Below are 135,624 nucleotides of genomic sequence, written 5' to 3' on the forward strand. Positions count from 1 at the left end.
CAAAGAAACCACCATGTAGAGAGTTCAGCTGCAAAGAAATCACCCTGTAGAAAATTCTGCCAAAAACAAATTGCCCTGTAGAAAGATCAGTTAGAAGAAGTTACCTTTTAGAGAGTTCAGCTACAAAGAAACCATTCTGTAAAGAGCTCAGCTGCAAACAAATCACCTGTACAGAATTCAGCTACAAACAAATCACCCTGTAGAGAGATCAGCTAGAAGAAATTACCTTGCAGATAGTTCAGCTACAAACAAATCTCCCTGTAGAGAGATCAGCTAGAAGAAATTACCTTGTAGAGAGTTCAGCTACAAAGAAACCATTCTGTAAAGAGCTCAGCTGCAAACAAATCACCTGTACAGAATTCAGCTACAAACAAATCACCCTGTAGAGAGATCAGCTAGAAGAAATTACCTTGCAGATAGTTCAGCTACAAACAAATCTCCCTGTAGAGAGATCAGCTAGAAGAAATTACCTTGTAGAGAGTTCAGCTACAAAGAAACCATTCTGTAAAGAGCTCAGCTGCAAACAAATCACCTGTACAGAATTCAGCTACAAACAAATCACACTGTAGAGAGATCAGCTAGAAGAAATTACCTTGCAGATAGTTCAGCTACAAACAAATCTCCCTGTAGAGAGATCAGCTAGAAGAAATTACCTTGTAGAGAGTTCAGCTACAAAGAAACCATTCTGTAAAGAGCTCAGCTGCAAACAAATCACCTGTACAGAATTCAGCTACAAACAAATCACCCTGTAGAGAGATCAGCTAGAAGATATTACCTTGTAGATAGTTCAGCTACAAACAAATCACCCTGTAGAAAGATCAGTTAGAAGAAGTTACCTTTTAGAGAGTTCAGCTACAAAGAAACCATTTTGTAAAGAGCTCAGTTGCAAACAAATCACCTGTACAGAATTCAGCTACAAATAAATCACCCTGTAGAGAGATCAGCTAGAAGAAATTACCTTGTAGATAGTTCAGCTACAAACAAATCACGCTGTAGAAAGATCAGTTAGAAGAAGTTACTTTGTAGAGAGTTCAGCTACAAAGAAACCATTTTGTAAAGAGCTCAGCTGCAAACACATCGCCTGTACAGAATTCGGCTACCAACAAATCACCCTGTAGAGAGATCAGCTAGAAGAAGTTACCTTGTAGATAGTTCAGCTACAAACAAATCTCCCTGTAGAGAGATCAGCTAGAAGAAATTGCCTTTATAGAGAGTTCAGCTACAAAGAAACCATCATGTGGAGAGTTCAGCTGCAAAGAAATCACCACTGCCCAAATTTCAAGGCAATAGCTCTTTCCAATCTGAAGTTATCAATTGTCAAAGTTGGCAAATTGGATGTGTGTGGAAGGCCCCTTTTTGCAAATCCGGTCACATATGTATTATATATATAATTTGTACATTTACTGATAAAATATTTAAAGTATATCTACTTCATCTTTACTTTTTCCTGTAGTAAAGAAAAAAAACATAGGTTAAAAAAGTCCCAAAGCTGGCCATAGGCCGGCTTTGGGGTATACAAATACAAAAAGAAATGAAATCTAATCCAAAACAGCCAAGCTGTAAAAAAAGTGTGCGGCCCTCAGAAAGGCTATGGTGAAAAAAGATGTGAAATCCAAGGTGGCGGCCAAGAAATGGCTGTGATGGTAGGTTAATGGTAAAAATTTTAATAACGACAATTCAGGTGAATTTTTGTGCCGCTTCACAAAATTTACCTGAATTGTCATTATTAAAATTTTTACCATTAACCTACCATCACAGCCATTTCTTGGCCGCCACCTTGGATTTCACATCTTTTTTCACCATAGCCTTTCTGAGGGCCGCACACTTTTTTTACAGCTTGGCTGTTTTGGATTAGATAGTACTTTTACTAGTAACTCTACTCAAGTGAAGTATTTGTCAGATCTGTACTATAGACTTGCAATTGACCGATACCGATACTCGTAATATCGGTACCGATATCGGTATCAGTACAGCCCTATTCAATAGCCATCTGTGCATGATTGTAGTCTGTTGTATTAAAACATTCTGTATAATTACGAGTGATTTTTCATTAGAGATGCAATATATACTAAGAAAGGTAGTTTGTTTAACAAGTACGCATGTGCATGTGTACTTACAATAAAAGGTATAATTGTGTAAAGAAGTGCTTTAGAATTAGAAGCGTACCTTATATGGTAATTTTACTGGAATTAGCAAAACATGTACAACTATATATTACAAATGTATGTACATTCTTTGCATAAATATATACACCTACTTAGCTATATGACCATGCTTCCTTGACTTCCAGTGGTGCTACACTATTATAAGGATATCTGATAAGATCCAAGTATACACAGTGCATGTGCATGGTCTTGTTTTTTGTCGTGTAATTCTTGCACACACTAATTGTTTTTCAAGCTACGTAATACAAAAAAAATAATGATTTTTTTCAGAGCATGATTGAGTATAGAATCTCGAGAAGCAGCAGACCTGGAATATAGCTACGTGTCCATACACTGTATATGTATCCACACACTGTAGCCTTGTTACTTTTGAATGATACCTGTAATATATAGCTATATTTCAGTTTTACTCAAACTGTGTAGCTAAATCCACAGGTTTTGGAATGGCTTTTAAAACGCATCAATGACAAAATGAAAATCATCATCACATAATGAAAATTAGGATATATAGTCAGAATTTCAACTTTGGAATACCAGAATGTTTGACACAACATCTTACGTACAAATTACCACACATCACACCACCAAAACATTCACATATCAAATGAATGGAGAACCCTTGAAATCAGTAGAAAAGATTAAATATTTTGGAGTTTACTTGAATGATAAACTATCACGGCATGATCACATGACTACATATGCAACAAAGCAAATCGATTACTTGGTTTCCTAAGATGAAATTTACATTCCTGTCATAAACACTTCAAAGAATATGCCTACAAACAATTTCTGCTACCATCTATTGAATAATGTTGTGGTATCTGGGACCCACACAGCCAAAATGACATCTCTAAACTCGAAGTGATTCAACATCGAGCTGCTCGTTTTATCTTAAATAAGCCTTGGAACAGACACCGCCGTGACAGTATCACAGAAATGCTAAATGAACTAAACTGGCCATCTCTTCAAGAACGTAGAAAGCAAGCACGCCTCATCCTATTGTACAAGATAGTAAATCACTTATTACTCATTATCTGCCATCATTAAATCAAACTGCTACCTGAGCTAATCATGATCAGAAATTTAATCATATATACATGCAACCTTCAGTAAATACTTATCTCTATTCATTCCTACCCAGAACTATTCCCCAATGGAATGGTCTATGTATCCCTAATCTATCTAACAAACATTTAAACAATTAACAATTGCAACTTAGCACCTATTGTAACTTAGCACTTATTGTAACTTGGCACTCATCACTTAAACTTAATTGTGTACCTGTACATTACCCTCTCGGGTGATTGCTAATAAATAAATAATAAATAAATAAGTGACCAAGAGTTGTACAGTCTTAAGTAATTCAGCAAGAATGACATACAAAGGACCATGTAATTTCATTTGCAAAATATTTCTAGCAGGCTAAATATATACCCATGCATGGAATGGGTGCAGATGTAAGCTTTCATGCTCAGTAACTGTAATAGTAGTACATGTGGTGACTGTCACTGTTCTATTAGAGTATTTGACTGATTAATCCATTAGAGTGTCTCGCTCTTGTATAAACTTTTGGGGAGAGGGGCATGCCACCGGATCCCATTAAAGTAATGATTAAAGTCTTGTATCTTGGATACCACAATCAATGTAGTATCAGGTTCCCATGCAACCACTGATCCTGGCGGGCTAGCAGCTAGACACCTATACATGGCGGAGCAGGCCAAAGAGTGAGGAGGCAGAAGAGGAGGCCAGGCCAGCTCAATTCAGAGGCGGTGGAGCAGGCCAAAGAGTGAGGGGGCCAGGCCAGCTGTAAAGACCAAAATAAATAAATAAATAATTACCTGCTGACAGTATGGCTGCCCTCCACCAACTATAGACTATCTCCTTATTTATAACTACACATAGTCTCGCGTGGCCAGACTGCTTAGTTTCTTCTCTTTTTTTTCATTTGGTCGGGAAAAAATTTTCCCGACCAACTGAAAAGATTTTCTTCGACCGGCCAAATGAAAAAATTTTCCCGACCAAAATGAGAAAGAAAAAAAAAACGATCTGGCCACGCGACACTAAACTACACATACGTAGCTAAGTAGCTTGCTACACTGCTTCTCTGAATACTGTGGCTACTCTATTAGAGTATCTAGATCGGTAGATCCTGACTGTTCTGTATTAGAGTACCTCGATCTTTACTTGCAAATATTGTCCCATAAAAGTGGCGGGGGGGCGTCTCCACCGCCTATTTGATTTTTTAACGAGACGATACAAATTTCAATATACTGACGTCAATTTTTCACGTGATATGTGGGTTGGCAAAGGGGAATTGCCCTCGAGAACAGCTCTCTACTATTAAAAGGATCGCGAATGAAAACGATAATCCCACAGGTTCAACAGAAAGGTACAAATATCATATATGATCAATGAAAATGATGTGTCTAACTTTTCTACTGGCACTCACAAACTTTTTTTTCTGTTTGCACAGCGTCGATGCAAATGCACTTTCGGCGAACCGCCACAAAGGAAATCTCGTTTCTTTCTCAGTTACTGAACAAGATGAATTCTTTGGAATGACGATTTCTGAAAATGGTGAGGTGTTTGTTGCAGGACACCACGGCATACACAAATTGTCAGCCAACTTGTCTCACCTGATAAACGTGAAAATCACTAGTGTAATCATTAATGGATACACCGTGACGTATCACAACGATACTAGAGCCACTGGATTGTCTCTGACCAATGGAGGACGATACATTGTAGTTTTTGTTAATGCAGGAGTGTGTAATGCTTACGATGTAGATCACTTGAACTATGTAGTGGCCAGCATGGGCCGTGTCACAGGTGGTACCAATGCTGTGGTAGCCATGTTCCCAGGGGAAACAGAGGACAGTGTTTATGTTGGAACAACCAGCATTAGGAAAATGGTGCAACACAACCAAATGACACTCGCCCAATGTACTGTTACTGATGCACATTTAGTAGCTGACAGAATCAGGTCATACAGTATTGTACCATCACTTCTTAAGAGTCGTGTTTTCCAAACTGGTTTCATCGTTAATGATTTTGTTTACTATGTAGTTGAAGATGGCACAAAGATAAGAATAATGCGAGTGTGCAATGAGACAGCAGGGGCAGAAGATTTGAGTTCAATAAAAACTAAATTATTTAGAGCATTATATGAAGTAGAGTTAGTTTGTGGTGGGCCTGCTTTGTACGCAGCTGCATCAGTTACTAAACTAGTGAATTCATCTAGCAGTATTCTTGTTTTAGCAGTACGATCACCGTTGTCAAGTAGTACCAGTAGAGTGTGTACATACAGTATCAGTGATATTAACACTGCCATGGATAATAGTCTAACTGCTTGTGCTGCTGGAGAAGATAGAAGAGCAGTATGGAATAGTAAACCATTACCACAAAATTTTACAAGATTGTGCTCTGAAAGTTTTAGTGTAAGTAACCTACCGTAAATTATTGGTAACATACACCCTGTGTGTGCCCTACAATGATTTGTGGTTTGATATAGATATGCAGCCTGTATCTTCCATTGGAAATTGAGGCACTTAGTGGAGGTAGCTTGACATCCACACCAGTTGTTAGTGAGCCACTCACACAGTTCACATCATCAGTGATAGTACAAGTGGAGGGAGAACTACTAATGTTTATTGGAACTAGTGATGGAAGATTGTTAAAGGTAAAATGTGCATACCTACTGTGGTTATATGTAAATGTGGTCATCATTACGACTTCTTTTGTAGTATTTCTTTAAGCATATCAACTTCAACAATTCATTATTGTATGATGCAACTAATATCACCACTAGTAGCATCGTATCACTACAATGGTCATTAGGTAGTGACTATGTGTATGGACTGACCAGTGAACAGGTACACAACACATAATCACAATATGGACAATTTCGTACATTATTACACTATACAGGTGATTGCCATTCTGATAGAAGACTGCCAGTCATTGAGAGACTGTACTAGTTGTGCTGCTAGTATGGACCTATTGTGTGGATGGTGTAGTATAGAGAAGAAGTGTTCTCGTAGGAGTGAGTGTAGTAACAACACTGAGACTAGAAGGTGGATACAGGAGGAAGAAATGTGTATGGGAAACTTTGCCATCTCACCAAATGCTTTATCAGCTGAGAATATAAACCAAAAGGTATGCTTCATTCACCTGTATCAGCATTATGTGTGTGTTCTGTAGTTCAACATAACAGCAGACCTGATACCTCCTCCATTGGTTGATGAGAGTTATTATTGTGTGTTTGGAGACCTTGGATCCAGCATAGTGGAAGGGAATTTAATCCCTGAAATGGACTTTACTAATTTGACTTGTGATTTTTCAATGGTACTTATCAGATCACACAGCAGTAGTAAACAAACTGCTTCTTCAACGTTAGATTTTAGTCTAAAGTCAAACCTTACTGATATTAATTTTGTATCACTACCTGATGGATTGCCATATTATAACTGCAGCTCATATGTTAGGTACATAACTGTATGTAGTAGGAATGTACTGACTGCTATATATATACAAGACGAACTTGCAAGATAATAATGAAATGGACTTTTGGTCAATATGTAGCTGCAGCTCCTGTTTATCATCTACTAACTTGTGTGGATGGTGTTTATATGATAAGAAGTGTACCTCAACCAATGACCAGTGTAGAGTAGTAACTGATTGGATCAATGTTAGTAGTACTAGACTAGTATTGTATCAGTGATGTACTAATAGTCATCTCATTTAGACTAGAGACAACACTAATACATCATGTCCACTAATCCTTGATACCACTAATGGATATCAACAACCAGTTGGAGTATCACGTAACTTATCAATAGAAGCTAAGAACTTACCACCTCCTGTAAGAAATAGGTGTAAAGGTGTTGTATTACGTTTTCTTCCAAATAGAATTCAAACTACATATACCAGTGTGTAATACAATATAATGGATCACAATCTATTTTACAAGCTGAATATACAGCACCTGTTGGTTTAGTGTGTATTGTGAGAGACAATGATATAGTATTACCACCTAAAGTCAACCAAACAACTGGCACCATTACTGTAACATGGACTGGACCTGGTGTGGAATATATCATAGAAGAGGACGTGTCACTAAGAGGTGATGGGATGTAACTAATCACTGGACTGGACTACTGGACTGACATATTTTCGGTTTTTACACATTCTGAGGTTGGTTTTATTGAGTCTTGCTAGACAAGGGCCTTCAGATAACTTGCAGTCTGCTACTAAAATGATGAGTGTGAGGAGTGGAGTAAACAAAAACTGACTTCTAGTGATTTCTCCTCTATTTATTATGTTCTTCTACAGTACATATACCTATACTCCTTATCAGTATGCTGCAGGGAATGTGCTAGTTATGGTTAACCAATAATAACGTCTTGGAGATAGTAGCAAGCTTGTAAATTTTGTCACATATTGTACCAACCAGCACATGTAAGAACTAATCATGATAGCAGAAAATACCTACAGTTGTACAATGAGTTTGTACATTGCATGTAAAAAAGAACTTAGCTACAGTAGTCTTAGGAAGGATAGGTTGTGTCCCAGGGGCCTGAGCTATTTAATTCAAGGATACAGTGTATCATGGGTAGTACAAATATAGTAAAATGATTTTTGGTTAGATATTACAATCTCCAAAACACAATACTAAGAAGTGTATAAATGCTGTAGAGCATAACAAGTAGTGAGAAGTCAGTTTTTGCTTACTCCACTCCTCACACTCATCATTTTAGTAGCAGACTGCAAGTTTTTTCTGAAGGCCCTTAGCTAGCAAGACTCAATAAAACCAACCTCAGAATGTGTAAAAACCAAAAATATGTCAGTCCAGTGTTCCAGTCCAATAGTCCAGTCCAGTGATTAGTTACACCTGAGGTGATGTCATCATATCCTGTTATTGTCTGGTTAATTACGTTTGATCCTTGTTTGTTGATAAACAATGTGCTAATAAAATAAATTACATAATATAATTTTTCAACAGTGTTGTTGTATGACTGTCCAAGTTTGGCTGGAGGGTGTTCATCATGTTTGTCAGTATCAAACACATTAATGCTTGACTGTGGATGGTGTAACAGTTTAACAAGTTGTGTAATAATGGAGTCTTGTTCTGATGGTAGTACATTTACTACTACCAGTAGTACTTGTCCTTTACCACAGATCACTATGGTATGCACTCAAGGCTTATATAAAATATAATGGTGTATTGTACTCACAGGTTTGGCCTGCTTCATGTCCATATCAAGGAGGAACTGATGTAACAATCAGTGGAACAGATTTGGGAGTTGTAGTTGATGACATCATTAATATTACTATTGGAGGAGCACCATGTATGATACACAGGGATAGTTATCAACCTGGAGTAGGGTGAGAGGAATATTTTGTGGACATCCATGTAGCTAAGTTATATAATGTATGCAGAGTGAAATGTCAGACTACACAGAGCAAACCTGGTGGTACCAGCACAGATTTAGTGATACCAATATACCGTGATGGATCAGTTGAAGTTGCTATACTTCCTGGTGTATTTAGATATGCTGTAAGTGGGTGTTATACCTTTCACTGACTATGCAGCTGAGCTTCCACCATGCATATTAGTGTAAATCTACATATTTACTTGACCTTTTCACAGTGCATAAGGGTAAAGAAAATGTTTAATTTTTTTTTACTTTAACAAAATACTTTTTGTGCATTTTCATAATATACATGTGCATGTATTTTTAGCTGATTTTAAGGTATGTTGTATACATTCAGGAAGTGCAGGTGTTGGATTTCTATCCCAAAAGAGCACCAATGTCAGGGAATGTTCTGGTGACCATCACTGGAATGAATTTTGATGTCAGCAATCCAGCCCTCATTGATATATTACTCACTAGCACCCATTGTGACCTCATCAGTAACCAGTGAGTGTACATTAGTGTATGTCTGTAGGCCTATGTACTGTACAGTGTAGCCTGCTACTACTTTCTGATCACAATGTAGCCTGCAGCTATTTTCTGATCGTATTAATGAGTACTATTACTGGACTGACACATTGCACATGTTATGGTTGGATCTATTAAGTTTTGCTAGCTAAAGGTTTTCAGAGAATCTTTAGCCTATTACTAAATTCTGAATACAAGCAGTGGAATTAACAAAATTGTCTACTAAGGATTTCACTGTACTGCTCTACGTCACTTATACACTCCTTACCAAGGCCACAGTTAACTTGACTAGAGATGGAGAGTGCAAGTCCACAGTGCAATCCTAATAAACTTGGTCTCAAATATAGCAAGCCAGCTGGCACATGCAAGTAGCTAAAGAACTCTTTAGTCACGTGACAATTTTGATGGATGGACTGTATAGCTCAAATTGTATGGCATCCCTATACAAATTGATTATCACGGTCCTGGCATTCTACTATACTCTTGTAGCTGATTGCCTGGAGGTTAAACATATGAATCGAATCAATAAATCAAGTATTACTAGTAATGTAACCCTTAAAAGACAGTTTTCACTGTTCATCTTAAGCATTTAGAAATGAGGTAAGACTCCCTGAAGCCCTTTAGCTAGCAGAACCTTTAGTTAGCAGTACTTATTAATCAAGCTATAGCATGTGAAAATAGATCAGTCCAATAGTCCAGTCTAGTGAATGGTAATACCCCTCATGGATCTATTAGCTCACTGCATGTGAACAAAATGCAATTTGGCCAGTTTAGACTGTTAACTAACACTTCATTTTCAGACATTGTGCAGGCTTCAATGTAAGTGTAATTCATTTGCTGTCAAACAAAGTGATTGTGTTGTTGTCAAACAAAGTGATTGTGTAAATAGGTATTGTTTACATAGAAAGTATAAAGTCTGAGACACACCTTGCCCTTATATAACTTGTTCATAGGTCTATAACTTGATATCACCTATGTTACAATATATACATGTGACCTGATTTTAGTAAACCTACATTTGGGCACATAAAAATGTTTAAAAGTAACACCAGCACAAAATGGCTAACAATTTTCACAATAACCAATCTTAAACATACCATGCAGGTCTGCTTTCTAGAGACAGACTTTTGTAGACATGCATGTCAAAGCCCAGACAGTGCTCTAGAGGCCTTGAGAAGACACTGGAGTGACTTGAGACCACATCATTGACTTGGGACCACATCATTGACTAGGAGTGGCTGGCCAAGTTATGCAAATGTGAAATGTGTTTGTTTTGCACCATTGTGAGCCAGCTAGAGCTCCCGGAGGCATGCAATTTGGCCTGGAGCTCACCATTGCAACACTCATCCATTTTTAACCCCAAGTGTTCACCACCACCGCCCTCCACCCCTTTGTGAGTACTCAGGATCAAGCAGCACATGTGAAAGAGTTGATCTAAATGGCAGGAAATTGTACAGGCTGCTTCGTGCGCTCTAGATTCTCTGAAAGGCCACTTAACATCTTCACATTCATGAAAAATTTCACCCTTGTAGTTGGCGAGTTATTACCATTTAAAATATGAAATGCCGTTTTCTACAGTTGTACATTGTGTTCTAAAAGTATAAGTTTTCCAAAATCAGGTCACATATACATCACTACAGGTCAGCTAGAAGCACATCTGTGCAGTGTATTGCTGGTAGCAGAAGGACCACTTGTGCTGGTCCTGTAGTGTTCACCATTGACAATGCAGTGGTCAGATCTCATAGCAACTTCACATACACTGATGATCCTCAGGTGTATGCTCTGGTTAGCCATAACATCATCAGGAGGTATGTAAGTGATGTTGTGTTACACTGTAAGGAAATGTTCATTAAAACATGTGATAATAGCGAAACATACACTTATCTCAATAATATTATTTCAACAAGATGTAATGTCATAAGGCACTGTTTTGTAACTACAGTTGTACATGACTTAAAGTAATGTGCTAGTCCTTCCCCAACAAGTTTAACATCTTTGCACAAGCCTACTGATAAACTGACTGTTGTTGATACACTGTAGATTATTTTCATAGCAAAGTTGTTATATAGGTTTTATCTAAGCTATTTCCAACAAGTGGTATGACTCCTGCAGCACTGTAGTATGAAGTTCAGCCTAACTGTAGGCCCCTAATAGGATAGTAATCAATATACTTACATCAAGCTGCCACAGGAATCACTTTTGTTTACATTGCTCATCGGCCAGGTTCTAAAGTTTTAACATGCTAAGGCCACTTTCTTTGTACAATGCTTGAAGAAAAGATCAAAATATTCTAACGAACTAGTCAACCAATAGCCACTTTTCAGTCACTTTTATATTTGTTTAAGTAACTACTATTTGCATAGTGAAATCTATAATGCTCTCTCAGAGATGAATTTTTTCTGCAGCAATCTAGCCCTCAGATCCCCATGAATAACACTGGTACCTAAATCTGATTACGCTTACATTTTGTAAATGTCATTGTCAATGTTGCCCCCCTTACTTTTGACTTACTACACCACCCCTAGTATGTATACTGTATATGTGACTGGACCTGCAAAAACAGGGTGTGTGGGCACATAACATTTGCCTACTTTTTCAAACTTTAATGATTCATAATGTATGTTGTCACGTTATAGCCACACAATTCTTAACATTTATTAGACATTTAGTTGACTCTATAATACAGGTTACAGAAGCCAGATATTTATCCTAACATCAAGGTATGATCTGTTATGTGATGGAGTGTAGTTTGCGCCCACATGCCCTAATTTCACAGGCTCAGTCACATATAGATAAAAAGCAGTTTGGAAAAGCAAGTGTAACATAATCTATACGGGGTATTGCTCAGTACAAGCCATGAATGAAGTCTACCATACCAATAAGCAAGTTCTATTGTGTGCACAACCTCACTATGTCTTACCCCTAAAATTATCATACATATACACACGTACTGTTGCGAGTTAATGTATTTTATTATTTTTACTACATTCATATACATATCCATCACATTATATAACCTATGTGTGTACAATTTAATGGTATACTCTGTACTTATAGTGGAGGAATCAACATAACATTTATTGGCACACTACTGGATGTAGTTGAAGACCCAACAATGAAAGTGAATATCATTAATGACACATCTGGAACAATCATCAGTAATCACACTACTGTAAGTGTATGTTACAATTATTCACATGTAGTGGAACGTTTATTATTTGAATGCCAAATATGACTGTTCAATTAGAGTATTTTGTCAACTGGCGTATGCTCTATTAGAATGATTAATCTACAAAGAACAATGTTGCAGTGAGCTGCTAATATTCTAGCAGCTGGATGCAGACACACTAACTGTATCAAGGGAAGCTTTTGGTGAGGTTGAGGAGAGCTAGGGTTAAAGGATGGCCAACTCTAGCTTCCTTCGAACTCCCAAAAACTTCCCTTCAAACAGATAGTGAAATGCGTCATTACGTTCAACAGGCAAACCTCAGCTAGTGTTAGGGTCAGAATCAGGTTCAGTTTCTTCTTCACCCCGTAATATAGCTTTATTATAACTTACGTCTTGGTTTGCATTTACAAAGTAAAAATTAAAGGAATTGAGTATAGCTGTGAGTGGCATAGCATAGTGTTATAACCATTCTGGATTAATTAATTAACACTTGGGGTCCTGGGTTAAAGTTTGAAGACTTTTGGATTTACTTTTTTGCTCAACGTCTTTTTTGTTCAAGTTGTATTGTTGTTCATGTAACTGCTGGGACAATAGGAACAAACTGCTATTTGATTTTACATACTTTCCATGTTTGATTTTCAGTTACTGTATACGAATACTTTTCCCGCAAATAATTGACTCTCCATTGCTCATTGTGTATGTTTTGTTAGAGTGAATATGGTTACATGTAGGTACATGTTATATACACAACTGATGTAAAGAGGTACTGCATAAAATAATCCTTTTTTTTCACAGAAATGTTACATTGTCAGTAGTGATCGACTGAAGTGTTTATTTCCAAGTGTTCAGTCCATTACTCTAAACTCATCCTACAGTGTATCATATAGTTTAGTGTTGGCTCATGTTCCAGGACTCAGTCAACTAGAGCAGAGAAGTGGCCTGGCAGTTACTATAGTTGATGATCCAGTATTTGATCTGATTGGGACTGTGCCATTTAGTCCTGATGAAGATCTTGTTGTAACTGTGAGTGTTGTGTTTTGTGATGGGTTGTGATAATTTTAAAGGTCCACTGAAATGATCAATCTTTGCTACCAGTTGGATAGGTTGGTTCAGTTGGTTGGTTGGGTTAGGTTGGTGTAGTTTAAGTCAGATTTTGCTGTATAACACAATTTAGTATATTTTATAAGTTTGTGTAGCAGTACTTCCGGTTCTGTGTCTGGTGTCACAATATCTCAGTAGAACAACATAATTGATGTTTTTGTGTATTATACAAACTACTTATTTATTTAATAAAATGGCAAGTGAATTTTCCATTTCAGTGGACCTTTAATATTCATCAGGAACCATGTAAGTGCTGCTAGGCACATGTATCATCAGTGTTAGGAGTAACGCGTTATGTAATATTATTACTTTTGTGGTAACAAAGTAATATAACGAAATACGTTATAAAAACAGGTAATATAACTCAAGTTACTTTACTTGCAAATGTAACGCGTTACCTAAGTAATATAGTTACTGTAACAAATCTAATATTACGTAATATTATTACTAAAAGTAACGAAGTTACTAATCTTGTTAGTAACCCACTGAGTAATGCCTAGCCACAACGAAGTAATGAAGCCTACTAAGTGAGGCTTATTCACCAGCTACTTACTTATATCAAGACTTGCACATTGTCCAACAACACAATTGTGTCACATGATAAGGTGGTAGTTTCACACGTGACAGCTTAAGGCTATGGACACTAAGTAATATAATATGTAATATTATTACAGTTACTTTATTTTATGGGTAATATGTAACTGTAACTAAATAGTTCAGCTGCAAGTAATATGTAATATGTAACTAGTTACTTTTAAAAAGTAACTTGCCCAACACTGTGTATCATGTAATGAAATTGAACACTATATTATGCTTTTGACCTGTGCCCAAAATCACCTATATATTTTATCATTCACTCTTGATTACACTTATTAGAACACCTACTGTTTCTATAATCATATGCCACCATGTTTTGTCAGTAGTTGATTGTTGTACTATATCACCATTTATACATTGATGTCACGGTTTTGCCTTTATTTATACTGTTCTTTAGCTAGCTGGTTGTCATGTGTGTGCATGCGTGTGTGTGTGTGTGTGTGTGTGTGTGTGTGTGTGTGTGTGTGTGTGTGTGTGTGTGTGTGTGTGTGTGTGTGTGTGTGTGTGTGTGTGTGTGTGTGTGTGTGTGAATATATCATACTTGTGGTTTTGACTAGGCTTGCGCCAATTATACTAGCATAATTTTGAGCATAATAGGCTAGCAAAAGAATCAAGCATTATGCCAGCATAATAGAACAATTTCCAAGATTTTTAATTGAATGCACATGCTAAAAATACAGCATTTCATATCAAGAAAATGTGTTCTTGGCTGATTATTCACACATCGTAGAAATAAGGTCAAGATACTCTAATAGAGCAGTCACGTACTCTAATATAGCAGTCGGGAAAGGCTGATATACTCTAATAAAACAGGTGATTGAGCTTGTACAAATGTACATGTGCCAAATTTGTACAATGTACGTACACATGTACATTGTACAAATCTGGTGATTGAGCTTCAATCGTGATCTGCCTCACATTTGAACTGCAGGTGTTTATCTTGTATGATAGCCTGGGCAGGTGTTGTTGTCATATTATAGACTTGATTAATTATGCACATAAATAAAAATGCATACAAGTGTTTCTGCCACACTTCAAGGGTTGCTTGTAGCAGCATCATTACACCATATCATGAGGTGTTAGGGTTCTATCATTGCATCATCCATGAGTTCACAAAAAAAATTTTAACTGTGTACCTGATATTAACAGCAGGTCCCTAGCTAGTTATAATACATTAACTAACCAATTGCCCTGTTTGCACTATTAGGGTAGGTATGTACCATGCAGCTCACTACCATGTGACATTGTAGTGGTTACTGTGGGAGGTGTTGAGTGTCCTCTAAGAACAGTTAACATCACTTCTTTATCATGTGATCCTCCTCTGCTGTCAGGAATGAAGAACATTACAGTTAGTTGATGCACATTATATGGCATGTTATATTTCTTTGTCGATTGTTTTTAAAGATCGTACATACATGTATATGAAACTGTTATGGTTAATATGGTATACCCAGGCATACATGCATCATAAAGCAGTACAAAAGTCTAGTACATGCAGAAACTTGGAAAAGCATTTGAACTGTGCTAGCTACTGAAGTAAAGGTTGAATGCCATCATATTCGCAAAAAACAAAAAAAAAAACTTTGAATGTTCTATTAGAGTGTTTACAGTACATTATCCATACATTCAACAATTTTTTTCAGCCACACTTGTTCCTAGGAATATAATTCAATTTGACCAGATCTCATTTCAGTGGGCGGGAGTGGCTTAACCTCTTTTATTCAACTGAAGGAGGCTTCTGCCCCTATCCCCTAGTGCTACTGATGCAATATACAGCATATAATATAATCAAAGCCGGGATGCATACCATGATATCTTGCATATAATAATTATGCTATTAAACAAACCTGCATCTGCACTACATAGGCTGACACTGTGTATACTTCCACTCTTACAGGTCTCTGTTGGTGAAAACCTCAAATTCATTCTTGGCAGAATGCAGTATCAAAGTGGTAGCAGCTCCAGTATTTTCATGAACCCTTTACTGATTATAGCAATGTTTATTGGCATCGTCATTATCATCGTATTACTATTGATATTTGCTAGTGGTATAATTTGGTACATGAAACACTGCAACAAGAGGGCAATGTCAAATAAGACTCAAGTCTCAGTAGCTAACGTCAGTATGTACACATCACCAGCCTATGGCACACATCAAGTATTCAGTGAACCAGGACTGGATCACCTGTATGAATCCATTGATGACTATGTTGTCCAGTCACCACAACAATGTCCTCAGGAAAATGGCGTAGAGTTACTTGATACTGCTGAAGTTATAGCTAACACAATAGCAGAAGCTACTAGTCAGTGTAGTACATGTACAACAACTGGCTGTGACCAAGCTGAAGATTACAATGAACATGTATCAACAGATTGTAAGGATGGCGAGTCATTGACTGGATATGTCAATGACGTGTGCAGTGATAGTAAAGAATACTTAGAACTAGTTGATGGTAAAGAAGTAAGCAAGCAAAGTTGTGATGAAGATAGTGCAAACAGCAACGAAGTAACAGTAACTGTAGTAGATAGCTAGATAGCAGACAGACTATTAAATGAGTTATATAGACAACAAGTTCTAAGACGCATGTAAGTAAAATACATTTAAGGCACTTACGTATACTACTGCAGGTATAATTAATAGTTTTTGCTTGTGTGAAAGCAGTACCGTAAAATTAATAGCATTTTAAGGTTACGGTATAGTCACGGGAAATCATTCAAAATTTTAAATGCCTATCGATACCTTTTGAGAAGCCCATAAAACCAGTCTAGCAGCGTGAAAAGTTTTAAATGAAGGTGAAGCCCTTCATATTTAATATTTTTATGTAGCTACAGTGTAGTTTGAGGCAGGTGGAACACTACAATTTGTTGTAGTAACACAAGTAAGCCAGCCCATACATCGCTCAGCTCCAGCTGTCACTACCATGTTTTTCCGTAGTCTCGCGCAGCCAGACTACTATTTCTCCCCACGGCGCTTATTGATAAGCGCCATGGGGAGAAATAGTGGTCTAGCTGCGTGAGACTAGTTTTTCCGCCGCCAAATACAGCAAAAGCTGTAGGCTCTATTGGAATTTCTGGGGCATAGTGATACTGTATATTAAATTTATTAGGCCCTGTGGAAGCGTTTTTGGCATGTTTCTTCCCAGTGACTCAGATACAAGCCTTCAAAGAGCTTGTTTCACTCGAAAAAACTACTAAAAGTTCAATAAAACGTCTATACAACTAGTAACTTAAAAAATCACTTCCACAGTATCTAGATATTTTAGTTGTTTAGTCACTTGTGTTAAAATTATAAGGATTCAGTAATCTGTTAGTCTGGTTTTTGGCGGCACGTTTTTATAAAACATCACTCTATTGTGGACCACACACCCAAGAACAGTCGTTGTTCTGTGGTAAAAACAAACAAGCACAATTAGTTGTATTGCTAACACAACACAGTTGTTGAAATTATTTATCCCTGCTTGGTTTAAAGCATGTTTTGTAATTTGTTCCACCCACGCATTTAAAACTTCCGTAACCTTAAGTGTAAAATTTTCACAAGTTCAGTTGTCACAATCCTAAATTCAATTAAAGACAGTGAATTATTTATTATCAATCTTTTGGGGAAAGTTTTGTACATCATCTACACAGAGTCCAAATTAAGTGGGGACTTTTTCACATTTACACAGAAATTTGTGATGCTGCATGCTGAAAATTCAGCCAAAACAATACACTTTTTGCAAGCAAACACCAGGATGGGTAATGAAACAGTCTCCAACAGCAAGGATTATACAATGCTTATAATTACTTAACAGCACAACCATCTAGCCTAGTAAATGCATAGAGCAATCCAATGCATGAAATAGGCACTCATGTGATCAAAATTCAAATACAACCATGTGACAACTTTGTTAAGGAGAGATCTCCTGTGAAGAAGCCAGTTAATACAACAGTAGCTACTAGCTCATCCAGTGGACCACTCCTCATCCATTATGGGGATATAGAACTATTGATTAGCATCCAACTGGTAAACCTGACGTCTTTATTTCAGGTACGTGGCTTTCCAGATGTATGTCTTATACTAAGGTGTATGCATGTCTCTATTCAAAGTGTTGAAACTACTGTATTGTATATAGCTAGGATCTTGATTATCTGTTCAGATGAAGTGTCTGTTTTATTAGAATATTTTCCAACAGATCTGTATGTTCTATAGAGTATATTGTAAGTTGACCGGATATCAAATCCACCACTTGGCTTTTTTCTGCTAATATTCTGGTTCCCTGGTATACAGTCTTTGTGTGACTCCCTAGTAGGGTAGTGATCATATTTCAGATGGCTCAGTCTCACTTAACAAAGTGTTTGGCCTAATTGTCTTGTTGGTAATAATAGTATTCTGTATAATGCACACTGGAAACAGTTTGCATATACACTAAGTTGGCTTATACCTATTAAACTCATGGTCATACCTACCTTGACCCTGAATAGAGTAAATTCACTGATTTGATGGAACACAGGCAGCGGTTGCACTGAATGACTTTGAACTTCATCACGATGGAAGCTTGGTCCTTGTGAACAGCACAAGTATCAAGAAATTTATCTGCAATAGACAATGTTTACTACCTACACACCAAGGATGTCCTACATGATTGTTCTGTTAGAGTATTCGAATGCCATTTGGTGCATGAAATTTGTGCACAAGACTGAAGACACTTCTTACTTTCCATCAAGCATTCATGGGTTTATAGCAAAGTCCCTTTTTGGTTGATAGCATTTCCCACTAGTATGTAGCACACAGTGACTTTATACACAAACAATTAAGGATCAGTTTAAACATATAACCTTATAAGGACAAGTCTTAATTTCTATGCTACATGTTATGGATTGTACTGTCCATAGGCAGTGGAGATGGGGGAGGGGGTCAGGGGGGCCATGGCCCCCCACTTTTATGGGACAATGTTTGCAAGAAAAGATCAAGATACTCTAATAGAGCAGTCACAGTCAATTCTAGATACTCTATTAGAGCAGTCACAGTATTCAGAGAAGCAGTTAGTTACATATGTGTAGTTATAAAAAAAGGAGATATAGTTGGTGGAGGGAAGCAGGCAGTTAGGTTTTTTTCTTTTTTTGGTCTTCAGCTTACAGTTGGCCTGGCCTCCTCACTCTTTGGCCTGCTCCACCACCCCTGGTACTGTCATGCGCCCTCCACAAATTGGTGTTAGTGATGCTGATGCCAGACAGAGGATATTGGGGGCAGTGTTGAATGTACACAAACAAGAGTGGAAGATGTTGTCGCATACCACCCTATATACCTCATAGCAGGAGTCTGAGGTGTGTGGTGTAATACGTATACTTGTGATGTGGAGTATATAGTAATGGTAGTATGCCCTATAGTCTGCCCAGTCACACAACAGCGTGTGCATGTTACACACACCCATATACAAATGCTACAACATACCCAGCTAGTTTTCTAAACATTTTCTTATTGAAACTAGGAATGCAGCCAAGAGTTGCTATGACAAACAGGTGGTAGCTGCTTAGATCAGCTGCTGCTATGACAATTGTTCCAGGTGCAGGGATGGCATTAATTGGAATAGCAGCAGTACACTATTGGACTGGTAGACCATGGCCTAATCTATTATACCCTATGACTGCTTTCCAATAATATTTCATTATATTTACCATTGTTTCACTTGAAATTTATCAGTATCAAGAATATTATGTATGCAATTAATGAAAACTATTGATGCAAACAAGAAATAGAAATTAATTACAAATAAAAATCCGAATAGCACTCGCATTAATTTTAAAAACAATGATACTATTTAGCAACTACAAGGTTTCCAATGGCAGATCCAGGATGGGGCATTTGGGGCAAATGCCGCCCTCACCTTGTGGAGTAGCCATAGCTAGCTACTTCTTTTGATTACAATACTAATCATGAAAATATGCACAACTCACTAGTATTTATTATTACAAATTCACCTAAAACCAAGCGAATCAGTCAACTAGCTGTGAAATCGTTAGCCAGCACCTTTGTATGTACTAAACGCTTCTAAAAACAAATATCATTTTGCTGCTTTTATTAAAGCCTTTGAAGACTTTACAACCATCTGCAAAGGCCAAAAATGGCCAAAACAACAGTGAGACACTACTAAGAGGTGATTATTGCACCCATTATTGCTGCAGCAACTAACAAGAAAATCTGGCTCTCCCCACCCACCTACAACTTAGGCTGTGTGCGCCCCTCCCCTTGCCAGCTCCTGGATCCGCCCCTGGTTTCTTTATAATTATTGTCAGCAACTAAGTTTACAGTATCAGGTACTTTTGGACAATCTTTTTCCAATAATGCTTCTGCTACCATTTTAAACAGCTTCTGAATATTCTCACCGGATGTGGCACTAGTTTTAATACAAGAGTAACCTGAAGTTAATGTCTTTTTCTGTGTAATCTTGAAGTCTATGTAATTTGTAGTTGCTTCTTTCATCGCCTCCTTTAATTTGTCTTTCTTGTTTGCAACCATAATCACCGGCATGTTGTCGTCAAGTTTGCCAGCAAGGTTACGGTGCACCTCGCTGTACCACTTATCAATGCTGCTGTAAGATTTCTGGTCACAGCAGTCATAGACAATTATAACAGCGTCAGCATTGGAATGTGATGTGTGCCTCGATAATAAAAGACCAGACCAAGTTATGTTAAGACAGCAAACAAAAGTGGTATAAGTTCTCTGTATGCACACATAATATTACACTGCCTAAGTGAGACAAATCATTCATTTAATTCCCTGGGTGCATTGCTTATAACAAACAAAAAAAAGCAAAAACAAAAAAACATGGGACTTCATACCAGACCACAATAAAATAGCTAGAGGTCGACCCATTACTACAAAAAAGGAGGTTACTAGTATCCCTTTTCCATAAATGAGAGATTTCTAACTTTTACTAATAGGAAAAGTCACTCATGACTCACAAATGCAAAACTTGCAATTATTGGAGTAGGGTGTAATCTCCATGGAAACACTTGGTAGGAACTAATGAGGAGTTTACATACTGGCCCAGAGACTGTCATCTCTCATACTGATATTTCCAAATTTTTACAGCACATCAGTAAAGTGTCAAGTGGATGATGTGACCCTCTTTGTCATTTTCTGCCTTACAATGTAACTAGTAAACTGGACCAACAGTTATATGACTCAACCATGTACCTTCTCATTACATTACAGGTATTGAAAATCTCATGTGATGGACATGCACATGAACAGATTGTGCATACTGTAAAGTATGCACTGCAAAGATTGGTAGTGTAGTCTCAGGTACACACTGAGCACATGCATCTTCTGAGAGCAACTGCAGACTTTGATGCTTGGAGAATATTGACATCAGAGGTTATTAATTGTTACAAAGGTACAATGAGGTCAAGTTTACATTGAACACAGACCACCTCTGTTATGGCTTCTGTGGCACAGTGGTGTTAGTAGAGCAGGTCACAACTGTTAGCAGGTGATAATCCACAGGAGGATCAAACAAAATTTATTAAGGCGGCAAGTAAATATGTCCTATGGCTTCCGTGAATAATATTATGATTATATGAAGCTGTAAAACCAACACAGATACAGTGGAACCTCTCTTATCCGGGCAGTCTTGTACATACTACTGTCCGTATCTCAGAAATGTCCATAACTAAGAATAACATGCTATTATGCTAAAGTGTGGGACTAACTTAAATATGAGTAGTGCTGTTGTTGCTATCAGTTAGTGCTATGTAGTTTAGTGGGCAGAGGGGAAGTCACTAAGGCTGCACCAATACCAATACTTTATCGGTATCGGTACTGATATCTGCGATATCATCGGTATCGGTCTTCTTTCTTAACAATTGGCACTGCGTACACGTGATGATTTAAGATGGCGGATCGGGACACAAAGAGAAGCCCTATTTGGAAATATTTTGAGGTCTGTGGCGATGATGATTCGAAGGCGGTTTGTTAAACTTGTAACGATAAAGTATCTAGAGGTGGTAGTGTTCGAAAATCATATAATACTACAAACCTTCGTAAACACTTGGAGCAACGTCATAAAGACAAACACAAAGAGCCAAGGGGTCCTTCACTTCCAGAAATGTCGTTGATGACCATGGAAATTTGGCAATTTTTATTAGAAATGTAGAAATTTTTGTTGGGAATTCAGAAATATTAACTGAAATTTTAAATACATAAATCCGTACAATTAAAATTTTTATAATGTTTGGCATTGAATTTTGATTATTTCATTAGTGTAAGTTATATTGCATGGATTTATATGTGTATATACACGAGGCCAGGTGCAAGGAAGAGGGGTCACTATCAATAGAAGACGTATAGCGCCATCTAGATTATACGCACTAACATTTGTCCGTAATCTGCTTCGTAAATTTGTTGTATACTTTCGAGCTGCCGGATTCGATTCCCACAGTGCAAAGGCCACAGTGTAAGTCATTTTGGTGTGTCCGTGGATTACTGGTGAGTGTTTTATTCAAATTCCTACATCACCCCAACCATGATAGAGTCACGACGGCTTACCAGACCGCTAGTGAACCATTCGGCTCGGCTTGAACCCATACTGAAACCATAATACAGTAGCCTAAGGCACAGAATATACTACACTGAACTCAAGCTACAACGTCGTAGCACCCAAGAATTTCCAAGACAGAAATTCGGAAATTTGGTAGAAATTTATTCAGAAATTAGAAATTTGGGTTAGCAAATTTCCATATTTCAAAATTTCGTAGATGGATTTTGTATGTGAAGGACCCCCCGCAAAGAGCTGATGGAGCTTGAGGAGCGCGAGTGGTCACGGAAACGATTACGGGAAGAAGAAAGCAACACTGTACAACCAAAAATTGATGAAACCCTGTGCGTGTTAAATCCCTACACAGATAAGCCAGCGCCACGTGACTATCACACAGGCAGTTGGACGAATGATTGCAACGGACTTTCAGCCGTTTTCTATTGTGGAGGATGAAGGTTTCCAACTGCTTTTACGAGTACTGGATAGACGATACCAACTTCCCAGTCGCAAACACTTTTCTGAACATGTCATTCCTAAGATGTACACTGAATTGAAGGAAAAGGTTAGCACTGTCATAAAATCTGCAAAGACGTTGGCTCTTACAACTGATTGCTGGACATCACGCTCTACTGACTCTTACATTAGTATCACTTCGCACTTCATTGATGACAAGTTCAAGAGACAACTAGTTGTCTTAGATACATTTCCAATGTGTGAGAGGCACACTGCTCAGAATCTGTTGAGCAAAATTTTATCTATACTTGAAGCATGGATGATTGATAAGAAACGTGTGACCTACTTTGTCCAAGATAATACGGCTAATATCACTGCTGCTGTCCGAGATGGAGTATTTGTTCACATTGGATGCATTGACCATACCTTACAGCTGGCAATTAATGATGGTTTGGATGACGAGGTGGTAGCTGGTATATTAAAGTCTGTGAAGTCAATTGTGAGTCATTTTCATCGATCTACTTCCTCCCGTCAATTTCTTAGCAATGCTCAGACCCAATTACAATTACCTGTACATCAGTTGTGCCAAGAGGTGAGTACACGTTGGAACTCAACATTTTACATGTTAGAGAGGATAAGTGAACAGCGCCGTGCCATTACTTCTGTTTTGCCAGATACAACTTGTTCTACAGAGCTCACTATAATCCAGTGGAACATCATCCAGCAATTGATATTGTTGTTACGTCCATTTGAGGAATTTTCTCGGGAGTTTGAGCGTGCAGATGCTAGCATTAGTCTAGTAATCCCAGGTATTAGAATGCTGTGCAAGCACCTCAGTAAACCAGTGACAGATGATGAAAACAGATCAGTAAGGAATGTTCGTGAAGGAATAGCATCATCTCTACAAACCCGATTCAGTGGGATTGAATTGTGGGAACTTCATTCCGTGGCCACCCTCCTAGATCCTCGCTTCAAAGTTAAAGGGTTTTTATCTGTGTCGTTTGCTGAGTTAGCAAAGTCCAAAGTTTTAGAAAAGGCCAAAGAAATGGCTGATCCCGTAAGAGGAAATCCTGAAGATAATGAATCTGTTGAAGAATACCACACACGAAACAAGAAAAGCAAAGAATCTTCATTGTGGGAGGAGTTTGATGTTGACAAAGATGATTCAGACCAGCCTATATTGTCAGGAGAAGAGAAAGAACTAGAGCAGTATCTAAGTATACCCCGTCTACCATGGCCACATGCTGACGATCCCTTAAATTTTTGGAGGATACATGAGACACGTTTTCCCCACCTTACACAACTTGCGAAAACAATCCTTGGGATTCCACCTACCTCAGCAGAGTCTGAACGTGTCTTCAGTTGTGCAGGTAACATTGTGATACCTACACGTACCTGTCTTGATCCACAGAAAGTTAGGATGTTGGTTTTTTTGCACAAAAACAACTCTCACATTTAACTTTTGTAGTTGTGCTTTATGTTATTGGTGCATGTACACTGTATTATCATTATGACTGTTCTCTGTGAACATGTGTATATGTTGTGACTTTTAGTAACTTGTTTGCAGTAACTTTTTCAGTGACTTGTTTTGTTTTCAGTAACTTTTTTCAGTGATTTGTTTTCAGTTACCTGTTTTCAGTAAGTTTTCAGTAACTTGTTTTCAGTAAGTTTTCAGTAACTTGTTTTCAGTAAGTTTTCAATAACTTGTTTTTCAGTAACTTGTAACTTGTTTTCAAATGATATTATAGCTACTCCTATCAGTAACTCAGGATATTGTCTATCGGCTGAACTTTTGAAATATCGGTGGTTTTCTTAATATCGGTTTATCAGAAAACCTGTATCGGTAAAAAACAGTATATATCGGATATCGGTATCGGGTATGAAATGTGGTATCGGTACAGCCTTAGAAGTCACTACAGAACATTCATGGTCACTCCCCTGGGCTGTAAAAATCCATTATCACCTAGCAACTAAGTGATAGTTATTATTAGTAGAATAAACAAGCCACCAAACAGGTAAATAGCAACCTTTAGACTCCCTCCTTGTGCTTTCATCTAAACCAAACTTCATTATGGTCAATAAACTACAAGCCACATGACCAATTTGGGCTGTCCAGACAATGGAGGTGCCTGGATAATAGAAGTCCAGATAAGGGAGGTTCCACTGTACTGTTCTCAAGCTCCACCTGATGAATAAAACATGAGACATTGAACTTCTGTTTAGTGCAAATCTGAGTGAAATCCTCTGAAGTATATGCATATTATGGCTAGTGTTGCCACGATATATCGATACATCGATAGTATCGATATAACAAGGTGGTGATATGATATGATATAGCCAATCAGTTATATCAATGGTTGCACAATAGTGGCGCTGCTTAGTGTAATGATGTGGGGGAGGCCAGACATATGGTATTTGGCATTTAATTAAGTTGTGTGTTGATGGTGTAGTGTGGTAAACAAGCCAACCCCAAAGTAAACTGGGAGGTTTTAAGGTTTCTATGTAGTGCCAGCCACTTGTCTCAACTGCAAAGCAGTAGCAAAATGCATTTAAAACCTGATAAACAAGAGTAACTTTTGCTTGTGGTATACATTTAAACTTACAATGAATATGTTTGTCTTACAAATGTTATAGTTAGTTCTATATCGTGATATATGTTCATATCGTGATATAAACCTTGGTGATATATGATATAGAGTTTTTCTATATCGTGGCAGCACTAATTATGGCGTGGTTACAAAACACTGTAATTTTATGTATTTCAAGTCCTTTGTCCTATGTTCGTTGACACATGCGCTTGGTAAAATGGCAAATTTAAGCAACCATGTCCTGCTCATGTGTGTACCTCATCATGTTGTGACAGCTTTGTCTCCCACAAATGTCCCTTCACCCACCACCTTATTAGCACATGCACAAGTAAATCCCAAACAAATAAAGGATATTATTTTCATAAACTCATTAACCACCTCATAACAGAGGCCACATTTTCTGTTGTATAATTTCACTGCACACCCAACCCATTGTACAAATCAAATACAGTGGAACCTCAGTTATCCGGACCCCATTTATCCGGATTCTTGGGTAACCGAACTATGGAAATGACTGCTCTATTAGAGTAGTGACTGTTCTATTAGGGTAGTTGATAATAGTGGAATTTTTGAAGATGGGTTATTTATGCATAGTTTCAGAGATAAATTATGGACTTTTCAGACTTATGGACCACCCCTTGTCCCAAGAAGTTTGGATAACAGAGGTTTCACTGTACTGTGGTAAATGCCAGCCAACCAAATGTTACAGCTTCCTACATCAATCAAATATTTAAGACGCGTACACAAACACACTGTCTATGCAGTCATGAAAGTATGGATGTTAGATGACACAGATGACATTGAAATTTTGTAAATGTGATGCAAAAAGTTTTATGTACAAAGTGCCTGAGTAAACAGATTTCATCTAGGTATTGCAAGTACCATACCTTTTCAACAGTTTGAGGTGTATCAAAATAATTGATCAAGTTTTTAAAACTTCAATTCTTTTGAACAGAAAAGGTATTGTACATATAACACTAAAGCGGTCCCACACACACAACTGACTACAATCTAAAACAAGTCACAATTCAAAGAGGCAGTTTCACTTTCCCATGTACAGAGTAGATATTTAAGCAAATTTGAGAAATCAGATTGGTTTTCTGCATCATGCCTCAATCTGTAATCTATTTACAAGAGCATTTACGCTGGTTTTCATCACTGTGTTTCCCCACACTAATCCCTGCATTAAGTGACACTATTACACCATACATGTACAGAAACCTTACACAGACAAAAGCTTATTTGGGAAGGGAATATATTTGCAGACTAGATTATGTTTCTATGTGTGTACCATGACGAATTTGAGGATCCAGGAAAAAAATTTTCTCCCTAGATATTTCTCTTGATTCCCAATTGTCTCTGTATAATGAGTGAATGGATATTTAGATGAACACAAATACAATGGTGTGTTGTGTTATTGAGCCCACACCACAATTGGCACTGGCTCTTGTAAATACTTTGGCTATTATTCAGCTTACAATTGTCTAGTAAGAGTTGAGTAAATCCTATGAGCTACCTAAAGCTGTAAAATAATAATGCCCAAAAAAACAAAAACATGATGATATAGTTGATGTCAGATCAGTACAGTATCGGTAGATCAGCAAGGCCGGTTCAGCAGGGTGGGCCAGGTGGGCCATGGTCTACCCAATAATTTCTGCCCTTAAAATATTTTAACTGAGCAATACATACTAGTTTTATTCCGATGCCTGGTTTCCAATCGTCACTGAACCTGGCGAACCAGCTGACTCATGTTTCTCCTTGTAACAGCTGCTGTTGACATTGTTTGTCATAGTTGTAGATTGTTGTAGCTGTTGTAGGAGGCCTTGTTCTTTGAATCAGACCATTCATGATTGTTATCTCACACTTGTAAAGTAGCGCCCCTGGCCTTTATTTAGGACTGGCATTTATGGCATCAACATCTACCAACGTGACAACACGTGTCGACATTGAACTGGACAAACCATTTCATCCTCCTACTACTTTTAGGTTTCCCACAAGGTCATATGGTTTAAGGAATCGCTCTTGCCAACATTCGTGGTTTACTGAGTTTAGCTTTCTTCATTATGATATAGAGCTCGATGCAGTGTTTTGCCACACTTGCCAGAAGACTATCAGGGAGAAGAAAATACGTAGCTCAGCAAGGTCTGATCAAGCTTTTGTAAGTTTATTATTAAGTATTAACCGGTTTATAAACCAACATTGCATTGCAGCTTTCAACTGGATTTTCAAACTGGAAAGATGGACTGGCAAAAATTAGAAATCATGCCCGATCTGAGCACCACAAAGAAGCAAACGAAGCTCTTTTTATTCTACCCAAGCAGACTAAGGACATTGGTGAACAGCTTGATCCTGGTCATGCCAGTCGAAAACCCCTTGGATACAGCTCATGAAATATGCAAACTTGTAAAATCCTCACCCAAAAGAGATGCCCTACTCCAGCAGATTAAACAGGATGTACAAGCTGACATTCCTGGTGTACGAGTCTTGTGTCCCACCAGATGGACCGTCCGTGCTGATTCAATGAAAAGCATACTTGACATTTATCTTTTGGAATTGTGGGGTGAGGCATATGAGGAAACAAAAGACACAGACGCAAAAGCTTGTATTATGGGTGTAGCGGCACAAACGACCACTTTTGAGTTTTATTATGGAGCATCATTAGCTCATTTACTGTTAAATCATACAGACAATTTAAGACGTACTTTGCAGCATAAAGATATTTCTGCCATTGCAGGACAAGTAGCAAAAAGTGTTGTTACAACACTGCAGGGCTTACGAGATGATTCTACTTTCACTCTTTTTTGGGATTTAGTGAAAAGAAAACCCTAATCTTTAAACATTGGAGCTCCAAGGTTACCTCGGCAGAGGAAAAGACCTGCTCGGTATGAATATGGCCATGCTTCTGCAGAATTTACATCTGAACCAAAAGACCATTACAAATGAATATACTATGAAGCACTAGACCCAATAATCATGTCAATAACGGAGCGTTTTGATCAACCTGGATATGCACTTTACTCCAACTTGGAACAGTTGCTTTTGAAATCAGTCAAACATGAGGATTATGAAGAAGAACTGAAATCTGTGTCAGAGTTATATCAATCTGATTGACACATTGAAGACTTGAAAGCTCAACTGTTAACTCTATCCTCCCAAAATATTTGTTCCAATCCAACTTTTTCTGACATATTGGACTATTTAAAGACCCTTGATATGCCTGCCCGTAATTTATACTGTGAGGTTGTTACTATTGCTAAACTTCTGCTTGTGATGTCAGCTAGCAATGCTACAAGTGAAAGATCATTCAGTGCCTTGAGGCGAATAAAGACATACCTAAGGACTACAATGACCCAAGAAAGTTTAATGCTTTTACATGTACATCAAGAACTTATAGATAAGATAGATTTGCTAGAAGTTGCAGAAGAATTTGTTTCTGACAGCAAACACAGACTGTCATTGTTTGGTCACTTTGTAACATAAGTTTTAACCACTTAAAGATCTCTTGACATTAAATTTTGTTGAAAAATCAAAAATATCATTCTGTAATAGAGCAGTAGCTATGTGGATAACTTTTAAACTGGATACTAGCTAAGTGAATACTGACAAATTTTCTGTCAAATTGTCATAATTTTCGTTCTCAAGCATCTAAATTTCAAAAAATTTCCTGGGGGGGGGCATGCCCCCAGACCCCCCTAGAGGGGCAAGCACAGTCTACAGTGACTTTTACCACTGTTGAGTATATAACAATTTAGCCCACCCAATGTTAAAAAAGTGAACCGGCCCTGTAGATCAGTAATAAATTTGTTACATTATCAAAATTGGAATAGTTCAGAATGTTGAATTGGTACATCTCTACTTATATGTGCCGAAAGGTATATATAGCTTAATAGAGATATCATAATGTCCTATACACTTTCCCCTTCAATTCTATGCATTAACTTGGTATTCTATAACTATAGCGGTTGTCTATTTTTCTTTTCATCACAGGTTTCCCTTTACAATACTGGAAGTTATCAAAAAGTTAATTATGACATCATACAATAATTAGCTAACTTGATTTTGTGATGTTATACACTCACATGTCACATGTTATACACTCACATGTCACATGTATTCACAGGCTTTAAGCCTTCTCACAGGTCCCTAGTGGGATAGCATTCACAGAGTATGCCAATGTGGCTCATGTGATCTAAGTAAGGAAATAACTGTGTTAAAACATTCATATAGAAGATGCATTGCTTTATGTACACTATTTAATGTGCATATAGCATCAGTAGACAGCAAAGAAATAAGTTATCAAGAGTTCACTATAATTATGAAATTCTTGGAAATATAGACAGCATTACTATTATACATATTGCAGCTTTTACACAAACTACATCAACAGTATATTAAAGCCGCTAATGAAAAGTCAGGCTTTGTTTAATGTTTTCCCATTTGAATGCCTAATTATATTACAGCTACTAATGAAAAGTCAGGCTTTGTTTAATGTCTTTCCCTATTTGCCAGTTTGAATGCTTAATTATATTAACATTATGTTACAGCTACTAATGAAAAGTCAGGCTTTGTTTAATGTCTTTCCCTATTTGCCAGTTTGAATGCTTAATTATATTAACATTATGTTACAGCTACTATAAAAGTCAGGCTTTGTTTAATGTCCACAATATTTCCATTCCTAGTCTGTTTTTCTTTCATGGAAACTCTGTATGCTAAATGCAGGTTTGAGTTTCTTATGATGGTATTGGTTCATGGCTCCAGCTTTGGCCAACTAAAACAGCTGAAGCAATATTGTATGCTGTCATCCTTGGTTACATCATCCTTCAGAGTATAGTTGAGTTACAGAAGTGGCTGGGCACTTTTGGGCTCATGATCATTAGAAGTGTTCTACTAAGAGACTAACTAGTCTTCTACACCTACAATTAACCAGTGTCTATATGCAATTACCACTGACTAGCAGTGTTGGGAGTAATGCATTACATAATATTATTACTTTTGTGGTAACTAAGTAATATAACTGTAACAAGGTTTACCCATGCGACAACGGCCTTCAAGTTGATTTAGCAATCATGAATTAAAGCAAAAGTATAGCGAGTAATGAATACAAAACTAGAGAGAGCGAACCACACTCAACTTGGCCTTATATACTAAAAGATTACATCATAATTATTATTCAATATTATGTCACAGTCTAATTAATCATCATTACATCATCCTCTCCTTTAATGTATGCCCAGCATACTACCAACGAACGTAATTATCATATTTAGTAGGTGGCTGATGAGTTCTAGAAGGGTATCTTCTTGGCACATCTACAACCTCTGTAGATAAATGCTCATCACTTGACTGCTGAGATACAGTTGTACTTTCTGTCTCCTGTTCCTCCACCACAGGTTCCAGCACCCTAGACTGTTCAGAAGCAATTGTCAGTTGATTGTCATTCCCCACACTGTCATCACCAGCACGACCAGTCAATTGATCATCATCCTCACCCTGTACATTTTCATCAATATCATCACTTGAATTCTCTAGCATCAAATCAGTCTCTGAATTCAACCCTGACTCCTAGTGGTGCAACCTTGCAGGTGCTGAAGAGACGAAGGCATCATTTCGTGAACCATATATATGCAATGCCACTAGATTCCTCCCTAATATCTGAAGGGCACAATTTCAGTCGATTAAAATGGACTACCAATCGCTGCCTCCTACCTTGGCAGCGTTGAATCCTATAAGTCACATCAGATATCTTCTTAAGAATCTTGAAAGGTTCACTCCATGGGCGATGCAGTTTCTTACAATAGCCACGAGGAACAACAGATGTATACAACATAACCAAATCCCCCACACTGAAGGGCTTGCCATGCCTTTTACGATCGTACAACTCCTTTTGTCTATCTTGTTGTAGTCCCATTCTGCTCTGCACCTGACAGTAGGCCTCTTGCATCCTCCACTCGTGGCAATGGATATGCATCCTTTCTTGTGATGGTGTTAAGTTGACGATAGTCAACGCAAAAGCGGCTAGTGCCATCTTTTTTCTTAACCAAAACTATCGGTGAGGTCCATGGACTATTTGAAGGTTTAATAATCTTCTTTTCCAACATATCATTTAGAAGTGTGCGCATTTCCTCTTTCTGTTGTGGTGACATTCTACGAAATCTTTGACGAATAGGTGTAACATTTTTGGTAACAATCTCGTGTTGTAAAATATCCGTACGACCCAGCTGATCCTTTGACACAGCAAATATATCTGCATAATCCATCAGAAGTGTAAACAGAAGATGCTTCTCATTATCACTTAATGAAGTATTTTCTACTAATTCCTGAAAAATATCTTCAAGAGCAGACAATTCCTTGCCAATATCATGCGACACAGTGGAGACAGATATTCCACTATCTAAATTAATACCATTCACTGACTTGTTATTATCAACAATTTCAACAGCTTCAGACAAAGTGGCCACGTTGGCTCCTGAATATAGAGTTACAGGCTTCCCTGTTGGATTTAACAGACGTATAAATACAGAACTACCACCTTTCACCAGTGCTCTTGCCACAAACAAATCAGAATTCCTTAAATTACTCTCTAATACATAACAACTGCTGAGATTCTGGGTACACCAATTAACACAAGCTAAAATTTCCATTTCACTGTAGCTAGGAATTCTAACATTATCTTGCACCTTAACAGAGAAGACACACGAAGACTTCACAGATTGATCATCCACCTCCTGATTCTGGCAGGTTAAACTATCTTGTTGAAACAACTTGACATTACTCTCCTGTTGGGGTGACTCAATATGTTGGGATGACTCAACATTACTACACATAAATGATGTTGCATCACTACCACCAGGGTCAGCTTCAATCCGATACACATCAACAAGGTCAGCTGTCAGTTTCATGTTCTGTTGTTGACAATGTAAGGTGACAACATGTCCAACACCTGTAATTAATTGTTTATGTAACAGATCAACAGTACATTGTGACAGCAAATCCAAACCAAGGATGGCCTCTGTTACTAAAGGTTCAATAACTACAACTGACAGCTGGAATTTCTCACCCTGAATATCCATAGTCACCTCAGAAGATCCAAACACCTGCAACTGACTACCCTCAGCACCCACAAGCCTCTTCTGATTCCATGGCCTTAAATTCTGTCCAGATTCTTTACACTTCTCCCAAGTGTACTTACGGAGTATAGTCAGGGCAGAACCCGAATCTACCAATACCACTGCACTACCATTTATTGTAACTGTAACTGAGAAAGACATGCTAGGATTAACAATTGACACAGCAAAGTTAAACAATTCAAATGCCCTTGTCATTTCCCTTGGGGCCAGGGCGGCCTCCCCAAGGGTTGTCAGTTTCCCTGACTCGAGGACTTCTTGGGCTGGGCACAGCCCCTAGCAAAATTCCCTTCCTGTCCACATCTATAACATACCACTACTCTTTGCTTTGCTGTTGTCTCCCGGTCTAATGGGGGTTCCTCTACCCTCCTCTTTGGAGCCACTTGTTTAGATGATTGTTCCTCCAGCTTATCCAATCGGGCCATTAACTGTGTCATCATTTCCAACAAAGTGCTATCATTTGATTCAACAAGCACTGGTGCCACTGCTCCAGCTCTCGCAGAAGTGGACTTAATTAAGAAAGACTCACATTCCAAAGTAATACTGACAGCAGCCTCAATAGTTTTTGGCTTCCTCTGTTTCACACTAAAAGCCACCTGTTCGTTATCTAGCTGAGACAAATATCTCTGAAGTGCTAGCTGTTGCCGAGCTTCATCATCCAATGAAGGATATGCCTTGTCTACCAGAACCCTCAAGTCCTCACCAAAGTCTGGCCAACTCTCAGTTTTTGCCTTATATCGCGTCTGAAACTCTGCAAGATACAGATCCTTACGACTTTCGGGTTCAAACCTTTCCTGTAAAGCTTCCTTAACATTCTTAAACGTTGCACGAGCAGTTACAGAAAACTTCTTGTAAGCCATCAAAGCCCTCCCCTTAAGACGAACCTTCAGCCACTTCAACTTCTGTTCATCATCCCAACAGTTTATCTCCACAATACTCTCGAATTGGTCCATCCAATCTCCATATGACTCTTCTCCCGAGAAGCAGTCCGGAACTATTACTGGCCTACTTTCAGGTTTGCTCTCTGACTTCAACATTGCTCTCTAGTTCTCGCTATCCTGCCAACTACGCCACTTGTAACAAGGTTTACCCACGTGACAACGACCTTCAAGTTGATTTAGCAATCATGAATTAAAGCAAAAGTATAGCGAGTAATGAATACAAAACTAGAGAGAGCGAACCACACTCAACTTGGCCTTATATACTAAAAGATTACATCATAATTATTATTCAACATTATGTCACAGTCTAATTAATCATCATTACATAACGAAATATGCTATAAAAACAACTCAAGTTACAAATGTAACACGTTACCTAAGTAATATAGTTACTGTAACGAATCTAATATTACGTAATATTATTACTACAAGTAACAAAATTACTAATCTCGTTAGTAATCCACTGAGTAACACCTAGCCACAACGAAGTAATGAAGCCTACTGAATGAAGCTTATTCACCAGCTTCTTACTTATAACCAAGATTTGCACATTGTCCAATAACGCAATCATGTCACATGATAAGGTGGTAGTTTCACACGTGACAGCTTAAGGTTGTGGACACAAAGTAATATAATATGTAATATTATTAGTTACTTTATTTTATGGGTAATATGTAACTGTAACTAAATAGTTCAGTTGCAAGTAATATGTAATATGTAACTAGTTACTTTAAAAAGTAACTTGCCCAACACTGCTGACTAGCTTATAGTTATGTAACGTTACTGTAGCTGTCTCTAATGCTTAATTTGTTCAGCTCAGTATGCATGTAAAAATAATCAAAGACTGCATGCTCTACTGGGAACAGCAGACATATTTCAGGGTGTGCATAGCACTGCTAGAATATAGTTTAACCAGTTCAAGTACATATTTATAAACATATTTCTGTGATAGTCAAATAGTATAATAGTAACAATACTAATGCACTGTAGTAATCCTAGCTTAGAAAACATATGAACATTTGACTGTCATAGCAACCTAAGCTCTTGGCTAGGGTTGAGTTTATTTTCTAGTAACTATATAGCTACTGTGTATATCACTGTGCTAGAATTTTAAATTTAAATAATAATAATAATACCTCAAACTGATCATGTATTCCAGTCACATGACTTGGCTGAGTTGTGTATACTACATGTAGCTTAAATGCCTGCAGAGACAAGTTCTAGATCTGACAGTAGCTATGATTTTATTGAGACTGGGAATGTGAATTCATCCAAAGTCGTATATTCTTGTTTCCCGGTCAATAAATGAAATGCTCAGTTAATTTAGACACGTGATTGACTAGTTACGTAGCTTCCGGAAATCCATGGCATGTTTTTCAACTGCATAAAAGCGGCATCTTCGCTAGCTAGCTAGCTATAAGGCATTTCACTCTACTTCAATAGGTAAAAGTTTGACTATCATGACGGGAGAACAAAATATTGCATCCTGGAAGTTTATCACAGCCGTTACAATCGTCATAGCTATGATGGCTTTCGTTCAAGTCGCAGGCCGACCAGCTGCAGCTTCACGCCATGACTCCGAAACTTTTGACAATGAACAACGTGCTGTGAAAGGTATGGAATGTGTTTATTATCTAGCTGTTTTAAGTTTAGCTAGCTGGCTATAACTAAATCAACAGTGGCGTATCTACAGCTGGGCTTTGTAGGGCCTAGGCCCTGCTAAACTTGGCTCAGTAGGGCCCTACCAAACTGAAGAGTCGACTACTAGCTAAACCCACAATCACCAGCTTTTCATGGGTCATTGCATTATCTAACAAGTTACACTTATTCTATACTAAATTACTCACCAAATTATTAGTATTGAGCTGTCACGAAGTCAATAAGTACGAGGATTCTAATTAACGCCCACCATTTAAGCACTTGATTAAATTAGCTGCTGTTGGTGATATTGATAAGGACGTGTCTTCCTAGTGTTCTTGTAGTTTGTAATCATTATATCTATAGATCCTTGTAGCATTCCATCATGTGTAAGGTGTATAGCTAGTGTTGTTTTGTTCTAATTTATTTATTCAAGTAGCTAGCTAGCTATTTTTAACTAGCATCCAAATTGGAAGGGGTGGCACCAAAAGGCTAGCCTGTACGAGGGTGCTTCTCTGATGTTGTTCGAGTTACTGTACAATTTGAACAGGTTAAATATATAAATAAACTACTTCATAAAATCTAAAAGCATGTTTTTTGTAGCTGAAATGGCCTCAGACGCCATTTTGCAGCTGTTGAAATTCAAAACTTTTCTGGGTGGCATGGGGTATGCCTCTGACTTCAGCAGCATATACAGTGTCCTAGCTGAGGCCCTACCAATAGGGAAAGTCTATAATATCATTTGAAAACAAGTTACAAGTTACTGAAAACAAGTTATTGAAAACTTACTGAAAACAAGTTACTGAAAACTTACTGAAAACAAGTTACTGAAAACTTACTGAAAACAGGTAACTGAAAACAAATCACTGAAAAAAGTTACTGAAAACAAAACAGGTCACTGAAAACAAGTCACTGAAAAAAGTTACTGCAAACAAGTTACTAAAGTCACAACATATACACATGTTCACAGAGAACAGTCATAATGATAATACAGTGTACATGTACCAATAACATAAAGCACAACTACAAAAGATAAATGTGATAGTTGTTTTTGTGCAAAAAAACCAACATCCTAACTTTCTGTGGATCAAGACAGGTACGTGTAGGTATCACAATGTTACCTGCACAACTGAAGACACGTTCAGACTCTGCTGAGGTAGGTGGAATCCCAAGGATAATTTCGCAAGTTGTGTAAGGTGGGGAAAACGTGTCTCATGTATCCTCCAAAAATTTAAGGGATCGTCAGCATGTGGCCATGGTAGACGGGGTATACTTAGATACTGCTCTAGTTCTTTCTCTTCTCCTGACAATATAGGCTGGTCTGAATCATCTTTGTCAACATCAAACTCCTCCCACAATGAAGATTCTTTGCTTTTCTTGTTTCGTGTGTGGTATTCTTCAACAGATTCATTATCTTCAGGATTTCCTCTTGTGGGATCAGCCATTTCTTTGGCTTTTTCTAAAACTTTGGACTTTGCTAACTCAGCAAACGACGCAGATGAAAACCCTTTAACTTTGAAGCGAGGGTGGGCACGGAGTGAAGTTCCCACAATTCAATCCCACTGAATCGGGTTTGTAGAGATGATGCTACTCCTTCACGAACATTCCTTACTGATCTGTTTTCATCGTCTGTCACTGGTTTACTGAGGTGCTTGCACAGCATTCTAATACCTGGGATTGCTAGACTAATGCTAGCATCTACACGCTCAAGCTCCCGAGAAAATTCCTCAAATGGGCGTAACAACAATATCAATTGCTGGATGATGTTCCACTGGATTACAGTGAGCTCTGTAGAACAAGTTGTATCTGGCAAAACAGAAGTAATGGCACGGCGCTGTTCACTTATCCTCTCTAACATGTAAAATGTTGAGTTCCAATGTGTACTCACCTCTTGGCACAACTGATGTACTGGTAATTGTAATTGGGTCTGAGCATTGCTAAGAAGTTGACAGGAGGAGGTAGATCGATGAAAATGACTCACAATTGACTTCACAGACTTTAATATACCAGCTACCACCTCGTCATCCAAGCCATCATTAATTGCCAGCTGTAAGGTATGGTCAATGCATCCAATGTGAACAAATCCTCCATCTCGGACAACAGCAGTGATATTAGCCGCATTATCTCGGACAAAGCAGGTCACACGTTTCTTATCAATCATCCATGCTTCAAGTATAGATAAACTTTTGCTCAACAGATTCTGAGCAGTGTGCCTCTCACACATTGGAAATGTATCTAAGACAACTAGTTGTCTCTTGAACTTATCATCAATGAAGTGCGAAGTGATACTAATGTAAGAGTCAGTAGAGCGTGATGTCCAGCAATCAGTTGTAAGAGCCAACGTCTTTGCAGATTTTATGACAGTGCTAATCTTTTCCTTCAATTCAGTGTACATCTTAGGAATGACATGTTCAGAAAAGTGTTTGCGACTGGGAAGTTGGTATCGTCTATCCAGTACTCGTAAAAGGAGTTGGAAACCTTCATCCTCCACAATAGAAAACGGCTGAAAGTCCGTTGCAATCATTCGTCCAACTGCCTGTGTGATAGTCACATGGCGCTGGCTTGTCCAACTGTAGGGATTTAACGCGCACAGGGTTTCATCAATTTTTGGTTGTACAGTGTTGCTTTCTTCTTCCCGTAATCGTTTCCGTGACCGCTCGCGCTCCTCAAGCTCCATCAGCTCTTTGCACCTCGGCTCTTTGTGTTTGTCTTTATGACATTGCTCCAAGTGTTTACGAAGGTTTGTAGTATTATATGATTTTCGAACACTACCGCCTCTAGATACTTTATCGTTACAAGTTTTACAAACCGCCTTCGAATCATCATTGCCACAGACCTCAAAATATTTCCAAATAGGGCTTCCCAATCCGCCATCTTAAATCATCACGTGCACGCAGTGCCAATTGTTAAGAAAGAAGACCGATACCGATCCGATCCCGATATCACAGATATCGGTACCGATACCGATAAAGTATCGGTATCGGTGCAGCCTTAGTAGGGCTAGGGCACATAAAATTTAGCTAGCTACCTATACTTTTTCAAACTTTCATGACCCATAACTTCATGGCTACGGACATTGAATTTTTAGCGCATATTAAACATTGGAAGAGGTTATCGGAACCAACAGTAAGCCTTACACAAAAAAGGGTTAGCTCAAAAAAAACACACACACACACACAACTTATCCCGGGCTAGAACCCTGAACGACCAGTGATGTGCTAGGCCAGTGACCATGTGTGACATAGGTGATTCTAAGGGGGGGATGGGGAGGTGGGGGGAGGGCATAGCCCCCCTGCTGAAAAATAACTTTAAAAATCTTGGGGGATAGTTGCAGTATAGATTGGCATTGTTATTTTGAGCATTTTTCATGTTGTTAGCATAAATTTTAGGCTGTTTTCAAGCCTTTAATTAGAATTGCAAAATCCTGCAGCTTCTGGGGGTTGCCCCCAGACCCCCTGAAATTCTACTTTATATTACAGCCATACAACAATAGTCATGCTGTTCCCTACTTGGCCCCCCTGTAGGTCAAGTCTAGAATCGCCACCAATGTGTGCCAATTATCCACATAAGACTCGCACAGTACAGTTATGTGAACAGTTGGTACTGTATGGAAACACAGTACCCATCAGAACTTTGATCCTCTCATGCAAAGTGCAATATGAAATTAATTTTGTATGCATACGGAATATTGTAACTTCATCTTTTTGTTTATAATATAGACATCGTTGTAGAACTAACAGGAATTCAGGATGCAGATTTAGCCAACCTTACTCTTACACTTCATCTGATCTTGCAAACACTTACAAGTAAGATGTCCAAATTGATTATTACCACCTTTACTGTTTTCAGCAGGTATTGATAGCTCAATGAGTAATAGTGTTGATATAATGGCGGATATCCGAGGAACACTGGAGTTCATTTACATGGCAATTGTGATACATGGCTTCATTATAGAAGGGTGTTGTGTATTCATTACAATTTTTTCTTTTGTAAATTTGTATTATGTTGTCAAGTACAAGAAGCCTTTTAGAAAGTGAAACATTATAATATTATTTTTGTTAACTTTCACGTATAATGGCTGTACTGAATTTTTCAGCATTTTTTGTGATAGAATACAATCTAATGAAAGTTTAGTTTCATAAAACATAAGTATTTACACAATCTCAGTGCGATTTATGAATGCAATTTGGGTGCAATTAAGGAATGAGTGTAATAGTCTATATTTACTACATGAGGTGAAGCACAGTGCAATTTAATTGCTACTTATATATACAGTAGTTTCATGAAAATAACATTATGCATATGTGTGAGGGGTCTGCAACGGTGAATTCTTGGACGCAAATATCACTGAAATCTTGCTTGAAATCTGGGATCCGAAATCCTAACTACTAAATATTTTTGAATTATTACCGTTTAATAATGCAACATTTCCGTAAAGTCATGGAAATTACAACCACATAATTTTGCAATGATTATTATTATTATGATTGTAATTAAATATTAGCCTGTAGCTATACATGATCAATGTATTAAATTATACAAAAGTAAATCTAAAATCCAGTAAACAATTAACTAACAGTGATTTTAAAAGTGTTAATTGAAGTATTTTCTACAACAGATCTAGAGGTAGGTCACTGTTCTAATCATTATTGTTCTATTCATACAGTAATTTGGTCTGCACAATAATCCTGAATGTTGTTAAACAATTTAAACTGGTGCACCTTGGTAGTGGTGCATCCTAGTAGTGAAGTGTAGGTAGGTATATAGCTAGTCAAAGCTGAAGTAATCATTAAGAATTTTGCATAGAAAAATTAGATCTCCCCTCTGGCATCTATACAACAGTGATGGTAAGGATAGTGGCGGGAGATGCCGAGATGGGTAGCTTTACGTTGTACCTTTTAAACCATTCTCTGATCAAAGGTAAATAGTGGTCCCAAAATGGCATTGCTGTAAACAAGATGGATCGAACTATTGTGGTAAACAACAAAATATGTAGGATTTCTATTTGTATACTGAGCAAGCAGGTTTTTCAATTAATACTGCAATGCAAATAATGGTATTTTTTGCCATACAAACTATCAGTATATAGATCTGCCATAATGAATAATGAATGTGTCTGCATTGTTGAAAATCAACTTGGCTTGGTCTAAACTTGGATAGCAATGCATGCAGCCAGCATATTAAAATGTCATCACAAATTCAGCTACCAGATATTATAGCCGTATGAGCTCGAGTCTGCTTTATAAAAAGCATTCTATGTGTGATATAAAAATCATTACTGTACATACTTTGGTTTACAATGGAACTTCTCTATTACGAACATTTTGGGACCCAGAATTTTTGGTCATTTTTTGTTGTAATATAGAGGTTTTCCTCTTTTAGAGGTAAAGAATGTATTAACCAGACCTGTTGGGACCAAAATTTTTGTCCTTATTATGGAGGTTTCTTCTATTGTGTCCTTAATTAGGGGAGTTTGTTAAGAGAGGTTCTACTGTAGTGTTGTGGGTATTGTATTTTGGAAATTGGGTAAATCAGGTAAAGCTAATTGGTGGACTATTGTACGTAGTATGTACGCGTTGAGCTGGATCCTTAAAAAATTTAATAACTCACAGATACGATTAGACACAATCTTGAAATTTGGCTCATTTGTAGCACTACTTGTAAATATTCAAAATCTTTTCATTAAAATGTCTGACATAATGTTTTATGGCCAGTCAAAATTTTCACCATACATTTCCTATGGGGATGCCATAAAAGTGCAGTGGCCATTGCATCCCTTTCCCAAACTTGTATATAATGGAGCCAAACTGTGCGTGTCTGTTGTTGATACCTTTGCTGTCACCACGTATCATAGTTGGCTGAAATCTCTTTAGAAAAAAATTCACTTTTAATTTTTATCTGTTTTTCAGGCAACTTGTAAAAACTATATATAATAAGTTGACAAATGACTGTTTCTAGGTCACATGAGATCATGCCGTGCTGGAAAAGTATATTGGTAGGATCCTATGTTCCTTATCAGTCATACCATTTATATACTACATTATATCACTGTATATATTTATAGCATGCACCCACCACACCCTCTAAGCTGTTACAAAGACAAAACCACTTGCATTGATAGAGCAGTCAAGTACTCTATAGGACATACAGTCATTTTGTGTATACACATGTATGTATGTGTCCATAGATATAGTTAGCATGGACAGGTCTCACTCACATTTTATACACCTTGCATAGTATTTTAACAGGGAGGCAGCACCAGCTGAAGCTGTTCTTCAGCTACGCCTTGCACACATGCAACATGCATATATTATTATGTACAAATTAATGTTCTTAAATAACTATTTTGAAATTGAGTAAATGTTGTTGTGCCATGTAAGGCTGTTGGCAAAGCAGGAGGAGAGAAGAATCTGACTCACAATTGTCAACAGCATACATAATTATTATATAATTACTATAATCTGTCAAGTTTAACAGCTGTATGACGTCCAGCCTAGTAATGGGATACTAATTAATGTATTTACATCAAGCTACCACAGGAATCATTTTGTTTACTCTGCTCATCAGTCAATGAGTTTGACATGCTAAATACACTTTCTTTGATGAAAAGACACAAGATATTCTTCAGCCAACCACTCCAATAGAACAGTCACTTTTATATTTGTTTAAGTAGCTATATAATATTATAATGAAATCGTTTAAAATACTCTCTCATGCAGAGATGAACACACAACACACACTTTTGACTTACTCCACCACTCTATTATACTAACAATAAAGAGCAGTTTGTAAATGCAAGCTAGTGTAACAGGATATTTCTCAGCTCCAGAAAATAGTGCGAACCAGGAGTTAAGTATGCCATACCAATAAGCAATATTTTATTGTGTGCAACCTCACTATGACTTATCCTGAAAATTATGTATGTGCACATGTACTGTTGTGAAGTAATGTATTATCATTATTTTTGCTACATATATAATGTCAAATTATAATTATAACTTCTGTGCAAAATTTAATGGTATTTTGTGCATCTATAGTGGAGGAACCAACATAACATTAATTTATTGGTACACTACTTGATGTGGTTGAAGACCCAACAATGACTGTAAATATCACTAATGATACATCTGGAACTGTTATCAGTAACTACACTACTGTAAGTGTATGTTACATGCAATGGAAAGTTGCTTACCTGAATGACAATAATGAGTGTTTTATTAGAGTATTTTGTCAGCTGTTGTATGCTCTATTAGAATAATTAATCATTTTATACAAAGAACAAATTAAAGTTACAGTGAGTTGGTAATATTCCAGCAACTAGATGCAAACACACTGACTGTATGAAGGGAAGCTTTTGGTGAGGTTGAGGCTAGTTTTAAAGGATGGTCAACTCTAGCTTGCTTTGAATCATGTTCAGCTCAACTTTGGTTTCTTCTTCACCCTGTAGGTTCTATAATTATACAATATAGCATACTTCTTGGCTTGCATTTATAAGGTAAAAATTAAAGGAAGTGAGTATAACTGGCTGTGGCATAGGATAGTGTTATAATTTTTCTGGATTAACATTTGGGGTCCTGTTCAATTGTCATGCACTATTACGGTAGGAATGTACCATGCAGCTCACTATACCATGTGACATTGCATGTAGTGATCACTGTGGGAGGTGTTGACTGTTGAGTGTCCTCTAAGAACAGTTAACATTACTTCTTTATCATGTGATCCTCCTCTGCTGTCAGGAATGAAGAACATTATGGTCAGTTGATGTACTTTGGGTTAGGTGACGTATGCATTATGTTACAATTATTTCTAAGTTAATTGTTTTTAAAGGATCATGCATAAGAAACTGTATATATTAATGGTTAATATTGTACCCATGCATGCAATAGTCTAGTCGGTACATGCAGAAATATGGAAAAGCATTGAACTGTGTTAGCTAAGTTTATTGGCTGAAACATAAAGGTTCAATGCCATCATATTTTCACAAAAAAAACAAAACCTTTGAATGTTGTATTAGAGTGTTTAGAGTACATATCCATCATTTTCACTATAATTTCAGCCACACTATAGCTCCTAGAAATATAATTCAATTTGACCAGATCTCATTTCAGTAGGTGGGAGGGGGGCTTAACTTCTTTTATTCAACTGAAGGTTCCACCCCTAACCTCTAGTGCTACTGATCCAATACACACAGATTATAGCATACAACTATCAAATATGTCATGATATCTTACTGTATAATATGCTATTAAACAAGCCTGCTACATTGGTTGTTGGCAGAATGCAGTATCAAAGTGGTAGCAGCTCCAATATTTTCATGAACCCTTCACTGATCATAACAATGCTTATTGCCATCATCATTTCTATTGATATATTTTCTAGTGGTGTGATTTGGTACATGAAACATTGCAACAGGAGGACAACGTCAATAAGACTCCAGTCTCAGTAGCTAACATCAGTATGTAGCTACACATCACCCACAACAAGGTCCTCATGAACACCAGGAAAATGTCATAGAGTTACTCGATACTGCTGAAGTTATAGCTAACACAATAGCAGAAGCTACTAGTCAGTGTAGTACATGAATAACAACTGGCTTTAACCAAGCTGAAGATCACAATGAACATGTATCAACAGATTGTGAGGATGAGTCATTGACTGGATATGTCAATGACGTGTGCATGCAGTGATGGTTAGAATTACTGGATGGTAAAGTTGTGATGCAGATAGTGCAAAAAGCAACGATGTAACATGTAACTGTAGTAGATAGCTAGATAGTAGTCTGACTATTAATTGAACTATATAGACAACCAGTTATAAGCCGCATGTAAGTGAATATAATTATTTTAAGGCGCTTACGATATGCTTGCGCGGCAGGTATAGTCGCGTGAGAAGTTAACACGTGCCAGGTTTGAAACAGTCGCCTCATGGATTTCCAGCCAGCGGGAGATGATCACGATGAAGATGAATTGGAATACTTGGACTTTGGGGACCCTGTAGTCACGCAGAAACCGCGCTCTCCTCCCAAAGTCCCACAATACGTGCCAAAATTTCGTGGCGGTTTTGGCCTACCAGAAAAGAAGCAACAACAAATGAATGGCAGTGTTAACGAGGCTACTGATGGTAATGTTATTAGTAAGAGAAGACAGCGAAAGAAACGAGGAGCTGCTCAACCTCCCGTTACTGATGCCATGGCTAAGGATAATTTTAGAATTGCATGTACTCGTGGTAATGAAGAGGAGTTAAAAACACATCTTGTGAATGGTAAATGTGTGTCTGTATACGTATGTGTGTCTGTATACGTACGTGTGTCTGTATGTGGCTATATACGTGTGTAGTGTAGTATCAAGTATAACACATGTTTTGTGATGTACTGTGGACAGGGTTTGACGCCAACACATTGCTGAAATCCGATTGGACGGGTCTTATGTATGCATGTGATTCTGGTCATGAAGCCATAGTAAAGCTACTAATCTCTTACGGAGCTGATCCTAACTATGTTAAAGGTTAGAATCTTCTGAGACACATTTTGTCTACCATTGCTGAACCCCTTTCTCCACATGACACTTATCAGTTTGACATCAGAAGTGTGCATTCAGAAGGTGTCCTTATAATCTCAACTGATAAGCCTGTGTGGTGAAAAGGGTTTAGCTACACAAACTGTGGTATACGACATGCATAGTGTTCTCGTGTAATTCTTGCAGTGTACATGTCATGGCCGGGTGACATATTTGGCATATGTAATAGCTAGCCAAAAACGTAGTCTATGTACAAGGTGGATTGTGTGTTCCATGGACTTATAACTGAATTGAGGTTATTTGACAATATAAAATGTTGGGAACTCTCCCCGTACAAAACTTATAGAATTATTTGGTGACACCTGACCCACCCCACTGAAACATCAAAGGAATTACTGGATTGTGGTATCATAACACATGCACTCTATTGCGATTCCAACCATGATCTGCTTTCAGTTTTATTTGAAATTCCAAGCAGTACCGTATAGGTGGTTATACTGTAGGTAAATGTCTGTGATTGCTATGTGAATCTGGAATTCATAATGTAAAACAGCCTAAAAGGGGTCAGTGTGCCTCAATGTTCATGCCTAAGCCCATACTGTATAAAATTTGGTGTGGCTATAGCTAGGTGAAGCCTTTGTGTGCTATACACTGAATATATTATGACATCTTGGTAACATGCTTGACCCATCTATTGTATCAATCATTTCACTTACAGATAAGGTTACTCCACTGATGGTGTGTTGTTCCAGTATGGCTGGTGAACAGTCATTAGTCAATATAGCTAAACTACTGATATCGTCTGGTGCTAGTATCACCGTACATGACAGGTAAGTTCCGGGAGGGGAGGGGGGATTACACAATCAAATAGTAAGAGCTTACACACACAAATGATAGAAACAAAACGAACAAAAATAAACAACTAATACACAAATCCATTTTAATTTGTACTCTGGCAGTGTAAAGGGCCTAGACAGTTTGAACGCTCATAAATATTTCTATACGAAAGTTTCTTTTTATGGGGTGGAGTAAACAGTAGTCTCAATATAAAACAGTGAGACCTGGTCATTTTCTGTTTATAAATACATGCATTATCAGTCTGATGAAGTTATGTGTGGAAACGTGGTTTGGTATTTTCACCCAAAACCCTAAGCACTTTGCAAAACAAAAGTTTAAGCTTACATGAAGAGTGATCTGAATATTGAGTCTGCCCTGGTCTACCCTACTGTTTGTTTATTGAGAGTCATGTGAAATACCAAATAAAACTATGCAATTAGAGCAGTAATTGTAGGTTGTGGTTAAAGCATTCCAACCTCCTACCTAGGTGCTTGAGGTGGCCTTATTGACAAGGTGGCTGTTATGTGGGGTGTGAGGTTTACTGTGCCTTTTTTTTGCTTGTAGAATTAGCAGCCTCCTTGTTAATAAGACCACCTCATTGTAGTGGTCGACAGGTGTGCCCACATCAGTACACAATTGTACTATTGTGTTGTTAGCTCTTCACACATTTTGAGTGCTGTGCTATCTGCAGCAGCAGCAGGAAGGTTGTTAGCTTTTTTTGTACCTCATGTGCCAGCCACCTTGTTAATGGCTAAAAAAAATATTACAAGGGAAATGGAAAGGTTGACCAAAAGAGCTTTACCTGCTCATTACCCAAGTTACTCCCTACCAGTGTTCCTACTATATGATATCAACTGTAGTTTTTGACTTAAACATAATTATTATTATTGTGAAGTGCACATCGGGGTCATAAAAGTCTATATGAAAATGATCCAATGGAGCAATATGTGAATTGTAATTGTGACTACAGATGTGATACCCTAGATACTGTATTTTTGGTTGCTTGTGAAGCGTAATAACAAAATGTAATCACATGTACACTTCACTTGCACAATTTTAATGAAATTAGTTTGTGTATTTTCCCAAGATTATCTTACAGTACATCCAGGTTTTGCTGGTGAACTGTAACTACAGTCCTTGCTAGCTTAATAGAACAGGTCGAGTGTTTCATCACATTTTTCTGTTCTACGTCTTCGCAAGCACCTGAAAAATATGGTATATCACTTTCCATGATTATGTATATTGCTCATGTGATATGATGACATCACACAGGTATCACATGAGCCCCTTACTGCTGGCCAGCTACAAGGGCAAGTGTTCACTAGTCAGTGAATTATTAACTCTTGAGTGTGATGTGAATAAGCAGGATAGTAGAGGATGGAGTGTGAGTTGAGTAGTGTAGTGTAGTGTAGTCAAGTATCTTTGTGTTTAGAATGTATCTGATGAGAGAGAGAGAGAGAGAGTGTGTGTGTGTGTGTGTGTGTGTGTGTGTGTGTGTGTGTGTGTGTGTGTGTGTGTGTGTGTGTGTGTGTGTGTGTGTGTGTGTGTGTGTGTGTGTGTGTGTGTGTGTGTGTGTGTGTGTGTAAATTAAGCTGTTGTTCTTCCCTCGAGCAAAACTTTATTCACACACTGCCCCATGAAATCTACCAAGCTATTAATGTTATCTGCGTGGTGAACTATCCCTGTCTCACAGTAACAACTGGTATAATGGGAATTCTTCAACTAGCTCTCATTCATAAGATATGGATAGTCACCTGTGGGTTACTAGTCTTGTCCCAGGAGGCTTAACACCCAAGTAATGTACAAGCGTCCTTTTATAGGGTCCTCTCAGCAGTAGTGCTGTGCCACAACTTGTGATCTACTAGTATTAGTCTTGAACATATGTGGTATCTGTCGTGACGATTAGGGTAACAGCTGCTGCTAGCACGAACTACTCAAGATTGACATGGTACAGACGGATTCAAACTCAGTACGACCATGCCACAATGATAATACACGTGATCAAATCATTACATTATAAGTTCTAATTAATGTACACTAAACTATTCTCTACATTTCTCTGGGGGGGGTCAGTCCATTCTGCAATTCTAGTCATGGCTTTAGCTGCAGCTGCTCTCTTGGATCTGGGACGGGTCTCACTTTCACTAGAAGCCGGTCTTTGTTCACGATCAGAAGTTTCTCTGGAGGTAGATCCTTGCTCATGATCAGTATTCTCTCTAGTTTCACTGCTGGCAACCTCTATTGGGTATAGTCTAGTAATTGGTCTATTGGTTTGTGGTTGGCAGTAGAAATATGAGCTGAATGTACTAGGCCATCGTTCCCCTTAACTAAATCGTCCACTACAGCTAGTTTCCACTGGAGTCTTAGGGTGTCATCATGGACCACTACAACATCTCCCTTCTTGATTATCTGTCGGTTATTGCCTGTAGCCTTGTGGAACTCACGGAGTGCTGTTAGATACTCCTTTCTCCAACGTACCCAAAACTGTTGGGTGAGTTTAGAATGTCTACTTGTTGCCTTCCTCATGTCTTTATCACTAAGGTAAGATGGATCAGCATTCTCCGAGAGGTCTTCAACAGGATGTGGAACAGATACAATCCTTCTGTCATAGATGAGGTGGGCTGGTGTGAGGGGCTCAGGGTCAGAAATATCTGACGACACATAAGTAAGCGGTCGATCATTAAGCATGCCTTCAATTTCAGCAACAATAGTCTCTAAAGTTTGTAGTGTTACAAAGGTTCGTCCAAGGGTCTTCTTAACTGCCTGTTTAGTAAGTCCCACAAGCCACTCCCAAAATCCACCATACCAAGGGGCACGCTTGGGTATGAAACTCCATGTAACTTGTTGACGTCCCCGGGCTTCTCTCAGATCATCAGATTCAAATAATTCTTTAATATCTTCCGCAGCAGCAAGGTAAGTGGAGGCATTGTCAGAAATCATTTGTTTTGGGAGTGACTTGCGGCTCACAAATCGACGAAATGCAAGTAGGAAACTGTCTACGGAAAGATCATGTACCAGTTCTATTTGAACTGCTCTGGTGCACGCACAAGTAAAAAGACATATGTAGACTTTCTTCTCTCCTGTTGGGTCTCTGACGTACAGTGCACCAGTGAAGTCTACTCCTGTGACTGAAAAAGGTTGTGACGCCTCTACTCGAATTCTAGGTAAGGGTGGAGGATCTGGAGCTTGGTAAGGCTTGCCCATGAGCCTGTTGCAGACAACACACTTCCTTAGTTGTGTCCTGACACGTTGACGTATAGTGGGAATCCAAAAAACTTGCCTCAATGCAGTTACAGTGGCACTAACTCCAGCATGGTGAAGTTTCTTGTGAGTCTGTTGTATAATCATGTTAGTCAGTACGTGTCTAGGAGGTAGTAGATAGGGGAACTTAGCCATTTCACTTACAAAGGCATTATGAATTCTGCCACCACACCGTATAAGGTTACTCTTGTCCAGAAATAATCTAAGCTGTTTAACCAGGGTAGGACAGTGACGCTGGTTGTTCTTTAGCAAATATAAAAGCTCATCCTTGAAGCATGAATGTTGGCTGCTCAAAATCCACAGTTTCTTAGCTAACTGTAATTCAGAAACACTCAAAGGTCCATTCAGTCTAGTGCTCCTTATATGAGTTATGTATAAACCTCAGCACATATGCAGCTACAGCCAACAATTTGTTGATACTACTATAGTGTGAGATAGTGACAACATTAGAAATACCTGCAACACTGCTGGTGTCCTCTTCAGGTGTAGTGGTCTGGTCTATCCCCTCTTCTGCTTCGGCAATGTTGATGTGTAGGATACCAGTAGGTAACCACTTGGGCCACTTGGATTCAGAAAGTAGCCAGCTAAGGCCTTGAGACCAGAGTTCTGAAGTGAGTAATTGCTGAGTGGAGATGCCTCTAGTAAGGAGGTCAGCCACGTTATCTGATGTAGGAGTAAATGACCACTTAGTAGGTGGAAAGGAATCGACGATCTCAGTAACTTGTTGGTATATAAATGGTTTTGAACTGGTCTGCTTGTGAATCCAGTATAACACTATCTGGCTGTCCGTCCATAAGTAAGTAGTGGAGGATAAATCGTAACTGTTTAACGAAGATTTGACAAAGTTAGCCAACCTCGCAGCCATGACTGCAGCCATCAACTCTAGCTTAAGGAGTGTGATAGTCTTGGTGGGAGTAACACGGCTTTTAGACATCGCAAGAGTGACTTGGTCCTGATGGCATATGTAAACCACTATGCCATAGGCTTTCATACTAGCATCAGAAAATACATACATGTTGCAAGTGTCATGTCTCTGCTTGAAGTAGGGTCTTGGCACTGAGTTTGGGTAGTTCAATAAGGTCAGCAAGAATGCTTGTCCACCTTTCACTGATGTCAGTAGGGAGAGGCTCGTCCCATGAGAGTTTGCTTTGCCAGATGTTTTGAAGTAGAATCTTTGCTTTGATAGTAGTACCTGGCGTTGCCCAGCCTAGTGGTTCATAGATTAGCGAAGAGGTTTGTAATACATCTCTTGGTAAGGAGGATCGTGTTAGTGGACAATTGCTTCAGTGTCAGAGACAGAGTGTCAGTTGCTGTATTCCATCTTAATCCTATAATGCCAACTGTTGTGTTGGGGTCTCCTGTTTTTTCTTCAACCAGATGTCTTTTAAGACTATCGTTGTTTGACGACCATGATCTGAGATTAAATCGTGCCTTACCCATGATTTCCCTGGCTTGAATGTAGTACTGTATTATTTCTGCTTCTGTGTCGCAGCCTGACAGAATGTTGTCCACGTAAATATTCTGTTTCATGTCATTGGCAAGTGGTGAAGATGTCTTGCTTAAATGTAGATTAAGAACAGCAGCTAACATAAACGGTGAACTACAGGTGCCAAATAGGACAACTGAAAATCGATACGCTTGGAGTTTGCTGTCAGGTTGAGCAGGTTGAGCAGGCCATAGAAAGCGGGTTCAGTTCCTGTCATCATTGCGAAGTTGAACATGTAAAAAGGCCTTTTCTATGTCAATAGAAAGTGCGTAACGATGATTACGAAATCGAAGTAGAATGGAACACAAATTATTTAAGAAGGGTGGCCCTATCGTCAAACAATCATTAAGACTAGCAGAACTGGCAGATTCTCGACAACTGCAGTCATACACTATACGAATAGGTGTTGTTGTAGACTCTTTCTTTACATGACGATGTGGTAAATAGTGTACATTGCTAGTGGGATGGTCACTAACCCTCTCAATAAATCCACGTTTCTCCTGATCCCGGATGATGCTGTCACACAGCTTCAAAGTTTCTGGACTTTGTCTGAGCTTGTTGAGGTTATTGTTAGTTCTCTTCAAACAGATGTCATAGTTCGATGGTCTATCTTCTTTCCAAGGAAATTTTGCTACATACATTCCTGTTGGTGACTGGTGAATACAGGTCTCTTGATGCATCTTGAGGAATGATGGATCAGATGATTTGTTCACAGTTGTACCAATTGCTTCTATGGACCAAAATTGTTCTAGGTCAGGTTCCTTTGGAGTAGCTGTTGTTGAAGTGAGTTGTAATAGGATTGACGATGAAGCTTCTTGAAGTGAGGATGGTACTGGTCTTGACAATAAATAGCCTAACTTGGATTGTTGGGCAGTGGGCCCCAGGGAAATCTCAAAGTTATGTTCAGATGTAACTGGATGTGCAAGCTCAAGACTTTGTAAGTAGACATGTTTCTCACTGAGGTGCTAACTGAGCTTTGGATAGGAGCTGCTATAGATGGAATAACAAGAACTGATAATGGGAATACAATCACCTATGATTGTCTCTATCTCAACAGTGGCTACTCCAAGTTCTTGGTATGATGTAGTGGTAGATCCAAAGGATGCCAGTGCCATTCCTCGAGTAGCAGTAGGCTGGAGGCACAGCTTGGCTGCCATCTCTGCTGAGGTAAATGAACGTTAGGCGCCTTCATCAAAGAGTGTGTTGGCTCACTTTCGAGTGTGTCCAGCAATGACTGGAGCTACTGCTGTCTTTAATAAACAGGTGGTATTACAGTGGGTGTGATTGCCCTCTGGTGTTGAGGTAAGGAGACCAGCTGTTGTTGTGGGGGGAACAGTGACAGGAACAGTTTGGTTATCACCTGATGCTCCACCAAGACTGGCACTTCTGTCCTCATTGGGCTTGGGTGGCTCAGTATTACACAGACTGGTATGGTGCCGTTTCTTACATTTCTTGCAGCAGAATTTTGATGTACACTGAGACACCTTGTGATGACCCAAGCAATTGAAACATAAGTTCTCTCGTTTCACTAAGTCAATCCGTGCTGGGTATTCTGTATTTGTGGTGCAGGAGTGTGAAGGATGTGGGCCCTTACAAAAGGCACAGACAGTACTTTTCTTAGTTGTGTGATTGTTTGAATTGTTCTTAAGTCCCACAATAAAGGAAGCTGTACCTCTAGAGGCATTGTGGGGATCTGTCACTTGGTATCCAGCTTCAAGGACCCGTATCTCCTTCAGAATGGCCTTTGTTAGGTCATCAAACGTCCATTCCATACTGGTCTGTTCTCTTGCTAGATTCCTTCTCACTTCTACAGGGAGCTTCTTTAATATAACAGGTACTAGCAGATCACCATACAATTCATTCGATTTCCCCAATGATTCCAGTGCTCGAGTATGCGTAGCGATGGTATCGTAAAACAGTCTTAGACTGGTAAGGCCGGTGTTATAGTTGGGCATATCTAGTAATGCTTGCATATGAGCGTTGATTAGTTTATGGGGTTGCCAAAATCTCTCTGTTAACAGACCAACCGAGTGCTGGTAGTTTCATTAGACCTGCTATAGCTCTTGCAGCATCCCCTGGCAATTGCGCCTTTAGATAGTTGAATTTCTGGACACATCCAAGGGCCGAGTTGGTGTGTACAGCTGCATTAAAAGAATCCCAGAAAGTTTGCCAGTTCAAGGGGTCTCCAGAGAATACTGGGAGTGTGAGCTTCGGGAGACAACTATTAAGTGATTGACTAACATGACTTGCTGGTTCTGGGATGGTGGACACCAATAGTGGAACACTTGTGTGGCTTGCTATGCTTGTAGAGCTGATCACTGTTCTAGGAGCAAGTGTCTCAGAATAAAAATTCACAGTATTGTGTGCAGCAGGTGTCATGGATGACAACAATGGTGTGCTGATCATTGGCATGGCAACTGTCCTTACTATTGGTGTAGAAGCTGGACTAACAATAGAAGGAATAGGGTTGTTGCTATCAATGGATGATGTGATGAGAGGTGTATCAGAACTAATCTCAGGTGTCTGTGTACTGACAATACTAGCTGGAGGTACTTGTGAACTCAATAATTGTGGATCTGTATCTGCTGCTGATGCCAGACTCATTGGTGTTGATTTGTTAATTGGGTTCGATTGTGGTATCTCTACTGGTGTTTGCTGCAGTTCTATAAATCGTAGTACCTTCGCTATCTTGTCAGTGATAGAGTCCTCCAATTCTCCAGCTTTAATCATCGCTTTGAACAGTAAGTTCGTCAGCATCAGTGATTAATGCAGCAATTCTTTCATCTAGTTCGGCGATCTTCGCCTTCTTGCCATTGAGCTGATCGATGGTAGTTCTCAGGGTGGTGATAGTATAGTCATCTACTTCCGTGTCAAGAGTGTCGTTGATCTTACGATACAGTCTGGTGATGTGCGACTTGTAGGCCTTTCGAGAGGCTTGGAGGCGTGTGAGCTCTTCTGCCATCAGGTTCGCTAAAAAACAACAAAGAACAGAACAATTCTGACAGTGACAGGAGCTTGCCTTAGAGGGTACCATTAACTGCAAGGAAGTCTGCCACGGTACCACGACTTCTAGGGTTGTGAAGAAGAATCGGCGGGGTTTGGAGCGAACCACTCCTAGTCGTAGCAGCACCAAATAATGTCATGACGATTAGGGTAACAGCCGCTGCTAGCACGAACTACTCAGGATTGACACGATACAGACGGATTCAAACTCAGTACAACCATGCCACAATGATAATACATGTGATCAAATCATTACATTATAAGTTCTAATTAATGTACACTAAACTATTCTCTACAGTATCATGTGTGTTCTCTTAGACATGCTAACAATTTATTACTGCAGTGTCTACATTATGCTGCTGAGGTTGGCAATGTTAAATTAGCGAGGATATTACTAGAAGCTGGCATTGATACGAAGTTGATGTCTTTCACTGGAGAAACTGCCATGGATATTGCTTATTCTAAGGATTTTACTAAGGTGAATTGATTCTGTGTGTTGTTCATAATTAAGTGTATATATGTAAGCATACGTCTTTCAGAAAGTTTTCTACAAATTGTAGTACCATTTTATTGTGAGATAGTATAGTACACAGTATGTGTAGCCTACAACTGTGGACATTCCATGTTGTATGTTAGGACTGAGCGATTGTGACATTTTGCTACTTCCACGATTGTAGGATCCAACACATCACGATTATGATAACCATCACAATGTTATAACTCACATGCATCAGCATCATGTGTGCACGACTTTGTATGAATTATTTAATACACAGTGAAATTGTGTACAACTGTTCAACACAAAACAAAACAGCGTAATGAAATTATAGTTCAATGGTTTCTAGCAGGTAAGCTTTAAAGTACATAGTAAGATTTTGTTCACGTAATAAACTTCATCAAGCAGTTTCCCAGACCATGTTCTTCCACAACAGTATGTGCCACCATTTTGAATTTTGAATTTACAATTAACTAATACACATTTGCATGTGAAGTTACAGCATCACGATTATTTACTAGATGAATAAAAATTTGGAAATTTTAAAATAGGAATAGGGATCACTGAAAAAAGCCACAAAACTAGAAGGGATCGCTGGGGTGGTAATGTAAACCACAAATCCCTATTTTGACTCTGTCATAAATCTCTTTACTTACATGCTCTGTCATTTTGAGGTGAGTCAAAATAGGGATTTGTGGTTTGCATTACCACCCCAGTGATCCCTTCTTGTTTTGTGGCTTTTTTCAGCGATCCCTATTCCCATTTTAAAATTTCCAATTTTTTATTCATCTAGTTTGCATACTTTTTATTAATTCAGTAATGGATTTTGAAGAAGACTGTTGTGAATTATGTAATTTTGCATTCTGCATAGTAACACCGTCAACATTTCAGTACACACATGAAACTGATCAAATTGCAATGTGCATACAGACTGAGAGTCTCCTAATATGAGCTACAATGTACATTACTGGTGCCTTTAATAGCTGTCAAATTCAGTGCAAGGATTGTAGTTATACACCTGACTGCATTATTAGAGTATTTACATGACTGCTCTATTAGAGTATTTAATCTGGATAACCCGCCCACATACAATAATCACGGAGCGAAAAAAAGCCACCTTTGCAACAAAGTCATCAGCCCAGATTAAGCTTCCTGGCCTATACTGAGTTTAATAAAGACAGATTCTATTAGCCACAAGTAGCGCACACCAAAAAACTTAACTATGAGTGCGATCTTGTATGGCTTCTCGAGCGTAATGATGTTTTGGCAAGAAGAAATGGCCCGGTTTAGGCTGTTTCCATCCAAAAACGAAATCAAAAATAGGTCATGGACATGCACAATGATCCATTCAGCAAGCCTTGCTACTTTTAAACTTTGCTATGCCTGTGAAAGAAGAATAATATAATAATATTATTATACAACCAAGTACTAAGAATAATACGAAACGCGGTTAAAATTATGTCATAAATAAATAAATAAATAATTAATGTTTGAGAAAACTACAAGGCCTAGAGACATGAACTAACCGGGGATAGATTCACCTGTGAATGAAGGCACAAACGTATAATTGTCGCTCCTGTTTGTGCTGATGACTTGACCATACGTGTAATTCTATATAACGCCCAGTACCACACCCTTGCTTAATTACTTACATATTGTGGGAAGAAGATTAGTGATGCCCGTGCAGGAGAGCCAGAAGTCACTTGTGTAAACAAGAAGATTACAAGTAAGTTTTTATGTTTGTAACATCTCAAGTCTCCATGCCAGCTGCCAGTGGATTCATTCACGTAAATAAACAATACAAGAAAACATTAAACTGACATATGCCACGCTCTTTACAATAAGCTTACAGTTACATATTGTCTCGTGCAGCTGGCATGGCGAACTTTCTTTGTGTTGGTGTCAGGCAATTCAATACGTGCTTAATCTTTTTTGCCTTCACCTGGCGTAGCTACTAGGCTCTAGTGGCTTGGCTGTCTTCCTTTATCTGGTTCATCTGGCTTGCATACGCCTACAGCATTGTGTAGCTATCTCCTGAAAGTTGTGTATGCATAACTATAGTGTGTCACCCATCACTGTGCCATTGCTACATCACTGATGAACCTTACTTAGTTCTAGTTGATGTTGATATGCATTGCTGTATATTGGCTAATAATTTTTATCTGCATGGTGATGTTGCATATAATGTATTGCTGCATACAATACTGCAATAATGTATAGTTCTCTCCTGTATGTTTTGTATACATACACTTTGTACACATCACTGTGCCATTTATACCACACCAATGATGTACTGGCACTTAGCTACTGGTGGCCTTTAGTTACGATGCCACTATTGTCTTATATCTGTCACTACTGTGACATATTGAGTTGATTTGGGGATAATGCATTCACCACCTAATAGCCTCACCGGGGGGCTGTCACGTTGGTGTATGTACTTGGTTGTATGTGACGCGGTCCTAGTGAATAATAATAATAATAATATGAACAAACGGGCATATTTTAGTTTTGTCTGAAATACACATACTGTTTCCTTTTCACTTGATACTTACTAGTGGACCTATACTCATTGCAAAGAACCACCAGAGGGTTGTTTTGAGTTGAAGGATGGTTTTCAAGGTGGTTTTTAGGTGTGCGTTCTATTAGGATTTTTGCAAAAAACATGGGCGATCCCTATTATGAACCCACTATCGTGGTTCCTGATAATGCAAGACATATCACGATTAATCCCACGATCGATATAATCTCCCAGCCCTATTGCATGTGTAGAGTAGTAAAATTAATATTGAATCCATACACGTATGAAGTTTGAGGTACATAATTTTTGCATATTAAGGATTTTTAAGAGGTTTATTTTTATGGTAACTAGTTTTTCAGACAGGGTATCTGTATTATAACATAGAGATTTTTGAGGATGAAAAGTTCACAGACTTTCCTTGAATATTTGTACACATATGTTTCTCTTGGATGTGACACCATTACACAGAGGCATACATACAGTTAGAAATTCTTTGTGTGTGGAGACACCAACTGCACAGCAACCTGCTAAGAAAACTTTTCACCCTAGTTGTCTAATGTGTGGCTTTTTATTTCTGTAGGTGGGGGATATGATTGATAAGGTCATCTCTGGCAGACAGACCACCCCTCCCTTAGAGACCTGTGACAACGTGGCTGAGGAGAGGTCTCCCGTGAAGAAGCCAGTTAATACAGCAGCAGCTACCAACTCATCCGGTGGACCACTCCTCATCCATTATGGGGATATGGAACTGTTTTTGATTAGCATCCAACTGGGAAACCTGATGTCTTTATTTCAGGTATGTGGCTTTATTCCAGGTGTGTGTCTTATACTCAGGTGTATGCATGTCTTTATTCAAGTGCTAAAACTACTGTACAGTATATAGGACCTGTACAGATGAAATGGCATGTTTTTTTTTCCCCAACAGATGTGTGTGTTCTATTAGAGTAGATTGTATGTTTCTGGGGATCAAATACACCACTTGGTTTGGCTTTCTTCTGCATAACAATTTTGAGGCTAGGATTCTGGCTCCTGATGTACAAGTTTATATCTATGCAAGTCCTTTCATTTCAGTAACTAACATAGTTGGCTTTGGTAGACTGTCAACATTCATACTGGAAATATTGTGCAATACAGACCTGATAACTTTCTCAACATTCCATGTGCTCACTTTCAAGCTCATGAGCTCCATACAACACTGTTGGACACTGTCAAGGTATAACTGTTTATGTTGTTTCATCTTCAATGTGGCAAATTCTGTAAAGGGTACTGCAAGCTCTTCTCGTTCACTTCTGCCAACTCCAAGTTCACATGTCAAATTCTCCATTCTTTCTCCCAGGAACTTGATATATGCATTCTGATTTCAATCTTTTTCACTAATGACAGTCTCTTGTTTCTTATTTAATTGACTAAGTGCAGCCCGATTCTTTTCACTTGCTTGCTAGGGGGTTGTGAAGTACCTCATTTTCTTTGGACATGGCAGAAATTTCAGATTTGTATTCCTTAATTTTGGCATCTCTGCATTTTAACTTCTTGTCATCATTTCTTACACAAATATTTGATTTAGCATTTGCTACAACTTTATGCCGCACTTCCACGCTGTCGTCCTTTGGTTGTGGTTGCTCTGTTACGGGTATACTCTGTTTAGCAAAAAAGGCTCCCTATTATGAAATAGGATGATCTGATCGCCATGTTTGTTACGTGAGACCTCTGAGTACTTCTTGCTCAGCCTTGATACAGCTGCTTTAACACATGAAGGTGTTAATAGCAGTGCATCATCAAGTATCAATTTCAGCCACTCATAGAAGCAAATACCACAAGAAATTGCAGTTAGTTCAAAAACAACTCCTTTAGTAATTGAAAAGATCGGCAATACTGGTAACTGCCGGTTTACAATGCCTTGGGCAGAGATTCCAACTTGCTCACACTTTTCACCAGGATAAGGCAATGACAAGGCCATTTCCAACCAATAGCACTTTCAGTTCTATACAATAGATACGTACATGAAATCACAAAATGACACCATTGCTTAATTCTGCTTAAAATTAGCTCCCCATAACTGGACAATAATACTCGCTCACTATACAAAGTGATACTTGTAAGTATGCACTCTATAATAATGCTACATAAACTGATAAAAGTGAGTTCCACCTCAAGCTGTGTCCAGAAATGAACTCAGCGTCTTAACTTTGCCCAAAGCAATGTCAAACAACTCTAAAAAGCACCAACAACTGACTACGTCACTGTTTGTGTTCAAACCTACGCCACTGTTTGTGTTCAAACCCGACAGTTGCCATGTTTGCAATACAAATATCCATATGAAATAATTTCTACTGAAAAGGTATGGTACACAAAAAAAAACGTGTTTGCTGAACTTTGAACTTGATTATGATGGAAGCTTGGAGCTTGTGAACAGTGCTGATATCAAGGAATATATTTGCAGTGGATCATTGTTTACTGCCTACACACCAATAGTGTTCTATGTGGTTGTTCTGTTAGAGTATTTGAATACTATTTGGTAAAAATTTGTATGCAAGAATGAAAAGAGACATCTTGCTTTTCTATCAAGCGTTCGTTGGGTATTGGGTCAGTGGTAGGCTGGATTTTTTTTAAATTCAAATTTTAGTGTCAGCATTTCAACCCCTTAATTCCACTGGGATAGCAACACTCACATACCTCATACCTCCCAATAATTCAAGCAATGAATATAATATGAATTATACATGTATTATCATAATTAACTATATACATGTACACCTGTTGTGTTTGTCACAGGCTAAGAAGGTATCCTTTGCAGACCTGCTGGTTACCAGTGATGCTGAACTACAGAAGGTGTGTAAGATATTCAACTGGAGCATATTATGTTGTACTGGATGTGAAATTCAAATACATACAATATCATGCACTACTTGTAACTGCTTAAACTATAGGCTGTGTATTTGTTGACCACTTTTTACCATGTGTGGTGTCCACCAACTAACCAGAAATCAACTGTACTCCTAAAAGTGAGAGAAATGTTTTACCAAAGTTATTTAAAAATTATCCAGTCTATCAATTCGTATGGAAATAATGAGTTAACCAAAGTAATGCAGTCACACACAGATCATGTTACACTACTCCTTTACATGAAAATGTGTGTGAAAGTACATGACATGATGATATGAAATGTTTTTCATGTATAACCTTATAAGGACAAGTCTTTTTATACTGCATTATGTAATGGATGGTACTGTTGTTATCTATCGTGTGCTCTCCACAGATTGGTGTTAGTGATGCTGATGCCAGACAGAGGATATTAGGGGCAGTGTTGAATGTGCACAAACAAGAATGGAAAATGTTGTCACATGCCACCCTACCTCACGGTAGGAGTCTGAGGTGTGTAGTGTGTAATACATATGTAACTTTGTGATGTAGTAATAATAGTAGTACACCTCTGTATTAGTCTGCCTACAGTCACACAATAACTAGGGCTGGGAGATTATACCAATTCTGTGAACATCGTGATGTTGATGTGTGCATTGTAGATGTTGTGACATCATATGCAAATGTGTATTAGTTAATTCAAAATGGTGGCACATATCGCTGTCAATCTGCAAACAAGCCTAAAGTTCTAAGACAGTTCATTGTGTGAACAATTCTTACTACTTAAAAAGTTGAACTAGAAACCGTTGAATTTCTAACAATACTATGATTCGTTATAATGTTTGCATTAAACTGTAACTGCCTTGCCTTTTTTGCTTTGTGTGTGTGTGCGTGCGTGCGTGTGTGTGTGCGTGCGTGCGTGTGTGTGTGTGTGTGTGTGTGTGTGTGTGTGTGTGTGTTAATTGTGTTGAGCAATTTTCCAAATTGCTTAAATGATGCTATTGATACATGTAAAATTATGACATCGTGATTGTTATCATAATTGTGATATGTTGCATCCTGCAGTCATGAAAATAGCACAATCCCTTGGCTCTGACGACAACAAAGTGCATGCATGTGTTACTGTGTGTAATGCCAACTGGGGAAGCAGCCCACCCAGTTATAACATTAATGGATACCTGGAATAAACTGGGGAAGCAAATGCTCAACTGTCCATGTCTCATATAGCAGTTGAAGGTTCAGGTGGGACTTTGGGTGCCCACACCTTCACCTGTGAGACATGGTACAGCCTCCTGTGGGTTACTAGTCCTGCCCCAGGAGGAGGGCATGCCTGCGCTGACTCATAGCACCTGAGTAGCGCACAGGGGCGTGACCACATAGTGGTAGCTGAAGGCTTTGCCTTTTTTGCTGTGTGCATGTGTGTGGATTGGGAACTAAGAATGCAGTCATGTTGGATGCACACCTGGTTTAAAATACACTGGCTATATCAACATGTCCTAATTGTCATAACTCTGCATTTAGGCTGATATTGGCCTTGTTAGAGAAAACCTTACTATAGACTAGTTCTACTCTACAGTGGTATAATGTGGCTATTGAGTTGACTTTAGTAACCAGAACAAGACCATTTGTTATTGTGAAAGGAGAGAGTTGTAAACACAAACAGTTTTTTTGTCATTAATAGATATAGAAAACACTACATACATTACTGTAATGGAGGTTTGATTCATACCGTGCATTATAGAGAATATTCTAAATAACTATATTCTGTGCTGACTGGCATTTCAGTGAATCGGGATGTGTAAGTTCCTACAGCAAATTTTCGAGTATCTCTTCAAAGTTAATAAATGTAGGGGCAGGACATACAGAATTGTATTAAATGTACTGGCCTATGGTGACAAATTTTCTTAAAGTCTACATCTCATTGTATTCGGTGGCCATGGTGAATAGCTATCAGCTAGTTAATTTACATGTGTGAAAAAGTATTGAAACATCACATCTAATCAAGAAAATCTTATGGTACCATTATCTCCATAACCAAATTGGTAGTGATTCTAGTGAACTGCTAGTAGTTTTACTGTGTGATGTTAGTTCTCTGTGTCATTACCATATATGGTGTTGTTAAGGTTCATGGAGGCAACCCTGATAGCCTCTAATCTCAGTAAACATGTCACTTATGTGGCTTCTACTGCTGACTACTTGCGAGGACAATTGGACAATAACCCCTCAATATTGGAACAATGTAATGTGAGTTGTTGTGTCCTTGTACCATATACAGGGTGTATGTACTAGTTTTGTGTAGCGGATCCATGCATGGAGTGAAGGGTCTTGTGACAGCCGCTTTACTTACCTGTGCCAGTCTTATGGAAAAAGCTGGTGCATCCAATCAAATTTCTCAAGAGATCAATTAACTCTATGACATAATTTTCCACTGTAACCAGCCTTGTGCACGCCATGTATTGGCAGGTATCAGCAGTATACAGTAGCCTGCGAATTTGTAGTCAATTGTATTATCAGAATTACTGTGGGAGTTTGTCACTATTCAAGTGTTACAATCGTACTGTAACCAGAAATTGTTGATGTGCTTACATGTGCATTTTAAAATTAATTGGATTTCCTTTTCACACATGCATAATGTGGCTGTCACCATGGTAGATGTACACTGGTCAGCTACGCCAGACTATACCATGTGCCCTGAAACCTCTACAATTTGATGCTCATTGGAGCCAAAAATATTAAAACCTCTTATCTGACAATGTTTTGCTGCTCCAATAAAACTTTTTTTTTTACTGTCTCAGAATCCTTACTAATGTACATGTACTAGTGAAATCATCCACAGTGCTTCTATCAGAATTTACTAACATTGTGCCGAGTGAAAATTGTTGATGTTTATATGTGACCTAATTTTAGAAAACCGTCAATATACACACATTTATCAAATTTGTTTTATTGGTTCTTTGTTGTCTACAGGGACAGAGGAATGGATTGGCTAAGTTTCAGCTTCATAAGATAAGCAGTGTGGGAAATACAGTAGTAAACACCCAGACGAGTGAATAAATCAATATGTACAGAAGACATTGAGAAAATAATCCACAGGTGCTTACATAAACCATCGTAACTTACTGATAGAACGGTATATGGAATTGAATCTTTGCTCACTCTATTTGCCATGAATTTGTGCATCCACCAAGGTATAGTTTTTGCCAAAGATATTCTTCTGTGATCCGGAAGGAAGGCGAATTCATTGAAGAAAAATCATCATAAATTCTTTTGTCACCGCAACGTAAACAAACATCCATAACTCAGAAACCCACCTGTGTATGAAGATGAAGCAAGGATTTTTGAACTCCCTATGAATAGGGGAACACGGTGATGCCCAGGATTTTATCCACTGGAGTGTCAATTCACCGACCAACAAGGCAATAAAAACTTGCATAACTTTTTTTTCTGGAGCTTGCATTTTTACCCATTATTTTTGAATGAGTTTTATTACCCGTTTTTTTACAAAAGTACTATTGTGCAAATATCGACGGTTTTCTAAAATTAGGTCACATATGCTGTTTACTGTGCTGTTGAGTTATTACTGGCTTCCATGGGGCTACTTCAGGAATAGCGTCAAGTAATTACATAGCTAGGGAAATCATGAAATAACACAAGATCGTGTGGTTATCCAAGTATCTTCACTGTGTGTGTTTGTTTCGGTCTTACAGTGTCTTACTAGTGGAAGACCGAAACAAAATAAACAACCTTAGTGTACATGTGAGTGTACACACATATACGTACCTGGAAGTGTTCTATTAAAATGTTGCTGTTAAAGATTTTTGTCTCGAATCTCTCTGTTTGCATCAAAAGTTTTCCAAACTTTGAGTGCATGAGAATTATTACTTGTGTTTATTCTCTAGGACCAGTCGGACATACATCAAGAGATTCTAGTTGCCACGGAGAGCATTGCTAAGTTACAGCAACATGTAGAAGCCATCAAGGCACACACTTCCTTAGTGAGTTAAAAATAATAGTGATGGAAAAATTTATGAGAATCTCAAAGTACATGTATTTGTAGTGTAATCTGGTTATCTGTGGACAGTAGTTCCTGTCCTGAGTGTCCTCATTTCATAGGTGGCTACACATTCTATGGGAGAGGAGAGTAACTAGTGTGGTATAGTCTGATTGCATGAAAGTTAAACACCACATATACATATATAATAGCAAATTCTTGCATTTACAGCATCCCAAAGATCATCCCAGACACTAGAGCATGCATTCAAACACTCCCCGGCAAGAGCAGCATTGTTGTAAAGAGCATGGATGATATCTTTGACGTGTCTGAGGAACTAATAACTGGGTGGAATATCGCATGAAATTTCAACTGTGTTGCCATGTCAACTAACAAACCAACCATGTACAGAATACTGTCCATTGTATATCTTCATTCAGTCTTATGTGATTTCTTGGGTAAGAAGCCTTCAAACTTCTGGAACGTTCATCACAGTGTGGCTAAATTAATTTCAGTGAGGAAACAAGTTTTACAGAACGGTAACTGTTCAACTTCCATGCAATCAAGTTGAATCAACAGGACTATACATTGCCTCTCTTATTAGTAACTCTTAGTACAACCTCATGTTGGGTACAGTAGCTTAAATGTACAAGTGGTTTATGGTTTGTACTTTTATGGTCACTGTTACCATACGTACCCCCAATGACACTGTTGTCATTATAGTAGAGCAGCACATAGCACAAGAAAGTTACATCCTTTGTGAGAAAACACGGAGGTACTGCAGGTAGGGGGCATTCTCAAATCACTAGTGTACTATTGCCCATTGCAATACATTAGAAACAGCAACAAAGTTAGATTTGTCTTGTGCCTCAACATTAGTTCCACTACAGAAGGCCGCTTGTTACATTGCTTAAATTTCTATACCACAACTTCTTGTTTTGTGGTTGTTTACACTGTAGAACCCTCCACTGCATTTTTTGTGGATAATGTATTTTCCATGAATTCATGGTCAGTTTTAAACATATTTACCTTTTTGCTTGAATTTATGGATAGGTGCTTATTTTGCATGATGTAATGGACAAATTCCATAATAAGGCTTTATAGCATATAATAATAACTGTTGCCCCTAGCAACCTGAATTTCCCATTATTTTTAGGTGATAATGTCTAAAGTAACTTCTCTAAATTTTGAAATGATAGCGTATATATGTCATAAGATATGACATTTTGAAATTTGTGATTTTCCCACACATATCTATGTAAGGGGGCTACAGTTGCCCCTTCTGGGCAATCACAAAAATGAGGTATTTCAACATATGCAAAAACCGAAAATTCAAAAGCACATACATCTCAATTTTACATAATTTGTAGTTGTGAATGTTAACAATAATCTCTCCAAGTTTTAAATGGATAGTGTATATAGGTCATAAGATATGGCATCCTTTAAATCCCATGATTTGTGTGATTACCGAGAAGGGGCAACTGTTTCCCCTCTCATTGACAATGTATGGGAAAATTGCAACTTCAAAATGTCATATCTCATGACTTATATATGCTATCCTTTTAAAACTTGGAGAGGTGACTTAAAACATTGACACCTACAAATAATGTTAAATTCAGGTTACTAGGGGCAACGGTTGATTTTTTTGTTATTATGAAATTTGTCTATTGCTATCCAATAGTCATCAAACCAGCTTTGTTTGGCCTCATTACAGAGGTAGCTATATTCATTATGGCACCTTTTCCTTGAGACAATGCCATACACCCTGTTCACACTATTGTAGCCATTTTGAAGAGCAGTTTTAGAGCATAGAATATACTTGCTGTGTGGCCAACAGAAGTAAGTTGTATTGTTAACCTGAGTTGGTCAGCTCAGAATGCGTTCACACCGTATCCTATCCCAGGCCAACCCATGCCAGCTCACCTCTCCTTATCATGCCGTGCTGGACCCAGTTCAGCAAGACTCGATTAATTCATATTGCAATTTGTTTTGAGCCATGCCATGCTCTACCCGGGTTAGAAGGTAGTGTGAACGGGGTGATAGTGTCCAGTGCCAAGATTTGCACATTGCCCAACAATGCAATCATGTCACGTGATAAGGTGGTAGTTTCACACGTGACAGCTTAAGGCTGTGGACACAAAGTAATATAATATGTAATATTGTTATAGTTACTTTAAATATGTAACTGTAACTAAATAGTCCTGTTGCAAGTAATATGTAATGAGTTACTTTTAAAAGTAACTGTTCCAACACTGACAGTAACACACACATGCATACATCAATAACTATTGCATTAACATACAAGGCATTTCCTTGAAAGCTTCATTTCCAGGTATTTGCTATGTAAACAAATGTGTGTAATGTGTTGATACCAGCCATGAATTATTATTATAATTAATTATATTTTTTTAGCTGTCCAAACAAGGTAAAGATGAGACAGTTACTGTGACAACCAGGTGGCAGCTGCTTAGACCTGTTGCCATGACGATTGTTACAAGTGCAGGAATGGCACTAATTGGAGTAGCAGCAGTACACTACTGGACTGGTAGACCATGGCCTAATCAATTATACCCTATGACTGCTTCCCAATAGTATTTCATTGTATTTACAGTTATTTCGCTTATAATTTATTAGTACCAATTGTATTTCAAATGTAATTATGAAAAATATTGATGCAAACAAGAAATTAATTACAAATAAGAATTCCAAATAATGGAATATAGCGCTCACATAAAATTTTTTTTAAAGCAATGATAATATTTCAGCAACTGCAAGATTTTTTACTGTCATAATTACCTAAGACAACAGTATCAGGTACTTTGGGACAATCTTTGTCTGATAATGCCTCTGCTACCATTTTAAACAGCTTCTGGATATTCTCACCAGATTTGGCACTTGTTTCAATACATGAGTAACCTGAAGTTGTTGCCTTCTTCTCTGCAATCTTGAAGTCTATGTAACTGGTAGTTGCTTCTTTCATTGCCTCCTTTAATTTGTCTCTCTTGTTTGCAACCATGATCACCGGCATGTTGTCATCAAGTTTGTCAGCAAGGTAACGGTGTACCTCGCTGTACCACTTATCAATGCTGCTGTAAGATTTCTGGTCACAGCAATCATACACCATTATAACAGCATCAGCCTTGGAATAGTATCTGTCTGTAATTGATGTGTGCCTCTCCTAAATGACCAGACCAAATTATGTTAAGACAGCAAACAATGCTGGTATAAGTGCTCTGTATGCACACACACAATAATTGCCTAAGTGGGACAAATCGTTTAATAACAGGTGCATTGCTTCATGTAAGAACAAAAATAACATGGGACTTCATACAAGGACTACAATAAATGTCAAATTTAGTATCCAGATATTTGGATGTCTTAATGAATACTGAACTACTTGGTAACTTTGATTACTGTAACAGTGCTATACAATTCAGCTACATATTGTCACATGGCCACTTTCTCTGAAATATATGCAAAATTAATGGTGGTAGTCTTATAATCAATTTTACAAAGCCAGTTTCACTGTAATCACTAATTTACTATAATAGTAAACCAATATCCGAATTATTGAACAAATGTTGCAGTCCCACTTCATACCAGACCAGATTAAAATAGAGGTTGACCCATTACTACAAAAAGGAGGTGATTTTTACTAGTATCCCTTTTCCATTAATGAGAAATTTCTAACTGGAATAGTCACTCACAACTCACATATGTGACCCAGTCTGGGAAAACCGGGCTTATCGCCTATTTAAAAGTATTGAGAAACGCCGGTTTTAAGTATTTAGTGTGTTGTAGCTCACCAATGGTTGAAACTACGTGTACCAAATTTTCACACGTTTTACACCAATTCCTTATCTTCCACAGCATCCTCTGTGCAAGTAGCCAACAACTAAGTTTCCTACCATTTTAGACTGAGGTTGACTGTATCAGGCGAACTGCAAAATGGGTGGGGGGGCTGGAAGGCAGGCAAGATGGTGTTCACAGCAGAGGTACTTATTCAACACTAGAGATCTGTACAGCCACATACAGTCATCCTCAGGCTGACCAGAGCTCCATTAAGGCCCCACACTGCACGTACCGATCGCCACTGGGCTTGGGAAAAGTAGCCAGCAAAACTAGACCACTCTTAGTCTAGCTGATTTTGATTGTGGAATTAGATAGTTAGCTTTGTGTCCTGGGTGAAAAATCGAATCTGCTGACATGGGCGATAAGACCGGTTTTCTCAGACTGGGTCACAAATACGAAGCTTACAATTACTACAGTGTTCTGAAGTGGGGTTGATACACTGTGATCTCCATGGTAGGAACTAATAAGGAGATTATGTACTGCCCCAGAGACTGTTATCTCTCATTGAGGATTTCCTAATCTTTGTGACTCTGTTGACTACCACGAACAACCCTTCACCCACCACCTTATTAGCACATGCACAAGTAAATCCCAAAACAGATAAAATATATAATTTTCATAAACTCATTAACCACTTCATAACAGAGACCACATTTTCTGGTATATAATTTCACTGCACACCCAACACATTGTATAATTATACACAAATTGAATATTGCGCTAGACCAAATGTTACAGCTTCCTACATCAAATATTTAAGAAACAGCTGTCCATGTGTGTATAAATACTCTATGTCTATGCAGTCATGACAGCATGGATGTTAGATGGCACAGATGAGATTGAAAGTTTGCACAAAACATACGTTTTTGTACAAAAAGTGACCTTTTGACCTGAGTAGACAGATTTCACCATAGGGATCTGATCTAGATATCACATGCACCATATCGTTCCTGAACAGTGTACGTATAACACTAAAGCATGGAAAGAAAGGTCCCGCACACACAACTGACTACAGTACAAGTCACAATTCAAAGAGGCATTTTTGCTCTCCCACATACATTGCATGAAAAAGATGCATAGTAGATATTTAAGCAAATTTGGAAAAATCAGATTGGCTTTAACCAAATTACATTATGCCTCAATTAGGGTAATCTATGACCTATGGACCTTATCCGCAATGACGTCACAACGTAAAAATCGCGGCGATAGTGTTGGGACTTTGTACAGGTTGTATTGGTTTTGCTATGATAATGTTAATATACAGCAACAAGGAGCAAGGTGAGGCATAACTTACAAGACACCGTTTTATATCCATATCAAAACTTAGGTCTGGTTTCACCTGATGGGATTATTTTGCATTGCCACATCACACTAACTAGCCTATTATCCAATAGTCCCATGTTGTGAAAGCCAGAAACAAAGTTCATTATTTTTAGTTACTACAAATAAAAACATGACGAAGTCCCCACACTAACATGACCATTTTGTCAATTATGACATCAATGCGGATAAGGTCCAATGATGAGAGCATTTTTGCTGGTTTCATTACTGATTTCCCCCACATTAATCCCTCCATTAATGACACTATTACATCATCATCATAATACCTGTACAGGAACCTTACACAGACAAAACCTTATGTGGGAAGGGAATAATTTTGCAGACTAGATTATGTGTATTGTACCATGATGAATCTGATGATGCAGGAAAAATTTTCTTCCCTAAATGTTTCCCTTGATTCCCAATTGTCTCTATTGCACTTTGATAAGTGTAAACAATATGCACATGAGCAAATGGACACTTGGATGAACACAATACAATGGAACTCATCTAATGTGTAGCAGGTTTTTACTGCAAGGGTTTAATTAGAGGTACAGTACACCGATATTGATATCGGTATCGGTGAAAAGTTGACATTTTAACAGATATTACACATAAGTACTAGAACTGTCTGTAGTATTATCTTGGGAGCACAATGGTTGAAGCATGCGACTCAAGTAGCAAAGGTCTTCATGATGGCCAGGGTTCAAATCCTGAGTTGGTCACACTCTTTTTTTTTCTTTTTATCACTACCTTTTTCACAATTTCTTTACATAGACCACCTTTTAAGCTTTTTGCCACATTTTTTAAAAACGTTTTTTGTAGTGTCCATACAAACCTTATAATTGGCATCAGAATAATTTTTGCAGCCAATATATCAGTTATCGGTATATTGGAAAATTTCCATATCAAGGCACCTCTAATTTTAATTTTACATTTAGGGCAGTAGGGCACTATAAAATTTAAAGGGACAGTATGCCAAGCCATAGAAGTGCTAATTTCACATCCCATAAAATATGTTCATGATAATAACTTACTGCATTTTATCACAAAATGGCAAACTTGTAGTGATGTTCTAATGGGATAACAAAGCGATGGTAATGGTACAAAACAAAGTACATCACCTTGAAGCTTATGTGAAGCACCATCCGAATATCTAATCAACCCCAGTCAACCCCACCGTTTTTCAAATTTGTATTATGACTATTAAGGGTCATGTGAAATACCAAAGAAAAGAATGCAATTAAGGGCAATATATTTACATGGCGCTTAGAGCGCGTCCAACCTCCTCTGAGTGTAAGTCTTGCCAGGGCTCCTGTACTGTCCACCCAGTGCATGGTACCCCTGAGTCTAGACCCCTGTAATTATGTTGGATATTGTCTTAACAAATAAGACATCTCTCTCTCCTGTTCATTTCCCAACCACAATTGCTCAGTAATTATGTAAAACAATGCCAAATGCTTGTCACACTTGTATGGTTTTAGCACTTGTATGGCTTGGAATACTGCCCCTTTAAGCTATCACATTGATTTTGGAAAAATAAGGGAACAAGCCAAGTGCTTGTGTAAATTGCTCATTTTTACAACCCACAATCAGTTGCTTGTTCCCCCCCAAGAAAAACCTACATGACACTATTCTACTTGAGACTACACTATAAATTAAATGTTTTCTATTTTCATATAGCCGGAAAGATTGGCAGGAGGAAACTTTGGCGAATTTGCTGTGATAGGCTTTTGGTACAGATTTGTATTGGACAAACAATTAAAAAATAAATAAAAAATCAGCGGATTTTAGTTTGGCGAAACATTGTTCAGTCACCAAATTCGCCAAACTTTTCAGCTATACGATAGCCAGTAAGCAGCAATAGGCTAAGTGCCACATGGTTATGTTTCTAAACATATTCCGAATAATGTCAAAGTATGCATGAGGTGTCCCTTTCCTCATTTTACACATGTAATTGACAACACAGCTTTCGAAAATGACTAGCAGGCTCTCCATAGTGGAGTTACAGAGCCCCTAAAACAATAATCACTTGTGAGTTTTCCAGGGACCAAGCCCATCTCCATATTCCTGAGATAGTTGCTTACTCATGCCAAGCTGTGGACTCCTACACTACACTAGTTGCTTAACACAGTTGTTTTATACAATTACAACCAACAAACAGCACGCAGTGCAATGAGGTCTTCTTACAACTGCAAAGTTTCATTGCAAAAAAAAAAACATTACGGGAATTCACAGCAGAAAAGACTGCCAACATGTTTACTCACCAATCCCGCTGTATCCCAGATGTGTAGCTTGACTAGTTTGCCATTTACGTCCACTTCTTTTACGAAGTCGCTGATGTAGCCAAACTCAGCCACCGGGTCGCTGTAGAAGACATCTTTAATGAAGCGCAGCAGGATACTGGTTTTACCGACACCACAGTCGCCTATTATTATGACTTGGAACGCGTCGTCCACTTGTACACTAGTACTGTCTACCTCATCTTGAACTTGAGCTGCCATGTCTAGATCTCTCTCTCCTATAATGTGGCTTCTTTTAATTTCAGTGCGCTTTCACTTATTTCGTAAATCCTTTATTCTGGCGGCGCGCTCTTTGTTTGCGCACGCCGTCCTGGTTGCATAATTTCCTCAGTACTGTCCCACCAAAAGTAGTACTAGAAGTAGTTATACTCTCATACATGGGGTGGTGTCCGATCATGCTGCATGGGTGGACTCTTCACCATGTAGAATATGTAACTGCTGTATACATGTCATCATCATGTACTCACTGATCAAATTGTACTTTTGACTGAAAATATTCAATAATTATTCTGCTAGCCATATACACTTACCATGCACCAATCATTAATGTTTGTGTAGGGTATAAATATTATTTGATGTGGTCAACAAGTCAGAGTCTGCAGCGGCTGGAAGCTTCATTATGATGATGACATATATGTAGACACAATGGCATGGTCTTAGGTCACTTAAAGCTATTAGTTTTTCATACTCAAAATAGCATTGTGGTCAGTTTATTTAATACTTACCAGATAGCCGTATGTGTCAGACTATCTTATATTCTTAGTATTTACAAACTGTTTAATAGCCGCATTGTTCCATGGATGGTACAAAAATTACATACTTTAGAATAAATTATGGATTTTTCTACTGCAAATTTCATAGTAAAGTGGCAAAATGAGTTACACTGACACATGCTGCTAAATATGATAGGTTCATAGTGAATACCTAGTCAAAGTAGTGAGTACTCTTTGGTGAATCTTCCTTATGATTTTCATTCCCTATTTTATCATGTTACGTATAATTTTGAGTCATATATGTGTAGAGTATACATTTTCACAATAATATAGGGCTAGCATAAAGTTTATAGCTATAGAGGGTCAGGGGCAGATCTAGGATTTATAAAAGGGGGGGGCTAACTCAAGGTACTAATCTCTTGGGTAGAGATGTGTGAAGCACACTTCCCAGCATGTGAAGCATGCTGGAACTAGGGGAGTCTGGGGGCATGCCCCCCAGGAAAATTTTGAAAAATAGATGCTAAAATACTGCAATTTGGAGACATTTCCACATAAAATTCATAATATTTTCTGCCTGTAGATATTTTATATACTGCCTTTAGATTGTAGGTATGGCTATCTAAGCATTTTGCTAATGGAAAAGTTTGGTAGGTACAGACAACCAAGTACATGATGCACCCCTCTCACAATTGCACAACACTGAATAGGTGCATGTTAGAATAAGAATGTTGAAAGTGGAAAATTTTAGAATTTGAACAATATAAGATTGAATCTGAGAGCATTTTCAATCAGGGAAATTGTGTACCTGAATTAAGTATTGCCATATATATTAACTACACAAGTAGATGAATGAAGCCCTTTAAACAGACCAATGCACTTCATTGTATGTATAGGTGCAGGCAGATTTGGAAAAATTCCATAACAGAACCAACTACATGTTTCCAGTGAATGTTGTATCTCGATCTTGTACACCTCCAATGCTGATCCGGGTCCTTGTTACATAAACTTTAGCATAAATCCACTGATAATACCTTGGAAAGATGTTTATAAGGTGGTTTTATGAATATTTGTATTATTAGTGATCATATAATTATGCTAAGACAAAATTTCATTATAATACTCAGCATATTGATCAAGTAAAGCCTAAATATGAAGGGGGGGGCTTCAGCCCCCAAAGCCCCCCCCCTGGATCCGCCCCTGAGGGTAGAAGAGGGAGAACTTTTTCACTTCACAAGATTGAGATCAGCAGTCAAATACTCTAATAGAACAGCCACTGCAGTCACAATTAAGTCAGACTATACATGCATTGTAAGACAATGCCAGTTAGTATCCGTTTTATTTATCAGTCAATGCTGTTAGTAAATGATTATATTATCTCATGGGCAGCTCCAGGAATTTTGGTGACTGCATGGTTTCCAATTCAGACTCTATTATACATAGCACGTATACTGCGAGGCCTATAGCTACATAGCATTAGAGTAGATGCTGGTATTACAGTACTGGTCACTGCATATAGCCTAAATCCTACAGATTTGGTCATGTGAGACTAAATGTGGTAAGGCTTCAGCTTTTGTGGCATTGAGTTTTTATGAATAATGAGAATGCTTTCAATGTTTCATGGAAAGTGATCATAAGTCAATCACAAATCTAATTAGGAGAAACTGTAGATCTTTAGCAGGCATGCAGTGTGATGGAGCATGTAACTAAAGATTTATGACAGAGAGTTAAAATAGGGATTTGTGGTTTACATTACCACCCCTTTTTGTTTCATGGCATTTTTTCAGCAATCCCTATTCTCCCTCTTAAGTTTTAATTTTTTATTCATCTAGTTATTTTTATTATTTTGTTAACGAATAAACACAATACATCAAATGTATGAGAAAAACTCTGAATGTCACCGATGTTTCAGTATCAGTCAGATGTCTCCTAAGAATGTGGGTTGAGCTTAACAGTACACTCTTCTCCATCCTTAACACTATAGTTGTTAAGTCTCAGCAGCTTCAAAGAGTTCATATATAAGTGAAGTTCAATGCTCCTAGAATGATGGGTGCCACAGTTGCTGGTTGCTACCACATCTTCTTAATTTCAAATTTCAAGTCTGCGTACTTCTGCATCCTCTCCTGAAATTTAGAAGCCATACATCCATCACCAGGAACAGCAACATCTATAAGATAAATATGATTTCTACTGCTGACATAAACAATGTCAGGCTTGTTGTGAGGAAGGTGGCTCAATTGTAAAGTCCACACTGTAATTTGCTTCTGTTGCAACACACACACATGGCAGAGGCTTGTTATTATTATCACTAGGACAAAGTTAGGATTAGGGAACCTACGTAAATATAGTGTAACAGTGAAATATATACTATCACTCTGTATACAAGCAGAAGGAAAAATTAGCTGCATTAGGGATTAAAAAAGTGAAACAAGGAATGCTCATTTTTACTTGGTTAAATTTAGCCCCAAAAATCACTGCTATTTGAAATCGGCCACTATACTCAATGTTCAAAAATAATGTTTAATTTTTGAAACAGATTTCAGCAGCACTCAAGTGTAGCAACTATTAAAGGTAAGCAAGGAAATACAGCAGCTAAATAGTAGTGAAACAAGAGAGGTTGTCTATATTTGTAGATACACTAATGGAAATTTAATCGCTATACTTCAGTCTTTATATAACATGACTGAATTAGGGATTAAATGTATTGATGACCTATCTTGACTAAACTTTAGCTTTTCCTTGCTTTAGTTGTTTTGTTACTTTTTCTTTGATCACTAATCTAACTTAAAATTTCTAATTTTTCTTTCTACTTGTTTGTTCACTTTTTCATGACATATTTATGACTATACTAAACCTGCACTTACCACATTAAAAGAAAGAATGTCACTAGGCATGACATAAAATTAATTTTACATCTGAACACATGCCCCAACAATCAATTACTGAAAAGTGAAGTGTTCATAACGCTTCTTTTTTAGCTATGTTCCACCTGTTATGACTTACAAATGAAGAACAGCACAAGAAGAGTCTTTGTAATCAATCTAGTTGCTATGGACAATAAGCAGCTATGGTAGTCAACATAGTCACAGGGAAGGCATATCAAGTTGACACGTTGCATTGGTGGGACACAAAGGGGGAAGTCCATGATAGATGTATTGTACGTACTACAGTTAGTGAAAAGAAGGGATGAAACTAAGCTCGTGGCCTTTATCCATTGCAAACCTCCATGATCCTTAATACATAGTACTACCATCCCATGTGATATGACATGACATTAAATTGAGCTCATTCATAAAGTCAATGCCATCACAGGGTACTAAACAAGAAACATTATCAGGGGTGTACACAGAGGGGTTCAGAAAACCGCTTTGGAGTTTACACACTACTAAAATTGAGAAATTAAAAGTTCAGGTTTGTAGAATATGGAATCTATCATGAAGCAGAAAACATTAGAAAATTTTAACTTAGTAATAGTTTTTCACATGATAGCAACACTTGTAGTATTGTTCTGACCAACAATGTTTATTTTATTTATTTTATTTTATTATTACTTTATGTTGATGAGAAGATCGAGATACTCTAATAAAGCAGTCGGGCAATGTAAACTACTCTAATATAACAGTCACTTAGCTGTAATGGAAACTCTTTTTTGAAATTCCTACATACGATTATGTACTTAAGAGCAGCCAAATATCCTAACACACCTAGTCATTATGGGAGCTCTTTCTTGAGACAATGCCATAGTGTCCTTATTAGTGAGGATTTAGAAACTAGCACAATTTTAGGAAGCGCTTGACTGTTCAATTAGAGTATTGAATGTTCCATTATTGTATTTCTGCAGTTTCGGTACCACCAAAAAACTAATTTCAGCAATCTCATTCTGGCAGTGAGGATTGGCTAAGCCAAGGTTAGCCCTTCCTCATTTCCACGACTTATATGCTACAGTAACTACATGTGTACGTATATCCCACCATGTTCCATTAGTTGCACATGCAGACTGCCATGTACCACACTTGTATGACACTTTGGGATTATAGTAGTACACCACCTGTTGTTTTGCTCTTTTTAAGGGTTTGTTTTGTGTTCACTGATCATGCTCTCTTTATATGTCTTCCACACACATGACTATAAGTACCCTTGTACTATTTGCATATTCAGGAGGGGCTAAATTCCTGAACTAAAATCTATTTATCTGCGTGTCACACAAATGGAATCTAGGCAGGATTCGCCATTTTTAAGTTAGCAAATGATCCCTTTGTTTAGCTACTGTCGAACATACCATACTGTATCGGCTGTCTACTTGCAATATGGCATTATATCCAGTTGTGACACTTAAAGACTTTTTTAAGACTGGTTAGAGTGTTGCTGATGTTTGCAAGAGGGATAATGCCACCAAACTGCTTTGACTTCAAGTCAGAACGACAGAACAAGATCAGATAACATTGAAGCAGCTGTTTGATAGGGAAACTGATTTCACCGTTTACAAGAATGATCTGTGGGAGAGGTTTAAACCAGAGAGCAGGAAGGACCTTTGCCTTGCCAAGTTTCTAACTCAAAGCCAATGAACTTTTGGAAAGATGGACTGCTTTAAGCCTTCGTAAAACTGCAAGTTGATACACAGAAACAGCTATAGCCTTAATACCACACTAGGGACAATTGGATAATGTGCAAGTAGTGTTTGGAGTGACTTCCCTCTCTCCAAAAAAACCCATTCCAGTTAGTTTAGTGTATTTAGTGTACGTAATTGTCAGCATAGTTATCTAACTTAACTGGAATATGCAGACTCAAGTTCATCACGGAGCTCTATCATTTGCAACAGCACCTGCATCATTGTCTCTCTTGAGACTTCTTTACTCTAGCAACTATATTTGTGTCCAAATTGTAATTGCTGTTAGGTGGGCATGGCTTGTACAGGTAGGACTCTAACTCCAGGGTGGCGGAAACAGCTCCATCCAGTGTCTTGGGATACTTCTGCTGCACTCCAAACACTACTTGCACATTATCCAGTTGTCCCTAGTATTGTATTAAAGCTACAGCTGTTTCTGTGCATCAACTTGCAGTTTTGGGAAGGCTTTGCTGGCAGGAATTCTCAAATCCTCAGCTAAAGCAGTCCATCTTTGCAAAGTTTATTAGCTTTGAGTTTGAAACTTGGCAAGGTAAAGCTCCTTCCTGCTCTCTGGTTTAAACCTCTCCCGCAGATCCTTCTTGCAAGCGGTGAAATCAGTTTCCTTATCACACAGCTGCTTCAATGCTATCTGAGCTTGTCCTGTCATCCTGACTTGGAGTCGAAGCAGTTTGATTGCATTATCCCACTTCTTAACATCAGCAACACTTTCAACCAGTCTTAAAAAAAGTCTTTAATTGTCACAACTGCCATATTGCAAGTGGACAGCCAATACAGTGTGATATGTTTGACAGTAGCTAAACAAAGGGATCATTTGCTAACTTAAAAACAGCGAATCCTGCCTAGAGGCCGTTTGTGTGACACTCAGATAAGTAGATTTTATAATTTAGTACTGGAATTTAGCAGCTCCTGAATATGTAAATAGTACAAGGATACTTATAGTCATGTGTGTGGAAGACATATAAAGAGAGCATGATCAGTGAGCACATATCAAACCCTTAAAAAGATCAAAACAACAGGTGGTGTACTACTATAATCCCAAAGTGTCATGCAGGTGTGGTACACAGCAGTCTGTAGGTGCAACTAATGGAACAGGGTGAGGTACACAGTTACTGTAGCATATAAGTGGTGGAAATGAGGAAGGGCTAACCTTGGCTTAGCCAACCCCCACTGCCAGAATGAGGTTGCTGAAATTAGTTTTCTTGGGTGGTACTGAAACTGCAAAAATACAATAATGGAACATTCAAATACTCTAATTGATCAGTCAAACACTTCCTAAATATGTGTTAGTTTCTAAATCCTCGGACACTATGGCATTGTCTCAAGAATGAGTATGTACAGTACTACAATACATCTATCATGGACTTCCCCCTTTGTGTCCCAGTTATTTTCACCAATGCAACGTGTCAACTTGGTATGCCTTCCCTGTGACTATGTTGACTACTGTAGCTGCTTATTGTCCATAGCACCTGAATTGATTACAAAGACTCTTCTTGTGCTGTTTTTCATTTGTAACTCGTAACAGGTGGAACATAGCTGAAAAAGAAGTGTAATGAACACTTCACTTTTCAATAATTGATCGTTGGGGCATGTGTTCAGATGTAAAATTAATTTTATGTCATGCCTAGTGACATTCTTTCTTTTAATGTGGTAAGTGCAGGTTCGGTATAATCATAAATATGTCATGAAAAAGTGAACGAACAAGTAGAAAGAAAAATTTGAAATTTTAAGTTACGTAGATTAGGGATCAAAGAAAAAAGTAGCATAACAAGGAATAGCTAAAATATAGTCAAGATAGGTTGTCTATACCTGTAAATACATAATTTTAATCCCTAATTCAGTCATGGTTATATAGAGACTGAAGTATGGCAATGTCCATTAGTGTGTCTGCAGGTATAGACAACCTCTCTTGTTTCACTACTATTTAGCTGTTGTATTTCCTTGCTTAAACATAATGCCCTAATAGTTGCCACACTTGAGTGGTGCTGTAATCTGTTTCAAAAATTAAACATTATTTTTTTGAGCATTGAGTGGTGGCTGATTTCAAATAGTAGTGGTTTTGGGGCTCAACTAAAAATGGGTATTCCTTGTTTCACTTCTTATCCATGATGCAACTAATCTTCCTATACAGAGTGGTAGTATATATGTCACTGTTGCAATGTATTATACTCTATGTATGTAGACTTCTTAATCCTGACTTTGTCCTAGTGATAATAATAATAACAAGCCTCTGCCAAGTGTGTGTGGCAACAGAAGCAAATTACAGTGTGGAATTTACAATTGAGACAGACCACCACCTTCCTCACAATAGGCCTGACATTGTTTATGTCAGCAGTAGAAATCATATTTATCTTATAGATGCTGCTGTTCCTGGTGATGGACTTAAGTTTCAGGAGAAATTAAGAAGATGTCGCAGCAACCAGCAACTGTGGTACCCATCATTCTATAGGAGCATTGGGACCCATTCCAACTTCACTTACAAACTCTTTGAGCTGCTGGGACTTAACAACTATAGTGTTAAGGATGAAGAAGAGTGTACTGTTAAGTTCAACTCACATTATTAGGAGACATCTGATTGATACCTGAAACGTCGGTGACATTCAGAGTTTTTCTCATACATTTGATGTATTGTGTTTATTCGTTAACAAAATAATAAAAATAACTAGATGAATAAAAAATTGAAAATTTAAGAGGGAGAATAGGGATTGCTGAAAAAAAAAGCCATGAAACAAAAAGGGGTGGTAATGTAAACCACAATCCCTATTTTAACTCTCTGTCATAAATCTTTAGTTACATGCTCCATCACACTGCATGCCTGCTAAAGAATTACAGTTTCTCCTAATTAGATTTGTGATTGACTTATGATCACTTTCCATGGAGTTTGAAAACATTGAAAGCATTCTCATTATTCATAAAAAACTCAATGCCACAAAAGCTAAAGTATTACCACATTTAATCTAACATGACCAAATCTGCAGGATTTAGGCTATATGCAGTAGTCATTACTGTAATACCAGCATCTACTCTTGCTATGTAGCTTGCTACTATAAGTAGCTAGGCCCTTGCAGTATCCGTATGTATAATAGAGATTGAATTGGAAACCATGCAGTCACTAAAATTCCTGGAACTGCCCATGAGATAATATAATCATTTACTAACAGCACTATGACCACTAACTGGTACTGTCTTGCAATACATGTAGTATAACTTAGTTGTACCTGTGTTGGCTGTTCTATTAGAGTATTTGCGGACTGCTCATCTCAATCTTGTGAAGTGACGAAAGCTCTCTCTTTTCTACCCTCTATATAGCTATAAACTTTATGCTAGCCCTGTTATTGTGAAAATGTATACTCTACACATATATGACTCAAACTTATACGCAACATGTGATAAAATAGGGAATGAAAATCACAAGGAAAATTCTCCAGAGAGCACTCACTACTTTGACTAGGTGTTCACTATGAACCTATCATATTCAGCAGCATGTGTAACTCATTTTGCCACTTTACTATGAAATTTGCAGTAGAAAAATCCATAATTTATTCTAAAGTATGTAATTTTTGTATCATCCATGGAACAATGCGGCTATTAAACAGTTTGTAAATGCTAATAATATAAGATAGTCTGACACATACAGCTATCTGGTAAGTAATAAATAAACTGACCACAATGCTATTTTAAGTATGAAAAACTAATAGCTTTAACTGACCTAAGGCCATGCCAGTGTGGCTACATATATGCCATCATCATAATGAAGCTTCCAGCCGCTGTAGACTCTGACTTGTTGACCACATCAAGTAATATTTATACCCTACACGAACATACTGATTGGTGGTAAGTGTATCTAATCCAAAACAGCCAAGCTGTAAAAAAAGAGTGCGGCCCTCGAAAAGGCTATGGTGAAGGTGGCGGCCAAGAAATGGCTGTGATGGTAGGTTAATGGTAAAAATTTTAATAACGACAAATCAGATGAATTTGGTGCTGCTTGGTCTTGGCACAAAATTCACCTGAATTGTCGTTATTAAAATTTTTACCATTAACCTACCATCACAGCCATTTCTTGGCCGCCACCTTGGATTTCACATCTTTTTTCACTATAGCCTTTTCGAGGGCCGCACTCTTTTTTTACAGCTTGGCTGTTTTGAATTAGATTTCACTTCTTTTTGTATTTGTATACCCCTATGGCCGGCTTTGGGACTTTTTAAACCTATCTTTTTTCTTTACCACAGGAAGAAGAAAAGATGAAGCAGATGTACTTTAAATATTTCTGATTTTATCAGTAAATGTACAAATTATATATATAATACATATATGTATTACAGAACTCTCCATGGTGGTTTCTTTGTAACTGAACACTCTAGAAGTAGACTTCTTCTACCTGCGAGGGTGAATTGTTTGTAGCTGAACTATCTACAAGGTAACTTCTTCTAGCTGATCTCTCTACAAGGTGATTTGTTTGTAGCTGAATTCTGTACAGGTGATTTGTTTGCAGCTGAGCTCTTTACAGAATGGTTTCTTTGCAGCTGAACTCTATACAAGGTAACTTCTTCTAGCTGATGTCTCTACAGGGTCACTAGTTTGTAGCTGAATTCTCTACATGGTGGTTTCTTTGTAACTGAACTCTCTACAAGGTAACTTCTTTTAGCTGATCTTTCAACAGGGTGATTTGTTTGTAGCTGAACTCTCTGCAGGTTATTTGTTTGCAGCTGAACTCTCTACATGATGGTTTCTTTGTAGCTGAACTCTCTACAAGGTAACTCCTTCTAACTGATCTTTCTACAGGACAATTTGTTTGCGGCAGAATTTTCTACAGGGTGATTTCTTTGCAGCTGAACTCTCTACATGGTGGTTTCTTTGTAGCTGAACTCTCTACAAGGTGATTTCTTCTAGCTGATCTCTCTACAGGGTGATTTGTTTGTAGCTGAATTCTCTACATGGTGGTTTCTTTGTAACTGAACTCTCTACAAAGTAACATCTTCTAGCTGATCTTTCTAAAGGGTGATTTGTTTGTAGCTGAATTCTCTACAGTTGATTTGTTTGCAGCTGAGTTCTTTACAGACAAGGTAACGTCTTCTAGCTGATGTCTCTACAAGGTCACTAGTTTATAGCTGAACTCTCTACATGGTGGTTTCTTTGTAACCGAACTCTCCACAAGGTGACTTCTTCTAGCTAATCTCTCTACAAGGTGACTTCTTCTAGCTAATCTCTCTACAGGGAGATTTGTCGTAGCTGAACTCTCTACAGGTGATTTGTTTGCAGCTGAACTCTCTACATGATGGTTTCTTTGCAGCTGAACTCTCTACAAAGTAACTTCTTCTAGCTGATTTCTCTACAGGGTGATTTGTTGGTAGCTGAACTATCTACAAGGTAACTTCTTCTAACTGACCTTTCTACAGGGCGATTTGTTTGTGGCTGAATTTTCTACAGGGTGATTGCTTTGCAGCTGAACTCTCTACATGGTGGTTTCTTTGTAGCTGAACTCTATACATGGTAATTTCTTCTAGCTGATCTCTCTATAGGGTGATTTGTTCGTAGCTGAATTTTGTACAGTTGATTTGTTTGCAGCTGAGCTCTTTACAGAATGGTTTCTTTGTAGCTGAACTCTCTATAAATGGTGGTTTTTTTGTAGCTGAACTCTCTACAAGGTGACTTCTTCTAGCTGATGTTTCTACAGGGTGATTTGTTTGTAGCTGAACTATCTACAAGGTAACATTTTCTAGCTGATCTCTCTACAGGGTGATTTGTTTGTAGCTGAATGCTGTACAGGTAATTTATTTGCATCTGAGCTCTATACAGAATGGTTTCTTTGTAGCTGAACTCTCTACAAGGTAACTTCTTCTAGCTGAACTCTCTACATGGTGGTTTGTTTTTAGCTGAACTCTCTACAAAGAAACTTCTTCTAGCTGATCTTTCTACAAGGTAATTTGTTTCTAGCTGAACTCTCTACAAGGAAACTTCTTCTAGCTGATCTCTCTACAGGGAGATCTGCTTGTAGCTGAACTCTCTACAGGTGATTTGTTTGCAGCTGAACTCTCTACACGATGGTTTCTTTGAAGCTGAACTCTCTACAAGGTAACTTCTTCTAGCTGATCCCTCTACAGGGTGATTTGTTTGTAGCTGAACTATCTACAAGATAACTTCTTCTAGCTGATCTCTTTACAGGGTGATTTGTTTGTAGCTGAATTCTGTATATATAGGTGATTTGTTTGTAGCTTACAGGGGCGGATCCAGCAGCTGGCAAGGGGAGGGGCACAAACAGGCTAAGTTGCATGTAAGTGGTTGGATTCTCTTATTAGTTGCTGTATTTTTGAAACAGCCAATGATCACCTTTTTGTAGTGTCTCACTACTGATTTAGCCATTTTGCCTTTGCAGATGGTTGTGAAGTCTATTAATGTCTTGCAACACGATAATTATTTTAGAGGCGCTTATAGTACGCACGAAGGTACTAGGTGACAATTTTATAATTAGACTGATTTGCTTTGGTTTTAGGTGAATTTGTAATAATAAATGCTATTAAAATGTGCATATTTTCATGAGTTATAAGGCCTGATGTAAATTTAGTAGCTATTTTAACCAAAAAGAAGTAGCCTAGCTATGGCTACTCCACAAGGTGAGGTGAGGGGGGGGGGGGGGGGCATTTGCCCCAAATGCCCCATCCTGGATCCGCCATTGGCTTAGCCTTTTACAGAATGATTTCTTGGTAGCTGAACTCTCTAAAAAGGTAACTTCTTCTAGCTGAACTCTCTACATGGTGGTTTGCTTGTTGCTGAATTCTCTACGTGGTGGTTTCTTTGTAGCTGAACTCTCTACAGGGTGACTTCTTCTAGCTGATCTTTCTACAGGGTGGTTTGTTTGTAGCTGAACTATCTACAAGGTAACATCTTCTAGCTGCTCTCTCTATAGGGTGAATTGTTTCTAGCTGAACTCTCTATGGGGTGACTTGTTTCTAGCTGATCTCTCTACAGGGTGAACTTGTTTCTGGCTGAACTATCTACAGATGATTTGTTTGCAACTGAACTATCTACAAGGTGGTTTCTTCTAGCTGATCTCTCTACAGGGTGATCTGTTCATAGCTGAACTTTCTACAGGGTGATTTGTTTGCAGCTGAACTCTTTATATGATGGTTTCTTTGTAGCTGAGCTCTGTACAAGGTAACTTCTTCTAGCTGATCTCTCTATAGGGTGCATGACTTGTTTGTAGCTGAAATATCTGCAGGGTGATTTGTTTGTAGTTGAACTCTCTACAAGGTGATCCTTCTAGCTGATCTCTCTACAGGATGACTTTTTCTAGCTGAACTCTCTACAGGGTGATATGTTTACAGCTGAATTCTCTACATGGTGGTTCCTTTGTAACTAAACTCTCTATAAGGTGATGTCTTGTAGCTGATCTCTCTACTGGATGACTAATTGTTTCTAGCTGATCTCTCTATAGAGTTATAACTTTCTCTATATAGTTATAACATGTTTGTATAGCTGAACTCTTTACAGAGTGGTTTTTTTGATTGGTTGCTGAACTCTCCAACTACACGGTGACTTGTTTGTACTATAGAGTAACTTGTTTGTAGCTGAAGTTTCTACGGAGTGACTTACTTGTAGCTGAACATATTGCATAAAGTAACTTGTTTGTAGCTGATCTAGATGAACTCTCTACTGGGTAGCTATTTTGTAGCTGAACCATTTTATGTAGTGACTTGTTTGTAGCTGAATTATCTACAGAGTGACATGTTGTCTCTACAAGGTGACTTGTTTATAGCTGAATTCTCTTCAGTGTGACTTATAATGTTCTGAATCTCTACAGCAACATATTTGTAGCTGAACTCTCTACAGGGTGACTTGCTTGTAGCTGAATTGTCTATAAGATTAACTGTTTGTAGCTGAACTCCCTACAGAATAACTTGCAATGTCATATAATTCTGTAATGGAGTAAGTTATATACGTAGCTGAATGCTCTATTAGGGTGACTGTTCTATTAGAGTATTTCGATCTCGCATATGCTACACGTAGTTGGCTTTGGAATCATAACTCAGTGGTTTGTAATCCGATTACTCTGTACTACTGCAAGGAATTTCTATGATAAGTATTCCAGCTACACACCGATTTTCAGCTCACTGCTCTAAGCGGTTTGCCTGGTAGGCGTGAAAACTAATAGTTTTTTTTATTCATAAAAATCGATCGCGTAATTGTGACACAGGTTGGGTTTTGTGTCATATCTCGATGGCCTTTAACTGGATTTCTTTCAAACCACAAAAAGGCACTCCTATGATAGTTACTCCATCTACATAGCAATTTTCGGCTCATTCCTTCAAGCGGTTTACCCTGTGGGCGTGACAGACCTTCGACCTTATTTTACGCAAATAATTGGTCATAACTCCGTGACTGTTCATCGGATTCCTATCAAACGTGGTACTGAGATTCGCCTTAATGAGCCCTTTAAGAGCACCAAATTTCAGCCCGATTGGAGCACGCATTCGCGTTTTATGGCGGATTTTGCAAAGTGTGCGAAAAGAAGAAGTAAATACGGTCCGCAACGTGAAAAATGAAGTTGCAAGAAACAAATCCCCGACTATCGTAGTATGTTACCCTTAGAGCCCCATCACTAATACTACCCTTGGTTTGGAACTGAGTTCCCTTCGCCTCGCCCTCGGTTCCCTTGTTGGAGCAACACGAGGATTTTAATATCTCACGTGATTGATCTTTATTCCGTGCGCTCCAAAGAAGACGTCCAGAGCTCTCAGATTCTGAGTGTGATATCAAGTGTTGTTGGCCTACCAAACCATGTATAGAAGTGAGTAAAACTTCGCCTGTATTTTCCAAGGAGGCTGATTTTCTGCGGATGGGTCGAGAATTTTTTTTGTTCGAGGTGCTCTACTAGCCAAGAGAAGAGAAGCCAATCCTATCACATAAGATGGTAATGAAGTTGGATGTATAAGTATTCTACACACCAAGTTTGAAAGAGCTGCGACTTTTCTAACCATCTGGCTGGCAGAGATGAAATTTTCAGTGCAATGATCTTGGTGGGTTGCCTCCTACCTACTGTTACAAACTGTCTTCCTAGGAGCTTTAAATCACAGGAAGATCCAGAAGAACATCTGAGGTTTCTAAGAAGTGGTCAAATTCTTGACTTAAAGTTTAAAGGTCATTGCATGCTACTACTCTAATAGAACATTCAGTATCCTATAAAAAATACTATGTAGTTCAGTTTACAATTACCATCTGCTTTTGGATTGTGTAAATTGAACAGCTGTATAGATTGCTTGGAAAGTGTGCATTTTATGGACATTTAAATCTTAAGATGCAGTTGCTGGAGAGTCTAATAGTATTGAATTTTGAAATCCATGCCATTCATATGCTATGAAGTTGTATCAGCTGGAGCACTCTATTGCAGAACCAGCTCAGGTAATCTCACATTTTACATATACCTGGTTTTCTATACAAAAATTAATAATAATTATGTATCTCATGCAACTGCCTAAGCAAATAACAACTCATGTGCAGTATAGCCATAGTACTGTAATGCTGCTGTGTATATGGCCTATGAGTTTGTGAAATTATTGATTCATGACTGAGATATAGGTAAAGCAGAGCTTCACAGTTTTATTTGTCAATGTGGGTAGTCTATTACTTTATAGGTGTAGTAGACCAGTATTTTACACATGTTTTTACAGTGTCTTTTTATCATGTTTTGCACAGGTATATAGGGCAGGGAATCACAAGGCCATGGTCCCCCAGTTTTGGTGGTCAATTCTTGTAGCAAAAGATTAATCACAACTGTTAGTAGCTGCTTAATTTTTAAAGTAAAAATGGCCACCCAAAGTACTGTCTCAGAGCCCTGGGGCATGCATCCAGATGGAATCTGTGTATGTATGGGCTAATTAAAGTGGAACTTTTTACATTTAATTGCAAGCAGTTGATAGTTAAATGTAAGGAGATGTGCGTAGTTGAATACTTCCTTGAACACGTTAGTGTACTTTATTGTCCAAAGAATACATTTAACCTGTTGTATTGATTTCTGCTTGTCACAGGTCCATATACATTGGACTGCTCTGTGTAACACCACCTGTTCAAAATAACAAACTTATCTTGAAAATACTCATCAATCTGCACTGTTATCTGCTTTAATGAAGCCAAATTTCTGTTCAACTAGATCTATTAATTTTGTATCTCTGCCTATAGCTATGTCATTGTTCCCTTATCATATTTTTTGTTCCATTGATTGTTGAGTGCAGCTGTAATTAAGACGCTGTCAACAAAGTTAATAAATGCATGGCTAGAGCAGACTTAAAAGCATACAAATCACTTGGGGTATCAATTCAGCTAACTGGTTTGTAAAGAAATAATTGGCTATTAAGTTTGCACAATATTTAGCATATTGATGGATAAGAAACAGGTGATTGTGTTAATTTATTTAAGTGTATGATCATACACATGTATGATTTATTTATTGTCTGCCATGGATACTTACTGTAACTACATGTGTGTAATGTAATAGACTAATCGCACAATTTGTTTTTGAAGTGACCTAGCATGCGGGTAGGTTAATGTACGGCACACCTCACTGTATAGCTTTATAGGATGTGGAAAATGGATGCAGGAGCTGGAATTAGGAATGAAAGACCTGGCAGTTTGTCTACTTTTTGAGCACAATGCAACTACTGAATATAGATAAATATTATATAGAGTTAATTATGAAGGAGACTTTGCGGTGATAAACGTGCTTACTTATGCTCATACTTACAAGCTTAGTATGTACTAATTGTGCTACACTTGAAAGTTGTTAACACAACTTTATGGTAAAACAGTTTATTCCAGTCAGGGGCAAGGGGGAGCTGTAGCCCCTGTAAAAAAATATGGGGGTTTTCCCCCCTAAAATTATCTGTAACTGTGATGGAGAGCTTAGCTCAATGAGCCTTATCCGAAATTACGTCACAGACATAAAAATGTCCGCTGTAGTGTGGGGGCATTCGTAAAATTTGTATGGGCGACTATGGGACGAAAATTTTTATAAACGGCAATATCTCAGCCAAGAAGGAAAATATCAAACTGTAACTAGCAGGTATGGCTATAAGACATTACAATAAGTACGTAAAAGCGATTTTCGGTTGATTTTCAAAACAACGCTAGATTCCTATTCTTTCAGCAAATTTATCACCATACCTGTTGGTTAGAACTCGATATCTTCCGCCTTGGCTGAGATATTGCCGTTCAAAAAATTTCTCCCCATAGTCGCCCATACAAATTTTACGAACGTCCCCACACTACAGCGGCCATTTTTATGTCTGTGACGTAATTTCGGATAAGGCACATAGCATCAATATTTTGAGATACTATAATAGAGCAGTCAAGATTGAGATATCCTAATAGAGCAGTACAGTATTCTTAGAGCCATTAGAGGAGCAGTGTAGCTTGCTACACACGTAGTTATAAATAAGGAGATATAGTCTAGTTGGTGAAGGGCAACTATTGCCAGCAGGTAGTGACCTTTTTTGGTATTCAACTTACAGCTAGACCATGGCATCATCAATCTAGACCCCATCCCCCCTCACCCCCCTAAATAAAGGTGTGTGGTCCACCCTTACTATTCCTGCATTAAAATCATACTGCCAATCATTCCATGAACTATCATTAAATTCACAACTATCATGGACAATTCAGTTTTGGTGACTGCTTTCCAAAGTAATGTGAGTGAGATGATGAGTGTACAACAGGGAAGTGCAACACTTAGTGTGCTGGTCCTAGCATGAGATCAACTACATGGCAGGGGTCTGGAATTCCATCCTAGAAGACTTTTGTGATTTAACACCTTAATTGAGAGTGCTAATGACAAAATGGAAATTTTAATGCTATAAATTAACACTGTGTAACTTTTAAAAGTCTATACCACAAATGAAACTATAGCTAGATGCACTCCTACAATTACAACTAACTACACATGTCAACAATTAGTGAAAACTAGCAGCGATTCTATCATCATGTACATTGCAGAATGTCTGGGATGCCATCTCTGGAAGGCTACTTTACTTGTACAATAATCTCCCAACCACACTGCATGAGGATGTCAAAGTGCAATATGCACCTCAAACATTGCAGATTATACATATAGTTGTGTTCTTCAGTATGATTTAAAGCTATAGCCTTTGCCCTAAACATTCATTGAAGAAGTTGCTAGCTAGGTTATGCAGGATTATTGACATACATACATACATATAGTCACACATGCACATGCACACAACACACACATGCATCCCAGCTATAGACTAAAATATTGTATGCTTTGTGCTTATGTATGTTTTCTTGTGTGTATCTGTGCTTTATTCTCCCTAATGGAGGTCTGCACAGTACCAATAAAAAATAAATACATACATACATACATACACAAGGCCTTTGATCTGTATCTATATTATTTATACAGTAATATTATAATGACTGTGCAACTTTTATTAACTTAAGCAACTTGTCTACAGCTGTTCAATTAACACAAACAATAGTAGATGGCAAATGTCATGGTTGTTCTAATAGAGTGAATGTTCTAGTAGCTTACAATGGCCTTCTCGCTTTTTAACTTTAAAAGTCAAGGATTTTACCACTTCTTAGAAACCTCAGATGTTCTTCTGGATCTTCCTGTGATTTAAAGCTCCTAGGAAGACAGATTGTAACAGTAGGTAGGAGGCAACCCACCAAGATCATTGCACTGAAAATTTCATCTTTGCCAGCCAGATGGTTAGAAAGGTCGCAGCTCTTTCAAACTTGGTGTGTTGAATACTTATACATCCAACTTCATTACCATCTTATGTGATAGGATTGGCTTCTCTTCTCTTGGCTGGTAGAACACCTCAAACAAAAAAAATTCTCGACCCATCCGCAGAAAATCAGCCTCCTTGGAAAACACAGGCAAAGTTTTACTCACTTCTATACATGGTTTGGTAGGCCAACAACACTTGATATCACACTCAGAATCTGGGAGCTCTGGACGTCTTCTTTGGAGCGCACGGAATAAAGATCAATCACGTGAGATATTAAAATCTGCTTGTTGCTCCAACAAAGGAACTCAGTTCCAAACCAAGGGTAGTATTAGTGATGGGGCACTAAGGGTAACATACTACGATAGTCGGGGATTTGTTTCTTGCAACTTCATTTTTCACGTTGCGGACCCTAAAGTAGAAGAAGAAAAAAAACCCAAACTTTGGCCGCTCGTATCTCGGAAATGGCTGGAGCGATTCCCTTCAAATTTGGAATGTGGACTCCCCTACCTAGCCGGCACTTCTGTAGCAACTTTGGTTACAATCGGATAAGGAATCACGGAGCTGCAAAGGTGTGAAAATCGCGTTTACTTTCTTCCTGTAAATATACTCACGGTGTGCCGGTGTCACAGTGATATATGTTTCCCCGGGTAATGTGTTTCCCGCACACATATCCCTAGGGATCCGTGTTTCCCCGCACACATATCACTAGGGATCCGTGTTTCCCACCAAAAGCTGTCAGTGATATGTGTTTCCCGTAGCGATTTTTTAAATATTTCCCCGCACACACATATCCCAATGGCGGATCCAGGATGGGGCATTTGGGGCAAATGCCCCCCCCCCCCTCACCTTTTGGAGGAACCATACTTCTGATTAAAATACTAAACTTTATATGTCAGGGCTAGATCAATTAACTCATGAAAACGTGCAAATCTTAGTAGCATTTATAAATTCACCTGAAATCAAAACAAACCAAAGTCAAACTAACTGCGAAATTGCCCCCAGCACCTTCGTGCGTACTAAGCGCCTCTAAAAATAATTATCGTATTGCTGTAGTTTAAGAGATTCATAGCCTTTTACACAGCTTTAAGACTTCACAACCATCTGCAAAAGCCAAAATGTCAAAAATCAACAGTGAGACACTACTAAGTGGTGATTATTTGCTGCTTCAAAAATGCAGCAACTGGCAAGAGAAGTTCCCCAACCACCTAGCTACAACTCAGCCTGTTTGTGCCCCTCCCCTTTCCAGCTCCTGGATCCGCCCCTGTATCCCTAGGGATTCGTGTTTCCCCGCACATATATCACCAGGGATCCGTGTTTCCAACTCAGATATAGCCGTTGTGCAGTAACTCCAAGGTCTATATGGCTAGTTGCAAACAGTACGCGATCCAACCATTCAGTAGATATATTGCTATCTAGCTAATAGACACCCATGCATATTGCATGTATTTAGCTATAGTTAGCTAACTAGCTAACTAGCTACTATATAAGCTAATACAATAATTATACTAGCTAGCTATACTAATAATCAGAACTATAGTCATTTAAAATAAACTTTGTTGCTCTTCTCTGGACCTGCTCAATAAGTGTGATGTCCTTGACAGGGGCGGATATAGGATTTATAAAAGGGGGGACTAACTCAAGGTACTAATCTCTTGGGTAGAGGTGTACAAAGCACACAAGCACACTTCCCAGCATGCAAAGCATGCTGGAACTAGGGAGTCTGGGAGCATGCTGGAACTAGGGAGTCTGGGAGCATGCTGGAACTAGGGAGTCTGGGGGCATGCCCCCCAGGAAATTTTGAAAAATAGATGCTAAAATACTGCAATTTGGAGACATTCCCACATAAAATTCATAATATTTTCTGCCTGTAGATTATATATACTGCCTTTAGATTATAGGTATGGCTCTCTGAAGTATTTTGCTAATGGAAAAGTTTGGGTAGGTACAGACAACCAAGTACATGATGCACCCCTCCCACAATTGCACAACACTGAATAGGTGCATGTTAGAATAATGTTGAAAGTGGAAAATTTTGAAATTTGAACAATACAAGATTGAATCTGCAGCATTTTCAATGGAAATTGTGTACCTGAATTAAGTATTGCCTCACATATTAACTACACAAGTGGATGAATGAAGCCCTTTAAACAAACCAATGCACTTCATTGTATGTATAGGTGCAGGCAGATTCAGAAAAATTTCATAACAGAACCAACTACATCTTTCCAGTGAATGTTCTATTAGAATAGTTAGCTGATTGCTCTATTAGAGTATCTCGATCTTGTACACCTCCAATGCTGATCCAGGTTCTTGTCGCATAAACTTTAGCATAAATCCACTGATAATACCTTGGAAAGATGTTTATAAGGTGGTTTTATGAGTATTTGTATTATTATAGTGATCATATAATTATGCTAAGACAAAATTTCATTATGATTTTCAGCATATTGATCAAGTAAAGCCTAAATATGAAGGGGAGCTTCAGCCCCCAAAGCCCTCCCCCCCCCTCCCCCGGATCCGCCCCTGCTTGATATGGTTAGGTTTCCAAATCACTGAACAGCATATAACTTGCGATCTCACTAAGGAAATATACAAAGTTCTCTTGGCTGTCACTGTTTGATGCTTGCTAAAGCTGCGATGGAGCAGTCCTAGCATTCTGTAGGTCTTAGGGATTATGTTTTTGTAGTGTTGATCCCAAGATAGGTCTGATGACATTATAATACCGAGATCTTTATGTGAACTATTTGTTAAAACCTGTGTGTCAGCTATTTTGTAATTATAGTGATGACTTTTGCATTAATATAGGTGGACACTCTTTTATGGATTAAAGAACATATTATTTCTCGTACTCCACAAAGTTGCTGAGTCTAAATCATTTTGAAACAGTGAAATATCTAACAGTATTATAAATCTTGGTGTCGTCAATGAATAGTAAAGTTTTACTGATGGTAACGCAAGATGGTAAATCATTCATGTAAATGAAGTGTATAGGGGTCCCAAAATACTCCCTTGGGGAACCCCAGATAGAACCGGCAAAGGGGTAGATAATGACTGACTGCATGCCAAAGCTGTAGCTACATTGATTAGTTATACATAGCTGCAACCACATGATTTACTCTATATAGCTAGAGATAGTATTTTATTGTATACATGTATTTGTAGCTACTGTTTTATTAAACTGATGCTATAGCTACATAGCCAAATCACAGCACAGTTTAGCAGTTATAGTTGAATACCAGTGAATGGCTTGATTTCCTCCATCAACATGTATACTTATAATATCTATCTAGTTGTATAGGTATGGCTAGCTATGATTATTAAAAGTGCATGCGCGCCTATGCTAACACTACGTACGTTGCACATGACTTTATAAAGGGGAAACATATTACCCGGGGAAACACATATCACTGTGACTTGTAGGTCGCTAGCGAGTTAGTGATATGTGTGCGGGGAAACACGGATCCCTAGGGATATGTGTGCGGGAAACACGTTACCCGGGGAAACATATATCACTGTGACACCGGCTTCTTGGACCGCACGACACACTACCGTGTGTCTTGATATGGCTAGCAGAATAATTATTGAATATTTTCAAAAGTACAGTTTGATCAGTGAGTGCATGATGATGACATGTATAGCAGTTACATATTCTACATGGTGAAGAGTCCACTCATGCAGCATGATTGGAACCTGTTACACCACCCCATGACTTTGTACCAGCGTTGAAACCGGGTCACTACTGCTGACCCGGATGACCCACTGACCCGGATAGCAATCCGGGTCATACCCGGATTTGACCCGGATTAAATTAAGCCGAGGCGCGCATTAAGAGCTATGTTTCGGGTACTCTCAAGCAAGCGAGACTACGTTTCGAGCGTTCGATTCGTGTTGAGTAAACAAGTAGTTATGTGATAACTAAGCCGGTAAGTTTATAATTTAAAATCAATCAGTGGGTTTGTTTCCACGTATATAGCTTCTGTGAGTTTACAGACAGCAATTGGGTGTGGCTTCGTACATAGTCTACTTAGTATTGCAATTTCCCAATATATTAAAATGGGTGTGGCTCACAAAAGTACTTATCCTGCTGCAAGACTAGACCTAGACTATAATATTATACAACTCATACATTAATCGATTAGTGGGCGTGGCTTCACGTAAGCTTGCAGACAGAAACGGACACAGTTTCATGCTACAGACTGCACTTAATAAATGGGCGTGGCTGAGCGTATGTTTGTAACGCGATAAGTGGGCGTGGCTCACGAAAGAGCTACGCGACTAGCGTTTATAGGTTCCACCCACGTCGTCAAACGATCAATTTCGTTTCTCACGTGATCCAATCCGGGTCAGACCCGGATGACCCGGAGAAAATGTGACCCGGTTGACCCGTATGACCCGACCCGGTTTCAACGCTGCTTTGTACCCATGAGTATAACTAAACTAGTCTAAGCATTACAAGTTTGTTGTCAGTAAGGGCACCAAGTCTTTGAACTATTTACGTAGATCAATGTTTGGTTGCAACCGTACAGCTAAGTGTGCCGCATACAAAGCTATCATCCGGCCAACGCTAGAGTATGCCGCAGCCATATGGAATCCCCATAATTTGGGAGATATCCAACTACTAGAGTCCCTACAAAAGTGGGCAGCTCGATGGATCTGTGGGAGTCGCTGGAGTCCATCTACCAGCTCTTGGACCATTTCTTTGAATGATTGTTGCTCCCAACTTCACCTTCCTTCTCTCCAGTCAAGACGAAGTTTCCTTTCGGTCAGTTTCCTCAATGACATATATCACCAGCAAACATCTATTACATTTAATAGTCACTGTTCATTTAATTCCATAGCATCTACCAGAAGTCACCATCTTTCACTAGTCCCTCCACAGTCCACCATTAATTCTAGGAGATATTCTTTTCTTATCAACACAACTTTCTTCTGGAACACTGTGCCATTACATATCCTTGAAGACAGTAATCGAAAGTCTTTCCGGCATCACCTTTATAATTACTTATGTGTCAAGTAACTTCTTAATCACTGTTTTGTGTTTTGTTGTGTACTTTTTAGTTTGTAGTAGTGTACTGTAGGTATATGTATATGTATGTTTGTTTTTGTAGGAGGACACCTTGACAGTACAGGCTTTGCCTTTTGTGTATGCCTTCCTTTTTGGTAAATTGATAATAATAATAATATAATTACTCCTGTTTTATATCAGGAAAACCTTATATTTGTCTACTATCAGTATTGCTTTTGGTGGGACAGTAAATTATGCAACCAGGACGGCGCGCGCAAACAAAGAGCGCGCCGCCAGAATAAAGGATTTACCATAGATATAAGTGGGGTGTCTATTATCTATGGATTTACGAAATAAGTGAAAACGTACTGAAATTAAAAGAAGCCACACCAGGAGCGACATCAGGAGAGAGACATGGCAGCTCAAGTTCAAGATGAGGTAGACGGTACTAGTGTACAAGTGGACGACGCGTTCGGAGTCATAATAATAGGCGACTGTGGTGTCGGTAAAACCAGTATCCTGCTGCGCTTCTTTAAAGATGTCTTCTACAGCAACCCGGTGGCAGAGTTTGACTACATCAGCAACTTCGTAAAAGAAGTGGACGTAAATGGCAAACTAGTTAAGCTACACGTCTGGGAACCAGCGGAATTGGTGGGTAAACATGTTGGCAGTCTTTTCTGCTGTGTATTCCCGTAATGTTTTTTTGCAATGAAACTTTGTAGTTGTAAGAAGACCTCATTGCATTACTGCGTGCTGTTTATTAGTTGTAATAAAACAACTGTGTTAAGCAACTAGTGTAGTGTAGGAGTCCACAGCTTGGCATGAGTAAGCAACTGTCTCAGGAATATGGAGATGGGCTTGGTCCCTGGAAAACTCACAAGTGATTATTGTTTTAGGGGCTCTGTAACTCCACTATAGAGAGCCTGGTAGTCATTTTCGAAACTGTGTTGTCAAGTATACGTATAAAATGAGGGAAAGAAGCCCAGTACAATTTATTTATGTACTGACTGCCCAGTACAATAAATAAATATATGAGGGAAAGAACACCTCATGCATGCTTTGACATTATTTGGGAATGTGTTCAGAAACATAATCATGTGGCACTTAGCCTATTGCTGCTTACTGGTTACCGTATAGCCGGAAAGTTTGGCAAATTTGGCGACTGAACGATGTTTCGCCAATCTAAATTCTGCTGATTTTTTATTATTTTTGTTTTAATTGTTTGTCCAATACAAATATGTATATAGTAGCTCGACAAATTTGCCAAACTTTGTTCTCGCCAAAATCCTATCACGGCAAATTCGCCAACGTTTCCTCCTGCCAAACTTTCTGGCTATACGGTATATGAAAATGGAAAGCATTTAATTTATAGTGTAGTCTCAAGAGTTAATAATATAGAGAGGAGAGTGTCTAACGCCGTATAGTCCTGTAACAGATGATTGCACAGAAGTTAAACGGCTTCTTTTCCGCGTAACGACAGACTGGCTAGTATATTTTCGCATTTAACCACAAAGGCTATCCCAGACACAAGGGTGTGCGTTCAACTCGATGTTCAAGTTCACCACGAAGAGCATCGCTCTGTTGCGTAAAGAAGTGTGGCTGTTAACCTCGAAGATAACTCTGGGGGAGAGCGTCTGAGAAACCAATAAACACTGAACCAAAGGCGGAGTATCGCTTCGAATTTTCACTGCGTCGCCATGTTACCCTACCTTTGAGCATTCTTCAGCACTGTTCCCTGTACATACAGCTCAGTCTTTAGTTCAGTCTTCGAATATTCTCGAGGATTCATCACGGTGCGGTTAAACTAATTGTGGTAAGGAAGCGAACAAATACTAGAAGCCTGTACGTTACATGGAAAGGAAGCCATTTAACTTCTGCGCAATCATCTATTACAGGCCTATACAGCGTTAGACACTCTCCTCTCTTATTATTAACTCTTGGTAGTCTCAAGTAGAATAGTGTCATGGAGGCCATTTTCCTTGGGGGAACAAGCAACTGATTGTGGGTTGTAAAAATGAGCAATTTCTTGTCACACACTTACAAAAACTGCGAATGCTATATCAGATTGTCTTGAAATTTGGCACACAGAAGGGGGGATATAAAGGCGCATCTCGGTACCAACTTTGGCTGGAATACGATAAACAGGCAAAGAGTTATGAGCGATTATTCACGAAAAATAACACCAATATGTTGTCACACCTACAGGGTAAACCACGTAAGGGAAGAAGCTGAAAATCGGTGGGTGAATAGGTTAACTATTGAACCTCAAACCTTTTGTGGTTTGAAAGAAATCAAGGTAAAAACCAGGAAGATACAACGAAAAAACCAACAGTGTGTAACAATTATGCAATCGAGATTAGCTAATAAAAAAACGACTGTTTCCACGCCTACCAGATAAACCACTTGGGGTAATGCTTTGAAAATCGTTGTACAGATGGAGTAATCATCTTAGAAAGGCTCATCAATGGTGTAGAAGAATCAGACTTAAAGCCACGGAGTTATAACACGAAATCCAACTTGGTGCAGCAAGTGTAAGATCAAGATACTCTAATAGAGCAGTCATCCTAATAGAGCTGTCACCCTGAAGAGAATTCAAGAGATCAGCTAGAAACAAAGAGCCTGTATAGAGATCAGCTACAAACAAGTCACCCTGTAGAGAGATCAGCTACAAACAATTCACCCTGTAGAGAGATCAGCTAGAAGAAGTTACCTTGTAGGGAGTTCATGCAACTATGGAAAGAGATAGTTCAGCTAGAAGAAATCACCATGTAGAGTTCAGCTACAAAGAAACCACCATGTAGAAAGTTCAGCTACAAACAAATTGCCCTGTAGAGAGATCAATAGAAGAAGTTACCTTGCAGAGAGTTCAGCTACAAAGAAACCATCATGTAGAGAGTTCAGCTACAAACAAATCTCCCTGTAGAGAGATCAGCTAGAAGAAGTTACCTTGTAGAGAGTTCAGCTACAAAGAAACCACCACGTAGAGAGTTCAGCTGCAAAGAAATCACCCTGTAGAAAATTCAGCCACAAACAAATTGCCCTGTAGAAAGATCAGTTAGAAGAAGTTACCTTGTAGAGAGTTCAGCTACAAAGAAACCATTCTGTAAAGAGCTCAGCTGCGAACAAATCACCTGTACAGAATTCAGCTACGAACAAATCACCCTGTAGAGAGATCAGCTAGAAGAAGTTACTGTGTAGATCGTTCAGCTACAAACAAATCACCCTGTAGAGAGATCAGCTAGAAGAAGTTACTGTGTAGATCGTTCAGCTGTAAACAATTCACCCTGTAGAGAGAGCATCTAGAAGAAGTCACCTTGTAGAGCGTTCAGTTACAAAGAAACCACCATGGAGATTTCTGTAATAAATATATGTATTATATATATAATTTGTACATTTACTGATAAATTATTTAAAGTACATTTACTTCATCTTTTCTTGTTCCTGTGGTAAAGAAATAAAGATAGGTTTAAAAAGTCCCAAAGCCAGCCTATGGCTGGCTTTGGGGTATGCAAATACAAAAAGAAATGAAATCTAATCCAAAACAGCCAAGCTGTAAAAAAAAGTGTGTGGCCCTCAAAAAGGCTATGGTGAAAAAAGATGTGAAATCCAAGGTGGCGGCCAAGAAATGGCTGTGATGGTAGGTTAATGGTAAAAATTTTAATAATGACAATTCAGGTGAATTTTGTGCCAAGACCAAACGGCACAAAAATTCACCTGAATTGTCAATTTCTTGGTAGCCACCTTGGATTTCACATCTTTTTTCACCATAACCTTTTTGAGGGCCGCACACTTTTTTTTATAACTTGGCTGTTATGGATTAGATATGTGTTTCCCCGAGATTTGTGTTCCCCACACACATATCACTAACTGGCTAGCAATCTACAAGTCATAGTGATATATGTTTCCCCAGGTATTATGTTCCCCAGGTAAAGCACATGCACATATCCCTAGGGATGCGTGTTTCCCTGACATTCAGTTTCGAAGTACATGTACGTATACTGTTTTTGCTTTGCTGCTTCTACTACTGCTACTAGCCACTGCTGCCCCTTTTCCTGCTGCTATACTACTTGTCTACTAGCTGCGCCAGCTACTGTATGCAGGATCTGAGCTCCTTTGCTGCTATATAGACTACTGCTTGTTGCTGCTACTGCTATAGCTACTGCTATAGCTACTGCTTACACAGGGGCGGATCTGGGAGGTTCAAAGGGTTCCATGGAACCCCCCTTTTGAGAGAGTCTCTCTTACTCGAGATACTCTAATAGAGCAGTCAAATCGAGATACTCTAATAGAGCAGTCACAGTAGTCTTTTGAGGAGTGGTGTAGCAAGCTATGCATCTAGTTATAAATAAGGAAATATAGTTGGTGAGGGGCAACTATTGTCAGTAGGTGATGACCTTTTTTTTTGGTCTTCAACCTACAGCTAGGCTGAAGTTGCAATTCCAAAGTGGAACCCCTTTTTTAAAAGTCTGGATCTGCCCCTGTTATATACCGCTATACTCGTTGCTACCACTATAACTATACTACTTGCCACTATACTGCCAGCTACTATTTACTGCTATACGATATGCTTGGTGCTACTATAGCTAACACTTGCTAGTACTTGTAACTACTGAAGTGAAGACAAATATGTATGAGAATGGATTGGAAGTGGAGAACTAACACACATACAATAATAAAGATTAAGTTAGCTACTATATACTGTCTATAATGTTTACTGCTAAATAGTTTGATGGCCGGAATTCTATAAACAGTATATAGAATTTGGCTTCAGCCATTTCCAAATAGCATGTGTGTCCATTTGTCACATTTCACCTGTGAAGAGAAAACAAGAACAACATAGCTAAATCCAACTCTCACATTATGCTGGCATACCCAATCACAATAGTATGGATAGCTTAAACTTTCATCTCCTCCATGCTCTGCATGCATAATATTTTCTTGTCCATGCAGATATCTTGCAATGGATGCATACCTGTACAGTAAAGTGACTTTGGAAGTACATAACTGACTGGAACTTGAAATCCGTAAAGCAAAAATCTGAGACCTCTCAGATCTAAAATCTCTCAAGTTGTCAAAAGCTCTCAGGTGAAAGTCTCTCGGGTAGTCACATAACTTTTAAGTAAAATTCTCAAGTACTGAAATATCTCTATAAAGTAGAATTTCTCAAGTAGTCAAAAGCCTCTCAAGTGAAAAGCTCTCAAATACCTAAATTAATCAAGTCACTCAAGTAAAATCTCTTAAGACTAGATGTGTGTGCGGGGAAACACGAAACTCGGGGAAACACATATCACTGTGACACCGGCATTTCTCGATAGTTTTAACTGAATAGGTCAGTGAAATGAGCCCGGTTTTCCCAGACTGGGTCACATATAGTGGTCCCTCAATTATCTCACCATTGATTATCCAAATTTTCCATTATCCAAATTGTGGAAGTGATTGTTCTATCAGAGCATTTTATCTAAAGAGTGTGTTCTATTAGAGTAATTGAGCAGAGTTCTGTGTAAATGAAGCGGCTTCCATTATCTAAGCTTTTCAATTATCTGAACACAGATAATAAAGGGACCACTGTACCATACCAATCCAGGGGCGGATCCAGGCTTTTAAAAAGGGGGGTTCCACTTTGGAATTGCAACTTCAGCCTGGTTGTAAGTTGAAGACCCAAAAAAAGGTCATCACCTGCTGACAACAGCTGCCCCTCACCATAGATGCCCTCACCAACTACATTTCCTTATTTATAACTAGGTACATAGCTTGCTACACTACTCCTCAAAAGACTACTGTGACTGCTTTATTAGAGTATCTCGATTTGACTGCTCTATTAGAGTATCTTGAGCAAGAGAGGCTCTTTCAAAGGGGGGTTCCATGGACCCTTTGAACCGGCCCCCCTGGATCCTCCCCTGCAATCACAACCACTGTACCATACCAATCACACTGATCAATGATATAATGTTACAAAAAATACATTAAGGCAATACGGCGGCTGCATGGCTGGTTATCTATTTTAGTTAGTAAAGAAATACAATTTTGGCATTGACTTGAAGTCGAGCTTGTCACATAATTATACTGTGTATCTACAAGACTGCATGGTATGTACATGTTCAAGTGTTTGCTGTACAACTTTCAACAGCATGCATGCATATCAGGAGACATATACAAGCTAGCCATCTCATTTCCACATTATCAAGCTCCGAATCCAAGAAGTTTTCAGACATGATCATTGGTAATAGCAAAGCTTTTGAACAGTATGGACATTGAACTGAGGGATTCTCTCCAGAATAACTTTTTAGATAATGCATTCTTAGTATAGTTTTGTTAGCAAATGTTTATAACAATACAGAAATTTGTATGGTTTCTCATGTACAAATTTGCCATGTCTTACCATGCATGACATTAATTGCATGGTATGGTTATGAAGATTAATTAATTATTAATTAATTAATTATATGTAATGTACAGGACTCGACACTACGTAAAGGTGTAGTGTGTGTGCAAATATTATTAACAGTTAAGGGTGCTCGCTGATATTTGAAGCCGTTTAAGTGCCAGCCCAGAAACCACATGCAGCTATTGCATCATAATTGGCATTACTACGCATGGACATGTTTTGCGCCAGAGAACAAATGCGCCAGAGAACCAGAGAACACGAGGAAGAATAGCATGTTTTTCGCTTCAGAATCGTCACTGAAGTGTTAGCAAATGATTGTCTGATGGATCAACAGTTATGAATTAATCTAAAAGTAAGTGTTATTTAAGGCAACAAGTGTGAACGCACTTTTTGCTTGTAGGCAACATGCGTTCGTTCGTGCCTTGTTTTCTCGAGTGATAGGGTATGCTGGTAGTTAGTATTGTAATTGTAAGCTGCTTATGTAGGGGACAATGTTACCAGCTGGAATCACAAGGCGTTATGCACCTATCAATGTCAAACCCCACCCCACCCAGTACGGGCTATGTGGGGCGTTAGGAGGGGATTTGAACTTAAATTTTGCCCCCAGGGGTGGGGAATTTGAACAAGCGCTCTATAGTAGCATAGATCCTTTACAGTAGTTTTATACGTGAAGCGCGAGAGAACACGTGATAAAACCACAGCACCTCGTGTACCTTTGCCACTGTGGCTTCTGTTTTTACAACACGTTGGTTGTCAAATCCCCTTCCTATCCACCTCATAGGGCGGGACTATGTGGGGATTTGACCTGATAATTCACCCCCAGGTAGGGGAATTTGACTTTTCACTTGATCAAATCCCCACTATATCCCCACCCTCCCCGTACTGGGGGGGGGGGTTGGGGCTTAACATTGATAGGTGCATTACAAGCTGCTGATGATGGCATGCCTAGCGTAACCTATCCAAGAGCGACTTGGAGACTCCAGTCGGAGCAAGAAGCTGTTCCTTTGTATGAAGAAGAGAAAACAGAGCTTCTTGTGTTTTGAACAGCGTTTATGACATGTTATTTTGAAAAGTTGGTGATTGCGGTCAATAGGAATTTGTGTGGTTATTATATCAATAATGTTGGGCGCACGCAATCTTTACACATGTTTACTAAAAATAAAACTAGTTTTTGAGTGATAGCCGTGAAGGCTTCAAATTTTGTAGGGAGATTCGCTGATACATTCTCCAGAGGTCTATGTTTAGATTTTGTCCGTAGCGTTATGGCTTCATGAGTTACGGCACCGAGAACATGAGGTTTTGAATGGTGTAGCACACTTTTAGTACTAACTTAAGTTATATGTACGCTGTGTACTAATACTAAACATAGAGTTGTGAGTTATAAGCTGAAGTTTGTTAAATGTGGTTTCCAGTGCGCTACTGTGAAAAATGGAGGACTAGTTTCGATTTAAGCGCTTCATAAAGAACTACTCATAGCTATAAAATGGTATAGGCTAGAAGAATTCTGTTTGGTTTGTGTTGAAGAGAAAGCGAAGCACTTCCAACGTAAGTAGCATATGGATTCATTTTATACATTATGTGAGTATAAGCAACAATACAAAAATTGCATGTTGTATGGCTTCAAATAGCCGCGAGCACCCTTAACTAGATCTTTTAAAGTTTACTGACATAGATTTTAAAAAGCCACATCAGGAGAGAGAGATGGCAGCTCAAGTTCAAGATGAGGTAGACGGTACTAGCGTACAAGTGGACGACGCGTTCCAAGTCATAATAATAGGTGACTATGGTGTCGGTAAAACCAGTATCCTGCTGCGCTTCGTTACAGATATCTTCTTCAGCGACCCAGTGGCAGAGGCTGGCTACATCAGCGATTTCGTAAAAGTGGACGTAAAGGGAAAACTAATCAAGCTACACATCTGGGACACAGCAGGTTTGGTGAGTAATTAACGTGTTGGCAGTGTTTTCTACCTTCAGTATATCCTTATTGTTTGCGGCAATGAAACTTGAAAAGAATACCTTATTGCATTACTGCGTGTTGTTTGTTGGTTGTAAAAACAATTGTGTAACTCAGTAGACTAGAATAGTGTAGCATATTAAAAGATATGTGCAGGATTTGTCAAATCAAGCATTTTCAGGTGGTCAACATTAAAAGTTCTTAAAACATTGTTTTAAACCCTTAAAATTTAAGAATTATAAATCTAATATTCACATATTGAAATTAGCCATTGGGATTGTGAACCTAATAAAATTTACTGATTTTAGCGGAATTCTGCATATCTACCGACATGGTAAGTTCAAAAACGTACGAGAAACCCACTAAAAGTTGGCTTAGGAAACATGGTGTCTGTTTATATAGGCCTACAGAAACTAGAACAAAGCTATTCTAAAGTAAGTTACTCATGCGGCACCTTCTCGAAGTGGCTCTCCTTAACTTTTGTCTTTAAACTGAATAGCCCGCTTGAGGGCAACAATTCTTCATACAATTCCCTCGAATTACAGAAGTATTGTTCGTGTACACAATGTTCCAGACCATTTTTTGTGTTTAGACTAATTAGTTTAAGGTGAATTCCCATAGTCTTGGTAACGGGTGAATCCCACAATACATTATGCACTGGGCAAAACGACGAACCGGGTTCAGAAACAGTGCTGGGCCCATGCATCCGCTGCAGGCGCGCCCGCTGCAGCTACAGTCTTGAAAATATTCTTTAGAGGTATATGAGTAATTAGCAGACCATTTTTTGTTGGTATCACTACGTAATATTGTGGGCGCTTCAAAAATCACCGGTTTTTTATAGCATTTTACATACTTTTGTGGGCGTGTCCCTTTCAGTATTATTGTATTGATTATTAACCAAATAAATTCAATATGAATATGTGACCGGATTTCATATAACAAGGCTTCCACACACACAAAATCAAACTTACGTTTTTACCGGAAATGGATTGCTGGTCTAATACACTATCAGATTCCACACTGTACTTCCTTCAGGACTGGCAGGTCTGGTTTGTGTAACAGCTTTCTTCCGACCCTGTCAAAGCCATGAGTGGGAGATTGGCACCATTAAATGGCCATGGCTTGTGATAATGGTGTGTAGTGAGGTGGGACTTCACAGAGAGCTCGCCAATAGTGTTCTCGGTCAATTTGGAGTGATTTAAGGGCCATGGAGGGCCATGGAGAGCCCAAACGTGGCCTCTGGATTCCATTCGTCTTCTTACTTCATTTTATACCCTTATATTAAGCCCACCAACCACCCCCACCCATTGCTCTTATTACTACCACCTGTGATATTATAACCCACTCGAAAAAAGTTGCCCAAAACAGGGCAAATTTTGGGTATCAGAAATTTATACACCCACTCAGTGATAGCTAGTAAATAGATGAATAATTGGTGCAAATTTTGTTTGCACAGCTGTAGGCACTGGGAAGTTATTACACAATGATTACTTAAGATCACCATATCTCCTAACGAAGCTTTGTGCATCGAAGCCTGGTTTTGTCAAATTCAGTCACATATCTTTTTTGAAACCTCAGCTTGGTAAACAGGCTGATCATAAAATCTCATCATTCCTTGTCATTCGTTGTCCAATGCAAAATACATGTATTTTACATTACGTACAAAAACACTAATTTACAATCTTGAACTCACAAAATCTCAATAGCACACCATGTGTAGTGTATGTACTATTAGGATTGTATATACTGTGCATGTACTTGTAATGTATGTGTAGTTTTAATGTGCATGCATGATAGTCTTGATAATAAGTGAATATAGAGTTAACAGTGTGCTAACGCGAATCCCCTTCTCCATGGTCACAATCATTACACCATGCAACAAAAGAAAGCCCTTGAATTTCTCTATCTAATTCCGACTGTACAAATGGGAAAACGTTGCCATAGTGACAGTTGTTTACTGTTGATGACAACCTAACACACACTCCATACATTAACCTATTGGAAATTTTAATTGTCTCGGCAGGAATATCCCAATTTACAAGTTGTTATCTTCAACTAAATTTGCTAAGTTTTACGCGGTGAAGGATGCTTAAGGTTACGGGATAGTGATTAATGCGTGGGCGAAATAAAAAGTAAATGTACTTTGTACAACTAAGCCACTTAGTAGTAGGAGTAAACAACTAGTGCATTACTATAAACTTCATTACTACATTTTATTTAGGGACAAACTAAGGCACACAACTTGGAGGATAAAGCAGTGGAGACGAGAGAAGATGGAACTCCGCCGCCAAAATTGGGACTAACTGATTTGTGTACTTTACTAATTTTTGAATAAATAGATTAACAATAAAAATACCTAGGTCCTGTGGAAGCGTTTTTGTTTGTTTACGCATTAAGAACGATTGTTTGTAACAAAACGTCCTAAACTGACACCATAAACCAACTTCTATCAACAATAGCGGCATCCAGGGAAAGAATTTCAAGAAAAACGCTTCCACAGGACCTGAAAATTTTATTATTCTACACGCTACAACTAACAAGGTGAACTAGAAATAGGCGACTGTTCAAAAAATGTGGCGCGTTTTAGAGGTCGAATCCATCACTAAAGCTTCGCCATTATATCCGTAGGGTACACTATCTCTGACATGCGCACAGCATTCTGCGGTGCATTATAAATTAGCAACCAGCTGGTGCTACGCGACAGGTAATTAGTCCAATTTGTCAGCAACAACTTTCTACACAAACACAAGTAATGTATTGAATGAAGTGTTACAAACAAATAAAACAATGTTGTGTATATAATTATCATAGCACAGCAAGCAATAGGACCATCAAAGGCTCTCACAGGTGCAATGGGAGATTTTCCAAGAAATCTAAAAACTTCAAAAAGAGCAAGTACACCAAAAAACATAAGGTACTCACCAGCTTGAACTTGAATAGCAATAGAATCATCAACTTGGGAAACTTGAAACACCACCTTACTACTATCAGTGAGCATGCTGCCACCTGTCAGTCCCCCTGCACAATCCCTGAAGAAAAAAGAATAGTTCTAACTGGAGAAACAAACAAGGCTGGATTAGCATCTACACTTGTTAGCATTTGTACAGGATGCAATAAACAGTTTTAAGTTTCCTACATCTACCAAAACAACTGGTACAAGTGGAGGTCAATATTGGACATGCAATTTAGCAGCTGTGTGGGGTCAAATGGTCACTGGTAATGAATATGCACCTTTATCAGAGTCAATGTCAGTGATGGGCATATCAACAATGACCAAGGCAGCATTTATTTCTGCTGGAACTGTTGTAGGAATCCATGAAGATAGCAGGTGAAGAAGAGAGAGCTCTAGCCATAGCCAACAACAGTTACCATCAAGGTGTGCCTGCAATAACAGTAATAGTAGATGGCGGATGGTGCAAACGCACACACAGACACACTTACAATGCCAAATCAGGGGTTGGTATAATCATTGGAAAACAAACAGGCAAACTCCTATTCATAGGTGTTCGAAATAAATTTTGCTACATTTGTAGTAGAGCAAATAACCTCAACTGCACTCCTCCAGAACACCAATGTTTCATGAATTGGAGTGGCTCATCATCAGAAATGGAAGCCAAATCATCTTGGAAGGATTCAGAATATGTGAACAACAACATGGTGTGAGGTACATATCCTTTATAGGAGATGGAGATAGTTCAGTATACCCCACTCTAATATCTAACATACCATGGGGGTATGCCATTACGAAGATAGAGTGTGCAAACCATTCAGTCAAATGTTATCGAACACATCTTGAGAAAATAGTATAGGAAAACCCCACCTATAAAGGGAGAGGAAAACTAACCGAGGCAATGAGAAAGAGACTTACCCAAGCTGCACGATGTGCCATTGTCATGAGAAGCCAGGAGAATGATAAACGAATGGCAGTTGTCAAATTACGGAAAGACCTCATCAATGGTCCACTTCACTGTTTTGGCTACCACAAAAAATGCAGTACAGATTTTTGTAAAGTCAAACAAAATAGTCACCCATCTTCATCTAACATGTCATCCCTGCCTCATGGTAGCACACTGTCACCACCTCATTGTAGCTCATCATCAGTGAGTACACCATCACTGCCCATCAGCAGCTCATCGTTCCTGAGTAATCCATCACTATCTCACAGTAACACACCATCACTTTCTCACAGTAGCACACCATCACTGCCTCACAGTAGCACACCATCACTGCAATATACCAACATACGATCATTGAGAGAATGGCATTTCACAGCTTACCTGATGCAAATGATGATCCAGGTGAAGTAGACAGCATCATGTCACAACTTCAGGAGGACTGGTACGACTGTACAATTGATAAAGATTTAGATGAAGTAAGACACATTTCTGACAAACTACTAACCACCTTAGATGAAGCAATGATTTGTGATACACAACGAGTGGTTGCTAGACTAGCTGAAAAAGCTCCTCAGTTGATTGGTAAGTATAACTTACATAGCTCTGCATGCTTTATGAGATCTTTATGTAGGAAACTTTACAACCAACTTAGCAGAGTCCTGGATGCACATACGTGCAAAGTTTGATGGTGGGAAACAAATTAATCGCAGTCAAAGAGGGTCATGGACAGGTCGCTGTGCTGGTGCTGGCTTGCGAAACAATGATGGACCAATGTGGGGTCCTATAGCATGGGAGAAGATCACATCTACACCAGCTAATGATGTCTTCAAAACCTATTCATTAACAGCTGCAAAGGCAGCAGAAGCTGATCGTCATAGAAAGGCTACTGAAAATGCTAGACTGCAGCGGAAGAGAGCAAAGTCCTCAAATGACAACAGTGCAGTCTCAAGACAGGCATACTCCAGACATGATGGTGGTCCTGAACCTGATGACTCTACATCCGATCTTCCAGCTGTGGATCTCCAAGACATGATGATCTAATTTTACAGAAACAATGTAATGGTTAATAGTAGTTCAGCCAGCAACATAGAACAAGCTACCATGAAACACCATAGTGACCACAAGTCATTGGGAATATGGTGTGAAGAGAGACGACTGCGGGTTACATCATCCAATGTTGGTCTCATTGCCAGACGAAAGGATACCACTCCAGTAACTCCACTAGTGCACTAGCTGGTACAGTCTAACTTTAGGGGTAACAAGGCAACAACATGGGGACTAGACCAAGAAGAAGGAAGCAAAATACAATACCTAGCATACATGCAACAGTACTCACCCAATATTACCGTGAATACTGAATGTGGACTTGCTATCTCTTTAAACCATCCATGGCTAGCAGCCACCCCAGATGGGTTTGTTCATGACCCTTGTGAAACACCAACAGACGGCTTGGTAGAATTTAAGAATCCACATTCCTGCAAAGACCAACAAATAGAGATAGCCATCATAGAAAAGAAAATCAAGTTTCTTACCATCCATCAAGGGAAAACACAACTGAAACGCTCACATCAATATCACTATCAAGTGCAGGTAGCCATGCTTTGTACTGACAAGCAGTGGTGTGATTTCTTTGTGCGGACTACTGCAGATTTCAAAGTGGAACGAATTTATTTTGACCAACAGTTTTGCAATAGTTTTATTCAAAAGGTGAGGCAATTTTATTTCAATAGCATTCTTCCACAATTGACTTGCCATCGCACAATAATTCGTACGTGAACCACGGTGGATCACCAATAAGGAAGAATGGGACCACAGAGTCGGAGAACTTATGCTCAATCCTTCATGATGACAGTAGCCATATTTATCAACTGAATATTCACTCACTGTAGTTTGTAATGCATATATTATTATACTGTACATAGCTAACCACAATGTTCGCAACCACATCATCAGAATACAACAGTTCACAGTTCATCGTTTCGTTGGTTCTACAATTACTTTTGTTTACTGTTCTTCTTCCCTCCTCTGTGTTTGAATTACTAGAAGTTCTCAGTTTCAGTACCGTGTAACAACAAAACGAACAATAGTGGTCTATAACTTGAAACTTTTGCGAGCGTGTAGCAGCATTCGACGCGATGTTACTCCGATGGTATAATAAATGAAATTGTCATGGACTCGGAGAGACTGTGGGGCTGTCAACAAACTATCACATCGGTTGGTGACGACAAGAACTTATTTATTTATTTATTAACTTCCTTCGTTGACGGCCAAATCATCATAACTACTTGGTGAAGAATAACTTTTGTGAGCGTGTGTCTAAGCGACACCCACGACGAGCATCACCTTACAACAACGCGCAATAAATAGCATTGCTGATTACGTATTTTTTGTATCGATAGTCGGTGACTGAAACGGGTAACCGGGGCTATACCGTAACCGGGGCTATACCGTAACCGGGGCTATACCGTAACCTTAATAAGACTCTGACTATACAAAGTGTTAAGTAGGTTAATTTACAGAGATATGTTGGAAAACATGTGTTTTTACGGGCATTGTAAACACGTACATTTTGCTCCTTTTCAGCTTCCCCTTCATTACTACACAAAGAACTTACACATGAATCGAATCACCTTTCATTGAGGAATCTGATAAACTTAACCTTGTATCTGTCAACCACAGTACGCAGAAGGTATGGTGCCTTGTTTAGAAGATGGTATTATTTTATATGAAACAGGCATAACGTATTCATAAATCTGGAATATCTTACAAAAGTTTTGCTGGATATGGGAATCCACAGCTTGGCATGATTAAGCAATTGTCTCAGGAAGGAGATGGGCTGGTCCCTGGAAAACTCACAAGTAATTATTGTTTTAGGGGCTCTGCAACTCCACTATGGAGAGCCTGTTAGTCATTTTCGAAAGCTTGTCAAGTATACGTGTAAAAATAATGAGGGAAAGGACACTTTGACATTAATCGGGAATTATGTTCAGAAATATAACATGCATGTGGTACTTATAATTAATCTATTGGTATTATGACAAGATGGAAAGCATGAATTAGCTCAAGTAGAGTAGTTTCAAGTAGGCCTTTTTCCTTGAGCTGATCATGGGTTGTTATAAAAATGAGCAACTTTTGTACATTACAAGCACTTGGCTTGTTGGAATTTTCCTGTGTAGCAGTTTTCAATCCTCATGAAACCAAAACCGATAGGGTAGAATAAATCTTAAAGTGCCCTACTTCCCTAAATGTAAAATTAAAATCCTTGCAATAAAAACCTGCTCCACCAGTTAGACGGGTTCCATTGTATTGCGTTCATCTAAATATCCATTCACTGATTACACAGAGACAATTGGGAATTAAGGGAAATATCTGGGGAAGATTTTTACACATAATCTAGTCTGCAAAAATGTTTCCTTCCCAAATAAGGTTTTGTCTGTGTAAGGTTCCTGTACATTATATTATGATGAGGTAATAGTGTCATTAATGGAGGGATTAGTGCAAGGGGAAATCCAGTAATGAAAACCAGCAAAAATGCTCTTGTAAATAGATCATAGATTATCTTAATTGAGGTCTAATGTAATTTGGTTAAAGTCAATCTGATTTCCCAAATTTGCTTAAATATCTACTATGCATCTTGTTCATGCAATTTACATGGGAGAGCAAAGATGCCTCTTTGAATTGTAACTTGTACTGTAGTATGGTGGGACCTTTCTTTCTATGCTGTAGTGTTATATGTACAATACTTTTTCTGTTCAAAAAATTAAAGTTTTAAACTCAATCAATTGTTTTTGTGCTTGGTACACCCAAAAAGGGATGGTGCATGTGATGTCTAGATCAGATCTCTATGTATGGTGAAATCTGTCTACTCAGGTCAAAAGGTCACTTTGTACACAAAAACATATGTATTGCATGTGCAAAGTTTCATTCTCATCTGTGTATATAACATCCATGCTTTCGTGCTACATAGACATTGTGTGTTTATACTAAACAAACAATTAAGTTTTGCAAGTATTGTGGTGCATGCATACCATTGTTGTTCATTGTGTATTACATAGCATACTCTGGTCTTTTATTAATAGAGATTCAGGGAGGACTCGATAGACAAACATTATTGCTCCGAGGCTGATGCTGTTATAATGGTGTATGATTGCTGTGACCAGGGATCTTACAGCAGCATTGATGGGTGGAACTACGAGATGTACTGTTACCTTGCTGACAAACTTGATGACAACATGCCGGTGATCATGGTCGCAAACAAGAAAGACAAATTAAAGGAGGCAACGGAAGAAGCAACTACCAATTACATAGACTTCAAGATTGCACAGAAGAAGGCAGCAACTTTAGGCTACATGTGTATGGAAACAAGTGCCAAATCTGGCGAGAATATCCAAAAGTTGTTTAAAATGATAGCAAAGACATTAGTGGATAATCATTGTCCTAAAGTACCTGATACTGTGAACATGGTTGGTGGCAATGTAAAGAAACCTTGCATGTAGTTGGTAAAAATATTATCAAGTTTTTAATTAACCCTTAAACCTGCATAGGCCTAAAATCTAGCTCAAATACTGGTGCCTTCCACAAACACTGAAGCATCCATATGTATGGCTACACAATTTAGGTCATTCTACTTGTGATGTAACAAGGATTTAAATGAAACCAAGGGTTTATCCCTAATACTAAACAGTGAGGTCTTATAAAACTTTTTGGCAAAGAAACACACAAACCCTCTACATAACTTTATAAAATGATCCATAATTTGGCAGTAGTTGCTTCTATCAATTTGCAACAAGTTCTGTTCGTTTTTCCTTAGGTAAGCTGCAGTGTTCATTTAACCTTCTCCAAGTAGCGCAGTGAACAGACTTTTGAACAATGTGTTGTTTTAGGCTATAAGAATTAATTTACCCCACCTAATGTCACAATGCATGCCCATATTGTGTAAACATGCATTCCACAAAAGTTCTTTGTGGTAATAAGGGTTAAACTGATCACTATATGCATTAATTGGATTTCTTGTATGTAACTTTTTATTATTTTTGCTGCTAATCAACACCTACACAGTATTTTTAGAAAGAAATGATACAAAGAAAGACAAAGTTAAGACCATGATTCATGCATTATAGGTGCTGCAGTTGGCAAAAAGGGACGTTTTCAGCTGATGTGTCATCGCCCAGTGAAGAAATGAAGCCCATAGCCTCAACCACTGTTGAACTTTGCTTGGCTAGAGGCATCAGTTAGTCAGTTACCAGAATATTCATAGAAACTTGTTGGAAGGATTTGAGATCACTGTAGGCATTTTCGTGTTTAATTAATACTGCCAAGCTGAAACATGAGTCTGTCATTTTTGGCAATCAATTCTAGAACTTCATCATCTCTACTAAACAGTACTACTGTGTTGTACAATTTTCTACCTCATCTCTGTAAAGCTATATAGCACTAACTATTTAAAAATTTCAAAAGGAAGTTGTGGTTGATATAATATACACGCTACAAAAAGTAAGGAAACAAGTTGAAAATGTTACAGCTGAAAAGAGAAATGATCCAGCAGTAAAAGTGAAGAAACAGGATTAAATAACTACTTGCTAAAATGAGACACACTTTAATGCCTACTTTTGGCTAGCATCTTGAAATGAGACCATCAAATTAGCCAAAAGTAGGGATTAAAGTGTGTCTCATTTAAGCAAATAGTCGTCTAATCTTGTTTCCTTACTTTTTACTGCTGGATCATTTCTCTTCAGCTGTAACATTATTAAACTTGTTTCCTTACTTTTTGTAGCGTGTATATTATATCAACCCCTACTTCCTTCTGAAATTTAAATAGCTAGTTTGTTTAAATTTTTGTCTAGCTAGTTTACTCTTTTTGTTTTCCACATAGCTTGTATAAATATCACTTGAAACAGCTATGTTTTACCTTCATACGCAATAAGCATCTCTAAAATAATTATCGTTTTGTCTTTTAAAGCTATTACAGTAATTGTTATAGGCTTCAGCTGCATTTCTAATTGCCTAAATGTTGATGATTTTACAGTAAAACATTGCTGGAGAGTCCACCATTATAAGAGTGGAACCCTCGCTTTTAGAAGTCTGGATACTGAGGTGGATCCACCCCTCAAAGACATTATTAGCTAGCTACCTCACAAAAAAGTTAAACTGGTAATTAAGTCTATATAAAAAGATTACCCAGCGTTAATAAATGCTAGAGACAACTCCTTGGGTACTACATTCATTCATCCTCATCTTACGCACACCATAGAATATATAGCCTAAATATTTTGAGGGGGGAAATTTTTGCTGATTTCGTGGTTTTGGGGTTATCAGCAAAAATTTTATCCTTGAAATATTTAGACCTCCATATAGCCTAATACATTTTGGGAGTGTTTGCAAATCTATGATTTCTTACTAACCCCTACTATAACATGTACAATGCTTGATGCTTTGGTTACCTAATTTATTATGCTTCAAATTATTTATTATTATCACTATTATTATTATCTTTAATGTATTGATGGTCTGCCAATAACTTGTGTTGGCAGCCAGAAAAGGTAATTAAATAAGTCAGTATCAGCTGGCCATGGGACCTAGGAGAAAGTGTTATTTTTGGGTAGGCTTTAGTGTCTATCTCCAGCTACAGCAAGATTTTACTTTGGCACAACTTTAGCACTCTTTTACTATACACAGCCAACAAGTGAGATTAAATGCTGTCACACTTGTATGTAAGATGTGCCCCCTCTGAGGAGGCTTCACCCCCTAGCCCCCCGTTTCCGTCGCCTATGCCCACTTGCTTTATCTTTCTAATATGGGTTATCAGTTATCCTTTTTGCACTGGTCCCTTCAACTGAAATTTGCTTAACTTTGAGACATTGTAATTGCTACAACTTAGCCCCCCAGACCCCTTGCTCCCAGAGATTCAATATTCCTGTCAGCCCTCCTTTCCCCCCACATCAACTACTTCCTCTGCCACTGATGGTGGGCAATAAATTAAAATTTTGAGACATTTTAATTGCCACAAAATAATTTGAGTGTGACTTGAACTTTATTTATTTATTTGTAACATAAGTGACCGGATCTGCGATAACCTGTGCATTTTTCAAATTCTTAATCATTTATAATCCACTTAGCCAAATGTGTACTCTGGCCAACATAGGCGGATCTAGGAGACACTGCTGAGGGGCTGGGGGGGTAAGAAGTTATAGGATAAAATCCATCAATAAGAAAAGAATGTAACTCTAGTACACAAATTATATCACCTTTGTGTAGCTGGATAAATGAAGGGCATACACTTTCTAAGACTCTAGTTGGATATCTTCTGATAAAAATTTTAAAATTAGGTCTCCTAGGTTTAAATTTGGGAGCATTTTCATAGCTATTTTAGCTAACCAAATGCTTTGCAAAGCATTTGGTTACGTAAGCCTGTGTGATGGTAAAGTGCACTAATCATAAGGTAGCATTGTAATTAACAAAAATTGTCAGTTAGTAGAACTGTGACTGTTCTATTAGAGTAGTGACTGCTCTATTAGAGTATCTTGATCTTTAGTACAAAAATTCATCTCATTTTCTTCACAGTGTACAGTTTATAGTTGTAAAGTGCGTTTATAACTTTTGTCTTCTATTTGCCTGTTAGCTTTCTGTACTTTTGAATACAGTGTGAATGCATGATTCCTGTTTCTGATACCAATATAGTCCTGTAGGTCAAAGAGGGGCAAGGTAGGGGCTGGGGGGGGGGGGGGGTAAAGCCCCCCCTACCCCCTCAGATCCACCCATGCCAGCCAAGTTTCAGCCTTGTATGCCAACAACCTTTGGAGCAACAACAGGAAGATCAATTTGTACAGTACGTAAGTATTGGGAAATAAATTACAGGTGCTTACAAAAATGGCTGTAACTTATAAACACAATGCAGTACAGAGTTGCAACTTGTACCATCATGTTTGCCTTTAATAGGGGAGTCCATTACTGGGTGAGATTTCTTTCTATCCCCTTTCTTCACTACGCACAGAGACGAAATCAGAGAAGAAAGATCAATCACTTATGATCACTTTGACATGACATAAACAGATGCCATTAACTCACATATCCTTTAGTCTACTGCAATGAAACAACAATTTGTGAACTCCCCATTGAGTAGGCGAATAAAATGATATCTAGGTTTTTATCATTATACCTTTTCTTCACGAAAACCAAGGTGTTTAAAAATTTAGATTTTTTTTTGAAGTATGCTTATATTTTACCCATTGCAATCAATGGCTTATACTGAAAATTTAGGCTTGCACCATTATGTTGGGTTTTTGCAGATCCAGTCACTTACATCTTTAACAAGTAATTCTATGTCTACAAAATACAAAAATTTTGAACCACACATTCATCATGTAGTAAATGACCATATATGGCCAAAGTAGCCATTCTTACAAAATCCAATAGTAACAAACTGTTAACAAAATATATGTAAAGAAAATCTGATAGCCGTGTACTGTGTTTATACTTGCCTCATATCACACTTTGGCTTGGTTCAGCACGTCTTATCTTAGTTATCACCACAGTATAAACATCTATTGAACTGAGCCAAACAATATCAGGTCAGCCCACACATATCTGCCATGCTAGAGCAAGTTGGCTAGGTTCAGCTTTCTTTGTTCAATGTTTTATCAAAATATAGCTTTAATGCCTATATTGAATGAAAAGTTCAACACTTCATAGCAATTATTACTTATGGGTATTGACCACATCATTGTAATGAGGGATATTAACTGCTGGTATAAACCATTAACCATCCTTAAAACACAACCTTGCTTAATGTGCCACTGTCTTTATTCCTAGACTCTAGCCACCTGTTAACAGGTCCCTACTTTATGCCATTTTCCAGGCCAGTTATCATTTCATGCTCTTATTGCGATAGCAACAATGTATCATTAAATGCCCAACTCTACTTGCATGTCTGTACAAAAATGATGTGTCCACGAAACTAAAAGTAATTGATGAGTATACAGACTATACAGAAGCGAATATCTGGTGAAGCCAACAAATGAATGTTGGCAACTCACTGTAATTTACAAAAAATTTGTCCTTAAATGCAGTCTTGCTGCATTTGTAATTAATTCCCTGTGCTCTAATTGGCTAGTAATTTGGTTTTATTATTTTGCTGCTGGAAATTTTTTTCTTCATTTGATGCCAAATAAACAACACTATGTGTATGTACAATGGAATTTTCATTCACTTGTATAGCTAACAGAAAGAGATGTAGAAAGGAAACTAATTCTTGATAGGGCTAAGCGGCTGCAGCAAAATCTTAATAAGGCTAAGAAGCAACATGGAACTCTTCCTGTGAGATTTTTAAAACTGTTTTTTACAGGATCAGGAGCTGCTGGTAAAACTAGTTTTGTTAACTTGCTGTTGAAAAAGAGAATCAATAAAGATCACCACAGCACCAATGTTGTTCACAGTTCTCATGCTGTGTCTTGTAAAATGGCTGCTTTTCAAGGATCCCCTGACAGTATCAATTGGATTGAACTTGGCTCTGATGTTGAAATTGGTTTTCTGAAATCGGTTCTACTTCCAACAAAGACAACATCATCACTGCCAGCTCCTCACACACCACAATCTACGAAAGACTCCGTACAGCCTTTGCAGTCTTTACCTACAGATATTCTAGTCAAACAATCCTACAAACATCCTGTACAACAAGAGGTTTCTTTAAAGCAATGGGTTACTGGATTATTTGTGAAATCAGTTAAAGGTTCAAGTCTGTCCACTTTTCAAACCATTCTTAATTCAGCCTCCCAATCTACCTTCACTCATCGACCAGGAGAAGTACTAAACATCATCACTTTGCTGGACACTGGAGGTCAGCCACAATACATCCATTTGTTACCCACAATCAATATTAACCCAACAGTAACTTTTGTTGTTCATGATTTATCCAAAAGCCTTGATGATCAAGTGTTGGTGGAGTACAGTCAACATGGCAAGCACATATTTACACCATATCATTTGAGATACTCTAACCGGGATATGATCAAGTTGTTAATGTCATCTGCAAATGATGCACTGGAAAGATCACCTCCAAAAATTCCACATCTAGCACCAATTTCCAGCACAAACAATTCTTCTTACATTTGCTTGGTGGGTACTCATGCAGATAAAGTACCAAAACAAGTTAAAACAAAAACAGCAGATCAGTTAGCTGCTCTGGTAGACAAAACACATTGCAGCAAAGCTGCTGTGTGGCAGACTACAGAAGGAAGTGTTCTGTTTTCAGTAGACAATTCTACTGCTGGTTCAAGGCTTGACGAAGATCCTATAGCAAACATAATTCGAAATAGGATTGAAACTCTAGCAAGAGAAAAAGAAGTTTATGAGTTGCCAATAACCTGGATGTTGTTGGAGCTGGAAATTAGGCAGGCTTGTGCTAAAAAGCAGAAATCATACATGTCATTTGATGATTGTTTTGCACTTGCCAATAAAACTGGTTTAATTTCTGATAAAGAAGAAGTCAGGAGTGTGTTATTGTACCACCACCTGTTGGGTGTGTTGATATACTTTGCAGAAGTTCCAGGATTGTGTGATTATGTCATTACTGACCACCAGTGGTGGTTTGATAAACTGAGTAGCATCATATGTGTCACTTTTCAACAAGCTTCTCTCAACCGTCACGATTTTCATAAACTAAAATATGAAGGTCTGTTCTCAAAGGATCTACTTCAGCACATTGAATGGGAAGAAGACATCAAAGAAGAATTCTTTTTGTCTTTGCTTGTCCACATGAGGATCATTGCTCCTGTAGTTGTAGAGGAGAAGAAAGAGGAATACTTCATACCTTTTGTTTTACCTACTTTTACTCTGCAACAAAGAGATGAAATTCTTCTTCACTACGGACAACTTCTAGGACAGCCGTTGTTAGTTCAGTTTCGTTCTGGTCTCCTACCAAGAGGATTCTTCTGTTCTCTGATAGTTGAACTACTACAACATTCACCTAAAGGCTGGCACCCTCATTTCTCTCATGATGGTGTACACCACACCTTCAGTAATTTGATCACATTCAGTTTACCTGATGGTTATTCCTTGTCATTGTTTGATAAAGTGTCTTATCTTGAAGTGCAGATGAGGCACATTAATAATGATAGTCCATCTAGTATCCACATAAAGGCTTCTTACAATTATCTGGTATATGCTCTTACAGAAGTTTGTATTCACTTAAATTTTGATTATGAAAGATTACAGTATGGCTTTTTGTGTCAGTGTGGTAAAAGCACTGAAGATCATATTGCTGTTTTACCAGAAACACTTTCGTCTACTACAATTTATGCCCAATGTAGCATAAACAGTGTGTTCCGTATAAAACTGGAAGCTCCACAATTAATGTGGCTTGTATATAATGAAAATTATCTACCAGCTGAAAATGGTAAGCAAATTGATAACTTTGTATATAATATGTTCTTGTACAAGGGAAGGATGGTGTTTTATTTATTTATTAATGCTTTACAGCACAAGTGCTGAAGGTCTGTAGGACACCTGGTCCTACAGCCTGCTCAAAGTCTTTAGTGTAGTTGGTCATACATTATATACATGTGGAGTAGGGCTGAGCAATATTGCCATTTTAGTATCACGATCGAATAGTTCACGAATAAGTCAATCATAGCTGGTGCTACATAGTGTATTGCTCAGTATTCCTGCAGGAAGTCTTTAAAGGTAGCTTCAAACTAGCCACTATCATCCTTGACGGTTATTGTAACACATGCATGGTGTTCACACCTCTCTGTAGGGCTAACCGGTTTATGACTTACAAGGATTCTTAGCCTAGTACTGCATAACAAATGGATTTTTAATGACAATAATGTACAGGTATGGTATCACGATAGTTAAAGTAACAAAATATCATGATATCAAGAGTTAATAATAAGAAAGGCGATACTTTCAAAATATCGCGATATATTGCTAAAATGATATTATCGCTCAGCCCTAATGTGGAGCATTACAAAGAGCAGTGAACTGTAGTCATAATTACCTGCTTGTACACAGGATCAACTGATGATATGACTCCATTGACTGTTGTCAAGACACCTGATCAACCAGCCATCAAAAGTATGTTATGTACTGATGTGTACAAAATACATAATGGTTCAGTGTAGCTAGTGTAAATTTTATTTAGCAATTATCATTTTGTTACTGTACATGTGATGTTCACGTGATTTAATCAAGACCCACTAATGTCTATACTTTACAGCAAACCCACTGCGATTCTCCTATAGGAATTTTAGCTGTGTTTGTTATTTTGGAGAACCATGGCCAAATATTTGGCTTTGGTTGTAGCATCACATTTCCAAATCAATGTGACGGCAATCATACATTTAATATTTCATTGTTGTGACATGTATTATAGTGTTAATGCAACACAGGACCAGCAATGAGGCTACTACATGAGGTGGTGATTCCCAGAATAGCAGCTGACTGGAGTTTGGTGGCTGATTATTTGGAGTATGAGGTGGAGGATAAAAAGTTGATTAGAGAGAAGTGTCACCATGATCCACTGAAATGTTGTGTGGAACTTTTGGAAAATTGGCTATCCACTGACAAAGGAGCTTCCCCTAAATCTTGGTCCAAGTTGATTGAGATTCTCAGACAGATCAAAATTCTTACATCAACAACAGAAAAGATAGTGCAAGATTTGGCTAAAGCAGGAGTTTTTGTGTAGGAATGTACACCGTTTTATGATGACACAAACACAAGTGCTCAAACAATTAAACATGTACACACACAACATACACAACAATAATATTTTGCAATTGACTTGACAAGCTTGTCATAACAATTATGCTATATCTACAAGACCAGTGCATGTTAAAGTGTTTGCTATACAACTTTCAACAACATTTCAGGACAACTCCGTATTAATTGTGACTAAGTATCATATAGTGTCAGAATCAAAATATACGTGTGGGTTTATCAAGATCTGTGTTGATTTACTTCAGCAATCTCTTCTTGTTTTGTAGACAATCCCTTTCCTAAAATTTTATAATATTTTGCAGACAGCACTAACCTCTATTATACTCAAGACACCAGTGACTGTGCCCAGCTCCCCACAGAAACGTGTGAAGAAATTTGCTCTCTAGACTGAGTGTTGATAATACATTGTGCGCCACATGAATATGTAGCACCATCAACCGACACTTAACAATAATTAGTTTAGCTCTAGAGGTAAATGATTGTGCGTTCATATATACATCATTATGTAATTTGAGATCCGAAAACTTTCAGGAACTTACTGACCACATTAAGTAATATCTACCCTGCATAAACCTGATGACTGGTAAATATGTACAACAGAGTGATTGTTGTGTATTTGCAGTTCAATCATAAGTGTATGATTTGATTATAACTTTACAGTATTGCTTACAGGTATAGAATAACAGATGTACAATCAGTGAAATCTTTAGGGTACAGTACTGATGGTCCGCTAGCTCAGGGCCGGCTAATGGCCATTGATGATTGATGATGATACCCATACAGGATGGTAGCTAGCGTATAGCTGCATGTATAGTACATTATGATAGCTTGATGAGCTGCTCAACACCACACAGCACACCTTGACTTCATGATATAGCTAGCTCTGGTTGAATTTTAGTGAGATAAAACTGCAACCAATTGCAATTGCAAACTGGTAAAGCGGACCAGGACGGCGCGCGTAGAGAGCGCCACCAGAATAATGTATCAGTGTATTTTTACAAATTATCTATGGCTGTATGGTGAATACATTATCTATGGTAAAACACACTGAGGGGAGAGAGACATGGCAGCTCAAGTTCAAGACGGTACTAGTGTACAAGTAGATCATGACGCGTTCCGAGTCATCATAATAGGCGACTATGGTGTCGGTAAAACCAGTATCCTGCTGCGTTTCATTAAAGATGTCTTCTACAGCAACCCGGTGGCAGAGGCTGGCTACATCAGCGATTTTGTAAAAGAAGTGGACTTAAAGGGCAAACTAATCAAGCTACACATCTGGGACACAGCAGGTTTGGTAAGTAATTAACGTGTTGGCAGTGTTAATTTTCTACCTTCAGTATATCCTTATTGTTTGCGGCAATGAAACTTGAAAAGAATACCTTATTGTATTAGTGCGTGTTGTTTGTTGGTTGTAATTGTGTAACTTAGGCTAGAATGGTGGTGGTACTCCATTGTACCTAGCTGTACTCGGTGATTTTCGTCCTCGGTGAAAGTGGTCAAACTCGAAAAATAAGCCTTGACCCTTGACTTACACTAAAATCCGTGCTTGACTTTTGACTTTCGTTTTGACTGAGGATGAAAATCAGAGTACAGGACATTGGAGTGCCACCCCTTTGTGTAGCATATCAAAACATATGTATGGGATTTGTCAAATCAAGCATTTTCAGGTGGTCAACATTAAAAGTTCTTACAACATTGTTTTTAACTCTTAAAATGTAAAAATTATGCGATAAATAAATCTAATATCTTTTTTGAAATCTTAGCTTGGTAAAACAGGGCCTACAGGCTGATCATAAAATCTCATCATTCCTTGTCATTCGTTGTCCAATGTAAAATACATGTATTTTACACTACATACAAAAACACTAATTTACAACCTTTAAATCACAAAATCTCTACAGCACACCATACAATAAAAGAAAGCCCTTGAATTTCTCTATCTAATTCCAACCGTACAAATGGGAAAATGTTGCCATAGCGACAGTTATTTACTGACATAACATGCTCTCCATACATTAATCTATTGGAAAATTTAATTATCTTGGCAAGAAAACCCCAATGTACAGGTTGTTATCCTAAACTAAATTCGCTAAGTTTGGTATCGTTCTATGCAGTAATAAGACTCCGACGGTACAAATTGTTAAACAGGTTAGTTTACAGAGATACGTTGAAAAACGTGTTTTTACGGGAATTCTGAACACGTAAATTTTGCTCCTTTTTAGCTTCCCTTTCATTACTACACAAAGAACTTACACATGAATCGAATCACCTTTCATTGAGGAATCTGATAAACCAAACCTTGTATCTGTCAACCACAGTATGCAGGAGTTATGGTGCATTGTTTAAAAGATGGTGTTATTTTATATGAAACGGGCATAACCTATTCATAAATCCGGATTATCTTACAAAAGTTTTGATATGGGAATCCACAGCTTGGCATGAGTAAGCAATTGTCTCAGGAAGGAGATGGGATGGTCCCTGGAAAACTCACAAGTAATTATTGTTTTAGGGGCTCTGTAACTCCACTATGGAGAGCCTGTTAGTCATTTTCGAAGGCTTGTCAAGTATACATGTAAAATGAGGGAAAGGACACTTCGACATTAATCGGGAATTAAGTTCAGAAATATAACCATGTGGTACTTATAATTAATCTATTGGTATTATGACAAGATGGAAAGCATGAATTAGCTCAAGTAGAGTAGTTTCAAGTAGGCCTTTTCCTTGAGCTGATGATGGGTTGTTATAAAAATGAGCAACTTTTGTACATAACTAGCACTTGGCTTGTTGGAATGTTCCTGCGTAGCAGTTTTCAATCCTCATGAAACCAAAACTGATAGGATAGAATAGATCTTAAAGTGCCCTACTTTCCTAAATGTGAAATTAAAATCCTTGCAATATAGACGTAGCTACTCCACAAGTTAGATGGGCTCCATTGTATTGTGTTCATCTAAATATCCATTCACTGATTACACAGAGACAATTGGGAATTAAGGGAATATCTGGGGAAGATTTTTTTCCTGGATCCTCAGATTCTTCATGGTACAATACACATAATCTAGTCTGCAAAATGTTTCCTTCCCAAATAAGCTTTTGTCTGTGTAGGGTTCCTGTACAGGTATTATGATGAGGTAATAGTGTCATTAATGGAGGGATTAGTGCAAGGGGAAATTCAGTAATGAAAACCAGCAAACATGCTCTTGTAAATAGATCATAGATTACCCTAATTGAGGAATAATGTAATTTGGTTAAAGTCAATCTGATTTCCCAAATACCTACTATGCATCTTTTTCATGCAATTTTATGTAGTGGAGCAAAAATGCCTCTTTGAATTGTGACTTGTATTGTAGTCAGTTGTGTGTATGGGACCTTTCTTTCTATGCTTTAGTGTTATACGTACACTGTTAAAAAGAATTGAAGTTTTAAACTCAATCAATTATTTTTGTATTTGGTACACTCCGAAAGGGTATGGTGCATGTGATGTCTAGATCAGATTTCTATGTATGGTGAAATCTGTCTACTCAGGTCAAAAGGTCACTTTGTACACAAAAACATATGCATTGCATGTACAAAGTTTCATTCTCATCTGTGCCATATAACATCCATGGTTTCGTGACTGCATAGACACTGTGTGTTTATGCACACATGCATAGGTGGATCTGATGGGGGGTCAAGGGTGCTCTGCTCCCCCTACCCCCACCACCTTGGCCCTTTTCTTGTCCCCCTTGGACCTACAGGATTTATTACACCAGAAACTGGTATCATGCATTCACACTGTATTCAGAAGTACCCCAAATACAGATTACCATTTTTAATTGCGACATCATTATAGAAAAGGCTTATTGCAAGCTTCGTATTTGTGAGTTGTGAATGACTATTCCTGTTAGTGAGATTTAGAAATCTCTCATTTATGGAAAAGAGATACTAGTAAATTTTTTTGTAGCAATGGGTTGACCTCTATTCTAGTATGAAGTCTCGTGTTTCTTACATGAAGACTTTCCGTGTTAATGATTGTCTCACTTAGGCAGTACAATATTTTGTATACATACACAAAACCTGTTTGCTATCTTACATAACATAATTCGGTCTGGTCTTTTATTATCTACAGGAGAGGCACACAGTATTAACAGACCAATACTACGCCAAGGCTGATGCTGTTATAATGGTGTATGACTGCTGTGATCAGAAATCTTACAGCAGCATTGATAAGTGGTACAGTGAGATGCGCCGTAACCTTGCTGACAAGCTCGATGACAACATGCCAGTGATCATGGTCGCAAACAAGAAAGACAAATTAAAGGAGGCAATGAAAGAAGCAACTACCAAGTACATAGACTTCAAGATTGCACAGAAGAAGGCAACAACTTTAGGCTACACATGTATTGGAACAAGTGCCAAATCTGGTGAGAATATCCAGAAGCTGTTTAAAATGGTAGCAGAGGCATTATCAGACAAAGATTGTCCCAAAGTACCTGATACTGTGGACTTAGTTGCTGGTAATAGAAAGAAATCTTGCAGTTGCTAAAATATTATCATTGTTTTTTAAATTAATGTGAGCACTGTATTCCATTATTTGGAACAATTAATTTCTATTTCTTGTTTGCATCAGTATTCTTCATAAGTATATTTGAATTACTGTAATTCACTTTATTTTTGTGCAAAAAAAAATTGTGATAAAAATTTTTGTGGAAAAATATTTTTGTATGATTTATGTGATGCTCTATTAGAGTAGTTTGAAAATTTTCATGCAAGAAATTTTTATACAAATTTTGCATATGACAATTATTTTACAACAAACAAAATTACGGTACATAATTGGTACTGATAAATTAAAAATAAAATAATTGTAAGTACAATGAAATACTATTGGAAAGCAGTCATAGGGTATGTAATAGATTAAGCCATGGTCTACCAGTCCAATAGTGTACTGCTGCTATTCCATTTAATGCCATTCCCGCACTTGTAGCAATTGTCATAGCAACAGCAGGTCTAAGCAGTTACCACCTAGTTGCCATAGCAACTGTCTCATCTTTACTTTGGACAACTAAAATAATAATATGGCTGGTATCAACACATTGCATTTGTTTACACTTGTACAGTGGAACCTCAGTTATCCGGACCAGGGGTGGTCCATAAGTCTGAAAAGTTCATATCTCTGAAACAGTGTATAAATAACCTTACAATAGCTGCCCAAATGAGACAGTTGCTGTGACACCCAGGTGGCAGCTGTTTAAACCTGTTGCTATGACAATTGTTACAAGTGCAAGAGTGGCGCTAATTGGAGTAGCAGCAGTGCACTATTGGACTGGTAGACCATGGCCTAATCTATTATACCCTATGACTGCTTCCCAATAGTATTTCATTGTATTTACAATTATTTTGCTTATAATTTATTAGCAGGGATTTTTCTAGAAAATAAATTCAGGGGGGCAATCCGAGTTTTTCAGAAATTGAGGGGGGCAGAACTTAAATTAGGCTAAATCACCTGTTTACTCAGGCTAGTTGAAAGCGAAATATGCCCCCTTTGGCCCCCCCCCCCCCCCCCCCCCCTTAGAAAAATCCCTGATTAGTACCAATTATGTATTAAATGTAATTATGAAAAATATTGATGCAAACAAGAAATTAATTACAAATAAGAAATCCAAATAATGGAATATAGCACTCACATTAATATATCTTTTTAAAACAATGATAATATTTCAGCAACTGCAAAATTTTTTACTGTCATGATTACCCAAGACAACACTATCAGATACTTTGGGACAATCTTTATCTGATAATGCCTCTGCTACCATATTAAACAGCTTCTGGATATTCTCACCAGATTTGGCGCTTGTTTCAATACTCGAGCAACCTGAAGTTGCTGCCTTCTTCTGTGCAATCTTGAAGTCTATGTAATTGGTAGATGCTTCTTTCATTGCCTCCTTTAATTTGTCTTTCTTGTTTGCGACAATGATCACCGGCATGTTGTCATCAAGTTTGTCAGCAAGGTAACGGTGCACTTCGCTGTACCACTTATCAATGCTGCTGTAAGACATCTGGTCACAGCAGTCATAGACCATTATAACAGCATCAGCCTTGGAATAGTATCCATCTGTAATTGATGTGTACCTCTCCTAAATAACCAGACCAAATTATGCTAAGATGGCAAACAATACCGGTATAAGTGCTCTGTATGCACACACAATAATTGCTTAAGTGGGAAAATTATTCATTTAATAACAGGGGCATTGCTTCTTCATGTAAGATAACAAAACATGGGACTTCATACAAGGACTGCAATAAATGTCAAATTTAGTATTTGGATGTCTTAATGAACGAATACTGAACTATTAGGCGACTTTGATTATTGCAAAAGTGCTAGAATTCAGCTACATATTGCCACATGACCACTTTCTCCGAAATATATAGCAGAATTAATGGTGGTTGTCTTATATGATCAATTTTACATAGCCAGTTTCACTGTAAACACTAATTTACTATAGTAATTAAATATCCTAATTAATGAACAATTGTTCCATACCAGACCAGATTAAAAATAGAGGTCGACCCATTACTACAAAAAGGAGGTGATTTTCACTAGTATCCCTTTTCCATAAACGAGAGATTTCTAACTGGAATTGTCACTCACAACTCACAAATACAAAGCTTACAATTATTACAGTGTTCTGAAGTGGGGGTGGTACACCGTAATCTCCATGGTAGGAACTAATAAGGAGATTATGTACTGCCCCAGAGACTATTATCTCTCATTGAGGATTTGCAGCACGTCAATAAAGTGAATAACGTGACCAATATGTCATTTTCTGCCTCCCAATGTAACTAGTAAACTGAATCAACCAGTATATGACTCAACCAAGTAGCTTCTCATCACATCACAGGTATTAAAATCTCAGGTGATGGACATGCACGTGAACAGACTGTGACTAAAGTACAATAGACACTGCAAAGATTAGGGAATCCTCAGTAGTGTATATAGTGTAGTCTCACATGCACATACAGAGCAAATGCATCTTGTGAGAGTAACCTGTAGATTTGGTCTGCAACTTTGTGATTGGGATCCCGTTAGCGATAGGTTTGCGACCACGCCTAATTGTTAAAAAAGGTTGTAATTAGTATGATGAGGTCTCAAGTTTACATTAAACACAGACCACCTCTGTTATAGGTCCTGTATATTGGTAGAGTGGCAGGTTACAACTGTCACCGGGTGGTCACACAAGGATCACACAAAATCCATTAAGCAGTCACCTTTCTAAAAGACCACCTACCCACAGTACCATAATTTTATGTATTCTTGTCCCCATCCTCCCACGTGCTCGATCACTCGAAGGTTGTCTGGTTACATTAGTCCAACTTCTTGGCCCCAGAAGTGTTCATTAATAATATGTCTTGCTGGATATTGTTCTAAGTCAAATTATAAAAAGTTTTTGTTCATCAAGTGTTAATTGGCATCTAGAAGCTAGTCACACCAGCTAGTTTATAAAGTAACACTCCTTTGAGCGGCTGGAAAATTTGAACATACTGTAAATATGAATGAACAATTTTGAACACAAGAAACTTGTTTATAACAATATTCTACTAGGGCCAAGAAAGTGGACAGAAGTCACCATACAACCTTTGCATGATCGAGTGCATGAGCAGCTAGGGACAAGGACTAATGTTATGTTCTGAAATTTTCGAGTACATTGTCCCATGCTCACTGATACATCCATTTGGTGCTGCACGACAAATTCAAACAATTATCTGTGTTCTGCCAAGTGTATAAAACTAAATATACCTTGTCATGTGACTCTGTTGTCTACCACGAATAACACTTCACCCACCACCTTATTAGCACATGCACAAGTAAATCTCAAACAGATAAAAGATACAATTTTCATAAACTCATTAACCACTTCATAACAGAGGCCACAATTTCTGGTGTATAGTTTCACTGCACATCCAACCCATTGTACAAATTGAATATTGTGCTAGACCAAATACAAAAATAATTGATTGAGTTTAAAACTTCAATTCTTTTGAACAGTGTACGTATAACATAAAGCATAGAAAGAAAGGTCCCACACAACTGATTATAGTCTAATACAGTACAAGACACAATTCAAAGAGGCACTTTTGCTCTCCCACATAAATTGCATGAAAAAGATACATAGTAGGTATTTAAGCAAGTTTGGGAATTCAGATTGGCTTTAACCAAATTACATTATGCCTCAATTAGGGTACTCTATGATCTATGGACCTTATCCGCAATGATATCACAATATAAAAATGGCAGTGATAGTCGGGGACTTTATACAGGGTTGTATTGGGAGAGTGGCATTTCAGTATGATAACATTTATATACAGCAACAAGGGGTCAGATGAGGCATACATAGTTACTTACAAGATACCGTTTCATATCCGTATCAAAACTTAGGTCTGGTTTTGCCTGATGAGATTATTTCACATCACCATATCACGCTAACTAGCCTCTTACTTGCATTATCGAATGTTCACATGTTGTGAAAGCCACAAACAAGGATCATTATTAATTTTTTTAGTTACTATGAATAAAACCGTGACAAAGTCCCCACACTAACATGGTCATTTTGTCATTATGACATCATTGGGGATAAGGTCCATTGATAAGAGCATTTTTGCTGGTTTTCATTACTGATTTATCCCACATTAATCCCTCCATTAATGACACTATTGCATCATCATCATAATACATGTACAGGAGCCTTACACAGACAAAACCTTATTTGGGAAGGGAATAATTTTGCAGACTAGATTATGTGTATTGTACCATGATGAATCTGATGATGCAGGAAAAATTTTCTTTCCTAAATGTTTCCCTTGATTCCCAATTGTCTCTACTGCACTTTGATAAGTGTAAACAATATGCACATGAGCAAATGGACACTTGGATGAACACAATACAATGGAACTCATCTAATGTGTAGCAGGTTTTTACTGCAAGGATTTTAATTAGAGGTGCACCGATATTGATATCGGTATTGGTACGATATCGTAATATCGGTATTGGTGAAAAGTTGACATTTTAGCAGATATGAGCAGAATTACACATAAGTACTATGATTGTCCATAGAATTACCTTTACTTGGGAGCACAATGGTTGAAGCTTGCAACTTAAGTAGAACTTAATTAGCAACGGTCTTCATGATGGCCAGGGTTCAAATCCTGAGTTGATCACACTTCTGTTTTCTTTTTTGCACACCTTTTTATCACTACCTTTTTCACAATTTCTGTACATATACCACCTTTTAAGCTTTTTGCCACATTTTTAAAAAGCATTTATTGTAGTGTCCATACAAACTTTATATCGGTATCAGAATCGGTAATTTTTGTAGCCAATATATCGGTTATCGGCATATTGGAAAATTTCCATATCAAACGGTACAGTCGTACCGTTTAAGTAGGGATCGTGGTGAATGTTTCGCGCGCCACCAAATTTTCCGCCTTTAATAAAAATCATCCTAGAGATATCTTACGAGACGAAAACCACCTTTACGGAATAGTACTAGTCCATATAATATATAAAACAGCATTAAATACAACAAAACACTTACAGGTGGCCGGATATAAACTTTAAAAAAATTGCCAAAATCTCCAAATTTAGTACAACTGCCTCACTGCCTCACTCACTGACCACATTCGCAAGCCTAAAGCCTAAACGAAGCAGCGCACGGTCACCATTTTACGCTACAACAACAAGCTCACCGGTAGGATGTGCCTTTTGGGGTTCCGACGAGTGTACGTCCTGTGCGCCTTGTCTTTTCTTTTATCTTCAATCAGGCTGCTTGTCTTCTTCTTCATCCAACGAAACCATATTGAGACGTTAATTTTTCATATCAACACTTTCTTTAAGCAGCATAATAGACGCCACAAAATTATTTAAGGTGCTTAGAATACGCTACTGTAGCTACGGAGGTACCAGTACTCCACGATAGGTCACAAGATCACGCCCATTCTTTATTTTACGTATATCGATCTATGGATCGAGACCACGCCCCTTTACGCTAGCTGTATTTGTGACCACACAACTTCAAGTTAGTAGGCTGATTCGAGATACTCTAGTCTAATAATCGATCGAAACCATGATGAACACACCCTTTTTCGAGCCCTTTTTGGACAAGCACACATCTTTTAATAATAATAATAATAACAAGCTGACTCGAGATACTCTAATACAGCAGTCACCCTAATAGAACAGTCACACGTTTATAGCTAGCTGTATGCTTTAACAAAAAACTAAACAAACTAGTATATTAAAAATTTTGAATTTAAAAATGAAGTAGGGATCCAAGCGATAAAAAGTAGTGAAACAAGAGATGAACAATGGTAGTTATTACAGCATAGCTCAGAGGGAAATCCCTACTTTGGCATGGTATAACAATTATTGTGTTCATTGCCAAAGTAGGGATTTCCCACTGAGCTATGCTGTAATAACTACCATTGTTCATCTCTTGTTTCACTACTTTTTATCGCTTGGATCCCTACTTCATTTTTAAATTCAAAATTTTTAATATACTATTAGTACACCTCTAATTTTAATTTTACATTTAGGGCAGTAGGGCACTATAAAACTTAAAGGGACAGTATGCCAAGCCACAGAAGTGCTGATTTCACATCCCATAAAATATGTTCATGATAATAATGTTTTATTACATCATGTCACAAAATGGTGAATTTGTAGTGACGTTCTAACGGGATTTGGACTGTTTTACTCGTAAGGTATCTCCCCTGCAGTTCACATCATCGTTTGGTAGCAAAAAGAATCGTACTATAAAGTTTCATCCTGTACAAATCATGCTAACAGCAGCATCAATCAGGGCCTAGCACACTGTAGTAGCTGGTACAAAACTTGTAATGTTGTCAGGATTGTAACACTGACAAGAACTTGTAGTAAACAAACCTGTTCAGTTAATTATTTCCAAGCGCTCCTTGCAGTTGTATTACCAGACTAACCTTCAAGCATTTACGCTGCTTACAATCTTTTACTTGGCTTAAATAACCTGTCTAAAAATGTAATTCCACACCAAAATGATTCCAAGTCATTGTAGCAGGCTATATTTCCTGCTCACACAGGATTTTTAATTCTAGAGCCTCCCAGACTGGGATCTATCAGTTTGCCTAAACTTTTCTGCATGCCATAAATATTATCTTTGTACTGTAATTTAATAGTGTAAGTCTTGCCAGGGCTCCTGTACTGTCCACCCAGTGCATGGTGCCCCTGAGTCTAGACCCCTGTAATTATGTTGTATATTGTCTTAACAAATAAGACATCTCTCTCTCCTGTTCATTTCCCAACCACAATTGATCAGTAATGTAAAAATGCCAATTGCTTGTCACACTTGTATGGTTTTAGCACTTGTATGGCTTGGTGTAGTGCCCCTTTAAGATATCACATCGATTTTGTTTCCATGAGGAAAAATAAGGGAACAAGCCAAGTGCTTGTTTACGTAAACAAATTGCTCATTTTTATGACCCACAATCATTTGCTTGTTCCCCAAAGGAAAAGAGCCTACATGACACTATTCTACTTGAGAATACACTATAAATTAAATGCTTTCCACTTTCATATAACCAGTAAGCAGTACCAGACTAAGTGCCACATGGTTTTATTTCTGAAAATAATGTCAAAGTATGCATGACGTGTCCTTTCCCTCATTTACACGTATACTTGACAACACAGCCTTCAAAAATGACTAGCAGGCTCTCCATAGTGGAGTTACAGAGCCCCTAAAACAATAATCACTTGTGAGTTTTCCAGGGACCAGCCCATCTCCTTCCTGAGACAATTGCTTACTCATGTCAAGCTGTGAACTCCTACATTACATTAGTTGCTTAACACAGTTGTTTTATACAACTATAAGCAACAAACAACACACAGTAATGCAATGAGGTCTTCTTAGAACTACAAAGTTTTGTTGCAAAAAAAAAACAGTACGCGAATACACAGCAGAAAAGACTGCCAACACGTTAATTACTCACCAATCCCGCTGTATCCCAGATGTGTAGCTTGACTAGTTTGCCCTTTACGTCCACTTCTTTTACGAAATCGCTGATGTAGCCAGCCTCTGCCACCGGGTAGCTGTAGAAGACATCTTTAATGAAGCGCAGCAGGATACTGGTTTTACCGACACCACAGTCGCCTATTATTATGACTTGGAACGCGTCGTCTACTTGTACGCTAGTACCGTCTACCTCATCTTGAACTTGAACTGCCATCTCTCTCTCCTGATGTGGCTTCTTTTTTCAGTGCGTTTTCGCTTATTTAGTAAATACGCTATTATAGTCTTGTAGGTCAAAGAGGAGCAAGATAGCTAGGGCTGGGGGTTGGAAGGGCGGGGGGGGGGAGGATCCACCCACGCAGGCCAAGTTTCAGCCTTATATGCCAACAGCCTTTGGAGTTAAAGTAGCAACAACAGAAAGATCAATTTGTACAGTACGTAAGTAGCTATTGGGAAAATAAATTACTGTAACAGGTCCGGTGCTTACAGAAATGGCTGTAACTTATAAACACAATGCAGTACAGAGTTGCAACTTGTACCATCATGTTTGCCTTCAATAGGGGAGTCTATTACCGGGTGAGATTTCCTTATATCCCCTTTCTTCACTACATACAGAGATGAAATCAGAGAAGAAAGATCAATCACTTATGATCACTTCGACATGACATAAACAAACGTCATTAACTCACATATCCTTTAGTCTACTGCAATGAAACAACAACTTGTGAGCTCCCCTTGAGTAGGCGAATAAGATGATATCTAGGTTTTTATCGTTAGACCCTTTCTTCACAAAACCAAGGTGTTTAAAGGTTTAGATTTTTTTTTTTTTGAAGTAGCTATGCAAATATTTTACCCATTGCAATCAATGGCTTATACTGAAAATTTTGACCTGCACCATTATGTCGGGTTTTTGCAGATCCAGTCACTTACATCTTTAACAAGTAATTCTATTTCTACAAAATACAAAAAAATTTGAACCACACATTCATCATGTAGAAAGTGATCATATATGGCCAAAGGAGCCATTCTTACAAAATCAAACTGTTAACAAAATATAAGTAAAGGAAATCTAATAGCCGTGTACCGTGTTTATACTTGCCTCATATCACACTTTGGCTTGGTTCAGCACGTCTTATCTTAGTTATCACTACAGTTTAAACACCTACTGAGCTGAGCCGAACAATATTGAGTCAGCCCACACATATCTGCCATGCTAGATCAAGTTGGCTAGGTTCAGCCTTCTTTGTTCAATTTTTTATCAAAATATAGCTTTAATGCCTATATTGAATGAAAAGTTCAACACTTCATAGCAATTATTACTTATGGGTATTGACCACATCATTGTAATGAGAGATATTAACTGCTGGTATAAACCATTAACCATCCTTAAAACACAACCTTGCTTAATGTGCCACTGTCTTTATTCCTAGCCTCTAGCCACCTGTTAACAGGTCCCTACTTTATGCCATTTTCCAGGCCAGTTATCATCTCATGCTTTTATCACGATAGCGACAATGTATCATTAAATGCCCGACTCTACTTGCATGGCTGTACAAAAATGATGTGTCCATGAAACTAAAAGTAACTGATGAGTATACAGACTATACAGAAGCTAATATCTGGTGAGGCCAACAAATGATATTACCAGCAGCCAGTGTTGGGAGTAACGCGCTACTTATGTATCGCGTTACGTAATATTATTACTTTTGTGGTAACAAAGTAATATAACGAAATACACTATAAAAACAGGTAATATAACTCAAGTTACTTTACTTACAAGTGTAACGCGTTACCTAAGTAATATAGTTACTGTAACGAATATAATATTATGTAATATTTTTACTACAAGTAACGAAGTTACTAATCTCGTTAGTAATCCACTGAGTAACGTCTAGCCACAACAAAGTAATGAAGCCTACTGAATGAAGCTTATTCACCAGCTTCTTACTTATAACCAACATTTGCGCATTGCCCAACAACGCAATCATGTCACGTGATGAGGTGGTAGTTTCACACGTGACAGCTTAAGGCTGTGGACACAAAGTAATATAATATGTAATATTATTACAGTTACTTTATTTTATGGGTAATATGTAACTGTAACTAAATAGTTCAGTTGCAAGTAATATGTAATATGTAACTAGTTACTTTTAAAAAGTAACTTGCCCAACACTGCCAGCAGCTCACTGTAATTTACAAAAATTTTATCCTTGGATGCAGTCTTGCTGCATTCGTAATTAATTCCCTGTACTCTAATTGGCTAGTAATTTGGTTTATATGTTGCTGCTGGCAGCTCATGCAATTTTTTCTTTATTTGATACCAAATAAACACTATGTGTATGTACAATGGAATTTTCATTATTTGCATAGGTAACAGAAAGAGATATAGACAGGAGACTAATTCTTGATAGGGCTAAGTGGCTGCAGCAAAATTTTAATAAGGCTAAGAAGCAACATGGAACTCTTCCAGTGAGATTTTTAAAACTTTTTTTTTATAAGATCAGGAGCTGCTGGTAAAACTAGTTTTGTTAACTTGCTGTTGAAAAGAGAATCAATAAAGATCACCACAGCATCAATGTTGTTCACAGTAATCATGCTGTATCTTGTAAAATGGCTGCTTTTCAAGGATCCCCTGACAGTATCAATTGGATTGAACTTGGCTCTGATGTTGAAATCGGTTTTCTGAAATCGGTTCTACTTCCAACAAAGACAGCATCATCACTGCCAGCTCCTCACACACCACAATCTACGAAAGACTCTGTACAGCCTTTGCAGTCTTCACCTACAGACATCCTAGTCAAACAATATCCTACAAACATCCTGTACAACAAGAGGTATCTTTAAAACAATGGGATGCTGGATTATTTGTGAAATCAGTTAAAAGTTCGAGTCTGTCTACTTTTCAAACCATTCTTAATTCAGCCTCCACATCTACCTTCACACATCAACCAGGAGAAGTACTAAACATCATTATTACTTTGCTGGACACTGAAGGTCAGCCACAGTCCATCCATTTGTTACCCACAATCAATATTAACCCAACAGTAACTTTTGTTGTTCATGATTTATCCAAAAGCCTTGATGATCAAGTGTTGGTGGAGTACAGTCAACATAGCAAGCACATGTTTACACCATATCATTTGAGCTACTCTAATCGGGATATGATCAAGTTGTTAATGTCATCTGCAAATGATGCACCGGAAAGATCACATCCGAAAATTCCACATTTAGTACCATTTTCCAGCACAAACAATTCCTCCTACATTTGTTTGGTGGGTACTCATGCAGATAAAGTACCAAAAAAAATTAAAACAAAAACAGCAGATCAGTTAGCTACTTTGGTAGACAAAACACAACAGAAGGAGGTGTTCTGTTTTCAGTAGACAATTCTACTGCTGGTTCAAAGTATGACGAAGATCCTGTAGCAAACATAATTCGAAATAGGATTGAAACTCTAGCTAAAGAAAAAGAAGTTTATGAGTTGCCAATAACCTGGATGTTATTGGAACTGGAAATTAGACAGGCTTGTGCTAAAAAGCAGAAATCATACATGTCAGTTGATGATTGTTTTGCACTTGCCAATACAACTGGTTTAATTTCTGATAAAGAAGAAGTCAGGAGTGTGTTATTGTACCACCACCTGTTGGGTGTGTTGATATACTTTGCAGAAGTTCCAGGATTGTGTGATTATGTCATTACTGACCACCAGTGGTGGTTTGATAAACTGAGTAGCATCATATGTGTCACTTTTCAACAAGCATCTCTCAACCGTCACAATTTTCATAAACTAAAATATGAAGGTCTGTTTTCGAAGGATCTACTTCAGCACATTGAATGGGAAGTAGACATCAAAGAAGAATTCTTTTTGTCTTTGCTTGTCCACATGAGGATCATTGCTCCTGTAATTGCAACAAAGAGATGAAATTCTTCTTCACTATGGACAACTTCTAGGACAGCCGTTATGTTAGTTCAGCTTCGTTCTGGTCTCCTACCAAGAGGATTATTTTGCTCTCTAATAGTTGAACTACTACAACATTCTCCTAAAGGCTGGCAACCTCATTCCTCTCATGATGGTGTACACCACACCTTCGGTAATTTGATCACATTCAGTTTACCTGATGGTTATTCCTTGTCGTTGTTTGATAAAGTGTCGTATCTTGAAGTGCAGATGATAGTGATAGTCCATCTAGTATCCACATAAAGGCTTCTTACAATTATCTGGTATATGCTCTTACAGAAGTTTATATTCATTTAAATTTTGATTATGAAAGATTGCAGTATGGCTTTTTGTGTCAGTGTGGTAAAAGCACGGAAGATCATATTGCTGTTTTACCAGGAACACTTTCGTCTACTACAATTTATGCCCAATGTAGCATAAACAGTGTATTCCGTATAAAACTGGAAGCTTCACAATTAATGTGGTTTGTATATAATGAAAATTATCTACCAGTTGAAAATAGTAAGCAAATTGGTAACTTTGTATATAATATGTGACCGGATTTGCGAAAAGGTATATGTACCTTTTCCACACATTTGACATACCAGCAAACAAAATGATGTAACACTTGACTCCTTATACTGATTAACTTGCTCTTAGTATCAAAGTGTAGCCAGATACTGTAGCTACACTAAGTGAAAATTGCAAGCATGTATATACCATGATCAAAAAGTTATATGAAGCTTTAAAGTTCAAAAAATGGGTCAAATTTTGTGTCTGAAAAAGGTACCTTTTCACAAATCCGGTCACATATGTTCTTGTACAAGGGAAGGATTGTGTAGTTGGCCATGCAATATACACGTGGAGTAGGGCTGAGCGATACTACCATTTTAGTATCACGATCGAATAGTTCATGACACTTACAAATAAGTCAATCATAGCTGGTGCTACATAGTGTATTGCTCAGTATTCCT

The 135,624-nt window shown here is 38.2% G+C and overlaps 9 protein-coding genes and 1 long non-coding RNA gene across 19 annotated transcripts; 6 read left to right on the forward strand and 4 right to left on the reverse strand.

Annotated features, from left to right (window-relative positions):
* Positions 1-4,464: 4,464 nt before the first annotated feature.
* On the forward strand, positions 4,465-16,631 carry LOC136252221 (plexin A3-like). The gene is made up of 18 exons (XM_066044616.1): positions 4,465-4,554; positions 4,639-5,602; positions 5,677-5,844; positions 5,909-6,037; positions 6,093-6,320; positions 6,366-6,649; positions 6,747-6,852; positions 6,910-7,026; positions 7,074-7,287; positions 8,167-8,351; positions 8,401-8,549; positions 8,604-8,721; positions 8,937-9,085; positions 10,747-10,914; positions 12,164-12,278; positions 13,071-13,298; positions 15,181-15,321; positions 15,871-16,631. Exons 2-18 carry the CDS (start codon positions 4,724-4,726, stop codon positions 16,504-16,506), a joined length of 4,014 nt encoding a protein of 1,337 aa, XP_065900688.1. The 5' UTR covers positions 4,465-4,554; positions 4,639-4,723; the 3' UTR covers positions 16,507-16,631.
* Positions 16,632-22,898: 6,267 nt separating this feature from the next.
* LOC136253873 (zinc finger BED domain-containing protein 4-like) lies at positions 22,899-27,920 on the forward strand. The gene is made up of 4 exons (XM_066046532.1): positions 22,899-24,312; positions 24,354-24,356; positions 27,603-27,688; positions 27,741-27,920. The coding sequence occupies exons 1-4, from the start codon at positions 22,899-22,901 to the stop codon at positions 27,918-27,920; spliced, it is 1,683 nt and encodes a 560-aa protein (XP_065902604.1).
* A 2,681-nt stretch (positions 27,921-30,601) lies between these two features.
* On the reverse strand, positions 30,602-32,861 carry LOC136252217 (uncharacterized). Its single transcript, XM_066044608.1, has 2 exons — positions 32,588-32,861; positions 30,602-32,470 (listed from the first exon to the last, which is right to left on the reverse strand). Exons 1-2 carry the CDS (start codon positions 32,850-32,852, stop codon positions 31,419-31,421), a joined length of 1,317 nt encoding a protein of 438 aa, XP_065900680.1. The 5' UTR covers positions 32,853-32,861; the 3' UTR covers positions 30,602-31,418.
* A 2,140-nt stretch (positions 32,862-35,001) lies between these two features.
* On the forward strand, positions 35,002-39,382 carry LOC136252222 (uncharacterized). Its single transcript, XR_010699420.1, has 3 exons — positions 35,002-35,209; positions 38,953-39,039; positions 39,086-39,382. It is a non-coding gene; the product is annotated as an uncharacterized lncRNA (long non-coding RNA).
* Positions 39,383-44,094: 4,712 nt separating this feature from the next.
* LOC136252231 (ankyrin repeat, SAM and basic leucine zipper domain-containing protein 1-like) lies at positions 44,095-65,885 on the forward strand. Of its 2 annotated transcripts, XR_010699424.1 has the most exons (12): positions 44,095-44,494; positions 44,614-44,736; positions 45,467-45,578; positions 46,858-46,969; positions 53,679-53,813; positions 56,930-57,145; positions 59,122-59,178; positions 59,606-59,721; positions 61,332-61,452; positions 62,916-62,964; positions 63,108-63,203; positions 65,612-65,655. XR_010699424.1 is itself a non-coding variant. In XM_066044626.1 (11 exons), exons 1-11 carry the CDS (start codon positions 44,158-44,160, stop codon positions 65,789-65,791), a joined length of 1,605 nt encoding a protein of 534 aa, XP_065900698.1. In that variant the 5' UTR covers positions 44,095-44,157; the 3' UTR covers positions 65,792-65,885. The 2 variants fall into 2 exon arrangements, 1 of the variants encoding a protein (XP_065900698.1); XM_066044626.1 differs by lacking the exon at positions 62,916-62,964 and having other exon boundaries at positions 65,612-65,885.
* Positions 65,840-70,930, reverse strand: LOC136252232 (ras-related protein Rab-1D-like). The gene is made up of 2 exons (XM_066044627.1): positions 70,639-70,930; positions 65,840-66,377 (listed from the first exon to the last, which is right to left on the reverse strand). Exons 1-2 carry the CDS (start codon positions 70,873-70,875, stop codon positions 65,961-65,963), a joined length of 654 nt encoding a protein of 217 aa, XP_065900699.1. The 5' UTR covers positions 70,876-70,930; the 3' UTR covers positions 65,840-65,960.
* Positions 70,931-94,116: 23,186 nt separating this feature from the next.
* On the forward strand, positions 94,117-118,857 carry LOC136252233 (uncharacterized). Of its 6 annotated transcripts, XM_066044632.1 has the most exons (7): positions 102,030-102,073; positions 108,572-108,677; positions 108,723-108,846; positions 110,068-110,451; positions 115,202-117,377; positions 117,995-118,057; positions 118,372-118,857. In XM_066044632.1, exons 3-7 carry the CDS (start codon positions 108,820-108,822, stop codon positions 118,665-118,667), a joined length of 2,946 nt encoding a protein of 981 aa, XP_065900704.1. In that variant the 5' UTR covers positions 102,030-102,073; positions 108,572-108,677; positions 108,723-108,819; the 3' UTR covers positions 118,668-118,857. The 6 variants fall into 6 exon arrangements, with proteins under 6 accessions (XP_065900700.1, XP_065900705.1, XP_065900701.1 ...); XM_066044630.1 differs by lacking the exons at positions 108,572-108,677; positions 108,723-108,846 and adding an exon at positions 101,814-101,915 and having other exon boundaries at positions 101,964-102,073; XM_066044634.1 differs by lacking the exon at positions 108,723-108,846 and having other exon boundaries at positions 102,033-102,073.
* On the reverse strand, positions 104,674-108,815 carry LOC136252240 (uncharacterized). Of its 4 annotated transcripts, none has more exons than XM_066044641.1 (10): positions 107,521-108,815; positions 106,497-107,463; positions 106,370-106,436; positions 106,280-106,318; positions 105,961-106,231; positions 105,819-105,912; positions 105,639-105,765; positions 105,534-105,584; positions 105,015-105,121; positions 104,674-104,972 (listed from the first exon to the last, which is right to left on the reverse strand). In XM_066044641.1, exons 6-10 carry the CDS (start codon positions 105,832-105,834, stop codon positions 104,695-104,697), a joined length of 579 nt encoding a protein of 192 aa, XP_065900713.1. In that variant the 5' UTR covers positions 105,835-105,912; positions 105,961-106,231; positions 106,280-106,318; positions 106,370-106,436; positions 106,497-107,463; positions 107,521-108,815; the 3' UTR covers positions 104,674-104,694. The 4 variants fall into 4 exon arrangements, 3 of the variants coding, with proteins under 3 accessions (XP_065900713.1, XP_065900714.1, XP_065900715.1); XR_010699425.1 differs by adding an exon at positions 105,324-105,474 and having other exon boundaries at positions 104,805-104,965; positions 105,961-106,318; positions 107,521-108,391; XM_066044642.1 differs by lacking the exon at positions 105,534-105,584 and having other exon boundaries at positions 105,961-106,318; positions 107,521-108,388.
* Positions 118,858-119,670: 813 nt separating the features above from the next.
* Positions 119,671-123,397, forward strand: LOC136252239 (ras-related protein Rab-1D-like). The gene is made up of 2 exons (XM_066044640.1): positions 119,671-119,993; positions 122,805-123,397. The coding sequence occupies exons 1-2, from the start codon at positions 119,763-119,765 to the stop codon at positions 123,219-123,221; spliced, it is 648 nt and encodes a 215-aa protein (XP_065900712.1). The 5' UTR covers positions 119,671-119,762; the 3' UTR covers positions 123,222-123,397.
* A 902-nt stretch (positions 123,398-124,299) lies between these two features.
* On the reverse strand, positions 124,300-131,039 carry LOC136252237 (uncharacterized). The gene is made up of 2 exons (XM_066044637.1): positions 130,694-131,039; positions 124,300-124,812 (listed from the first exon to the last, which is right to left on the reverse strand). Exons 1-2 carry the CDS (start codon positions 130,928-130,930, stop codon positions 124,396-124,398), a joined length of 654 nt encoding a protein of 217 aa, XP_065900709.1. The 5' UTR covers positions 130,931-131,039; the 3' UTR covers positions 124,300-124,395.
* Positions 131,040-135,624: the final 4,585 nt, after the last annotated feature.

This window comes from Dysidea avara, chromosome 4, assembly GCF_963678975.1.
Source record: "Dysidea avara chromosome 4, odDysAvar1.4, whole genome shotgun sequence".
NCBI lineage: Eukaryota > Metazoa > Porifera > Demospongiae > Dictyoceratida > Dysideidae > Dysidea > Dysidea avara.

Excerpts from the sequence above, each read along its gene's own strand:
- LOC136252232 (XM_066044627.1), bottom strand. The coding sequence starts at position 70,875 with ATGGCAGCTCAAGTTCAAGATGAGGTAGACAGTACTAGTGTACAAGTG. Across the intron at positions 66,378-70,638 it reads TCTGGGATACAGCGGGATTG|GAGAGGCACACATCAATTAC; the intron begins GTGAGTAAACAT and ends CTGGTCATTTAG.
- LOC136252231 (XM_066044626.1), top strand. The coding sequence starts at position 44,158 with ATGGATTTCCAGCCAGCGGGAGATGATCACGATGAAGATGAATTGGAA. Across the intron at positions 44,737-45,466 it reads TGATCCTAACTATGTTAAAG|ATAAGGTTACTCCACTGATG; the intron begins GTTAGAATCTTC and ends TTTCACTTACAG. Across the intron at positions 59,722-61,331 it reads CCTCACGGTAGGAGTCTGAG|GTTCATGGAGGCAACCCTGA; the intron begins GTGTGTAGTGTG and ends GGTGTTGTTAAG.
- LOC136252237 (XM_066044637.1), bottom strand. The coding sequence starts at position 130,930 with ATGGCAGTTCAAGTTCAAGATGAGGTAGACGGTACTAGCGTACAAGTA. Across the intron at positions 124,813-130,693 it reads TCTGGGATACAGCGGGATTG|GAGAGGTACACATCAATTAC; the intron begins GTGAGTAATTAA and ends CTGGTTATTTAG.
- LOC136252239 (XM_066044640.1), top strand. The coding sequence starts at position 119,763 with ATGGCAGCTCAAGTTCAAGACGGTACTAGTGTACAAGTAGATCATGAC. Across the intron at positions 119,994-122,804 it reads TCTGGGACACAGCAGGTTTG|GAGAGGCACACAGTATTAAC; the intron begins GTAAGTAATTAA and ends TATTATCTACAG.
- LOC136252217 (XM_066044608.1), bottom strand. The coding sequence starts at position 32,852 with ATGACAAGGGCATTTGAATTGTTTAACTTTGCTGTGTCAATTGTTAAT. Across the intron at positions 32,471-32,587 it reads GGTGACTATGGATATTCAGG|GTGTTGGACATGTTGTCACC; the intron begins GTGAGAAATTCC and ends AATTAATTACAG.
- LOC136252240 (XM_066044641.1), bottom strand. Across the intron at positions 105,585-105,638 it reads TCTGGAGGAGTGCAGTTGAG|GAGTTTGCCTGTTTGTTTTC; the intron begins GTTATTTGCTCT and ends ACCTATGAATAG. Across the intron at positions 105,122-105,533 it reads CCAACCCCTGATTTGGCATT|GGATTGTGCAGGGGGACTGA; the intron begins GTAAGTGTGTCT and ends TTTTTTCTTCAG.
- LOC136252233 (XM_066044628.1), top strand. The coding sequence starts at position 94,168 with ATGGCAGCTCAAGTTCAAGATGAGGTAGACGGTACTAGTGTACAAGTG. Across the intron at positions 117,378-117,994 it reads TTATCTACCAGCTGAAAATG|GATCAACTGATGATATGACT; the intron begins GTAAGCAAATTG and ends GCTTGTACACAG. Across the intron at positions 118,058-118,371 it reads TGATCAACCAGCCATCAAAA|GACCAGCAATGAGGCTACTA; the intron begins GTATGTTATGTA and ends AATGCAACACAG.
- LOC136252221 (XM_066044616.1), top strand. The coding sequence starts at position 4,724 with ATGACGATTTCTGAAAATGGTGAGGTGTTTGTTGCAGGACACCACGGC. Across the intron at positions 6,038-6,092 it reads ATGGACTGACCAGTGAACAG|GTGATTGCCATTCTGATAGA; the intron begins GTACACAACACA and ends TACACTATACAG. Across the intron at positions 15,322-15,870 it reads CAGGAATGAAGAACATTACA|GTCTCTGTTGGTGAAAACCT; the intron begins GTTAGTTGATGC and ends CCACTCTTACAG.
- LOC136253873 (XM_066046532.1), top strand. The coding sequence starts at position 22,899 with ATGATTGCAACGGACTTTCAGCCGTTTTCTATTGTGGAGGATGAAGGT. Across the intron at positions 27,689-27,740 it reads CAAGGTCTGATCAAGCTTTT|CTTTCAACTGGATTTTCAAA; the intron begins GTAAGTTTATTA and ends ATTGCATTGCAG.